The sequence below is a fragment of the Miniopterus schreibersii genome (genome assembly GCF_964146895.1).
Source record: "Miniopterus schreibersii genome assembly, chromosome: 8".
NCBI classification, from domain to species: Eukaryota; Metazoa; Chordata; class Mammalia; order Chiroptera; family Miniopteridae; genus Miniopterus; species Miniopterus schreibersii.
This window is the reverse complement of record NC_138109.1, coordinates 17,679,613-17,785,965: the sequence shown is the minus strand read 5'-3', so window position 1 is coordinate 17,785,965 and position 106,353 is coordinate 17,679,613. Positions and strand designations below refer to the sequence as shown.

General features: G+C 41.7%; 1 protein-coding gene across 1 annotated transcript; it reads left to right on the top strand.

The window, feature by feature from the left end:
* The first annotated feature begins 47,080 nt into the window (after nucleotides 1–47,080).
* Nucleotides 47,081–76,732, top strand: PTP4A2 (protein tyrosine phosphatase 4A2). Its single transcript, XM_081145936.1, has 6 exons — nucleotides 47,081–47,454; nucleotides 64,591–65,287; nucleotides 66,960–67,052; nucleotides 72,092–72,222; nucleotides 73,243–73,317; nucleotides 74,261–76,732. Exons 2-6 carry the CDS (start codon nucleotides 65,192–65,194, stop codon nucleotides 74,367–74,369), a joined length of 504 nt encoding a protein of 167 aa, XP_081002062.1. The 5' UTR covers nucleotides 47,081–47,454; nucleotides 64,591–65,191; the 3' UTR covers nucleotides 74,370–76,732.
* The last annotated feature ends 29,621 nt before the right edge of the window (nucleotides 76,733–106,353 follow it).

Genomic DNA, 106,353 nt, shown 5'->3' with positions numbered 1-106,353 from the left:
CGGGGTGGGGGTGGGGAGAAGAGAGAATTGAGGCTGCTTGGGCAGGGAGACTGGAGGGAGAGAGACTGCTTGAACTGGGGGAAGGGAAGAGACCGGGCACAGGGAGGCTAGGGGTGAAGAAGGGACAGCTAAGGGAGAGTCTGACGCAGGGATGAGGGGTGCAGACGGGGAAGGAAAGCTTGGAGGAAGAAACTGCGGGGGGACGGGGCAATGGGAAGATCGAAGGCTATTGGAAGACTTGAACTAAGAGATCCTTCCGCAACAAAGTGGGGTAGAGGCCAGTTTCTTAATCCATGATGGTTGCAGCATTAGGGTGACTCCTACTGATGAGAATGCTGCTCCTGCCTCTCTTGGGCCCTTCACATTGGGTCATTCCAAACCTGCTCTGAGAGATCCTGACTGCTGCTCTCGAGGCCAAGGTATATAGTAGCCTCTCACATCATTCCCCTCATTTTGGGGTGCTATGGGTACAAATTCACCAGCAGTGGTGCCTTCTCTAACCTTCTTCGCACAGGCTTTTGCTTCTCCCATTCAAAGCACTCCTATTCATTTTCCTTCTGGATCAGTTTCCTAAATATGCCCACGCCTTTCAAAAGCATTTCTGAAAATTGTCTTCTGGGTTCCTGGAAACTTGATTTTTTGGATCTTGAAGCTTAGACACCTTCAAGTAGGAAACATTAAGGCCTGGCTACTTTCTTGTGGGTAGGGGAGAGAAACCACCCACAGAAATTAGAACAAAACACAAGTCCATAAATTATCTAATACATATACAGGGATATTTTCAGTGTCTGGTGCAGTACTTTACTTTGAGGTCACAAAGGTTGTTTATAATGAAGTAGGAGAATAAAAATATTTGAAATAATTGTAATGAAAAAATGTGACAAGTGCCAAAAGATAAGCGAATATTAAGTGAAAATGGAGTTTGGAATTTATAGCACAAGATAGATTTCGGACAGGGAGAATGAGTTCCAGGCAAAGGGACATGTGAATAAATGAGCAGAGATGAGACTGTCAGAGATACCTTTAAGGAACGTGAGTAATCCAGTTTCGACTGTGAAGAAATAGGTGGGTTGAAACAGCAAATGCATGCAGGAGGGGAAAGGGGGCAAGGAGGATTTATAGCTCCTTTACAATTCATTTCTGCAGCTATCCTTGAAAATTCTACTTGCATGGTGGTGTTACAAATGGCTGAAGTGTCCTTGCTCTGTAATGAGATGCCCAGATGGAGGTACCCTGAGCTGAACCTAATAAAATTTTGATAAAGAAGTGTCTGAGAAGGAAGGAGCTGGGTTTCTAGTAAAGGATGGCTGCCAAACCTTTACTTACTTTTTCTGAGGGTTGGGTTGAGGGGAGGTTTGAGCCTTCTTTTTGGTGAGACACACAAAAGGTAATCTCAGAAGTGATGGTTGTGTGGCAGCAGTGTACTTACCTGCTACCTGCTGCAGCAGCCTTCCACTGTGAAGGGAGGCTGGAGGAGTTTGGGGGGGGGGGGAACCCTTCCCTGGGGGTAGGGAAGGGTAATTCCTGTCTTGAAAGCCTATAGAGTTCTGGAGTTCATTTTATGTTGACCATGGTTTGCTGTTTCAGGCTCTCCTGAAAGTATTAACAGTGTGGCCTTGTGAAAACACTGACTTTAGAGTGAGGCAGACAAATTCAAATCCAGCAATGCCTTGTCCTTGCCGTGTGTCGTTGGGAAAACCACAACCTGTCTGAGCCTTAGTTTCCTCCTCTGTAAATTGGAGGTACTGACATCTACTTGTGAACATTAACAAATACCAGTGTAAACCTCCTGACAGTAGGGCTTGTAAGCAGAAGTTATAGAGCCTAATGAAGAGTAATGTTGGCGGTGGATCTGAAAGGCCTGCTCTCTTATCTCTCTAGTTTTCATGGACTATAGCTAGACTTTGTTTTGGAGCAGGGAGTTTCCAAAAAGACTAAGCTTTTTGTACCCCATTTTCTTCCATAATCCAGTTACTATGGCATAGGGTGCAGGAGTAATTGAGAGCATAGTGATCCAGATGGAGTTAGGGCTAAAACTGGCTCTTCCATTACCTAACCTTGCTCAACCTCTGCTTCCTCCTACATAAAACAGGGCTTATAACAACAACTAACCTCAGGACTGATAGGATTAAAAGAGATCCCCACAGTAAAGCACTCAGAACAGAAGCTGGCAATTAGTAGGTGCTTGATAATCGAAAGAGGCCATTGTTATTATTACTACACAAGTGTATTGAGTACTGTATTTCTGACTTTCACTTTTCATGGAGTCTCTAACTCCAGTGCAGGCTGGAAAGAATGGAAGTTTTCCTGACCAACCTACAGCCCCTGCTTCGCAATCAGTTCCCAGGAGAAGGGATCCAGCCCTGGGCAGGAGAGTTTCACTTTCAAGAATGTAGTTCATCTGTTCAATCTTTTTTTAAAAAAAATATTTTTAAATTTATTTTAGAGAGAGAAGAAGGGAGAGGGATATATAGAGAGAAACATCGATTGACTGCCTCCTGCACACCTACTGGGAATAGAGCCCACAACCCCGGGCATGTGCTCTGACTGGGAATCAAAACTCGATCTGGATCATAGTTTGATGCTCAACTGCTGAGCCATGCGGGGCTGGCGAACCAGCAACCTCTTGGTTCATGGGTCGACACTCAACCATTGAGCCATACCGGCTGGGCCATCTGTTCAATCTTAAACACCTAGTTGGTGCCAAATATGTGGAGGATAGAGAAGGACCCAGGGGGACTGAGATTCAACATTTTTAAGTGTTTTTTTAAGATATTTTATTTACAAAATATATACTTTTAGCTTTAAGAAAAATCCAACCATAATAAAGGCATAAAGTGAAAAGTTAAATTCCCCCCCAAACCTTGCCCATTCACTGGACTGCTGTTCTTTAAAGATACTATTCAGTGGTTGCTTGTGTAGCCTTCCAGACATTTTAACAAATTTACATGCAAGTCTATCCTTTTTGTTTTAAACACAAAGTGTAGCATTCTATACAAACAGTTTTTGACTTGTTTTTAAATGAACTATCCTGGTCACCTTTCCTTGACAGTATAAGTCTATTGCATTTTTTTTCATGGTCACGTAGTATTTTTTTTTTAATCCTCACCTGAGGATAGTTCCCCCCCCCCTTCTCAGAGAGAGTGGAAAGGGGAGAGATGGGAGGGAGGGAGGGAAGGAAACATCAATGTGAGAGACACATCAATTGGTTTCCTCCCACAGGCTCCCCACCAGGGCCAGGGATGGAGCCTGCAACTGAGGTACGTGCCCTTGGCTGGAATCGAACCCGGGACCTTTTAGTCCGAGGGCCAACACTCTAATTACTGAGCCATACCAGCTAGGGTGGTCACATAGTATTATATTGAGCTCTCTTAACCAGTTCACTTCTGATAGAACTATAGGATGATTCCAGCTTTTCAGTATTGCAAGCCATACTGCAATGAGCATCACTGTACAGAACATTTTTGTGCATAATATCAATATATCTATAGGATAGTTCCTAGAAATGGCATAAAAAGGCTGCGCAAGCAGGAGGGTAGGCACTACCCTCATCTTCCACCTCCTCAATCAGTTCTGGGTACTGTCTTCCTATCTTTTTAGTCTTCATCGATGTGGTAGCTGAAATGGCACAAGATTCAACATGGAATAAGAGAGTCCACTCCATGCCCTCAAGGAGCTCACTGTTTAGTGAAGGAGACAAATATGTAAACCAAGAGTTACCATGTAATAGTGTGGTAAGTGTTATAATAGAGCACTGTACAAATTGTTGTGGGGATGCACAGGAAGGGGTGACTGACTAATTGCTTACATGAATTAAGGAAGTTGAATATTTGAGAAGTTGTCAGGTAGAGTGGAGGGGGCAGAGCATTTAAATGTTGGGAGCTCAGCAGAGCTTGGTCCCATGCCTATAACCCCTCCTCCAGTTCAGGGCTCTGGAATTTAGATCTCTAACCCAAATGTCCTAGTTCCGAATCCCCTTCTGCCACCTCTGAACTGGTCCCTGCTTCTACTCCTGCTTCATCACCCATTCTCTCTTTTCCACCCAGAAGTCAGCAAAATATTTTCAAAATGCAAATCTGATCATGTCTGTCTCTCTGACACACTCACACACCCCTTGTTGTTAAACCTTTTCAGTGACTTCACATTGCCCCTAGGATAAAGACCAGAACCCTTATGTCTGACTGAGCCTTGCCTGCATGGCTAGCCCCCCCCCCCCCCCCCCCCCCCCCGTCCCCTGGCTTTCTTGCCTTATCTCATGCCATTCTCCTTAGTTCCTGTCTTGGCAACCCTGGCCCTTTTCAGTTCCTTAAACAAGCCAGACTCTTGTCTCCCCCAGACTGCACACTTTCTGGTTCCTTTACCCAAAACTCCAATTACTGCTTCCTCTCCCCAACCCAGCCCCTGCCTGCTCCAATGCCTCTTTTCCTTAGATACTGTAATTCCTACACATCCTTCAGATACAGTATATGAAAATGTCTCTTCAGGAAAGCCTTCCCAGATCCCCAGGGCAGGCCAGCTTAGCTCTCACTGTTATGTGCTCTCATGGCTCATTTCTAACACATATCAAATTTTAAATTCGTTTCTGCGTATCATTATTTGAGGTGACATGGCCACTAGAGTAGAGAAGGAAACCAGGGGCTCACAGGCCATATTTGGCCTGTGTGTATGTTTTCTTTTTTAAAAAAAATATGTTTTTATTGATTGCAGAGAGGAAGGGAGAGAGATAGAGATAGAAATAGAAACGTCAATGATGAGAGAAACCCATTGATCAGCTGCTTCCTGCATGTCCCCTACTGGGGATCGAACCCGCAACCTGGGCTTTTGCCCTGACTGGAATCAAAACATGACCTCCTGGTTCATAGGTTGATGCTCAACCACTGAGCCACTCTGGCTTGGCCTGTGTATATGTCTTAATTGGCCTGGTTAATTTTAAAAACGGAAATAGTTGCCAGTACTTCAACATTGGGAAATTTCACATTTTAAAAAATTCTGGATTTCTATTTTTTTCTTGAAACCTCAGATGTTCTAGAAACGCTGGATTCATATTCCTCCAAGTAATTAGCTTCTGCCTTTAGAGGGCACTGCCTCTAACTCCCCAGGCAGCTTGACTCTCGAAGCATTTGTATTAGTGACTCAGTTCTAGAGGGATCATTCTGGTGGTGGAATGGGAGAAGAGATTGGAGTGGGTGGGGAAGGGCAATGGCAGCTGGAGGAACCCAGGGAGAGAAGGGAGTTCACATTCAAGTTGGAGACACCTAGACCCAGGAGATACTACATCTGGACTTAGTCAGTTGGGCCAGGCTTGGGATAGGGAAGGGGAATAAGCGTCAGTACCTAGGGTCCCTCTTCCATCATTAGAAGCTTTGTTTGGGTTAAAGAGAAGTAAAAACAAAACAGGAAATGTGCTGCGATACTGGCTGATTTGAGAGTAAATGAATGGAAACTTTGGAATTTTAGCAAAGAAATGTTGTTTTTCTGGGCTCACCCTTGCCCTCTCCATATCTCAGAGAGATAAAAGATGAATAAGAAAGACTGTGGTCCTTTCTGTAGAGGAAATTGACAGTCTTGTGGGAAAAGAAGATGTTTAAATAACTAACGCATTGGTGTGTTTTTTTGCATAGCCAAACATCTTTTATTTTTCAAAACTAGAATACCAAAGACAGAACCCAACCGGCTGCAGAACACTTCCAGGTTTTTTTCTGTTTATTTAACCAAACTAAATAAAGTCTTTAAAAGGAACATCTGCAACAACAAATAATATGTGCTAGATAATAGAATAGGATCAATTTACTCATTCAACAAGTATATTTTGAGCACCTATCATGTACCAGATACTGTGCTAGGTGCTGAGATATAGTCATAAAGAAGACAGACGTGCATGTCCTCTGCCCCGGCAGAGCTTATACCTGGGTGGTTTGGGAGATCAGAGGGTAATGGAATTAATTCTGAAGGAGATTTATATCAATGGGAATTCTGGAAGGCAAACATTTGAGCTGGGCCTGGAAGGAAGAATAATATTTTGTTAGAGCTTGGGTTGGAACATAGAAGGCTTATTCTAATTAGAAGAAAGAGCAGGATGCATAAATGTTTGAGGAATAGTGAAGTATTGGGTTGGAATGATTATTTTTTAGAAGAGAAGGAAGCAAATTGTTTAGAACCTAAGCTGCCTTTTAATCTAGATGCCATTGGATTTTTAAAATAGAAATTGAATTCTCTAAAATAGAAGTATTTCAAAAATAACTAAAATGAGGAACCAATTCATAGGTGAAACACTGTTATCCCAGTGTATAAGGTTTCACTGTAAAATAAGGTAATCATTTAAAATCACCACAGCATTCCAGAGCTTACACGTTGAAATGAGAGGGTTCTGGATTTCTGTTTTCAAATTATCTTTAGAGCCTAAAGTCCATTCTTCAGGCTATTATCAGAAGTGACAATTTTTTATTCTTGAGGGTGAACTTAATTTTGGAAAACAAATAATTCAGAGCCAAAGTTAGTTGGGGAGAAAAAGAATTAAGTGTGACTACAGACTAGTGAATCTGATTTTCTTATATAACTTTTAAAGTGATCCTGAAGTCAGTTCTAAAAGATGATGTCCCATGCCCTGGCTGGGAGGCTCAGTTAGTTAGAGCATTATCCGGATACAAGGTTTCGGGTTCAATTCCTGGTCAGGGCACATACAAGAATCAACCAGTGATGCATAAATAAGTGGAACAACAAATTGATGCCTCTCTCTCCCCTCTTCCTCTCTCTATCTAAAAGCAATAATAAAAAAAATTTTAAAGATGAGATCCCAAAATACTTTTGAGCAACTGTGGCCCTGGCAGAACCGTGGCAGGGGCCCTAGGAAGAGCGCTCTGGGGAAAAGGAGCAGCAAGTGCAGGGGCCCTGCTGAGTGGGGCTGGAACTGGCTGAGTGAATTCTAAGAACAAAGAAAGGCCCTGTGGTTGGAGGGTAAAGTGCCTCCGGGGGGTGGGGTGGGGGCATGTCGCGGCAGGGAGGGTTAGAATCCCGTGCAGCCGTGCAGGCTGCAGTAAGGAGTTTTCTCTGGCTGTTGTGTAGAAACTGGGGGAAGAACAGAAGCACAAAGACTAATTAGGAGACTTGCAAAATATTCAACAAATATTTCTTGAACACCCATGTACCAGGAACTGTGCTAGATGTTAGGGACATAATGGTGAATAAGATGTGGGTTCCTGTCCTCAGGTTGCTGATGACAGTTGGGGATACAGATATGTAAACTGGCAATTGCATGTCAGTGTGGTAAATGCTAGAATGCGTGTAAGTACAAGGTGCTACAAGAGTACAGAGGAGGGACAGTACAGCCTGGGGGATTAAGCTTGCTTTCTGGAGGTGTCATTTAAGCTGAACTTAAAGGACCTCAGGAATTAGCCCAGTGAAGGGCTGGAAAAGGACACCCAGGCACCGAGAGGACTTAGAAAGGAGCAAGAACTTGATGAGTTTGAAGACCCACAAGTAGTTCAGCATGGCTGGATCTTAGAGATATATTTCCTGTAAAAAAGAAATCAGTCTTGTTTTTGTTATTGTTCCTTTTTTTAAAAAAAAAAAAAATCTTTATTGATTTCAGAGAGAGGAAGGGAGAGGGAGAGAGAGAGATAGAAACATCAATGATGAGAGTCATCGATTGGCTGCAGCCCGCAACACAGGCATGTGCCCTGACTGGGAATCAAACCCTGATATCCTGGATCCTAGGTCAATGCTCAACCGCTGAGCCATGCCCGGCTGGGCTATTGTTCCATTTTTTAATAAGCCTCTTGAGTTTGCGTAGGAAAGGCATTCAGTGGTTTCTCAGCAGCCGAATGACGTGGCTCAGGGGCCTGCCCGGCTTTCAACTGCCTTTCTCCTTAATCTCCTCAACTGAGTCTTAATAATAATCTGTTGAGCTGTAGCTTTGAACCTGATGTTATACTCAGTATTGAAAAAGAGCGTGCTGGTTGAACACTCTGTTCTCCCTCAACTAGATGAAAAAGAACAGAGGAGGAAAAAAATCACTAATCTCTCAGTAATAGGAAAGACCTGCCCAGGAACTGCCAGACACTACTTAGATCCCACCATCTGTGAGGCTACGGCCAGGAGTATAGTGTGGAAAATAGACTTGGGGTCCGCTTTAAGCTTTTTTATGGACCCTGGACGAATCCCATTTATCAAAGGATGGGACCAGTCAGCTGATTCTATGTTCTAATAAACTGACTCATTAGGTTTGTCCCTAACTTCTAGGGTAGCTGTGTGTAAAATGGATTCCTTATTAGCACACTTGGTCTCCATGGTTGTGGGAGAGTGGTTCACTACCTGTGCAATCAGACTGTTTCCTGAGACAAGCTTACTAGGGCACTGAAGGCTTTCAGATCCCTCTTTTTGATAGGGTAGGCTATTCCCACTTCTTTCCACAATACATTCCTTACTAGGGACTTGGAACCATAGAGACAATAAATAATAACAGCCAACATCAACACGTGTTTGATTTATTTTTCACAATAGTCCTGTGAGGCTATTGTTATTCCTATTTTATAGTTGAGAAAATAAAAGCACAGGGAGGTTAAGTTACTTGCTCAAAGTTACCAGGGATTTGGACCCAGGTAGTCTGACTTGATAACCCCCAATTATTTTTTAAGATGGCTACATTTTAAAAAATATGTTTTTATTGATTTCAAAGAGAGAAAGGGAGAGGGGGAGAGAGAGAGAGAAACATCAATGATGAGAGTGTGATTGATCGGCTTCCTCCTGCATGCCTCCTACTGGGGATCGAGCCTGCAACCTGGGCATGTGCCCTGCCCAGGAATCGAACCGTGACCTCCAGGTTCATGGGTTGATACTTAACCACTGAGAAACAGCAGCTGGGTTTGATAACCCAAATTTTTATTTATTTATTTTTAATTTTTATTAAAAAAAAATATATATAATATATATATATTGATTTCAGGGAGAGGAAGGGAGAGGGAGAGAGAGAGAGAGAAATGTCAATGATGAGAGAGTTGTCATTGATCGGCTGCCTCCTGCATGACCCCTACTGGGGATCAAGCCCACAACCCGGGCATGTGCCCTGACCAGGAATCAAACTGCGATCTCCTGAATCTTAGGTCTATGCTCAACAGCTGAGCCACGCCCAGCTGGGCATAACCCAAATTTTTAAATTCTCTGCCATAAGTATGACTGATTTAGGTATATAAAGACAAAGAAACAACCATAACCCTTAAAATTATATAAATTGGTAAATTTTGCTCTCTAGTTCTATAAAATTGGGCATCATTACACTAAAGTCAGTGATTATACAATGGTTATCAATGCAATGGCTACAAAAAACATTTAAAACCCTTAAAAACAGAATTTATTTGTACCATGAAGTTGACCTAAAGGGATAAATTTGTTCTCAAACTGTTACAATATTAGGTTGCTATGATAAAGCTCATGTTAAGCAACTGTGCTGCTTTCTTAAAGTTTATTAAGTCTTTTTTATTTTCTTTTGGGTGGGGAGGGAGGGAGAATAATCTAACGTTCTAAACAAACAATCTAAAGGAAATTAAAGTTGGAGTAATTTCCTCTTGGTAAATTTCACTATTATAAACAGAAACTTCTGAAATCTTTTGTTCACCTTAGAGCCCAATATCTATAATGTCTTGTACATAATAACTACTACAAATCATAATTATTAACATTTTTAAGGACTTAGTATATACCAGGCTGTGTAAGCCTTTAAGTCTAGGAGAAAAGAGTATAGTTATGCCCACTTTACAAAGAGGTAGAAACCAAGGCTCAGAGAGTTTAAATAATTTTCCCAGATCACATAAGAGGTTAATTAATATTTGAAGTTCAGTGTTGTCTGATTTCAAAGCCCGAGCTCTTAGACTGCAAATAATTGTAGAGATTTGTTCTATGACATAGATATTTATTTAAATGTATGAGAATTATTATTATAATGAGGCATTTCTCCTACAGTTTTGAACTAGTCATACTCTTCTTTTCATTCCAAAATGCTCTTCATGTTTAAGTTATCAGATCAAAATATGAATTGGGAAGCATTAGGGGCTATTATCTTTTTTTCTTGACTTCAACACAGGGCCCACTTGACACTTTGTTGATGGTTACAGAGCATATCACACTCTGAATGCCACAGGATTACCAGGTTGTCATTAGCAATGGTTCTTAGTAGGAGATCTAAAACATTTCTGTGAAAATGACTGATATGTGCATAGTAGACACGTTCTCCACTAGATGGGGTAAGGCAACGAGAGCTGAGATAAGAGTGATAATTAGGCATCAAATAGCATAGCAAAAGCCAAGTATCTTAGGTGGGGTCTGCCTGCTGAACCTAAAAAGATCATTATAGAGCAAGAGTGGTTTTTATTTTCTTGGTTTTGTTTCTTTTGGAAGAACACATTGCAAGGTGTTTTCAAATAACCAAACTATCCCTTTCATAGAGAGATGGTAAAGCCATCAGCAAAAACTCCCAATTCAGATATCACACCCTAAGACAAATTCTGGATTGCATAGAAATAGCTTAGTAAATCACAGCCAGGTGGCTCCGGGAATGCCATCTAGGAGACGACAACCTGGGAAGTTGGGGTGATGGCAAAGGATGTGCATATGCCTTAAAAAAACTAATATACGGTCCCATCCTGTCCATGGCCAGAATACAAGGGTCCAGGGAGGAAGTGGGAGTGATCCTTCTTGTATTTATACTTAATAATTCACTCGTAGAATTTTTGCTTTTTTCCCTGCAATTTTGGGTTCAGTGGGTTTGGAGGTCTTACTTTCCAGGGACTACAGACATTAAATTAATTCCTTTTAACTTGGAAGCTGCTACGTCCCCCTGGTCATTCTGGGCTCCTCAGGCAATTGAGTCAATGGCAGAAAAAGGGTTTTCAACATTGGCCAGGGTGATTGATCCTGATTAGTAAATGGAAATTAGGTTGCTGCTACCACAAGGAAGAAGGAGAACCATGTCTCTTCCCAGGGTCTCTCTTAGTACTCCTGTACCCAATAACCATCAATGTAAAACTATAGCAAAGCAATAAAAAAAATGGGACCACCTAGGAGTGAATCCTGTGGAAATGAGGGTTTGGGTCATCCCACAATGCAGAGACTCCCCTCCAGCCAAGGTGCTGGCAGAAGGTAAGGGAAATATAGAATAGATGGTAGAAGAGGGCAGCTATGAGTACAAGCTTAGCCTCATGATCACCTACTGAGGCAGGATCTGTAGCTACCATGGATATCTTACATCCATTGATTATTTCTTCCTCCCCACTTCCCTACCTCCCCCCATGCTCTGCTATCTGGCATGAAAAACAATGGTGGTGGCTAACTTCACAATTTAGGTTCCAGACACCACTCGCTACAATGTGTTCAGTAACTGATGGATTTCGTGCCTCCTCCCTGTTGCTCACCCCCTTCCATTCTCTTTCCATGTTTGCCCTGTGCCCCCAGAAGCTAAGCTCTGTGGACTGTATCACCTGGGCTCATTGCTCACTTGGGTTCCACCAATGGTAGGCACTAGCAAGAGATGGGTGTGCAGAGGAGACTGAGTTTGGGGTTTTACCCTGCTCTGGGCTGTGTTTTCTTATTTTCTGGCAGTGACTGATTCCTTCCAAGACAATAGATTCTGTCAGTGCAGCATGGTCATAACTTCCTGCTGTTGCTAGCCTCTGGCCACCTCAATCTCCATTTTTGGTTCCCTTAACTGTGCCCAAACCTCTTGAATAGTCCCTTCATTAAAGTTTCTTGAGTCATCTGAGTTTAGTTCAGTTTCCTGCTGAGACTCTGACTCATAGGTCAGTCATTTAAAGGTGAGATGCAAAATTCTCAAAGTAAATCTGTTTATTAAATAAATCTGATTTAAAAAAGAAATCAAGCTGTAAAACATATTAAGAAGGATGGGAGATGAAAGTTAAGTCATTCTTTACAAAACCATTTACTGAGTGCTTCCTATGTGTAAATTAGGTGTTGGGAATATCAAAATTAATGTCAGTTGCTGCCCTGTGTATAAGCCAGCAGTGAGGCAGAGGTGTACACAAACGGCGCAGTGAGATAGGTGCTCTGTGATAGAGTTGTTGTGTTGTGGGACAGATTTGAAGTTTGCTCATTTGTTTTACAACTTCGATTTATAATCCCCCTCCTTCCCTGGCCCAGAAAATGGCATGTAAAATCTAAGAGAAACACGATTATTTAAAAAAGATTATTTTCATATTCTGTCTTAGTATAGGATATTAATTCCCAATTCGACAGTAAAAGATCTGGAGGGATGTTCACCAAAATGTTTCCAGTTGTTATCTTTGAGAAGTGGGATTAAGAGAAAAATTTCATTACTACTTTATACCTTTCTATATCATTTTAATTTTTTCAATTTTTAATTTTAAAAATTGGTAAAAACTCTATGCAATTAAATATACAGTATAAATGAAAGAAAGAAAGGAAATGATGTTTATGGCGGATCTCATAGAGGAGATATTGATTTGGGCCTTAGAGGTGAGTAGGAGGAAATCATGGAGTAGAGAAAGGAGAAAAGATCAAAGAGAATCACAAAGTATCTTATCCTTGTTTCAGATTGCTGTAGTACCTCCTTCACACCTGCCCCTGTAAATTAATTTGTTGATAGCATCTTGTCAGAAAACAAATATGTATTGAGACCCTGTTCTATGCCAGTGTATCAGATACCAAGGCAGTATAAGTCAGAGTTCCTGTTGTCAAAGCATTTACAGTCCCAATGGGGAACTAAGACATTCTCAGAACAGAGACAGCCCATGGTTAAGTGCCAACGGGTTTGGCCCATGAAAGAGCAGGAAAAGCTGAGTATGCTGCCAATGTTTGAGCCTGGGAGCCTTGGAACAGTGGTACCATTTATAAAAATGGAAAGTTGGAAAGAGAGCTGTTTTGAAAGCAGATATACCTATAGTAAAATATCACAGTCTATGTAAATTACTCTTTGGCTATGCAAATGAGCAGGGCTGCAGAAGTGATGTTTAGACTGCAGGGTGCCAGGAACTATAATAATCTCTACCTTTCATTGAATGTAGACTGAGTGCCAGGCACTGTGCAAAGTCATTTGCATACATTTTCATTTAATCTTCACAACAACCCTATGAGGCCATTATAACCCCTATTTTTTAGATGAGAAAAGAGACTTGGAGAGGTTAGGTCACTTGCTAAGGCCTTGCAAACAGTGGGAAAGTGATCGATTAGTATTTGAACACAAATCTGTCCAACTCCAAACCACTATGACACTATGCTTTGTCATCCAGGAGTATTGTTACTGGAACCCCAATGTTTTCTCCTTGGGTCTGCCTGACTGCCTGCACTTGCCCAGAGAAATGCATGAGCAGGAGTTTGCAGTATAGAAAGAAAAAGTAGTTTAATATTGAATTGGTCAATACAGAGAAAGGGAGTTAATGCTCTAAAAATTCGACTCCCTCCCTGGCCAGTGTGGCTCAGTTGGTTGTCTTCCCATGAACCAAAAGGTTGCCAGTTTGATTCTTGGTCAGGGTGCATGCCTGGGTTGTGAGCTTGATTCCCAGTAGGGGGCATGCAGGAGGCAACTGATTGATGTTCTGCTCTCACATCGATGTTTCTCTCTCTCCCTCTCCATTCTTCTCTCTCTAAAAAATCAATAAAAATATTTTTAAAAAATCTGACTCCCTGATGGTGTGTAGGTTACAGATTTATAGGGCAAAGTCACAAGATACCATGGGTTGTTCTTGTAGCTGATTGGTTGGAGGTGAGGTAAGGGTGATGAATCATTTCTTCAGGTCTTGAGGACAATACTGAGGTCTTTTCCTCTGTCCAGTCTCATGGGAAAATAGCCAGGGGGTAGTTCCACCTTAGGGCTCAGGAGCTGAAACATAACTTAGGTCAAGATGTTATCTTTAGCCTGCCAGAGGTGTGGATCCTGTCACAATTAGCCAGGTCTGGGCTACTGTCTTCTGCTATCTTGGAGGTTGCTGATTATCTGAGAGAAAGGTTAAGTTTCTGAGAGGTATATACTTAGAGAGAGATATGATTTCTAAAGCTAGGATTTAAAACTAAGTTTAAACTTGGCCCTGGCTGGGTAGCTCAGTTGGTTAGAATGTCCTCCCGATACGCCAAGGTTGTGGGTTTGATCCCTGGACAGGGCACATACAAGAATCAACCAATGAATACATAAATAAGTGGAACAACAAATCCATGTGTCTCTATCTTTCTCCTTTCCTCCCTCTCTGTAAAAAAAAATAAATCAATTAAAATAAACACACTAAATTTAAAGTCATAGGGGCGCTTGGTTTCAGTATGTAGGGGATACCAACTCTGCCCTCAGCTATAAGTTGAAGGCATGGGCATATGTGCCAGCAGGCGCTGACCATCCTCTCAACCCTCAGACAGGCAGATCTCCATCACCACCAATATCATCGAAGGAAGCTCGGAGAAAGTAATAACTGTGGACTGGAGTGGGCAGGGAAGGCTTCAGGAAGAAGTTGAGTTTTGAACCAGGTCTTAAAAGATGGATCGGCCCTGGTCAGTGTGGGTCAGTTGGTTGGGTATCATCACATACACCAAGAAGTGGCGGGTTTGATTCCCAGTCAGGGCATATACCCAGGTTGGGGGTTCAATGCCTGGTCAGGGCGCGTTAGGAGGCAACAGACTGATGTTTCTTTCTCTCCCCCTCTCCCTTCCTCTCTCTAATCAATTTTTTTTTAAAAAGACATTGAATTTAAATAGAAGTAGAAATGGAGGGAGGACACCCCAAGCAGAGGAGGCTACAGATGCAAAGAAGAGGAGATGGACACGTATAAGGCATGAATGGGACGAAAGTCTGGATTGGGGACTGATAGAAAGTCAAATCTAGAAAATCAGATCTGGAAGGCCTGAAGTGCTCTTGAATCTGCTGTAGGAAGCAAAAACCCTTAACGGGATTTTGAATGGAGATGGGAGGGTGGTGGAAGGAGAATATTTCGTATGCTTAAAATGATCTGCAGGAAGGCTGTAATATTCAGGGTGGATTGGAATTAGTCATTTAAACTAGATCAGATCTGGGTTGATACTGGTCTAGAGTAGTGAGAGGGAAAATGGAATAGAAGGAAGTGGAGGTGAGAATGTTCTGAAGAAAAAAACCCACTGTAGAAATGTCGGGCAATTGCTTGCATTCAGAAAAAGAAGAAGGGAAAGGACAAGAATCTGGGATTGGATGCGTGGGCGGCCAGGAGAACGATGATGCTTTAGGTCTTTGAGGCAGAACTTGCTTTTGGTGACTGTGTGTGGCCTTTCTCTGAGGGAGAGCAGGTAGAATGTGGGGCAAAGGACAGACAGTAAGTGAAGGATGAAAAGAGCCTGGGGGTGATGGGTGGGGGATTAGGGCATCAGAGTCAAGAAAGCCAAGGGGGAGAGGGAGGAGGTCTCAAAAAGTCAGAGGTGACCAAGGTCAGATAGTATAGAGACGGCAAGAGCAATCACAACAGGAAAGAGGCCACTGACTTAGAGAAAATCAGTATGCTACCCCAAAGGAGATCACTTTGAGCAGGCTTTTGTCTTTCAACAAAAATTACCAAATAAACAAGGTGAAGGATACTGGAAAGGGGGATGATTCAGAACCAATGCAACTAATATTTCCTGAGCACCTTTTATGTGCTCAGGCTCAGGTGGTGGCTGGACTCTATCTTGTGGACCAGAAAGGTATTATCAATATCTTCTTAGAGAGGGAGACTGAAGCTCAAAGAAGTTAATTAACTTTCCCAAGGCCACATAATGGAAGTAATGGAACTGGGATTTCAAACCAGGTCTGCATGGTCCTGTAGGAACCCCCCCCCCCCCACTTTCCACCTTGCCTCAGTGCCTGGGCTGGAGTGGCACTGATGGCTCCATAGTAATAATATCAACAGCTACCATTTCATGAGCACTTCCTGGGCACTAAAGACTGTACTAAATAGTTTATGTATATTTATTTTATTTTATGGCACCCTTTGAAGTAGGTATTATTAATCCTATTCTGCAGCTAGAGAGGTTAAGCTTAGAGAGGTTAAGAGACATGACTAAAGTCACACAGTTAGAAAGTAACTGAAGTAAGCTATGTACAAACCTGTGGGCTTCTATTGCATCTCAAGAACTTCTTTCTTTTTTTTTTAAATTCTCATCTGAGGACATGTTTTTCATTGATTTCAGAGAGAGAAGGAGGGGGAGGGAGAGAGAGAGAGACTTTGATGTGAAAGCATAACATCGATCAGTTGCCTCTGTATGTGCCCTGAACCCACAACCTGGGTATGTGCCCTGACTGGGAATCAAACCTGCAGCCTTTCTATACTGCAACCTTCCAATCCACTGAGCGACACTGGTCAGGGCTCAGGAATTTCTTAAGGGAAATTTCTACTTGGGACCCACTAGGTGACGGACTAGTGTGCCGAAGCTTTCTAAGTCAGTAATTGTATAAAGCCAGTATCACATGTTTTCTGGGAGATTTTCAGTGGTTCAGATACCAAGCTTCTGGTGGCAGGCTCCCGGGGTAGCATCAGTATCACTCAAGACTGCTCTGTGGAGTAGCAGGGCTTTCTCTCTTGCGCATTCCTTGCTTTGCCCTGGGGATTGAGAACAGTATGTGGTTTTTGAACTTGTTTTTCATCAGGGATGGAGAAAGCATGAGAGTTCATCCACTGCCTTAATTGTCAGAAGTGTTTGGACAGAATTAGGTACTTGTGGCTAGCCAGTGCCTCTGCCTGGCAGTCCCAGTGGCCAGCATCACTTTTCCTGACTGGACTTGGCAGGAAGAGGCTGGCTGGGTCGATAGAGGCCATCTGCCTGGCAGTGAGACTCAGCTCTAATTCTCTCCCAGCAACCTTAACTGTGGCCTGGGCAAGACCAAGTGAAGGCAGTCTTAGTGACAGCAGCTTAGGTGGAGAGGAGGCAGACATCAAGATTTCCCTGTGGGGTTCTGGGCAGAAATAAGCAAGAGCTCAGTTGACACTGTGATTGGTAGGCCAGAGCAAGGAGGGGGCCATTAGGCGAAGTGCCTCTCTTCCCCTTGGTCGTTAGTCAGAGGGCCTCAGGGAAAAACGTCAGCCTCCTGATCTGATCTAATTTCGAGCCCCCTGCTGTATAACTGAGTGATTGTCTCCGCACATGGTCAGTAGCAGATTTTTCTCAAGGTGAAAGCAATTAGGCCTCCAACTCCTCCTCCCCTACTGCTAGAAAGAAAAGGAAGATGGAAGGGAAGCTGTCCCTGCTTCTTCCAAGGTCAGCCAGGGTGCCCTGGCCTGTTCCAGTAATTGATTTTCCGACCTGCTCTTATCTCTCACAGGTTGTTATGGTCTCAGGCATTTTGGTGTCCCTCAGGGCAGTGAAGAGGGCAGTAGCTGCTGCTTTACACTTCTCTCCAGAACAAGAAAGAGGGCATCTCATCCTGCCCTGAGCAAGGAATTAGCTGGAACACTGTGAGGCCAGCCTGGGCAGCACACACATGGAGCTGAGCCGTTTCCTCCTCTCTCTGGAAGATTCAAAACCAGGCAGGAGGAAACTCTTTGGAAGGGGCAAGAATCCGTTCCTTTGGTTAACAGCTGTGCCAAGCACTCTGCTAGGAGTTCCTGGTCCCTATCTTGGAGCTGAGGAGGGCATGGTGGGTGCAGGAGGTGTGGGGGTGGGAGAGGTAATGAGGAGAAAATTACCAAGGTGCAGGATGTCACAACAAAGGAGGGAAGGATAGCATGGGGACCTGATCTATAGTAGAAGTCAGGGAAGGCTGCTTAGAGGAAGAGCTTTTGAAAGGGGCTGAAATCCTGTGGTAAAATGTTTAAAGGTAAAAAGGGCAAAAATGGAAAATAGAAGCTTCTGCTTATCCCCCCACCCTCCCTAGTGGTAACAGCTGTAAATATAGTGTCCTGTGTTTTTCCAGGTATTTTCCATATATAGCCAAGTGTAAATAAATACACATATTTGGCACTCCTTTAAAAGGAGGGGGATTATATTGTGCACCCATTTTGCCCATTACTTTTTTTTACTTCACAATATAGCCAGTGCATTTTTTCCATGTCACTAGAGAGAGCTTTGCCTCATCCATGTTGAAGGCTGTGTGTGGTATGAGGAAGTGATTTTTAAGAGGTAAAACACGAAGAGTGAGTGAGATTAGGAGGGCAAAGGGGTGGTTCTTTAAGGAAGAGACAAGGAAAAGAAAAACAACATAGATCTCCCTAACCGTACCTCCTAATATCTCCCCTCCTGTTTTTAGGCCACCCCTCCTTAGTGCTGCCACACTTTTCCCACTTTAATTTGCAAAGCCAGTCAGTTCCCTTTGTCTTGCCCTATCCCTGGAGAGCTTCATTCTTTTTGCCAAAGCAACTTATTAAGTCTTTTCCTAAACAAAGAACCATTTACCCAGAGAAAAATCATGCCACTCCCCTAACAGACAAAAGTACCTACAGGCAGTTGTGGTTTTAAATAGCAATTAAGAAAAAAAAATCTGTTGTATACATAAAGCACCTGCCAGTTCACAAACGGTGGTTGGTTGTTACTATTATTATTTACATGTGACAATGGATGAGTTGGCTGCTGCAAGAACCCATCCTTCATCCTGGGCACCCACCTTTTGGTTGGAAGCTTTTAAATGCAGAAATGGTGTTTTATTTTTTTATTGCTTTTTAGAGAGAGAGGAAGGGAGAGAGAGAGAGAGAAACATTGATGGACTGCCTCCTACATGCCCTCTACCGGGGATTGAGCCCACAACCCAGACATGTGCCCTGGCTGGGAATCGAACTGGCAACGGTTCAGTGCATGGGATGACACCCAACCAACTGAGCAATATTGGCCAGGGCAAATGCAGAAATGGTGTTTTATTTGTTTTCATACTCCTAGCTTTCAGCAGAGGGCCTGACAACAGTAGACACACAGGAAATGAGTGTTGAGTTGAACACTCAAGAGCTCAAATAAGCTGCTCTGAGCAGGCACTGAGTCATGGATGCTGTGGGTCTGCTGTGATCTGAACCCCAGTATAGATGCTTTGGAACAGTAGAGATAAAAATTAAAAAAAAAAGACTTCTGGCCCTGGGGGACTTCACTATCAAGCTGGGCCTTGGGAAATGTCATATTATTTCATAAACTGTAAAATACCCCTATAGTCCCTGCTGTCTTTCGTTGTTTTGTCTTTTGGGGAAGGGATAAGCTCTCCTCCCATTTAGGCATGAAATAGATACAATAATATGCACAAATACATATGTATATATATATATTTTGTTTGTTAATCCTCACCTGAGGATATTTTCCCCCTATTACTTTTCAGACAGTGGAAGGGAGGGAGGGGGGAGGGGGGGAAGAGAGAAACATTGATGTGAGAGAGACACATTGACTGGTTGCCTCCCACATGTGCCCTGACGGGGCGGGGAGTGAACCCCCAACCCAAGTACATGCCCTTGACTAGGAATCGAACCCACAGCCCTTTGGTGTGTGGGTGATGCTTTAACCACTGAGCCATACCAACCAGGGCCACAAATCTTAAATGAACAACTGGATGGATTTTTATACATGTACGTACCTTTATAACCACATCCCATCAAATCAAGATACAAAATATTTCCAGCACCTAGCAGGCTCCCTTGGCCCTTTTTCAGGTATAGCCCCTGCCAAAATAGAAACCACTATTTCTGACCTCTATCACCATCAACTGTTTTTGAGTTTTTAAAAAAATATGTTTTTATTTCAGAGAGAGGAAGGGAGAGGGAGAGAGATATAGAAACATCAATCAGCTGCCTCCTGCATGCCCCCTACTGGGGATGGAGCCTGAAACCCAACCTGGGCATGTGCCCTGACCAGGAATCAAACTGGCGACCTCCTGGTGCATGGGATGACACTCAGTCAACTGAGCTGTGGGCTGGGTTGTTTTTGAGATTTTTACTGTTAAACTTAAAAATCTTTAACTTCCACAGTTAAAAAAATTTTAAAGTAAGGTTTTATTGAGCCAAAAATGCTAGCTAGCCAAAAGACCAGTATAAGGACGTGGAGACTAAACTACCAGCAGCATGTCCAGGCACATCCATTGTCCCAGAGTTTTACAAGCATTTTTATACATTGAGTAAGGGGAAGGAGTAAGAAAGAGGTAGTCAGAAAGCATTTACATGAGCTATAGGCAAAGGGATGGGAGAAGGTGAAGTGGGGCCAACTCTGAGCTTGCAGAGTCCCAATAAAGAAATGTTTGCTCTTGTGGCGTGGCTGTAAGCAGAAGTCTGGAAAGCTCGCCTATAAACAAGCAGAGGCTTCTGGAGTTTGATGGTGTCTGGCTAAAATAATCTGCAGAAATAGCCACCTGGAAATTAATCCGAAATTCCAACAGGCAAAATAGAAATGTGAGAAGTCCTTTGTTAGCTGGCCTGCAGCCATTAACAGACTGACAGTTCTGTCTTTTTCAATTGCTGGCCACTGTAATTTAATTTAGAACATCTCAGAATATTTTTCTTATCATTATAAATGGAATTACACAGTATGTATTTTTTAGATCTGGCTTCTTTCACTCAACATTATAGCTGTAAGATTCATCCATGTCAGTACTTAGTTCTGTGTGTGTGTGTGTGTGTGTGTGTGTGTGTATAGTATAGTGTCTATTGAATGAACATATAACAATAGACATTTGGTTTGTCTCCAGCTTTTTGGCTCTGCTGAATAATGCGGTTAGGAATGTTCTTTCACACATTTATATAGCCAAGAGAAATAAGCACTTATTTCTCTTGGCTATATAGTATATACGTGAGTAGAATTGCTAACTCATAGAGGATACATACATTTTTCTTTTCTTCTTTTTTTTTTAATCCTCACCTGAGGATATTTTTCCCCATTGCTTTTTCAGAGAGAGAGAGTGGAAGGGGGGGAGAGAGAGAGAAACATCGATGTGAGAGAGGCACATCAACTGGTTGCCTTCTGCACGTGCTCTCACCAGGGCCGGGGATCGAGCCTGCAACCGAGGCACGTGCCCTTGGCTGGAATTGAACCTGGACCCTTCAGCCCGAGGGCTGATGCTCTGACCATTGAGCCAAACAGACCAGGGCAAGGATACATACATTTCACTTTAGTAAATACTGTCAGTTTTCCAAAGTGATTATGCCAGTTTACACTTACTCCTATCAGTGATGTGTGGGAGTTTCAGTTTTTCTACTTCCTGGCTAACAGGTGATATCATCAATCCTTTTAATTTCAGCCATTCTGGTGGATGTGTAATGGTATCTTATTGTTTTTATGTGTTTGTACTAATAAGTAATGATGTTGTTTTCATATGCTTATTTCATATGCTCATTGGCCATTTGGATGCCCTTTTTAGAGTCTGTTTAACCTTGATCTTCTCGCCCAGAGATGTTTCACCCACACTTAAGTGTCCATCCTTGTGCTGATCACATCCTTGTGCTGCGTCCAGAGCTCCTGCTTCTAACTCCACACCCACATATCCACCTGGCTTTGATATCTGTAACAAGATGTCCACATGCCCCTCAAGATCAGCATGCCAACGGAAACCTTCATCTCCTCTTCAGCCCCAATCCATTTTCCTTCGTTTCCTCTCAGGCCTACTTCATGACTTGGCCCATCATCTTCATTCTCACTGCCCCCTGTCCACAGTGTCACACATCTCAGAAATTTGCACGACCTGTTTCCTTTCCCCACCCCATGCCTCTCCTTGCACGCAGGACCTCCTTCTCAAGCCTCACCTTACATGTCGCTTCCTCTGGGTTAGGTATTTCCTGTGCACTCCTCCAGCACCAGTGCCTTCCCATCATGTCACTTACCGTGCTGTGTTGTAATTACCAGTATCATTGCCTGAATCCCTGAATCAGACATCTGTTGTCTTTGCCTACTCAGCATTCATTCCCTGCTCCTTAGTTAGTACTGTCATTTCCCCTGGGAACCATCACTCCATTCGCAATGTGTGTGGTCTGGGTGGGGCTGCACAGAAGGGGCTGCACATATCACTGAGGCCTTGGTCAGTCAGCATATTCCATCCGTAAGTCCCATAACTGGGTCAATATTAAGCATGGTATTAGTTGATCAGAGCCAATCTTAGGGTTTTTACTGGAACAACTGGGAAAGAAACATTCTTTTTCTGAGGGGGTTACTGAATGTGCTGTCTAATACATTCCCCCACTAGGCTGCAAACTCCATAAAGGCAGCACTGCCTGGCATGCAATAGGAATTCAGCAGATAGGGGTTTAAGGAAGGAAAAACGGAAGGACTCCTCCTCTTCACTTTGCTGGATCCTTCTGACTTCCCCCTGCTAGATGGTGTTCCAGCCATTTATCCTTAAGTCTACCCTTGCTGGTGTGAGGGTGGCTCATTCACTCTCAGCTATGGATCTTTGCTCCCTGATTCCTTTTAAGTTTACTTGCCTGTCCCACTGGAGATTCTGATGGCTGTTCCTCAGCTGTCTGTTCTCTAGATTCTCTTTGCTGGTCAATTCAACCAGCCACACACTCTAGGTGGAAGATTTCTCCCTCATATTATTGGAGCACATAGATCCTACAAAAAAAGCACTCCTCTACAGCCTTTTTGCATTTTTAGTGCTTTGATGGATTTTGTAATTATTTTTACTTAGCTTTATTTTCTAACTACACAGTAGTAGTTGTTAAAAGCGCAAGTTCAGGAGGCCAACTGCAGGGGTCAAATCCCAGCACTACCAGCTGTGTCACTTTGAGAAAGTTACTTAACCTCTCTGTGCCTCAATTTCCTCATCTATAAGATGGAGATAATAACGATACTTACTTTATAGTGTTGTTGTGAGAATTAAATGGGTTGATTAATGTAAAAAGACAAGGTTAAACTGAGGGAAAATCCCACATGGGACATTTCACAAAGGAAGTGAAAACAAGGCCAGATTTCCAAGTGACTAACAGTGGCTTAGTTTGTTGTGGGAAATGCAGCAGAATTACAGCCTGAGTCTTACCAGTAACTTCTAATGAGTTCCCTTGTCTCTATTTTATCTGTAATGTGTTCTTTTTTTTTTTTTTAAACATATCTGGAGGATATGTTTATTGATTTGAGAGAGAGAGGAAGGGAGAGAGAAAGAGAGGAACCTCAATACATCGATCAGTTACCTCCTGTATGTGCCCCAACCAAAAATCGAACCCACAACCTAGGTATGTGCCCTGACTGGGAATCAAACCCGAAACCTTTTGGTGTATAGGATGACACTCCAACCAACTGAGTCACCTGACTGGGGCTGTAGTGTGTTCTTAATCTCACAATGACATCACTAATGAAATTATTTTCAAGTGTTTGGCATCCCATCGAGTTCAAGAGCCAGAATGGTAGCCAGTAACCACAAAGGGATGATGGTGGTGTTTGCTGCAAAACTTGGGAAAGAGCATTCTTTAATAGTGTACAGAGTATGTATTTCACCTGCATAATAAGTTAGGTTCTGTGATTCCAGTACATGGATATCCACGTTACAAAGAAGATACAGGACCTCCTCCAGCCACTAACGATCTCTGGAACTACTCATAGCTGGGACACAGTAAAACACTGCAGTTTTAAGAGCATGGGCTTTGCAGTTGGTTATATCTGGGTTTAGGTCTCATCGCTGCTGTTTGCTTGCTTGTGTGAACTTAAATTATTAATTTATCCTCATTGGGCCTCTGTTTTCTCCTCTGTAGAAATGGATAAAGTAATTGCCCCTGAGTTTGTCTCCTGGCACAATAAAAGGATTACCAATCACAACATATGCTATACATTGATAGCACCAACTTTACAAGGTGGTTGTGCGATTAAATGAGATGGTTTCTGTAAGGGAGTTTGCTCAGCGATGGGCACGTAGAAAGCACTCAGTAATGAGTTGCTATTATTAGTTATTTTATTGGAGGTACTTCTGATCATCATCATCATAGCAGGAGGGTGTAGAGTCAGGTGAGTTAATGAGGAAGGCTTTCTGAGGAGATCCTAAGGTTTAAACTGGATTTGAAAAATGGAAAGGAACTTATTTTGGCAAAGATCAGGGTGAATGTTTTGAGAAGGAAGAGTGAACAGGTGTCTGTGTGACCAAAAAGAGATACTTGGATGCAGCTCAGCCCTGTCCTCAGGGCACTGTTGGACCCCTGCCAGTAGTGGGGAATCCCAGAAGCTTCTCTGGCTTGGCTGAAGAAGGAAACAGACATCTCCCACAGAGAGAAAGGGAAGTCATGGAGCTGCTGTCTGGTGGTGCCCAAGATTGGAGCCCAACCTGACCGTGGACAAATTTTTGTGCGAGCAAGGGAGCTGGCAGGGTAAGGGCCTGAGGGTCAGCTCAGGACTCCTTGGTCATGTGGGCAGCTGGACTGGAGGCTTCTTTCTCCCTGCAAAGTTAGCAGGGCTGGTTCAGGGCTTCTTCCCAGATGCTCAGAATCCCTGTCTCCTATGTATCATCCTTATGGCCTCTTCTCTAGGGAAGGAAGGAGAGCGTTGTACAGGGAAGACCAAAGGGAACTCTGAGAGTTTTAAAACTCTGGTCTGAGCTTCTGGAAAGGTCATCAAGGGACTGTGGGAGAGACAGCAGACCAGGCTCTGTTGCTTTCTTGTTGAGCCAGCTATGTCTTTTCTGCCCTTCCAGATCCACACTTCACTCTGTTCTGACTCTGACTTGTTTCAACACATCAGCAGACTCCTTTGCCTTCTGGCTTCAGGCTGGGCTCAGCCAATGGGGAGTCTGTGGATGAGACAAGAGAAGAGAAAGGTTGGCATATTTTTTCCCTTGGCTCCCTCCATAGGCTGGCAGAGCGCCTTGATTGACAGTCACTGCTCTTAAGGAGGCCACTTCTCCAAAACTCCCTCCAGGTTCAGGTAACTGACTCCTCTGTCCCTTCAGGTCTAGGGGTGATGTGGTTTTCCTACACCACCTATACCGTCATAAATGAACCTTCTAAAAATTATTCTAATGTGAGTGTGCCATCTGTTTTCAGTTGGGACCCTCACTGATACATTTGCCAAATAAGGATTCTTTTGGTTGTCTTAAGGGGGTGGAGAATGGGAGAGAGATAGATAGGTGGGGGGGATATGAATATAAATTATTGCCTCATATACCTGGAACTTGAAATACAGACTTCAGACATGCCTGTTCAGGTATTTAGGCAAGAGCTCAAACTTTGCAGGCTTCAGTTTCTTTCTATCCTTTAGCTCTGTTTGCTTTTCACTCAGGCACTCTTTCCACCTGGGAATCCGAAGTAGCTCCAAGCTTATATCTTCTTAATGTCAAGTCCCAAACAGGTTCATCTCTCTCCTAATGGATTCAAACAAAGTTCCAGGGTTCTCATTGATTCGGCATGGGTCACAAGTCCACTCTCAAACCAATCCCTGTGATTGGAGGGATGGAATGAGCAATTGGCCAGACCTGGTCACATACTCTCCCCTGGAGCTTGAAATAGAGGTGTCAACACCACCCATATCAAATGGCCTGAGAGCAGGGGAGGGTGGTTCCCAAAAGAGAGTGAAGATACTCTAACCAAAAGAGGAAGCATGGGTGTTGAGTAGGGCAAAACCATGAATCTATTCTACTTGGCTGTGTGAATTTCTATGTGACCTGTGAAACTTCTGTGTCTTCTCCAAGAGTACTAAGAATATCTAATGATTACTGAGCAGTTACTATGTGCCAGGCGTTACACTAAGGGTTTTAGATGAATCTTCAGTAGGTACCATTATTTGCCCCAGTTTACAGATGAGCAAACCAAGACTCAGTACTACAGTTTGGAGCCTAGCTTTCAGGGTTGTTGTGAGGATTTAAAGAGATATAAGAAAAATAATAAAGCCAATATTTATTGTGCTCTTACAATGTACCAGGCCCTCAGTCAAATATTCTACATGGATTCATATTTAATCCTTGGAACAAGCCCTGGAAACACCTAGCACAGCCCCTGGTCCAGTTGGAACTCAATGGCAGCTTCTCTCACCTTATGGTCCCTGACTTTTCTCTTAATGTTGTTCAAGTAGCTCCCCAGTGTTGGCCATCCTGGGTCCTTCAAGGATGCTCAAGGTCTCTGAGCTCTTTCTCCTGCTACTTAGAAACTGAGAAGAACCAGGCTCAGAGCCTGCAAGATACTGGAAAAGTCCTGCTGGGGGGACAGGGGTCAGTCAGAGGAAGGCCAGTGGGAAAATAGGCATGGTGAAGTGACTGATTAGCATTACCCAATCAGTGTTTTTCCCCTGAGCAGCTTTGGGCATTTTTAAACATCTCTGGGGGTTTGGGGTTTACCCTATTTGGTAAGTGAGAGGTTAGGGTTGATGAGTCCAAGGCTCCCCAGCAAGCTGGTATGAGGACCAGATACACACTCTAGTTTGTGCTTTAATCCCCTTGACTGCTTTCATCCCGAGGGTAGTTGTCCATCATCTTTGTCGTCAGGTGCCAGGACCTGATGATTCTCCCAAATGATTGTTGTTACCTGAGAGCTTCTTTGTTGAAAATTTTGACCAAGTTTTCTCCTTTGGGATTGAGGGTAGGGTCTGTATCTTTCATTTTTGTGTGTTTCCAGCAACCTAATGCTTAATGTTTAATTGAACTTAATAACAGTGACAGTTTACTCAGAGCCTCCTGTGAACCAGTTACTTTACTGATCATCCAATTTATTCCTCACAACAACCTTGTGGTATAGCTATATATTTTTTATCCCTATTTTACAGAAGAGGATATTGTGGCTCTGAGAAGTTAGTGACTTGTCTAAGGTCACAAGGCTAGCAGATAGCTAAATGGGAAGCTAGTAAGTAGCTTGGAACTCTCTCCTGGACTCAGGTTTGCGCCTCTAGCTGCCTGTTTGACAGATTCACTAGAATGTCCGATGGCATCTGAAAATTAACACGCCCAAGACTGAGTTCATGGTGTCCACTCCCCACAACCTGTCCAGTTCATTGCAACTGCATCTGTCAGTTGCTCAGGATAAAAACCTTGAGTTATCCTTAACTTCTTTCTTTCTCACACACCCTAGCTCTAATCCATCAACACACTCGGCTGACTCTGTCTTCAAAAATACCTCTGAAATGACCGCTTCTCACCTGCTCTACTGCTGCCTTTTGGTCCAAGCCATTGTCATCACTCACCTGGGTTATTGTGACAGCCTCCCTCCTCACTGGTTTCCCTGCTTCTGCCTTTGCCCTCTTTAATCTATTCATGACAGATTCATATGTCACACCTCTGCTGAAAACCCTTTAATGGGTAAATTGATGAGTAAAAGCCCAAGTCCTTATTCTGAGCTGCAAGTGGCACGCTCCTCAGACCGTGCACTCTCACGCCAGAGACTTTGCATATGCTGCTTACTCTGCCTGGAAATCCTTCCCCTGAGTACCCACATGCCTTGCTTCCAGATCTTTCAGGTCTTTACTTCAGCGCCATCTTCTTGGCGAAGCTTTTCCTGGATACCCTGGCAACATTTCACATCCTCCATGGATATTTCCTATTCACCTTCCCTATGTTTTTTCTTCTTCTTTTTAGGACTAATCTCCATCTAAGATAATATATCTATTCTGTTTATCGTCACTCAAAAATGTGTGCTCCATTATAGTAGGTCTCTGGTCAGTTTCATTCGCTGCTGAATCTCCAGCTCATTTAACAATGACTGATACTTGCTAGGTGCTTAGTAAATATTTGTTGAATACATGTTTACTTACTTATTTATTTATTTTTAATCCTCACCTGAGGATATTTTTCCCATTGCTTTTTCAGAGAGAGAGTAGAAGGGAGAGAGAGAGAGAGAGAGAAACATCGATGTGAAAGAGACACATCGATTGGTTGCCTCCCACACGTACCCCGACCCCAACTGGGGATCAAGCCTGCAACCAAGGTACTTGCCCTTGGCCGGAATTGAACCTGGGACCCTTCAGTCCATGGGCTGACACTCTAACCACTGAGCTAAACCGGCTAGGGCTGTTTACTTATTTCTTTGTTGAATAAATGAATGAATGAATTTAGAAGGAGAAATGAGGTCTGTTGACTCATTCCAATGCTCCACACTACCTCTCCAAACTCAATATCTCTGTGATATACAAGTACCTATTTGATGGTACTCACCCCAGGCCCCCAGTGCTGCTGGGGTTCTTGGGGACTAGTCAATAAATAGCACCCTCCTTGCTTAAAAATGTCCTGAATCATTTGAGAAATAAGACAAAGGAATAAGGCATATGGAGAACAAAATACCGTTTTTTTATTGATAAAACTGATATTGAAGATAGTGGCTTATGTCTGTGGATTGGTGTGCTTCCTAATATTGATCTCAGAATTAGACCAATTTTACCACTCATTCATTGGTAGTGTTTCAAACTGCAGAAGTTAAGGCACAGAGAAATAGGCATACCTCTTCTTAAGTCACTTCTCTCCTTTAGGGGAGGAGTGAGTTGGAGGCAGAAGGAAGCCAATAGATGCCTTTCCCATGGAGGAAACAATGAGGATGAGTGTTTCTTATTTAACACTCCTCAACTCTTTTTAAAAAAAAATAACAGCTTTATTGATATATAATTCATATACCATAAAATTCACTCTTTTAAGTCTACAAGTCAGTGTTTTTTAGTATATTCACATAATTGTGCAGCCATCACCACACTTTAATTCCAGAATATTTTACTGCCCCAATGTCCTTTGAAATGCAAATGTTTTTAATATTTACAAAGTCCAACTTATCTACTTTTTCTATCGTTGCTTGTTCTTTTATTGTCATATCTAAGAAACTATTGCCTAGTCCAATGTCAGGAAGATTTACTCCAATGTTTTCTTCTAAGAGTTTTATGGTTTTAGCTGTTACATTTAGGACTATGATACTTTTTTTTAAATGTCTCAATTTATTTCATTTATATATTTTTTAATATATCTTTATTGATTTCAGAGAGGGGAAGAGAGAGAGAGAGAGAGAAACATCAATGATGTGAATCATTGATCCGCTGCCTTCTGCATCCCCCCACTGGGGATCTAGCTTGCAACCCAGGCATGTGCCCTGACCGGGAATCGAACCTTGATTTCCTGGATCATAGTTTGATGCTCAACTGCTGAGCCCTGCCTGGCCGGGCCAATTTCATTTTTAGATTGTTCATTGCTAGTTATTATGGACTGAATGTTTGTGTCCCCACAAAATTCATATGTTAGAATCCAAACCTAGAATGTGATGGTATTAGGAAGTGTTCCTTTGGGAGGTGTTTAGGTCATCATTGTGGAGCCCTCATGAATGGGATTAGGGCCCTTATAAAAGGGATTTCAGAGAAAACAGCTATCCGCAACCTGGAAGAGGACCCTCACCAGAACCTGACCATGCTAACACTCTGATTTCAGACTTCTAGCCTCCAGAACTGTGAGAAATAAATTTGTTATTAAAAGTCTATGGTATTCTATTATAACAGCTCCAATGGACTAAAACACTAGTGTATAGAAATTCAGCTGTTATTTGTGTATTGATCTTATATCCTGAAACCTTGTTGAACTCATTTATTAGTTCTACTAGTTTTCTTTTTGTGGATTCCGTAGGATATCCTACAAATAAGAGCATGTCATCTGCAAATAGAAATAGTTTTACTTCTTACTTTCCAATACTGATGCCATGATCCTCAGCTCTTATCCTGTCTTTCATTCTTCTCACACATACCCTTTGGGCTAATCTTCCTATTATTTTGCTTTCAAGTTGGAGTAGGATTTGGAGGCCTTTGTTCCAAGCCATGTTTGGCTGCTGATCCATTCCTGTTGAAGAAGTGACAGATTAAAATGAGATAATGTATAAGAAAACTATGTTATTTTCCCTGTGTCTACTATGTACCAAGCCCTATATTCAACAGGGCCACCACAGTGTTCATGTCCAGAGAGCACCAGTCATACAGAAGACAATATGAATAATGCCCCCTGAAGACAACAGGCTTGTCCTGATACCAAATGCTTCTCTTTAGTTCTCAAAACAATGCTATGAGATTAATGTTACTAATCTCATTTTAGATTAGAAAATTGGGGTTCAGATTTTAAGGTAAGTCTGAGAGTCTACATTTGAACCCAAGTCTTATTGATTCCACTCTATCAAACTGTCTTTTGAAAAATAGTATTTTAAAATTTTAAACAAATTTTATCTTGAAAAATAATACATGAACGTGGTAAATAACTTAACAGTACAAAAATATAGTGAAAGTAGTTCTCTTTCTTTCTTATTGCCATGCCCTTAGTATTTTCATCCCCAGGGGCAATTATTATTATTAGGTTCTGGTGTTTCCTTCCAGTATGTTCCACACATAACTAAATACATATGTCTACAGTTATACAGATCCTTATTTAAGACACACATATACACATACTCAGACTTATTGACTGTTAAACATCTTGGTTTTGCCTGGCTGGCATGGTTCAGTGGTTGAGTGTTGACCTGTGAACCTGATGGTCATGGTCTGATTCCCAGTCAGAGTACTACATGCACTGGCTGTGGGCTCAACATCCAGTGCAGGGTGTGCAGGAGGCAGCCGATCAAAGACTTTCTCTCATCATTGATGTTTCTCTCTCTGTCTCTCTCTCCCTCCCTCTCTCTGAAACCAATAAAAACATATTTTAAAAAATGTATCGCCCAACTGGGCTTGGCTCAGTGATTGAGCATTGACCTAGGATCTAGGAGATCGTGGATCGATTCCTGGTCGGGACACATGCCTGTGTTTTGGGATCGATCCCCAGTCAGGGGCGTGTAGGAGGCAGCTGATTGATGATGACTCTCTCATTATTGATGTTTCTCTCTCTCCCTCTTCCTTCCTCTCTCTCTGAAATCAGTGAAGATATATTTAAAAAATATATAAAATAAAAAATGTATCACTTTAAAAAACAAAAACCATCTTGCTTTTTAAAAACTTAACCCTGAATCTTGAAGACCATTCTATAGCAGCACATTACAGATTTACCTCATTCTTTTTAACAGCTGCATACTATTCCATTTTGTCTAAATGCTCCCATACTGGGGGATATTTAAACTGTTTCCAGTTTTTTGCTGTTGCCAACAATTCTGCAGCAAACATTCTTGTATTAATTTATTTGTACATATCAAGCTGCTTTGGGAAATACTCTGAAAAGTAAAAGAACTGTACAAGGACAAGGGTTTTTATGATTAGGAGGATTGCTGTTATTTTTCTGCAGCCCTACCGTCTACTTCCTGGAACCCGAGTGTTGACCATCAGAGCTCTCTAGCAGACAGGAAAACTGTCTATCACTTGCTCTAGCAGTTGGAATTGTGTGTCTCCTGGAAGTCTCTGGCTTGGAGCAGACAGCACTGTGCAGCTGAATTTGCAGTTATTAGGTTCAGCCTGCCTGATCCCAGGTTATGGCCTGTTTTAGGCTGGAGTGCTGAGCCACTGATGCTGGTGTGCAGCACACTGATGATTGCAGGAGTAGCTGAAAGCTAAGCCTATGGGATGACCTTGGCTGTCAGGGTGCACTGGGTGCCGCTGTTTAGCTATATCAGGCTCTGACCTGTTCTGACCAGGAGAGGGCAGTAGTAAGCTGCCTAGCACTTCTGCCAGGCTCATGGAAGGCTCTTTTCCCAGTACAAGTCGTTTCTGTCTGGAGCAGCTCCACTAAATCTCTTTATTCTTGAAGAAGGAAGATGTGTTAGAGGAAATTTGGTAGATTGTATGTTGAGGATAATATAGGAGAAAATAAAATCAAGGCAGCTTCCCTCCCATGAAAATAGCTTTACTTTTTCTCATAAATATAATGCACACTATAAAAACTTCAAACAATACATAGAAGTACAAAGAAGTGAAAAACTGCTTGAAATCCCATAGCATAAAATAACCACTGTTCACATTTTTTGGAAATATTTTTGTAACCTGCATTTTTTTCTACCTGGAAGTTATGGATATCTATTCTTGTCGATAACTTGAACGTTTGAGGCCTCAGGGCTTGTACATACATAAATGCTGCTTAAATTTTTCCACCTGTGTCACCCCAAAGGCAGAGAAGATGAATGAATGCATTGCTGGGCTGGTGGTGTGTGAGACTGTGTGGTGCTGAAATGTAAGAGAAAGGGAGAAATTTCTTTGAAATTATTGAGATATTACCTTAAAAATTCAGACAAATTTTGTATTATACCTCATAACATTTTGCATTCTACTCCATGTTTATTTTTATTTTAAAACATTGTCTTTTCTCTTTCAAATCTTTATAACACTATTATTGTATGTACGCATCATAATCTACTAAGCAAAATGCAGTGTTGGATATTTAAGTCATTTCCAATTTTTCTCTAATATAAATACTGCAATGAGCATCCTTATGCATATGTATTTTCTCTGGTCTGAGTACATGTGTCATTAGAATAGAGTTCTGGAATGGGCACTTTTAAATGTAAGGATATTCCTTTCTTCTTCAATGCTTTTGAAAAATTGACACAAATGAGATGAAAAAGGTGCTGATGGGGAAAGGGGTTGTCTCTTTAAGCTTCCTTTTGTAACCCTGGCTGGGACCTAATAGTGGACTGGCTCTAGGGTTGGACCCAAGCCCTCTTCAGAATTTAGCACATACTGATTACATGGCTTCTTGGTGCCCATGCTGTGCCAAGCTCTTCTTTCCACCTTATCTCATTCAGTCTTCACAACAACCTGGGAGGGTAAGCATTCTTACTCCATTTTACAGAGCGGGAGCCAGTACAGTGAATCTAGGTGTTTGGCGAAGGTTACACAGCTAGTAATTAGATGTGGGGTGTCTTGATTCAGGAAGCCAGGGTCTTTGTCAGCCCAGTGAATAGGACATCTTGGCTGTAGACTTGTTCCTAGGACAGCTGTCTAAAAACCTTTTAGTTACAAGTCAGAACAAAACAATCCCCCTACAAACACTAAAGCTATTTTAGGGTGTGTTTTTTTAGTTTTTTAAAGGGAGGGTGACGGTGGGGGAGAGAATTTCATGCACACACCGAAATCTCATGCAACCCTAGAGGAGAAGTAATTAGTCTCATGAGGGATGAGGAAGCAGCTCTCTCTTTGTTGCTCTCTTCTCTCTTGTTTTCTCTGCCCCCCCCCCGAAATCGTAGCCTCCGGCCTCTGCTTCCGCGCATCAGCGTCATTCTTCAGCCGATCAGCTTCTCTGCTGCTCCATGAATGTGACCTTTTCCCCGCTCCCAATTTCACATTTTACATTTACAAGTTTAAGCATGCAGCTCAGGCTCCACTAGGATCTCTCAGTCCTAAACCTGAAACCCCAGGAGAGAGAATCTGATCTGATTATGCCGCAGTGCGTGTCCACTTCTGGTCCAACCAGTTGTGGCCTTGGGGCACAGGGTTTGGAAGTACAAATACGGCTGTTAGTCTAGTCTGTGCGTAGGGGCAATTTGTCGAGAAAGGGGGTCATTGTGGGCTGGGAAGAGTCCTACAAAAGTGTATGTCTCCGTCTACTATGAGTCCCTATCTATAAAATCCAAATGTTAATCAGCACTGTTTTGGATATAAGTGACAGAAACTCAAGATGACTTAAACCTAAAAAGGGAATTTATTGCCTCTGACAGAAGAGTCAAGGGCTTGGCTTCAGGCACAGCTAGATCCACTTGCTCAAAAAATACCTTTAGGAACCTCTCTCTCTCATTTCTTAGTTAGACCCTTCTCTGTGTTTGCTTCATTCCTACGTAGGCCTTCTCCTCATGGTGGTAATATGACCACTAGTAGCTCTAGGGTTATATTCTCATGACTTAGCTTCCTCTATGGAAAGCAAATTTCTCCTTTCCAATCATTTCAGCCATGATTGGTTTTGACTGAGTTATGAGCCCATTCTGAACCAATCACTGTGGCCAGGGGATAGTTTCCTCTGATCGGCCAGCCCTGTGTTGCACGACCATTTCTAAAGCTGGCATGGGTCAGCCACATTGAGTGGAGTGGGTGATGGACAGTTCCCCAAAGGAAAAATGGGGTGCTATTACGAGAGATTTCAGAAACTACTATTTTAAAACAGTGAATTGAGCCCTGGCCGAGTAACTCAGTTGGTTAGAGCGTTGTCCCCATACACAAGGTTGCCGGTTGGATCTCCAGTCAGGGCACATATAAGAAGCAAGGAATGGATGCATAAATAAGTAGAGCCACAAATCTGTGTTTCTCTCTCTCTCTGTCTTTCTCTCTCTCCCCCCTTCTCTCTCTCTCTCAAATCAATCAATAAATTTTTAGTTTTTTAAAACAGTGAATTGAAATTTGCACCGATAACCTCCTAGCATATGTTAAATAAGCCTGGGGAAGGGTGAGGAGATGCCTTTCATTCTTTTATTCAATATACATTTATTGAGGGTTCTATATGTGCACAGTGCTGTACTAGGCTCAGGGGATACAACAGTGAATCAGAGAGACAAGATCCTTGCTCTCTTGGAGCTTACATTCCTGGAGTGTACCAACAGATGTTTCTTGAGCACCTACTGTATACAAAACACTGTGTTCCAACTCCAGTTCCCTTCTTCCCTTCTCCATATAAAGAGAGATATAAGATATGGCCTTTCCCTCTAGGATCTTACAATATACCAAAGCAAATAAAATCATGATAAATAACAAGAGCAAATGGTAAGTGCCCAGAGAGTTATACAAACAAGAAGGTGCTTTGAGAGAGAGGACTGGGCTGGTGAACACTACTGCTACCACTGCTAATGGCAATAATAATAAAAGCTAACATTCATTCAGTGCTTACTAGGTGCCAGGCACTATGCTGAGAGATTTCTGAGCAACATGTCCTTTAATCCCACTAATAACCCTATGAAGAAAGTACCCTATTTGACAGAGGAAGGAACTGAGGCTCAGAGAGGTGGAGTGACTTGCTTGATCAAGAGCACACAGCTGGGGAGCTGTAGAATCAGCACTTGAACCCAGGTCTGTCTGACTTCAGAGCCCATAACTTTATTTTTTTTTAAATCCTCACCCGAGGATATTTTTTCCATTGCTTTTTCAGAGAGAGTAGAAGGGAGAGAAAGAGAGAGAGAGACACATCAATGTGAGAGAGACACATCGAGTGGTTGCCTCCCAGTCCTACCTCGACAGGGTGAGCCTGCAACTGAGGTACGTCCCCTTGGCCGGAATTGAACCTGGGACCCTTTGGTCCACGAGCCAACGCTCTAACCACTGAGAAAACCGACTAGGGCTAGAGCCCATAACTTTAACTATTACATAGTCCTGGGCCTTTGTATAGACGGGCAGGAGGTGTTGGGTCAGGAAACATGGGCATGTGGTATACCTGAGGGACAAGGAGACTGCAGGAACAGGCTTTGTTTTTCCCTCTACACAGACGGCTGTCTCTGCTTCTCCATACAAATGGCCGAAAGTGGCTGTCCCCAGCTTTGGGTCCAGTGCCTAAACCTGACTCCCTGATGCTGATTACAAACTGGCAGCCCTGTAGGCCAAATATGATGCACAAGATATTCTTAGCCTGTGGCATTTAAAAGAATGAATTAGTGCCCAATATTCAAAAACTGGGAAATTTCACACAAAAATCTGGAAAATCATAATATCTGTCAAGTCTGGACCTATATTCCCATGGCAACCATCTGCTAGAGCAGAGTAGCAGCTGCTACTTTTAGACAAGGCACAGATTCTCCATTTGCTACAATTGCCCATTCCCCATTGTCTGTCATTGGGCTGTTTCACTCATTTTCATTACTGATGTGACCCTTGGGAGCATTTGAGTCAGAGTCACTATATCCCAGTTTCAGAGTTCCAGGAGATAGAATTCAGCCCCTCTTGGGTCAGATGTGCACCTCTGGTTCAAAACACAATGGTGATAGCAGCGCAGGCTTTGGTGAGGTCAACACGGGATCTAGAGACACTTCCTCAGCAAGGTTTGTGGTAACAGTGGGTTCTCAGGAAAAGGACTGTAGTTGGCCAGATACTCCAAGTCAAGTCTAGTAGAAAGGGGGAGAAGTTCAGGCCTAGAGCCCACTTTTAAGATGTGTAATAATCTAGGCTTCAGGTCATGATGAAAGCCTGAACTGAAGCAGAAACAGTGGGGATGGAGGGGAAAGAAGGAGGTTTATAAGATGTTAAGAGCATGGTGACTTGTAGGCAGGGCAGGGAGGGGGCATCAGTGAGGTTTGAACCTCTGGCTTGTGCAACAAGGTAAAAGGTGTCATTCATCAAGATCAGAAACATAGGAGGAAGAGCAGGTTTGGGGGGAAGAGAAAGAGTTCACTTTAGGGCATGTTGAGCTTGTTGGGCTTGGGATCGGGCAAGTAGAGCTGCTTAGTAGGCAGGCGGCATTTAGGGGAAGATCTGCGCTGGAGATATGGTCTGGGAAGTCACCAGCAAAGAGGTGGATGTATCAATTAAACCTGGGAGGGGCCATAAAGAATAGGAAAGGAAGGGAAGTAAGTGCAGAATCAAGGAGCAACATTTAAAGGATGGAGAGCAGCCAATACCAAAAAGTGCTGGTCGCAGAGGGAGAAGGACAGCCAGGGGGCTGTGGCTTCAGAACTCCAGGAAGGAGAGTTTAAAGAGAGTGATCAATAGGTGTTTAGAGAGGACAAGAAGGAAAGGCCTGGAGACGGTCTTTTGGATTTGGCAATTAAGAGATCACTGATGAGTGTGATGGGAGTGGAGTGGTTGGGCAGAAGTTACAGGGGCTCAGAAATGAGTGGGCTGGGAAGATGGGAGACGGTGTCAATCTTCCCTAGGACTGGGGTGTGGAGGGACGGAGAGAGTTTGTCCAAGAGCAAAGAGTTCATGTCAAACAAGGTTCCATGGGAAGGCCTGGCTGCGAGTAGAGACCCAGGTATAGCTAATGTCTTGTTCTGTGTACGGGGGGAGTCTAGGAAGGACTCAGCTGCCAGGTGCTGTCTTGTTTGTGCAACCGGAATGAAAGCTCATCCTAGGGGCCAGCAAAGGGAATTACCCTAAGAGGAGGCCCAGGCTTTGTGGTTGGGTTTCCCCCACTCTGCATCTAGTTTCCTTGATCCACTGATTATCTTGGGCGGGTTTTGCTGAATGACTCAGGAGCTTGAGCAACCTTTGCGTACTGGGTTTCAAAGCTCTGGGGGAGGGGAAGTCTGATTCTTTCTTGATAACCGAGAAACAGTCATTAGATATTGAAAGAAGGACAATTAGCCCCAGCTTTAGAAAAAAAAGGGGAGGGGTCCTCTAAGCACTAGAGAATTCTAGTACTTGGATCCAGGAGCTGATGCTGGGATGCTTTTCCTCTCTGCCTCCCCCTGAGTCTTAATAAAAATAACAATATCTAACAGTTACTGAGTGCTTTTATAATTGTCAGGCACTGTTCTGTGGGGCTTTATCTCTGACCTTGAGAACTCTAATCCCATTTGGCATGAGAAAGTTGAGAGTTAGAGCGATGACATGACTTCCAGTAGCTGGAAGAGCTGAGAATTGACTGCCACAAGCCTATGTTCTTTTTAAAATGTATTTATCGATCTCAGAAAGAGGAGGAAAGAACATGGATTTGTTGTTACACTTATTTATGCATTTATTGGTTGATTCTTGTATGTGCCCTGATTGGGGGCTCGAATCACAACCTTGGTGGATAGGGCAGTGCTCTAACCAACTGAGCTATCTAGCCAGGGCACAAACCCATGTTCTTTATCCTATGCAACACTACTCATCTCAGGATGTCTCTAGGTGACCCAGCAAGGCTGTGAGACTGATGAAGATCCCAGGCAAATGCTGGAAAACAAGGTTCTTAAAAGAACCTTCTCTCCAGCTAGGATTTCTACTGGGAAGGAAGGGACAGGATCCTCTGAGCTCCTAGTCACCTGAGACCCCTTCCATGGCTCCCTCCTCTGAGCTTCTAACCTCAGCGATAAAGGGCCTATTCATTGGGCCTCCCAGAGCTGGGTCTGGAAGCTGGCCCTGGCATCAATCAGTCAGGGGTTAGTCCCTCCCTCCTTGAGCCTGCCTTCCCTGCCCCTCCTCCTGGACTCAACACCTGGTATCTCTTTCTTGTGTCCCTGAACCCAGAGTGTGTGAGGCCCAGGCAGGTACAGTATCACTTTCTCCCTAAACTGTCCCCAAAGCAGGGACAATTTGTTGTGCTGCCCACCCCCACTGTCAGTGTATACTTCCAAGGGTTCCTGTGGAATCCAATCTCCTGTAAACACCCAAAGAGGAGGAAGTGCGCCAAGCAGTGAGGCTGCGATTGCATCAGGGCTGACGCACTCCCATTGCCTTTTCCCCCATCTCAGTCTCCAGAGGAGCCCATGGGACCAGGCCCAGGCCCTCTCCCCTTCATTCAGCCTAGGAGAGAGGCTAAGGTTAAGGCGCAAAAGTAATGTTTACAGAGTGCCAACCAGGCGCTATGTAACAGTAGTAATAATATCTGACTCAGGACACATCAGGCACTGGATCAGCAGCTCTAATTCTGTAATAAAAAGCAGCTAGCATTTTACTCTATGCTGGTGCTATGTGGTTTACATGTATTATCTCATCTCATTCTAGCAACACTCCTAAGAGTTAGTATGACTATCGTTACCCTTTTACAGGTGAGGAAACTCAGACTCAGAAGGGTTAAAGTTTAGAATTATCCACTCAGTTGGGCATTGGAGAATCAGGTTTTGGATATGGGTCTGTCTGCTCTTTGCATCATTAATTAATGTAATTTCTCTCAACAAGGGTAATTATTAGCTTTGGTTTATAGATGGGGAAACTGAGGCTCAGGAAAGTGAATTGACTTGCCTGAGGTCAAAGTGCAAGTCTCGGTTCTTGTCACCCTTAATTCAATGCATTCATGCTGAACTATAGTGGGCCCAGGAGGAAGGAACCCTTGCTAGAGTGTCCTAAGATTGTCCTCAGTGCAGTGTGGGTTTCATATCATTTCTCCCCTCCCCTACTTCTACTCTAGGCAGTGATAGAATCGGCACCTGCCTCTGCGAAGTCACTTTTCCTATTGGTTTGTGGTCCTCTGCTGTCCCAGCCTTCCCTCTGCCCACCAGCTCTCTGAGGGCCGACTCTGGCTGTTCAGCATCTGTCCCCACTCACTAGTGCCTGACCCAGAGGAGGGCTTGTTTGAATGAATACATGGATTCATCAGGGGCTGGGACTGGAACCTGGGTCTTTCGGGCTCTGCCAGAGCCATTTCCACCCCCTCACCTGCTTCAGGACCTTCTCACCCAGGGAGGCCTAGTTACACAAGGGGAGAAGCAAATGGCCGGGGCGGCAGACAAGCTGACTGCGAATCCTCTGCTCTCCGCCCCTTCTCTGTTTCAGGAGCCAGCGAGAAACGCGAAAGCTCCACCGCGCCGAACCCGCCTCAGCCCCCGAGCCCGGGAATGCCGCGGGCGAGGCGTCGCCATGGTGACGGCGGGGCCAGGTGCGGCGGCGAGCACGGTGCCCGCAGGCCCGCCCGCCCGGTGCCCGTTCCAGGGCTTGCATTTTCTGGCTACAGGGGAACTCCATTTCATTTGTTCCTCTTCATGAGACATTACGGGAGACTTCGCTTTGCATTGCTTCCATTTTCTTATAAGTGAAAGGGGAGGGGGGAAAACCATCTTCCTTTCCCTCCGACCCACTCAGAGAAACACCGGAAAAACACCAGCGTTCCCACCAGAAGCTCCGCCGCCGCTGGCCATGAAACCCGGCATCACTGAAATCGCGCACTCTATTTTAAAGGTTTGTGAAAACTGCACCAAATTGATTTTTCCCATATCACTTCTCTCTGTTATTTCTGCGGTTTCTCTTCTTCACTGCTGCATTTCCCAGGGGCCGGAGAGCAAGTCTATATGGAAACTTGAGGTACTCTTATGTGGTTTGGGAACCAAAAATAAAAGTATTTGAGAGGGTACCAAATTGTTTTTCTTTCTTTTTCTTACACACATACATAGATATTTATTTTTACCCAGGGTCTGTTGCAAAGGATTTGGCTTACAGACTCCAAACTCAATTTAGCTTCAGGCCTTAATCACTTCTGAGCAAAGACTCTTATGGCCACAGGGATGGAAAGAACTCTAGAAGTCACCTGGCTCAGAGGTCCTCTGACTTTTAGGCATCATCAGTAGTCAAAACTTCAAAAACTGAGGATGGGGCACCGAGATATGGTTGCCAGCTTTTAGTTTGGCCAAATGAGAACATTAAAGAGAAACAACTGTCATTTACAACCACAGCTTCATAAAAGGAAGGACATTTTAATACCCAAAAAAGAAGGAAGGGTATACTCTCAGAATGAAAGACTGCCCCTTAAACTGAATAAATTTAGCATATGAAAAGTCACGTCTGTAGCCTTATTTTTGTCCTTTCCCCATGCACTAGGACCGGTCTGAGGGTGAACATCTGAGAGCCACTGATTTGATTTACTGTTCCTACCAGCGTTTCTTGGAGTTGGTATCTTGGCCTCTGCTTGGATACCTCCAGTGGCTGGGGCGCTCGCTACCTTATCTCTCTGGATAATTCAAGCTGTGGCTTCTTTTTCATTGCCCCTCTCTTGCCTGCCCTCCTCCTCCAGGATGGTTAACGTCCCTTTTCTGTGCTCCCTCATTTCCCCTGCAGTGATCACTTCTGCAGTTCTTATTTCACAATGTTGTAATTGCCAGTTAACACACCCATCAACAATTAGACTCTCAACTTCTCGAGGGCAGGGTCTCCCTCTTTTCACTGTCAGATCCTTAGGCCCCATCGCATAGTGGAAGCTCAGCAATAATTATTGACTGAAGGAATGAGCTTATATCCACCAGCCTAATGATGTCGTGAAATAACTGTCATAATAATCACAAAAATAACATTTAATTATTATGTACTGTATACCAAGCACTTTATGCGATTTTGATCAGGAACAGGCTTTTGTGTCAGGCCGTTTGGAATAAGATGCAAGTGGTAATTTATGAAGTGTATTATTTTAAAAGGAGCAGCTTACCTGGGGACGTAGCCTACAGAGTTCTCCTAAAAGGGTTCCAAGATGTATATGCAAAAATGTCCATTGTAGTACTGCTTGAAATAGCAAAATATTAGAAGCAATCCAAATATCTATCACTAGAGAACCTATTAAATAACTTATAGTTCAGCCATACCATGTAGGCAGCCTTTAAAAGAACGAGGTAGCCCTGGCCTGGTGTCTCAGTTGGCTGGAGCTTCGTCCTGATCTCCCAGGGTTTTGGGTTTGATCCCTGGTCAGGGCACATGAAGGAAGAAACCAATGAGTGCATGGGTACGTGGAGCAACAAAGCAAATGTTTCTCTCTCTCCCTTCTTTTCTCTCTTAAAAAAAAAAAAATCAGTAAATTTAAGAGAAAAAGGAGAATAGGTAGGTACTGACATAGAAAACTGTCTAAGACATATTAAGAGAAACCCGTTTCTTTTAAACACACACACATGCACACATATATGAACACACAGAAAAAATATGAATGTACAGAGGAAAATCTGGAGGAACAATATAATACAAATTGTTAATAGTGGTTCTTTGGATATTATTGTAAGGGACTTTTATTTTATTAAAAAAAATTATAAGAAGCTCATCGTATTAGCCCTGGGGGGTAGCTCAGTTGGTTAGAGCATTGTCCCAATACACCAAGGCTGAAGGTTCGATCTCCGGTCAGGACACATACAAGAGTCAACCAATGAATATATAAATAAGTGGAACAACAAATCGGTATTTCTCTCTCCAAAATCAATCGATAAAAAAGCTCATCTTACTTTTTAACAGCTTTATTAAGGTATAACTTACATATAAAAGGCACGTATCATTTTTAAGTCTGGAGAGCAGGAAAAATTTTTTAAAGCACAACTAGAAGGAAAGCCTTCTGATATTGAAGCTAACCTAATCTTTTGTCCCTCTGCCTGCCTTCTGTTCCTTTTCCCACAATGGATTCTCCCACCCCTTCTCAATAGCTCTGCTTGGCCTGGAAAACTCTTTTGCTTTACCTGGGCCTATGAAAGGAGGGGTTGCACTAACTGACTTATGAAGTTCTTTTAGACATTAATTTGGGCAAGTTTGTAGTCCTGCTCTCCCTCCTACCAAACTCATTTTTAGGGAGTATCTGATCATCTTATTACTTAAAAATGGCTGGTGAGGTTCAGTTTATTTTCTTTCTCTTGTGCTGTTTGCATTTGAACAAAAGATGAAATATTATTTGGCTTTAAACCAAGAAAGGAACCTTCAACTGTGCAGTTTATATGCACACAAGCTGAGGATGGGGTAGGTGATATGTTTTTCAGTATCCTTGAAAAACAGCACTATGTAGTCAAGTTAGAATCATTGGTGTGGAGATGGGTACTCGAGGTTACTACTAGGTAAAATGGGACCCACTGTGGAGGGAAAGTCAAGATTCTGGCCATAGCACCTGACAGAATTAAGACAACTGTGCACCTGCCAGGGAAGGAGTGCTCTCAATTTCACAATGTGACCTTGATTGCCCCATTTAACCCGGTCCTTTGATGTCTCGGTGTGTAGAAACATTATCACAGGCAGAAAGCATATATTAAACATTTATACACAAACAGATCATCTAAGTCACTCTGAAACAGGTTGCCATAATGAAAAGAGCTTACACTGTTAAACCAACAGAGTGTAGGTAGATTGTAACCACATTCTCATTTGAGAAGCAGAGGGCACAGTGGTTGAAGGTATGTGGGGGGCCCTGGACAAATACTCCCTGGGTTCAAATCCTGCCTCTATCAGGGTAACCTTGGTCAAGTTCACTTAACTGGCTCCGCTGTTATTCATTTGTTTTCCCATATGTAAAATGAGGATAATAAAAATTTCCACCTCCTAGGGTTGTGAAAATTATATTAATTAGTACAAAGTGCTTAGAACAGTGCTTGGCACGTAGTAAATGCTCAATAAATGTTAGCTTTGAACATCATTACCTCCTAATTCCTTCGTTGTGTAGGGAGATTTGCTGCTTCACTTCCAACAGCTTTTGTTTCCGTTATTAATAAATTCTTTGATATTTCCCAACTTCCAGACGGGGAAACTAAGTCTGGAGGTATCGCACAATGCTGTGAACGGAACTCAGAAGGCAGGGCAGCGGAGCGGCAGAGGTTAAAGTACTGATGTGGAGTCCGCTGCTGATTCTCAGCGCAGCCCAAGGCAGATCCCCGCACTCACCGGCCTCAGTTGCCTTATCTTTAGGGAGATAAAACAGGAAGTTGAGCCCTGTTTCTTAAATTTTCCCTTTCCCTGGCTCCTAGTTCCTGAGGTCGTTTCCTTTTAGGATTTCTGGCTGAAATCCAGTTACACCTGACGCAGGCGGCGGTGGGATCCTAATACTGTAGCTGATTGGCCGTGGGAAGCATCTCGAAAGAGGTCGCGGCCTTGCGAGTGCACTCAGGCCCAAGCGAGATTCAGCCGCAGCTTTCCAGCTCCCGCCCGCGGCCCCACCCCCGGGGCGAGCGTGGCGTCTCCGGGAATGCACAGCTCCTCTCCCTCCCCGCTGGGCTCCCCACAACTGCTTGCAGGGAGGCAGCTGGACGCAGACTGCCTGGGTGTGTGCACGACTCCCAGGGGCTTCCCGCAGAAGCTGATTGGCAAGGGGGCCTTCCTGCAGCCGGCGGTAACCGGCTCCCTGCCCCCTCCGCCTCCACCCTGTAAAAGAGGGCTGTAAAATTCCGGAAGAGAGATTAGAGGCAGGGGATGGGTGGGGCGGTGAATCAGTACATTCCTTCCTCCCCCTGCCTCCTCCTCTCCCGCTATCACGTTGGGAGGGTTGGGTCCGCTCATGGCCTTCTCTTGACCACTCCACTGGCAGGGTCCAGGAAAGCCAAGTGCTGCTGGGCCGGATCCTCGCAGGACCCTCCCAAGCTCAGCTGAACTTTGTGGAGCCTGGGTCGCTTATTTTGCAGCTCATGACCCCATTCGGTTTCGGGTTAGGGAATTTTGGTCCTTTACTTGAGAGTGGATCCCGCTTATTGAGCAAGCCCCTACTGTGAGGCAAGGCCTATGCTGGGTCAGTCAGTCTTATCTTCCTAAAACGTTGCAAGAAAGGCATACCTTGTCTCAAGTTAGAGGCAAGAAATCTGAAAGCTGAGAGATGTTAGGTAACTGGCCCAAGGACACAGAGTAGCGGAGCCAGGGCTAATCCCAGCTCTAATGCTTCCATTAATTTCCCACCACACCCTGTGGCTTCGGATAGGACACTGATAAACAACACCTGTTAGGGGTAGGGAAGTAACATAAGGACCACCTCCCACTGTGTTAGGTACTTTAAATATATTGTCTTTAATGATTTAATTTTTTCACAACACCCCCTGAGATAGATGTGATCACCATGCCCATTTACACATGAGAAAACTTTAGAAGTCTGGAATTTAAGGGGCAGACCTGGGGTTCCTGTGGACTCACCGTACAAATTGCAGTTAATGTTTGTATAGTGTTTGACAGTTTATAAAGCACTTTGAAGATCTTAATTTCAGAGCAATCCTATTTCACAGATGAGGTTCATTCATGAAGTTAAGCCCTGTCCGAGGTCACAAAGCTAATAGTAAGTAGTAGACCCTAAAATTTTGAAATAAACTCTGTAGAACCAGTAGTAAGTAGCAAAGCTCATTCCATTTATTCATTCCACAGTGCCAAGTACCATTCTAATAATTGTATTAATAGCTAACATTTATTGAACATTTACTCTGTGTCCAGTATGGTGCTACCTGAGTTATATACACGAACTCCTATAATGCTGAAAACTACCATATGAGCTGAGTATTTTTACCTTTTCCAGTTTACAGATGGGGAAATTAAAACTGGATTAAGTAACTTCCGAAAGTTACACAGCAACTAAATGTCAATGTGAGGATGCCAGATGAAACAGTCTGGAGTCCCATGGTATGAACAAAGCACCTGGGTTGTGTCCCCACTTCTGTCTCAAACCACTTCTCCCAGGATTTTAGTTTCTTTGTCACCTCCCCCCCCCCATTACTTCTTTCTCTAACCTCTGTGTGTGGCAGGCCCACACAGCTCCTGCTTTCAAGGAGCTAAGGCTTCGTTCTATAAAATCAGTCAGGAATACTGCCAGCTTTGCCTCACATGGCCACTGGGAGGATTAATAAGCTAATGGCACTTGGAATGCTTCAGCAAAGGCAGTGGGCACTTGCTATGTGTAAAACTCACTACCAAGGGTGGTTCGCGATGTAATTAGGCACCTGCAGCCCAGTTCCTGACCTGTTTGAGGTGCACAGTCTTCCTTGGAAACCATTTGGACGAGGTCATTCATGCCAGGGGTTAGAGCATTTCCTTGCTGTCCTAGGGTGTGGGGAGTTGGTGGTGCCATGGTCTTAGGCCTTTTGCTCTCAGTGGGGAATATTTCCAACTTCTCAAAAGGGATTCTAGGTGATTCTGAGGGATACCAGTTATTGACTGGAGTCAGAGACTAACATCATGCTTATTTGGGCTTTAGAGGCAGAATGAATCCTGCTTCTGTCTTTCTCTAAGTCTCCAATCCCTTTTAAAATGAGGATAATAATACCTTCTTCATAGGGTTATTTTGAAGCATAAACTTGATAATGTATATTAAAACACCTTGCCCAGGGCTTAGAATAGATGCTTCATAAATGGTAGCCATTATTGTTACCCTTACGTTGTTATTATATTATTTACTGACATTTTAGGGCCAGGCTGAGAGCTAGGTGGAGGGAAGAATCAGCCATTCGTTCAATGGCCTACTAGACTGTCCCAAGTAGGTCAGTTTAGGGGAGAATCATGAAAACAGGTGTTTATAAAATAATGTGATAAATGCTATGATAGGGGATTGCATAAGGTGTTTTGAGACTTGAATAGAAGAATGACTTGAATAATAACCAAGAGACTCAGCAGAAGTTTTGCAGACGAGATAGTTGTGTTTCAAGTCTGTGCTTGGAGGAAGTGGAAAATGCTGCCTGCTGGAGGCAGGTAGGGTGCAAGTGGCAGCTGAGCCTGTGCTCCTCGCCCAAGGGTGGTGAATCTGATCTTCAGTCCCTCTTGCTTCAAGGCCTCTCAAATCCCACACGGCCCTGCCAGCCAGCCTTGCCCTGGAATACTCCCTCCTAGGCCACCTGCTGGTGGTGAATATCCTGGGTTCCCTGTGTGGCTTGATGTGGCTGAGTCTTAAGACCTTTCTTTTGACTGCTAAGCTCTAATGGATGCCTTCTGGTCAGGAACAATGCCCCTGCCTCCTGCGGAAGGCTCATGATGACTACTGACCATATTCCTCCCCACAGGGCACGATGAACAGGTGTGTGGTGGTAAGGAGTTCGGGGGAGAGGCAGCCCAAGGGGCGCAGTAGTCCCTTCTATCTAGGTGCTAGTTTTGGGCAGGGGAGACTTCCCAGAGTGGATAGGAAAGTCAGGGCACCCCCACTCCCCCCAAGGCTTATGAGTAAGCCTCCTGTCTTTGTCCCAAGCCAGCCTCCAGTGCCTCTTCTGGCTGCCACCTGGCAGTAGCCCAGACCAGTCTCCCAACTCACCGGTGACCACATTTTCCATAGTCTGACAAAGAATTAAAGAATTTCTGGCCGCCTTTCAAATGCAGGAGAGAATGGTTTAATATCGAGGATAACCAATCCCTGTCGGTAAAGGGGACATTAAGTTTGAAACCTTGAAATTAAGGGTCTCCTCTTCATCAGGCATTTTTTTCAGTTATATCATTGATGCGTGAAAAGAGCCCCATGAGGTAGCTGTTAACTATTTCCCGTTAATATTTGAGAATACTCAGAGAGAGGAAATAACTTGCCCAAGATGCTACATCCCGGAAGTTTGAATTTTGGTCGGTCAGGGGGGGTTCATAGGTCTGGGCGTGTGTGGCGGCAAGGATGTGGGGGGAGGTGCAGAAACATCCTTTGCAATTGCAGACGCACACGCCATTTATTTGGGGCCCGGAGGAAGGGCAGCCAAGAACAGAGCTGTCCCGGTTCTCACTTCTGAGTTGGAAATCCCCAAGCAAAGGGCTCGGTCGCTGCCCCGTCCCAACAGGATCCGGCCGCAGGCCCCACCGCCCGATATGCTGGCAAAAGCCCTTCGACCTTGCAGGTCACACAGCGGCCTTCGGCCCTCGCCCCAGCCCAGGTGCGGATGGGAGAACCTGGGCGTGGGCGAACGACTCGCTAGGCCGCCTTCTACTCCCGCCCTGGTCACATGGACGCGCTTCCGCGGAACAGAGGCCGTGGAGGAGCGGGCGAGGCGCCGAGGGCAGTGGGTCAGCGCCCGGCGGGGCAGGGGGCGGGCCCAACCGCCCCGCGAGCCCGCAGGCCAACCAGTCAGCGGGTGCGGTGGGCGGGCCGACGGGCGCGCGCCGCGCCCTGCAGCGCCCCCTGAGGGGCGGCGGCGGGAGCTGGTTCCGGCTGCGCGCGCAGCGGTGGTGGCGGAGGCGCGATCGTCGGGCTGTAACCGTCGTCCGTCCGGTAGCGGCTGGAGCGGCAGCGGCGGCCGGGCACGGCGCTGGGCGACGCCACAGGGCAGCGGCGGCAGCGGGGGCAGCGGCGGCAGCAGGAGACGCAGCAGCGGCCGCAGCAGCAGCAGCAAGACGGACTCGTGGACACGCGCCGCCGCCGCCAGGCCGGGCCGGGTGTCGCGCGCCGAGGCTGGGGGGGAGTCGTCGCCGCCGCCGCCACCGCTACCGCCGCCGCCGCCGCCGCCGAGGTGACTGAGGAGAGAGGCGCCTCCTCGCTCCCGCCGCCGCCGGACGTCAATGCCCAGTCCCCAGCTCGCCAGCGTGAGTGCGCTGCTCCCGGGCGGCCCCCGCGCCGGCCCCCGGGGCCTCGGGGAAGGGGAGGGCGGGAGGCGCCGCAGCCATTAATGCAGGCCCGAGACACGTCCCCGGAAGGAGGGCCGGGCCGGGGCCCAGGGAGGGGGGAGCGCGGCCGGGAAGCGTGGAGGAGGAGGGTGGGTGAGGAAGGGGGAATCGAGTGTGTAAGAATGTTGTGGAGTGTGGGCGGGGGAAAATGTGCGTGTGTGAAGGGGGTGAAGAGTGAGTTGGGGAGAGCGCTGAGTGTGCATGCGGGGGTGAGGGAAGGGAGAGTGTGGGGTGAGAAAGTGTGGATGGGGCTAGTTGGGGGCAGTACGGAGGGGAGTGTGTGTAGGAGTGTGGGGTGAGTGTACAGGAGAGTGTGTGCGGGGGGACGGTATCTGTGGCTGGTGTGGGGAGAATACGAGTGTAGGAGGAGAGTGACTGTGGGGGCAGCGTGTGGGAATGAGTGAGTGAGTGTGGGGAGAATATGAGTGCGGTGTGAGAGGTCGGGGAGGTGGTGAATGGCAGGGGAGGGAGTGTGGAAGGGTGTGCCGGCGTCTGTCCAGAGTGTGAGCAGGCATCCTGGAGGCTCTCCTTGATCGTGGTGTATGGCGATAGTGAATCCTGGTGTCCTGAGTTAGGGAGTTCTTTCCAGGAGCGTCTTGTCCTTGGGTTCAAGTATGAGGAAAGGGTATAGTAGTATATTCCCTTGGCACTGTCATCTTCTGGTTCTGGGATTTTTAAAAGAATGTCCCCCCCCCCCCCCCCCCGTAACTCCCCCTTTCATGCCATCTACATAAATTTCTAAATTTGTCCAGGATATGGTTGTCATCCCATTTTAGTCTGGTGATGTGAGAGCTAACTAAAACTTGTCTATTGACCAGGATCCTAGGCTTTTGCCTTTAGAGTGTTCAGAAGCATAGACTCTTGTAAAGTACTGCTAGCTTTTCAGGGGAGGTGAAAGGTATTTTATTTTTAGGTAAATTGAAGTCATATTTTTAGATTGTGGCTCTTTCCTAATCCTCTAGAGAAAAGCTCTTAAGAAATAATGCTGATGATGATGATATGATGCAATGATGATGGAGACTAACCATAGGCTAGTTTATTATTTTCTGGAATTTGTCAAGAGACATATAAAGTGTCTAGCAGTTCTAGCATCACTGTAGGCATTCAGCAAATGCTTGTTTGTTTGGAGTCACCAAAGGACAACCACTGCTGGATTAGAATGTGGTAGTTATTCGATACCATGCTTTATATTACAGAGTAGTTCCAGACAGGAAGTGAGTGAAGTTATGCTTCCTTCAGTGTGCAAAAATAAATTAAGGCTATAGAAGGACACTTTATTAAGGCTTCAGACTCACTTGCCAATATACCATTGTGTTGGTGAAAATGATGAGAAGTTGCTTGTCAGTATTCTGAACTTGACATTTTTAAAGTTGTTTCATACTATATTGTGAATAAACTAATCACTTTTTATAAATGAAGTGTCTTCATGAACTTTTCCCAGATTCTTGTATTGTAGAAGGTAGGGGTTCTTGATAAAGAGTACCTTCATACGGATTTTACACCTTAACAATGGGACTTTTCTTAGTAGTTGGGAGTTTTTCAATATGATAAGCAAAGAGTAGGGTGGCCCTTTTGATAGTAGACATAATAGAATCACAGGCAAAAGCAGTGATGTGTCAGAAATTATATTTTTCTTAGAGCATTCTTTTTCTCAACCATTGGCATGCCCTCTGTTTTTGAAAATAGTAAATGGTATTGTTACTATTCAGTGGGGAACTGGATTAATTACTATTAAGTGCCTACTATGCACCAGGTGCTTTTTATACTCATTTAATTATCACAGCTATTAAAAGGTGGCAAGTGTCTCCATTTGTATTTATTTGGCACATATTGAGTGGCTTCTATTTGCCAGGCACTAGGGATGAGCCCTCATTGACTTATAGTGATGAAGAGACTCAAAGAGGTTAAGTGGCTTGTCCCAGGTCACAATATAATAGTAGCTGGAGTTGGATTAAAAACCCAGGTCTTTCTGACTCCAAAGTCCTTGATTTGTCCACTACATGATTACTATCTTCACACTGTCTCACTTTGGGGTAAAATACTCCATATAGTGACCTGTCAGCTTGTACAGGGAGAGATGTTGAAGTTAAAGCAGAAGACTAAATGGCTGGAGGCAAGGGGATCATTTAGGAGATGCTGACTTGAGGCTCTTCCAGACCTAAGCAAGGGCTTTATGTGGGTGGAGATTCTGCCTTGAAATTCTCCTGGGGCCCCAGGATGTGTGCTTTGAGACAGAGTTTTTATGAGGCACCTGGGCTATGTCTGGGAGAGGAAAGTCTGATTAAAGAAACTCAGCAGACTTTTATGTTTTTGTTTGTTTGTTTTTTTATTTTGGAGGAAAGAGGAAGAGTGTATTTATTGGGGCTAAGAGTCAACTAGAAGTTGTCACTTCTTTGTGAAAGTCTTTGCTCAGCTGTGTGGGATATTTCCTCAGGAGACTGTGAACATGAAGTGAAAAAATATATATGAAAGCATTTTGTTAATTATAAATTGAAATACAGATTCAAAGTATTATTACCATTAAGACTTCTTTACTAAGGCAACAATTGAATTGTTACATTTAGTACCTGGAAAAGGCTAGCAGTTTAGAACACCTATATAAATGAGAAATTGTTTAGAACTGCTGAATCTGGTATCTTCTGACTCAGAATAGCAAAAGTCAAACCACTCCCTCCATGAGTCAGTCAAGTAATATTTAATTTGAACGAACCAAATATATAGGCAGAAAACATTTGCAACATCATCGGACTTTGGTGGCATTAGGGAAGAGTAAATGTTTGAGTGCTTTTGCACATAATTTTCTTAGAAGGTCAGAAAGCCTCATATTTATATTTTATTTTAAAAGACATTTGTGTGTACAAGGTAAAAACGATTTATGTTTCTTAAGAATTAATTTTTTACTCATTCTGTCTTTCAAAGGTAGCATTTCTGTATGCAGTAGTTACAAAACACTGATTTTGAGGCACAAAATTGAAATTTAGTAGAGATTTATTTTACAAGGTTTGACTGTACTTTTTTTGTTGGAAGGTATGATTGGTAACCAGTGAAGCCTCTAGAAAAAGCATTTATAAATAAGATGCAGAGGAACAGTACATAAATTTTTAGCTGTTGCTCTTGGAAGAGTGAAACCTAAGTTAGGTTGATTTCTTTCAGTGCTATCCCATTAGCTATACTACTCATAGAAGTTAGGGATCTTTAAAATTTTTGAGCAACTTGAAATCAGGATCCGTAGTTTAACATGGTAGACTTAGTTATACTTATTGAGAAGGGTAGTGGTAGAGCTCTTGAGGTCCTGACTACTTGTGAAGTCCAACATGTTTAGGTTTCAGTATTCCCTTCTTGAGATCATTTCCTTTGTGCTGAATCACAAATTATCTCCTTTATAAATTCATAATAATCCTGTAAGTTGCATTCTTTCAGTTTTACCGATAAGGAAGTTGATTTATAGGTCAGTTGTTGATCCAGTTTAACAAGTATCAGTGAACAAATGGTAGTGGATAAAATAAATTTCCCCTTGGGGCTTAAAGTACATAAATCTCTGGCTAAACTTTTTTCTTCTAGTTAACTTTAGTCAGCTTATAGGAAGCTATGTAGGAGTGAAGTAGATGTTAAGGAAGTCGGCCTTTTTTTTTTTTTTTTAAAGGGTATTTCAGGTACTTGCATACATTTTTTGCTCTTTTGGGGATGTTACTGCGTTGAGATTTTTCTCAATACACTAGTTGGGTTACATAGAAACTGATGATTCTCTAAGTTTAAAAAGTAAGAGTTACAGTTCAGATAATTTTGTACCTTACGTTTGTTAAATGAACAGTGGATGCCACCAGTTATAATTACTTTGGGAAGTGGTGATTTGAGTCTATTAATCTGGAATATGAGAAGAGCCTTTTATCCATTTTCAGCTTCAGAACTAGCATATGTATAGAGGTGTCTATTAGCTTTTTCCGTTTATCCTTTGTTTTATTTACTGAACCATGTTCTCAATCTCCTTTGACTTCCTGGCTACTGTAGGGACTTGAAGCCTTACTGGATTGCTTGGTGTAGAGTTCAAGTGGTTATTGTATGTAAATCTGTTGCTCCTTAGAGTAGTAGAGGTCTTTGCTTTACCAGAAACTGTCACTACTATTAGCACCTCCAGGAAAGAAGCTTTACCGAACTGCAGGCTTTGTCTACTTTGCACAGTTACTCTGTGGTTACCAGGACCCAGGTGAGAAAATGACTCTTCTCCTGCATGTCTTAGGTGGTTTTCCCTGCACTATCTGTTCAATCAGTATAGATTTACGGGCACAAAATCTTTCCCAGAAAAATGACTATGAGGAGCTGACACATTATACCAATAGTTTTTATGTGACTTTAATACAAATGGTTTTTGTTTGCCTGAACGGATTTCTGTTCCATAGGTTCTTGTAACACAGCATCCACTCTAGTGTAAGTGGCCTAGAAATGAAATTTCATCATTTGAATATAAATTTACATTGCATAGCATTGCTGTTTTCAACTGTAGAGAATTTTGAGATTAAGCTTTTCTTTGACCCCTTTTATGCTAGTTGAGCCTGTTTTGAAAAAATATTTTGACCATTAGAACAGTCTTTACCTTTAGAGAATTGGTGTATTTAATTCCTTTCATAGTATTTTTGGGTTGAAATTTCATTCTTCTCAGAAAATGTTAATTCTTTTGGCATAAAATACACACATGATATATTTGCTTTAGCAGATCAGATAAATTACTTTATATTTTTATTTCTGCAGTGGTCAAAAATGTTGGCTCTGTACTAATGTATCATTTGACAAGAATTCAAATTTACAGTCAGGTCTGCTTTCTTCTAGTTGTCCTTTAGTTTTAGTTGAGATTTAAGCATAACTTTTTTGGGTACCCTTTTATAGGAAATACTAGGTTGTATCACCACAGTATTTGTAAGTTGTATTTATATACATATGTTGATATTTACTGTTTTTAGTAGCAAAATAAATTGATGTTTTCTGCTTCCCATTATTGGTGAAAAGCATATCATGAGGGAACAGAGTGACTGGTTAGTGCAGAAGGATATGAGTCATCATCAGGATTTGTCAGCAAATTGGGAAGGATATGATAGAGAAACAATAGATTCTAGTGACATTCTTCTTTCCGCATGTGTGGTTACAAGCAAGTTTCCTTTTGGTGATTGGTTTAAATGCAAATAATTTAGATCTTTCTAGATAAAAAACACTTCAAATTTAAGTCATAGACTATACTCTGAATTGTTTTTCTAGTGAGATGAAATCTTCATTTGGAGGTCATCTGCAAGTAGAATTTAGTTAAAGTCATTTGTTCATAAGGAAAAAGAATTTATCAGGTAGGATTTAGTAAGTTGAGAGACTTTTTGTGAAGCTTGTTGGTAATTGTGGAGTTGCTCAGTAGATCAGAAATGCCCACCAATATGACAATATAGTTGACCCCTGAACAGCATGGGTTCAAACTGCCCAAATCCACTTATACATGGACTTTAAAAAATAAATGACTTGCCCTGGCCGGGTGGCTCAGTTGGTTGGAACATTTTCCCATACACCAAGAGGTTGTGGGTTTGATTCCCTTTCACAGTGCATACCTAGGTTGTGGGTTTGATCCCTGGTCAGGGCACATATGGGAGGCAGCCAGTCAATGTTTCTTTTTCACATCAATGTTTCTCTCCCTCTTCCTCTCTCTCTAAAAAATCAATTAAAAAACATATCCTCGGGTGAATATTAAAAAACAACAATAAATGTAAATGAATGAATGAATGAATGCCTTGCCCAGCTGGTGTGGCTCAGTGGTTGAGCATCTACCTAGGATCCAAAAGGTCACGGGTTGATTCCAGTCAGGGCATGTGCCTGGGTTGTGGGGCTCAATTCCCCAGTAGGGGGCATGCAGGAGGCAGCTGATAGATGATGTTTCACTCTCATCGATGTTTCTCTCTATCTCTTTCCTTTCCTCTCTCTCTAAAAATCAATAAAAACCATTAAAAAAAAAGCCTCTGCTGTTTTTGATGCATGGTTGGGAGTCTGCAGATGCAGAGGGCTGACTGTACGTGTTGATCTTACACCATGTTAAAAAGGGGACTTGGTCATCCGAGGATTTTGGTATCTGTGGGGTACGGAGGGGCAACTGAAGTTTTTTGGGAGCCAAAAGTTATACATGGATTTTCAACTGTGTGTGTGTGGGCAGGGGTTAGGCACCCCTAATCCCCAAGTTGTTCAAGAGTCAGCTATATTTGCTTTCTCTCAGGGAGCAAAGAGTTGCTTCCTGACTACTACTCTGCTTTTAAATTCCTAAGAGCTTTTATTATATTTGAATTGATCTGAAATTCTCAGCATGGTCAAGTCCTTACCAGATATATCTAATCACAGACTTAGGTCCTTTCCCAAGTTATGCTACCATGGCCCTTTGCTGTCTCTACCGGTCTTGTGATAAAAGTTTTACCTTTCCTCAGAAGTCTTAATTAATCCTACTTTATTCTACTCACACTTACTTTGTACCTTCAAAGTATGTGGTATCAGTATGAAATTTTAATGCCTATCATCAAATATTTTTGCCCACATTGATTGTTTTAGGATCTTGATTCTGGATGTTTGTATGGTATGCACACAGAACTCCACAAATATTTGTAAGATTGGATGTGCTGCATTTTAGTATCATTCAGAGGTGGTATGTTGCCTTTCATCTCAGTAAGTATGTGGAGGTAGAGGACAAAAAAGATTATTTTTTGCATTTAAAAAAAAATTTTGCATTCTTTAAGTGGGAAGAGAAGGAAGGGGAATCCATGTTGAAATTGAACTAAGCTAGTGAGTAAAGGATAATTATCCCTTGACACGGCATTATAGAGTATTTCACCATTTTTACTTCACATTCACATGTAATGTGAAACAACTGTATAGGTTTTTCTTAAACCATTATTTGATTATCCTATAGTAATTCCCTTTATTGTGACATTGTTTTTTTTGTTTTTTAATCCTCACCCAAGGATATTTTTCCCATTGCTTTTCAGAGAGTAGTAGGGAGGGAGAGGGAGAGAGAAACATAAATGTGAGAGAAAGATATTGATTCGTTGCCTCCCGCACGTATCCCGACCGGGCTGGGAATTGAGCCTGCAACTGAGGTACTTGCCCTTGGCTGGAGTCTGAACCAGAGACCCTTCAATCTACAGGCTGACGCTCTAACCACTGAGCCAAACCGGCTAGGGCCAACTGTATAGTTTTTAAAGATTGTGAATGTTGTGTTTTATGAAGATAAACATCAAGCTATTATTGGGCAAATCGTGAATAAACAGTATATTTTAAAAGGCCACCAGCAGCTTCAAATAGAATGATTTGGGGTCTTGCCTATTTATCTTGTACTAGACTCAGTACACAGAGAGATGGCTATGAAGTATAATGTGATTTAGAAGAAGTAAGTTTAGGAGAGGAAGTGAAGTGTAATTTACCCTGTTTTAGGGGGAACTTGAACCAAAATGCCCTAACAGCAGAAAAATTTCTGGGGCTCAAACAAAAGAATTTGTGCTGACAAGACGGTATTTGGAATGTTTTTTATTCCATATCCTGACATAGAGAGCTTCCTCCCCTCTTTTGGTGGTAAATACTTGAACAGGACCAATATATTTGACAAAATAGGGAAATGAAAGAATTAAGCTGACCCATTAACTGCTAAGTTCTGAAACGTATTTTAAATAATGCTAACAATAGCCTGGAAGTTTCTGCTTTGCATGCTGCTCCTGTGCTGTAGGTTATTTTGAAAGGTGATTCAAATAACCTTTTCCCAAGTATCTATTTTTCAACCTCAGGGAACTTGCAGCTGTTATAGCCATTCAAAGTATCCTGATAGAGGTCAGAAAACATTTCAGAGTGGTGTTGACAGGGTAAATCCAGGTGTCCTTTTGAATTTTTTCCTACTGAATTTGCTTTATTACAGTTGCATTAAAAATTTTTTTGCATTGAAGTTTAGAACCTCAGATACAGTTTTTTATTATTAAAGAAGTCATTGAATCAGTGGTTCTTGGGTTAACGTATGTATAGCGATGTTAGAAACTAAATTAAGATGATTAAGACCTAAATTGTTCTCTAGGACAATTACTTAGCCTTTTGAGACTGAAGAGAGAAAGATGGAAGCAAAGAAGAAAAACAAACATTGGGATTTAATTTTATGGGAATGCAGCTGAGTTTGAGATAGTTCTTATTGTATAAAGGAGGCTTACCACAGTTAGGAAAAGAATGTGCTTAAACTTAGTAGGAAAGAGACTTGGGAGTCTTGAAATAACCAAAGTCTGGAGAGGATAGCCATGATACCTTTGCCTGGAAATGAAAGTATGAATGAATATAAACAATAGACCTAATTAACTTAATTTTTGAAAGATTCACTGAGAACAATAAGATTAATGCCCAGTATTAGAATTGTACTGTTGAGATTTTTAATGTTATTACTGGTATTCAAATAATCTTTTAGAAAAAGTAAAAATTGGCTCTTGTGCTGTTACCACCATTTAAATTTATTAATGAAAGGAAAAACAACAATTTGGACAAGAGATTTGGCTGGAGAATTGCTAATCTTGAACAGTGGAGTACAAAACTGAAAAGTGTTTTCAAATGTAGCATGAAAATATTTAATGCAGTTTTTGTCTTATTTGTAGAGGTAGGAATTACTAGAAAAGGACTACTTCTAATCACCAGGGTACATACAAACTTGAAAACCACTCCCTTTTCATTTGAGTGGGAACAGGGCCCACAGGACTTCAGTAAATAACTGTCACAGTTCTCAGAAGCAGGTGTGGTTGTTGGTTAATTGCTTTCCTTTCCTTTCTGAGTGGTTCTGAAATGTTAAGATATTTTCCCACCATCAAGGTCATAATTTCTTTTTATAGAACTGATTATTGATTTCTGTACTGGAACTTGATTCTCAAGTTCCCTCCTTAAATGAGGAAGTAGAAAAGTAGGAATAACCCAGGGAGTAACTATGAAACTTTTTTTTTTTTTTAGCAGTAAAGAAGCATCTTGCTATTTTTAGCTTGTTTACAGATATTTTAGATCCTAATTTGTGTAGAATTTAATGGACACCTCTTTCCTTATCAGCTCCCTAGGACTGTAGTCAGTAGGGCAGGAGAACTAACATTAATTTGAATTGTCTCAGTTCAAGGACCCACATGTATTCAATTTTAGTTCGATAAATGCAGCAACAGAGGGATGAAGAAAGATACATAGCACAGAGAATAGAGCTCTTGATTCTACAGGGCTCTGATGAGTTGGGAGCAGGGTATGAAAGATGAGCAAAATTTCAGCTTGAAACCAGTTCACCCAGAAGATGAGTGTTTAATTAGCAAAGTTGAGTTCTCTTTAGTTTACAAGTCTTAAGATACTTTTTTCTCTCAAATCGTCATAATGCAGTAGATACAGTAATACTTCACAGAAGAATTTCCCTACTTTTCTTTCTTGATAGCTAGTGAAGATTTTATGGTCTGTTGTCTGAATAGTTTCTGAATGTTGTGAGGCATTTATGAGTTCTTAAGTTACTTAGAGCCTTAACTTTTTTTTTTAATTTTTTTTTTTAGACCCCATATCCAGCCTGTGGACAAATCCTTTTGGGTTCCACCTCAAAGTATACTTTTAAATTGATCTTTTTTTATATTCTGTATTTCTACTATCTTGGTCCAAGCCATCATTGTCTCTTTCCTGGATTATAGCAGTAGGCTCCTGTCTGATCTCTGTGCTTCCACCCTTACTACTCATATAATCTGTCTCCGTATAGCAGCTAGAGTGAGCCTTTTAAGCATAAGTTGTCACTCTTGCTTGAAATCTCATTTTCTCAAAATAAAAGCCAAATATTGGCCTATAGGCTCTCTTTTTATTTCTCTGACCCTTTTTACTCCCTTGCCTTCTTTGTTCTGGTAGCACTGGCCCCCCTTGCTGTTATAAGGGCACTCCAAGCATGATCCCATCTCATAACCTTTGCAGCAGCCTAGAATGCTCCCTCAAATATCTGTTTGGCTCACACCCCCAGGTCTTGGATAAAATGTCACTTTTTTCAGTGAGGCCTTTCCTGATAGCCTTATTTAGAATTGGAGGCGCTGCGGATTCCCCTGCTTTGCATTTTTCTCCATAGCAGTGGCATGTTTTGTCTTCTGCCTACAAAAATATAAGATCCATCCTAACAGTTTTTGTTTATTTTGTTTACGGCTCTTGCTGCAACTATAAGAGTATGTGACACATAGTATAATGTCCAATAGACATTTAAATTAATAAATTATTTTTTTAAATGGTGGGTAAACAGCAAATTTTTATTGAGTGCTTTTAAAAAATTATTGTCTTTAGAGAGAAGAAGGGCAAGAGAAAGAGATAAACATCGATTTGTTGTTCCATTTATTTATGCATTCACCAGTTAATTTTTGTATGTGCCCTGACCAGGGATTGAACCCATAGCCTTGGCGTATGGGGACGGCACTCTAACCAGCTGAGCTAGGGCTGAATTAATAAGTTCTTTTTAAATTTTTAATTTATTTTTAAAAATTTGTTTTTATTGATTTCAGAGAGGAAGGGAAAGATAGAAACATTGATGAGAGAGAAACATCGATCAGCTGCCTCCTGCACATCTCCTACTGGGGATTGAACCCGCTCGGGAATAAAACCCCAGAGACCTTTTGGTGCATGGGTTGACGCTCAGTCAGTGAGCAACAGTTGCCAGGCTGAATTAATAAGTTCTTAACTAGCCAAATTGCAAGGAAAAAATGTCTTAACTTCAGAGAATGAATTTTTTTACTGTTGACAGATTATTCATACTTTAAGGGAAGTGCAGGTGTCTTTGTTAAAGTGAAATAAATTTGTTTTAGGAAAAAATTGTTGCAAGGTTTTAGTCTTATATACAGTATTATGCTTTCATGTTGCCTGTTTGTAGAAACCAAGCTAACTCAAATTTGCATGACTTCCTGTAGAATTTCTGGTTAAGAAAAATAACAGTAAGTGTATGCTTATTTGTTTGTCAGACCTTTGCTTTTAGATTTTTTTTTCTTATATCTAGAATACTTTATTGTGCATTTATATTATAATGTACTGTTTTAATTTTGGCATAGCCCATCAAATTAGAGGGTTTACTGTATCATTTGCTTTAATTTGAAAATAGAGGTGATTTTTCAGTGGAAAGCTTGATGTGAGTGGATTGACAGGATTTTCAAAGGATGCCCAGTAAGTTTGGGTTACTTTAGGTGAGGCTGATATGTAAAGTTCCATCACGCCCTTGAATTCTGTATATTTATATTTGAACTTAGAATTACAGTTGCCAAAGCAGTACCTGAATTTTTTAATAATTTAGTATCTTTAACAAAAAACACTGTCTTTCTAGAATCATATATAGGTATAGGCCTGCCTGGAACAGAGGGGCTAGCCCTCTTGTGGCTCTTTGTAATCCCATGGTTATAGCACTGTTAAGAATGTAATTAGATTGTACCTCATTATAGGTTCTTTATCATCCTAGAATTAAAAAAAGATAACATATGTACATGGAAAAAAATCGAAACAGTTCAAAAAGTATATATTATGATAAGGTAAATCATGCTCCTGGCTTTTAGCTCCCAGGCAACCACTGTTACCTCTTATCTTTATAATTTTCCAGATAGTTTGTGGATATGAAAGCATATATAGGACTCACAAATATTTCTATACACACTGTTACATACCTTGCTCTTTTCACTTAGTAGTGTTTCTTAGCCATCTTTCTTATTCCAGAAATATTTGAATAAAATTGTAGTACAGTTATGAAGTCACATCCAGTCCACTGAATATATTCAAGGTATTAATAAAAATACCTTTACTCACTATCTTAATAAAGTATTTGGTTCTTATAGGCTAGACTAGTTGTCATATTCATTCATATTTGCGCAGCTAGTCAAACAGCATGTAAGTTAATCTATAAATTATAGTAGTGTGGCTTCAGTCCTTTTTGGTCTGAAGTCTAAGTATCAAAATTGTGAATGTTTTATTTTTTAAATGCCATAGTACTTGAGTCCTAGACAAGACTGGTTAACCAATTTAAGGCAAGATATTGAAACTTTTATTCAACTTAATTTGAAAAGATAAAATACTTTATCAAAGATCATACATGCCTTAACATTTAGATACCTATTGATTCTTATAAAAGCAGTAATAAAAATGTCAGTGTCAGTTCTACATTGGGTTCTTCAGTAGAGAAGACAGTAGGTTCTGGGAGTAGACCATTATTTTCAAATCCCAAAACACTCCAAGAAGAAAGAATTCTTCAGGTGCAGGACTTAACGTATAGCATAATTATTTTTACTTGATAATTAGCCATCTTTCCATAACAGTTCATATAAATCTGTTTTATTCTTTTTGACCTCTGCATAGTTTTCCATTTTACAAATGTGCCATAATTAAATAATGGATATTGTATTACAATAAAACCTCGATATAACAGACTAATTTGGGTGAGCGGGTGTCCCTTAAAGCTAAAAGTGTGTTATATAATAAAGTAGGTTTTCCGAATGCGCTTGTTAAAAAATTGACAAATTAGTTAGTTTACCTGTTTTTACTTATATAGACTTGTTTGTATAGTTAAAATTAAGTATGTATTAAAAGTTTTAATTTCACAGAAAAGTTTTCTATGTGTATTTCCGTAACTTAAAATTTATACTGAATAGGTCTAGTAAACGGGGTGCATTTACCAGTCACCATGAGTAAACAAATGCACACGGCTGGGGCATGCATGGCTTAGCACATGTTGGAACATCTGCAGAAAGTCACACCAAGTGACAACAGAATCAGTTACCTCGAGTGATGCCATATGATCACGTGCTAATCATTCCCTGAACATTGTTTACAAGCAGTGAGTCTTGGATTTAAATATGTAGACTATAGTTGTAGATTTGTAATATTTATGTTAGCGAAATTACTATAGTGTTTATTCCAACATATAGCTTATTCACTAAAATTTGTTTTAAAAAACAATGAATTAATAGCAAAAAAATAACCTGTTAATTATAAGCAAATCTTGGTTGAAAGCATTTTAAAATTAACAGGGTATTAATTTTCACAGATGACATATGGACTGAAAATTTTGTCTGTTAAATCTGAAGTTCGTTAAATCAAGGCCTGCAAAATTAAGGGTTTACTGTATTTTATGCCTTCTGGTTTTTGATTCTTATCTAGGTCTATATTAGTAGAGTAGTGACACTAGACATTTAAACTCTAACAATCTTGGTTCTGGAACTTAATTCGTTCTAGAAGGTTGTTTGAAAACCCAAGCATTTTTCCCATTACAAATAATGTAAATTGAATTAATCTGTTCTAGACCCCCAAATGATTCCCTGTTTTAATGTATTGTTTAGTCTATAAATAAACACTTTAAAAATAAAAGGAAATGAAATGTACAGTGAAAAATAAAAATTTAATAATAAGCAGCAACAAAGGCAGAAAACATGAAAATATTCACAGCACGATTTCCTGAGATGTTCACAGTGGTAAACTGATTCACACTTGCACACTCTTTCTTTTGTTTGTTGCCTGGGAGACAGGTGACTGATCATACAGGTATCAGTGGGAAAGGGTGGTTGGGGTGAGAAGAGACTTGTCTGAGATGGGAAACATTTGAGAACTGAGGTTTGGCTTCTGTTATTGACTTAGTCTTATTGGCAGTGCACTAGCTTAGCTTGGTAGGCCTCTGCTTACTTGCTGTTCTTCCAGCCCCCTTTCTTTGTTTTTCTCTTTCTCCCTTCCCCTTTTCCTTAATTTAAAAGGATTTTTCTCTCACAGACCATCCTTTCTAATCCTTCAGTGAAGTTACATTCTTTTGTGAAAAATGGAAATATCCCAAAATGCAACATTTTAAAAGTTAGGTTCCATAAAAGATAAAAGTAAAGAGTGGAGAGAATATTTAGATGCATATTTGAATTTAGCCACTATTATTTGTCCAGTAAACCAGCCTCTTCCATCACCAGGTAAATTAAAGCAAGAATCAATTTTTACTTAAGTAGATAGAGCAGAGTTAATGCCAGAGAGAGAACTTTAGAAGAAGGTTTTTCTGTAAGGGGTACAGGTGCTAAGTTTACGCTAAAAGACTTTCCAGCTGTGGTACATTGTTTATGATTTTTTACAGACTGTTTGCTTTGCATTCTTATGCATGTCACAGGAATTAACATTAGTTATCTGAATTCACAGGTGCAAGAACATTTAACTGTTGATGTGTAGTTGAATTCTTGTGTGTGGGGGAAGGAGCAGAAGCTTGCTTTTATCATGTATCTGTTAACATTGATAGAACATACTGTTTCATTTGGCAGAAGTTTTTTTGCTGGGTATCTCAGTATGGCGTTAAGAATTGAAAACCTAATAATGAATTATCCTTAACCCTGGAAGTGGTCCTTCCAAAATGAGCTTGGGAGGAATAAGATGGGATAAAGCTTGCTCTGTTTGCTGAGCAGACAAACACTGGAGACAAGGTAGAAAACTTAATGCTAGGCTGTAACTTTTTAACCCTGGCCATCACTACAATGGACGTCTTTCAGTGCCTTTACTCAGCTGACACACAAATTAGGTGCGATAACATCATTAAACCAAAGGGATTCAAACAGGTTAGAATTTCCTTGTGTTTTGCTCTGCACTGCATGCAAACCATTGTTCTTTGAGTAGTTACCTTATTAATCTTTGCTCCCCTTATTATAAGGTCACAGTTGCAGATGAACATCCAAACAAATATTTGAAAATTATACTTACATGAAAAAGATTATGACAAATATGTGGGTACCTTCATTAGTCAAAATTGAAGGAAAAATAAACAGGGAGTTAGTAGACCTGGGCTCTTGTCTTTGATCTGCCCGACATTTTGACTTCTCTGGATCCCAAACATCTTTTATTTTATTTTTTTTTAAAGGTCAGAGTAGTTGATTTCGTAAGTTTCTTCTAGCTTTAAAATTCCTTGACTGTCCCTAGCCGGTTTGCCTCAGTGATTAGAGAATTTGGCCCACTGACTGAAGGGTCCCGGGTTTGATTCTGGCCAAGAGCACGTGCCTCATTTGCAGGCTCAGTTCCTGCCCCCATCAGGGAGAATGTGGGAGGCAACCAATCAATGTGTCTCTCTCATATCCATGTTTCTCTCTTTCTCCCTTCCTCCTCCCTCCCCCCCCCCCCTTCCTTCCACTCTCTGAAAAGCAATGGAAAAAATATCCTTGGGTGAGGATTAAAAAAAAAAAATTCCTTGACTTTGCAAGGAGTACTCTATGAAATGTGCAATCTAAGGTAGCTGTGTTTTGGAGTTACAGTTAGAATTATGAGTTAGGAAGAGTGGTGGTTTGTATTTTTGTTTTTCTCAGTTTGAGTATAGAAGTTTTGTGTTCTTACTGTAGTGCAGGGGTAGGGAACATCAGGCCTGCGAAATCATTTGGTCTGGCCCTGCCAAGGCAACCGCAAGTGGGACTTGAAAGTCAATAAATTTGGGAGCTTTTTTCAAAGCTAATTTTTAAGTTGATAATTTTGTATGGCCCGTGTATGATGTTGTAAATATCCAAATGGCCCTTGGCAGAAAAAAGGTTCCCCACCCCTGCAGTGGGTAAGTCATTCTGCTGAGTTACTGAAGTTCTTAGAACGCCATTTTGAATTTCTTATGTCTTTCATATTTTAGGAATGTTGTAGTTTTGTGCTTGTGTCCATGGTGATAACATCACATATATGTAACTTACAAAATAAAATACCATAAGAGTCATAAAAAGAAGACTTGAGGATAGATGAATAGGCTTGAAAGTTTGTAAGCCCAGGTTCTTTTTAATCTATATTTCAGTCTCTTCTGAAAATGGTCCTATCTTTTCATGTCTTTTTCTGTCTGATCACATTTATCTTTTTTAGAAACTTCTAATTAAGCATTTATTGGGGGCTTAAGAAAGAGGCAAGTGAAAGAACTTGACTCGATCCCTGTTTCCAGAGGAAATTATGATTATGTTGACACTGACTGAGCCAGCTATAAAGATTACTGTGTTTCAAAACAGCAGGCCTAAAATAATGTTAAAATTCTACCACTTCTCTTGCCTTGTTTTTGGTAGGGATTAATATTTGGGCAGGAGAACGCTGTGTGAATCGAACTTTAAATGCTTTTGTACTTCAGAGGTAGTGGTGTGAGAAATAGTAAAAAGGTAAACTGGACTAGAAAATGAGAGGTTGGGTTTTACACATTGGTTGTCTCAGCTGACATTATGTTACATTGGGAAAAACGTGGAACTAACAGAAAACTTGGTTTAGAATTTGGGCTCAGCTAACTCATTCACCTTAGACAAGTCACTTCACTTTTCTGATCTTCTTTCCTCATTCCTCATAGGTAGTAACAACTACTCAGAGTTGTGAGGAAAAGAAGATAATTTTTTGAAAGAAGTGCTTTATGGACTAGTATCCTAATTGGGGGCCAATGCATATATTTTGGATAGAAAGAATTAAATCCTCAAAGTGGAATTTTGGTAAATATCCTCCATCCATGTATAGATTTATCTTATTTTAAGCAAAGAGTGTATGTGAAAGACTTAACCATCAAAGCAGAAAAAGGAGATCATTGTGAACTTTGTGAGGAGTCCATGGAGGGAAAATTTCTTTAAGGATCTTTTAATCATTTAAAAATGACTTGAGGCCCTGGCTGGTGTCGCTCGGTTATGCCTTGTCCCATACGCCAAACGGTCATAGGTTCAATTCCCAGTCAGGGCACCTGCCCAGGTTGTGGCTTGGTCCCCAGTAGGTGGTGTGCAGGAGGCAGCCCATTGATGTTTCTCTTCCTCTCCCTTCCTCTCTCTCTAAAATCAATAAAAACATATGACTTGAGTTAAAAATAATCTTGTTAGCGCAGAAACTTTGTTTCTTGGATCCTGTTTTGAAAAACACACACACATACTTGACTTTTGAATCCCTGGTTCTTAAGACTCTTGGTATACACTTTTATCCTATTCTTTATAGATGGCAGTAATTTAAAATTGGTGACATTTCAGATGTCTTTAGGCTCATAAAGAATGTTCTTGACTTTGAGCATTGTGTTTACGATGCTATCAACCTCCAGTTCATTTTACTTATGCTTTTCTCTTTCAGGTTTTTCGTTGGAATATACGTTGCACATTTATGGCGATTCTGAGCGTGAGGGCAGACTTCTGCCAGGCTCAGCACAGCGTTTTTGCTGACAAGTGAGCTTGGGGGGTTCTATGTGCCATAATTAACATTGCCTTGAAGACTCTGGACACCGAGACTGGCCTCAGAAATAGTTGGCTTTTTTTTTTTTTATTGCAAGCATATTTCTTTTAATGACTCCAGTAAAATTAAGCATCAAGTAAATAAAAGTGGAAAGTGATCTACACTTTTAACTTGTTTCACTAGTGCCTAAATGTAGTAAAGGCTGCTTAAGTTTTGTATGTAGTTGGATGTTTTTGGAGTCCGAAGGTATCCATCTACAGACATTGAGGCCCAAGTTGAATTTGGATTCAAGTGGATTCTGAATACTTCTGCTTATCTTGAAGAGAGAAGCTTCTTAAAGAATAAACACGTTGAATAGAGAAAACACTGATTGATAATAGGCATTTTAGTGGTCTTTTTTAATGTTTTCTGCTGTGAAACATTTCAGGATTTATTGATTTTTTTTGTTTTCATTTTCCCCATCACACTCACACACGCACGCTCACACTTTTTATTTGCCATAATGAACCGTCCAGCCCCTGTGGAGATCTCCTATGAGAACATGCGTTTTCTGATAACTCACAACCCTACCAATGCTACCCTCAACAAGTTCACAGAGGTAAGATTGTAGCATGGTGTACTTTTTGGATTGATATATAGGTAAAATCCCATTAAAAATTAACACCATATAAACTCATCACAAAGCTATTTATTTTCGTGATTGGCATATGAATGGTCATCCCATCCTATCTTTTTTTGAAATGGGTTGGATTAGTTATAACAGATTTTTAAAAGAACATTTATGGAATTTGGGATTATCTAGTACTATGTTTTTCTTATACCCTTTCTACATTATTAGCAGTTCTTTGATCATACTTTCAAAAATAAAAATATTTATTGAACACTTTGTACCCAGCATTACAATAAGCAATTTTATTCAGTATATCATTTATTCCTTGTAATAACTGTGAGATATAGGTACTCTTATTATCTCCCTCTTACAAATGAGGAAACTGAAAGTCAGAGCAATTTAATAATTTGCCTGAAGGCACACAGATGTGATAGAACTGTCTCTGACACTAAAACCCTTGTCTACCTCAAATATTCTACCTTAAATATTCTAACCACTTTTGATGAAGTTCATTTCAATGGGGTTTTATTTGTATTTTGAAATTCCTGATTTAATATAATACTTAACTTTCCTGAACATGTTTTATAAGAAGGCTTTTTTTGTGAAAAATAAAGTCCTTTAGCAATTAAAATAACTTCAGATAACCGAATGATGGACATTTCTTGTAGGATATTACTGTTCCTGCTTATTTATACTTAATAAGTCCTGAGCTTCTTAACTTTGTGTGCAGTGTACAAGTTGATTTTAGGCTTGTGTGTCCTTAGGTTGTTCAGTCACCTTTAAGCCTGGCTGAATTATGAGATACTATTTTCAGCCTGTGGATTCCTTGGCCATAGATTCCAAAAGTGGCAGAAGTCACTGTCGTCTTGCAACTATAAAAACATGGTGGTGCCTTGAAGATAGGTAGTCACTGGATTAGGCATTATTGTAGGAAAGTTTTTAAAGGAGCAAGGCTTCGGGCTATAATTATTTGTTAATTGGCTTTGTAATATAATACCACTTTTTAATCTTAATTTCAAAATAACTTTTGTTTCCTTAAATTAAAAAAAGCAATGTGTTTACCAAATAAAAGTCAGAAGATACAGATAAGCAAAGGACACTTTAAAAATACTTAACTGTTAATACTTGGCCTCTAGATGTTTTTTCTCTTCATACACATACTTATAAATATACATATAGATAGGATCACACTGCATATTTAAAAAAAAAAAATCTTCCCCCAACCTCCTTAGTACTATTTTTATAGCTGTTACAGTATTCTGTATGGATGGCGCATACTTTCTTTAACCAATCCCATTTGGACCATTAATGTTTCCAGGTTTTTACCTTTCCAAACAGTGCTGAACATGCTGGCACCTAAATCTTTGTGTATATCTTGAATTATTTCGTTAGTAAAAATTCCCAGAAGTAGAACTTCTAGGTCAAAGTATATGTGTTCTTTTAAATTTTCTGTGTTATGCTACTAAATTGCCCTTTATAAAGCTGAGTCTTACTGACATTTCTACTGAGAGTGCAAGAGTGCCCATTATATGTTGGCATAATGAGAATGATGTTGATTTTTGTTGAAGAATGATGTCTCATTGTTTTAAAGTAGTACATTTTTAAAGCTTTGGTTGCAGATTCTAAAAGCAAATTCCCTTATATTTGTTTTTCTTTAAAGGAACTTAAGAAGTATGGAGTGACAACTTTGGTTCGAGTTTGTGATGCTACGTATGATAAAGCTCCAGTTGAAAAAGAAGGAATCCACGTTCTAGTGAGTGTGTAGTGTTTTAATTTTTTATTACAAACAAGTTGCACCTTTCAGACATAGATATTTATAAAATTTGGCACTCAGTAGTTTTGCTTTTTGAACTTACACTACGAGAATACAGTATTCATAGCAACCTTTAAATTCTTTTGGATTGGCAGTTTTGGTCATTTGTGCCCTTAAAGTGTACACTTGCAGGGTATTTTCAATAAGTAGTAAAATTTAGCCTGGCCAGCGTGGCTCAGTAGTTGAGCATCAACCTAGGATCCAGGAGATTGCAGTTCGATTCCTGGTCAGGGCACATGCCCGAGTTGTGGGCTCCGTCTCCATTCAGGGGCGTGCAGGAGGTAGCTGATCAGACTCTCATCATTGATGTTTCTACCTCTCTCTCTCCCTCTCCCTTCCTCTCTCTGAAATCAATAAAGATATATATTTTTTAAAAAGGTAAAATTTAGTAAACAATTATTTTAGGAAAATAGAAATTTGCACTTTATTTTTTCTAGGAAATTAATACAATAGTTGGCTTTTGTTTGTAGGCTACCAGTTTAAATCTAACTGCAAGTAATTTTCATTAGACATTCTTACGTCACATGGAAATATTCTCTCTTACTTTGCAAGTACAAATTAGTTACTTAATATTTTGTAGTTAACTTGTAGGGGACAAACAGGTGGGAGAAGAGGATAAGAAGGGAGAAGGGGAAGGCATCTTGCTCCATAGTTATCATCATAGTTTCTGATACTTTTTTAGGTTTCTAAGAAGCTTTTGTATGATTAGATTTTCATAGTTCAGTTTGAACAAAAAGTGATTGGTATTATTTTAAAATAAAATCCTCCCTAGCCTCTGTATATGCTGTTTTATTTTAGAAAACAAGAGCCTCATATTAGGTACAATTTTATACCTTTTTCCTTAGGTAGTTGTCTAAATTACAGGAGCATGTCATGAAATGACCTTGTAGCCTTAGGTGTTTTAGAGCTATTTGATTTGATTGTGGGAAGGCAGTGAAGTAGGATGAAAACTGGAGACTTTTTAAAGTACTCAGTGAGGAAGAAAATAATAAAGAAGACATTGGTGCAAGGTTATATTCCTACTTTTTATTGAGAGGTAGTTCTGTAGTCTTTATTGCAATTGGTCAGTAGCTGGGAAGGCTGTTCGTGCAAACAAAATAAATGTCCTGTTGGTAAGGCAGTCATCTTCTATCTGACCCATAAAGTTTCCTCACTTTCATTTTGGTGGAAATAGAAGAATAAATAGCCAAGCATTATGTTTTTAAACCATACTGTGTATTCAAATGTATTTGAATAGAATGGTATGGTAGTAATTTGCTTGCATTCTCATTTTTAAATCACTTTAAGTTTGGTCTGGAAATCACTGGGGATAAGTATAAACATTTGTAAAATGTAGCCTTGTGTTTAAAAAACACACAAAAACCCAAAAATTTAACTTCTGGTGTAGCCCTGTGTTTAAACAAAACAAAATGTTAACTTCTGAAGCTAGACTGAATTACAAGTTTTTTTCCGTGTGAATACAGTGGTCCCCCCTTAATCTGCGGTTTTGCTTTCCACAGTTTCAATTACCTTGAGGGGTCAACTGTGGTCTTAAATTCTTAAATGGAAAATTCCAGAAATAAACAGTTGATAAATTTTAAATTGTGTGCCGTTCTGAGTAGAGTGATGAAATCTCACTTTGTCCCACCCAGGACCTGAATCCTTCCTTTTTCAGCATATTTACGCTGTATATGCTGCCTACTGTTAGTCACTTAGTAGCCACCTCAGTTATCAGACTGACTGTCATGGTATTGCAGTGCTTGTGTTCCGATAACCCTTATTTTACTTAAAGTGGCCCCAAAGTGCAAGAGTAGTGATACTGGCAATTCAGATATGCCAAAGGGAAGTCTGAAAGTGTTTCCTTTAAGTGAAAATGTGAAAGTTCTCGACTTAATAAGGAAAGAAAAAAAGCATGCTGAGGTTGTTATGGTCACAGTAGGAATGAGTCTTCTATCTGTGAAGTTGTGAAGAAGGAAAAAGAAATTTGTGCAGGTTTTGCTTTTGCACCTCAGACTGCAAAAGTTACAGCCACAGTGCATGATAAGTGCTTAGTTAAAATGGAAATGGCATTAAATTTGTGCATGGAAGACATGAACAGAAAACATATTCCAATTGATGGCAAAATGTTGCATTGGAAAGCATTAAGCCTATATGAACACTTCAGCAAGGGATCCCCTGAAACAAGTAACACCAAACAAGTAAGAGATGGTTACACAGATTCAGGAATAGATTTGGACTGAAAAATGTAAAAATTGCTAGAGAGATACCATATTTACATAACTTTTATTACAGTATATTGTTTTAATTGTTCTATTTTATTATGAGTTATTGGTAATCTCTTACTGTGCCTAATTTATAAATTAAACTTTAACATAGGTTTGTATGTACAGGATAAAACGTATATATAGGGTTCTGCACTATCTGCAGTTTCAGGCATCCACTGAGAGTCTTGGAACATATCCCCTGTGGATAAGGGAGAGCTACTGTATGTTCTCCAGTAGATAGATAAAAAATACGTTTGTTTTGATAGATGGCAGGGTGAGAAAATGGATTGACTGTAGTCTGTTTGACCCAGTAATGTTTATGAACACCTTTATGAAATAGAAATGAACTAAAGAACTTGAAGTAGTTTGTAGAAAATGCCGATAGGTCTGGGATTTATTCCAGGCCTTTAAATCTAGGCTTTTGTTTTAAATAGCTATGATTAGATGATAACTTAAGCTTGAAAAAACAAGGGCACTTAAAATTAAGTTTGAAATTTCTTTCCTTTTCCCAGACAGATTTTAAGATGGACTGTTAATTTACTTTTGCTAGGTGAAGAGGGTTTGGGACACTGTATGAGAGAATATCCCCAAAATAAGACCCTTCATTCCTTTGACCAGTACTCTTACAAATCAGAGGCACATTGAAAAAGACTAATAATGGTGGTTTCAGCTATGTCAATTTAATGTTCAGATGCTTCTAAATTATTACTTTAATGATTGTTTTAAATAGAAACTGCTTATATAAGTAAGTGAAGCATTTTTGTGTTATTGTTTCTTAACTAGGTGCATTTTAGGGAGTATTAGAAGACGTAAACTCGACTAAAGTACTTACTGGTTTTACTGCTATTTACAGTTAAACTGTGGTTACATTTATAATAATGATATGGACAGCCCTTTAATTATGGGGTGTAGTTGACAAATCAAACATAATGTACTGTCATGGCTGATGAGCTACATGAAGGGCTTTAGTGGTGCCAATAATGAATGCAGAATCAATTTAATGCTCTGTCACTTTTTTCTTTTTCCTTCTCTAGTATCTTAAAGTGTCCTTATCCAATTTCATCAGAATAGTCTTTTGTTTAAAAACAATTCCCTGTGTTTTTACATTTCTGTCCTTGAAGCTAGATAGAAAAGAGGGTATGTAAAATGTGAATCCACTTTCCCCTTTCTTTAAAGCTGATTTGTGTTAGTTTCTTTGGACCTCTTGCAAAGTAGCAAGGAAGATAAACACCTACCTATTTTTTAATTAAGACCAACCTATGTGCAAGGGTTGGTCTTAATTAAAAAACAGCCCAATTTGATGAATATAAAGAGAGAAAGGGATACTTGAGAGAAAGGTCTCGTTTGCTCACCCTATTATGTGGCACTGTGCTTGTTCAATGAGATAAGCATAATTTAGGCACAGCTTTAAAAATATTTGCTACTTGACTTTTTAAAAATATATTTATAAGCCCAAAGATGATAGTATGTTTCTGTGTTATGGTGTGCTATTGGAGGTTTCTTATCAGAGAGCCTTTCTCTATTCTTCTTCTTTTTTTTTTTTTTAAATATATCTTATTGATTTCAGAGAGAGGAAAGGAGAGGGAGAGAGAGAGATAGAAACATCAATGATAAGAGAGTCATTGATCAAGCCCACAACCCGGGCATGTGCCCTGACCGGGAATAGAACCCTGATCGCCTGGATCCTAGGTCGACGCTCAACCGCTGAGCCACGCCCGGCCGGGCGAGAGCCTTTCTCTAAAGAAAAGACATTATATCTTAGAACTATTTGGGAGATAATCCTCACAAATATTTGTAGAGACCAGTAATCTTACCAGTTGTTGGTATACTTCTTTGCCATAGTGGACTTTTTGTTTTGTTTTGTTAATCCTCACCTGAGGATATTTTTTGCATTGCTTTTCAGAGAAAGTGAGAGGGAAGATGGGGGGAGGGAGGGAGGGAGAGAGAGAGAGAGACATATGTGTGAGAGAGGCACATTGACTCATTGCCTCCCCCACATGCCCCGTCGAGGGGGCAGGAAGCGAACCCACAACTTAGGTATGTGCCCTTGACCTGAAATTGAATCCTTGACCCTTTGGTGCATGGGCCTACCACTGACCTACAAAAGCCAAGGGCACCGGAATAGATTTTTAAACCATATGGACAAGTGTTGTATCTTCTCTTACTTTGTCTTGGCTTTAAACACAGTTTTCTCTATGTTTACGGATCTATTTAGATAAAATAGTTGAGGAACACCAATTTCTTATCACTTTGATAAGAGATTTCCATAAGATAAAATTAGACTCTGACTACACTTCATTGAGGAAGGCTAAGTTATTTGACACACTTGAATTTCGATCTTGGATCATTTTCAGGAGTGGCCAGAATCCTGTTATTAAGAATAGGTATAGCCCGGCTGGGCGTGGCTCAGTGGTTGAGTGTCGACCTAGGATCCAGGCGATCAGGGTTCAATTCTCGGTCAGAGTACATGCCTGGGTTGCAGGCTCCATCCCCAGTTGGGGACGGGCAGGAGGCAGCCTATCAGTGATTCTCTCATCATTGATGTTTCTATCTCTCTATCCCTGTCCTTTCCTCTCTCTGAAATCAATAAAGATATATTTTTTAAAAAAAGAGTAGGTATATATGGTATAGTTAGTTCAATTAGGCCTGCCCTGTGTACTGTGCAGCTATTCTGCATTGGGATGTTAATCCTGGAAACAATACCAATTTAATGTAAAGTATTTTTTTTCTTTCCAGGATTGGCCATTTGATGATGGCGCACCACCCCCTAATCAGATAGTGGATGATTGGCTAAACCTACTAAAAACCAAATTTCGTGAAGAGCCAGGTTGCTGTGTTGCAGTGCATTGTGTTGCAGGATTGGGAAGGTAAGTTCTTACCCTTTCGTCTGTGTATTCATTATCAGATATTTCACTTGGGTAGAAATTTGCATTTGTTACACTAAATATTAAATTGCTTGAAAGGAAAGGAAATAAGAGCAAAAGCTGGTATATGATTTCTCAGAGCTGCTTTTTGTGTTTCATTGGTTGTCTGATTCTGATACCATACTAGATATATGGGTGATGGCTCAGTTGTTTTGAAACTGACTTAATGTAATTATCTTATCTTTGAGCTAAAAATACAGTCTTAATTCAGTATGTTTTCTTTTTCCCCCCATTTCAAGTAGCCAAAGGTTCAGGTCTTTGAAATAGGCAACAAAATTTTAAAAATCTGTACATGGTTAATTTTGGATTGAGATATATGGGAAGTTAATAGGTGGAAAGCAGATGACTGAGCTTTAAACTCCTAAAAGGAGATATGTTGGAGAACAAAAATTAACTTTGATTTTTTTTTAAAACCTTTTTCTTCAAGCATTGCATGGAATGGTGTTACAACACTCTCATCAACAGCAGGTTAAATGTCAATTTATGATGTGTACTTTGACTCAAAACATTAGTGCAGGCAGTGGTGACTCAGACTCTTACTTCTCCTTAGCCCTTTTGTATGCTGTTTTCCTTTTTTATAGTTTAGTAAAGTTTCTAAGTTTCAGCCATTATCTTGAGGGGCAAAGGTGGTAGTGTTACTAATTTGACTTGGGTCAATTTAGGTTAGTCCAAAGTCAGTGCCCTGAATTGGACTTTTTAAAAAACTTCATTTCCTTTGAGACATTAAAAAATATATTTATATAGAGGCTGCTCCTAATTACCAATTCTCTGACACTCTCTCCTAGCTTACGAAAAGGATATTGTTGAATTCTAGCATCTTTTTAGTATTTGATAAGGAAATATATTAAAATCCATTTGTAACAAAAATTGGGGACAATTTTTGGTAACATGTAATCTGGATTTTAAAAAAATCCTTCAATTCCAAAGATGTGTGGATATTTATAAATGAGTTTCTCTTTGCAGGGCACCTGTGCTGGTTGCACTTGCTTTGATTGAATGTGGAATGAAGTATGAAGATGCAGTTCAGTTTATAAGACAGTGAGTATGAAGTTTTATGTTCAGAAACACATGAAGCAAGATCATATAAGAGAGAGGAATTATGGAAAGTACCCATTATAGACTGGCATAATTTGCTGTTTTTGGTTTAAAATATTGTTTGTTTGAAGATATCAAAAAGAGCAAGTGATAAAAAGACTTGTAAGACTACTGGTTCCCAGATTTAAAGATTTTCTAGTTTAAGCAGCAAATGTGGACATTGTAGAATATATCCAGTATATAACTTGAATATCTAGGAATCTTTAAAATTAATAGCTAGGTAGAAGAATCTCAGTGGTCTTGTGTCTCTCTTAATGGATGTCCAAAATACCTTTAATATGCAACTGTCTATAACCCAGAGGCAAACCAGAATCTATAGAGAAGAAGTTAATCACCTGGGACTCATAAGTGACCTGCTGAGGCATAAAGTCAGGATGGTAGTTCCCAGGCAGAATCTTGGCCTCAGTCTCCAGTGATGGGCCTTGCTGTTTTGCTGTCCAGAATTCTTTGGCATTTATTTTCTTAGCCTTTCCCTCTTTTCTTTAAAAAAGAGGAGAAAAGGAAAAAAAAGGCTATTAATGACAGGGCATGAAATGAATGGTAGCAGCTCTAGGAAGGTAACATCTTTCAAGGAATGCTGTCTGCGCCTGCTGCTTCATATAAATACTCGCTACCAGTTCTAATCTGAAGAATATGTTAATCTAGAGTATAGTCAGATGTCTCTGGATAAATCTTATTTTTATTAAACAATAGACTAATCAGAGTCAGCAAAGAAACTTTGTCTATTCTTGGAAAGTTCGTATTTAAACTTAAGAAATGATGTTGTATGGGAAATACGTTGATTTTTGGCTTTGTGGCGTTAGAGTGGCTTTGGGCCGTAAATAATGCATTTCAGTGAATTAGTTCTTTTTTTATATAATAAAGTTTGCCATTCTTGTATTTTCAGAAAAAGAAGGGGAGCATTCAATTCCAAACAGCTGCTTTACCTGGAGAAATACCGACCTAAGATGCGATTACGCTTCAGAGATACCAATGGGCATTGCTGTGTTCAGTAGAAAGAAACATAAACGAAGGCTGACTTGATTGTGGCATTTAGAGGGAACTCTTGGTACCTGGAAATGTGAATCTGGAATCTTGACTGTGTCATCAAAGTAGTGATGGATTCAGTACTCCTCAACCACTCTCCTAATGATTGGAAAAAGCAAACAAACAAATCCCTCTATAACGTGAATAAAATGTTTAAGAAAAGAAAAAGAGAAAGAAAAAAGGGATTAATTCAGTGGAGAATGGTTTTGCTCTTAGTGTTGGAGTTTGAATTTCTGCCAGATTGAATTATTTCAGAATCTCCTGTCTTTTTTAACTTTTTCAAAATAGGTCTCCAAGGAAAACCAGCAGAACATTAGCCTGTGCAGAACCTTCTGTTTGGGGAGCGCACTCTTCCATTATGCTTGGCACATAGATGTATCTCCCTGTTGTGGAATTTCTTTTTTCTTTATTTGGGATTAGGGGGTGGGGGCTACAATTTTCCTCTCTCCTCTCCTTTTTCCTACTCCACTCTTCCTCCCGATACAAGTTGTAGATGGAATAGGAGAAGCCCTTGTTGCTGTAGATGTGCGTGCAGTCTGGCAGCCTTAAGCCCACCGGGGCACTTTTAGGGAAAAAAACACACAAAAAAAACCCACCAAAAACACCAAAAAAAAGAAAAAAAGAAAAAAAAGGCAGTGGCATATATATTATATGATCCAGGTGATTTTTAGTCTTTACTGATGATGGGGTATTCATGTTAGTTTCTTTTCTTGAAAACTATACATTAGGCACAGTAGCCAAGAGCCTTTTGTTTGGGTTTTTGTTTTGGTAAGTTAGTGGGGAAATGGCATTTTAAGAGGAGTCTCTTTTTTCAGACTTAGCTGAGAGTCAAATTCTTCTCTTTCCCAACCAATGAAGCTAAGTGGGTATTCCAGAAACTTGTTTTCTGAAGGGGAGTACTCCAGTCCATCACTAAAGATGTGTTCAGACAGAGTTAACACACTTTCTACACCTTGTAGAATTGTGGTCTGTAATGTAGCATTGCTCTGCTTTTCTGTCTAATGATACCAGAGAATACTGGTAGTTTAAAATTTTTATTTTAGGACTTATTTGTACTCTGAATTTTCAGGAACAGAGGAGTAGCAGCAAAGACACAATATTTTGGACTTGAGAAAATGCCTGTTATGAGTATTTTCCAAACTGCTCCCTATATGTACAGTTCAGTTTAACCACTGATTGCCTTGTTATTTTCTTACTAGGTTCTTTATGAGATAAAACCAACAATGCCTAGTGAGTATGTGTCCACAGGCCTAACAGGGTAGGAGAGAGACTTAGAACAGCCCAACCAGTAGCAAAAGGACTATGTTGCTAGTGAAATTGGTGTAGTATCATTTTTGCTGATTCTTTGTGGGGTTCAATGTGCTGATCTAGAAAACTGTTTTTCTGCTCTTTTGTGGAAGGCAGTTGTGACCAGGCTGTATCGACAAAGCAAGTTGAAGGACACCATCAGGGGCTCTTGCACTCTTCATTTAAATATTACACATTTCTTAGTGCTCTGCTTCTAAGAATCTGATTAAAGGTTTAGGGTCATCTGCTGGAATTTGCTATGCAGAGCCATAAACTTCCCGTTTTGTTAGGATCAGCTAGGCCAGTAGGAATGGACCGAGACCTTGTCACTGGTGATACCTCAGACATTCGCTGGCTGTGTGAATTGCCTATCTCCTATGCCAGAGTTGTTTTGCTCTTTAAATGAAAATCTGTAGATTGTCTCCTCCCCCATCCCAGAAAACAAAACAAAATAATGCTTTTTGGATTTTAAAGTGGATTTTAAAGTGGAAAATGATGGTACTATCCAAAATTCTTTATTTCAGAACATGACAATAGATTCTTTTAACATAGGCTTAAGATCAAAACAGAATGTTCTCTAAGCTCAGATGGACTGTCTATTGACTCCAAGGGTTTTGATCAGTATCATAACAAACCTTTTCCCTTTGACATGCTCTGATTTTTGTTGTTTGCGGGGAGAGACAGAGAAACAAGTGTGTTTGTGTGTGTGTGTGTATGTGCGTGTGTGCAGTGTCCGCCAGTATCAGTGCCTGCCTGAGTTAGGAAAATTACATTCCTGGTTCTGTATGAGGAGAAGGGTGTGTAAAGCAACATGAAACATTAGCCCTCATTTTGTTTTAAATTGTAGACTAATGTTAATTGTTCTCAGAACTGGATTTTCTTCTTCAAAATTAAGTTTTTTTATCTTTTGGATTTAATGAAGTATTGCTAGCTGAAGCCAGTTTGACATGATGAGAGAGATGTCAGACTGATGAAAGGTGTGCAGCCTGATTTAAAACCAAACCCTGAACCCTTTTAAAGAACAATAAACATATTTTACATGCTCTTTGTTTGTGCATTTGTTCACTGCAGGGTGAGTTTCATTTGTTTCCTTAGAAAACTTGGTATTCTCGAGGCCTCTTTTGAGTCCTGCTAATTACTGGAAGGAGGTGAAATAATTAGAGGTTGGGAAGTTCAAAGATTTCATTCCACCGAGGTGTTCAGTAAGGGCAAACTTACTGGGATACATCTACATCTTCTGGTTCAGTTCTTGGGCACAACACTCTAGGAATTCAGTATCTTGTCTCATTCCAAAGGACTTGTTTATACCCTAGGTTTTGATGAAGCATTGTAACTTTTTATTTGAACTCTATATATCATAGGATTGGAGGTGGGGAATTTCCCTTAAACCATCAGTAAGCAATTCACCCATCCATTCAGACAACAAACTTATGTGCTCAAGTACCAAGAAGGAAAAGACACTAATCCCACTTTGGAGGACCTGTCTAGAAGAGGAGTTAGCTATGTAAGACATAAACACAGTGAGTGATAACAGTACTGTGTGACTTAATTTATTGATCCTTTCACCTGTCTTTAATTTTCTACTTCATGTCCATTATCCAGTTTAGATTCAGTGTCCCATGGTTAGTTACAGTCACTTGGCTACACAGTTAAATTGCCTTGCCCCATCTCTTGCTTTATTATATGGATTTGCCTGGCTCATCTCCATTTTTGGTTAAGTTCAGTAAGCCACCTCTACACTTAGGCACTTGTGCAGCTGAACTTGCTGACTCTGTCTCTCTGAAGTCATGACCTGTGTGTTTATCGTAGACCTTTGTACCATCTGGCAATCCTACTACATTTCTCTATCTCATACTCTTTCACTCTCCTTGAAAGCTCTTACACTTTAACACCTTTCCCATCCTCAGACTCAGCTTATGACCTTTTTTAAAAAAAAAGTAGAAGTGAGAATTTCCACAGGCTCCTACCATCACATTGGCTTACTTATCTATATCTTTGCTTGTATGCTCTGCCTTTCCTGCACTCGTAGAGACTGTTGTCCTACTTAGGGCAAGCTCTTCTACTTTTACTAGATTCCATCCCTTACCTACTCAGTGGGCCCAGATTTAGCTATTCTCCCTTCTGTCCTGTTCATTTCCCTCTACTAGGTCATTCCTATGAGCCTATAAACATGCTATTATTCTATATTGAAAAAGATGTTTGACCCACATCCCTCCCTCCAGGTACTATCCCCTTCCTCTGCTCTTTGTAGCAAAACTCAGTTATCTTAACCCTGTTCATTCTACTTTCCTCTTTTGAACCCACTCCAGTTAGGATTTTGACTCCACTGAAATTGCCTAGTCACCAGAACCTCCATGGTACTTAATCCAGTGGTCAGTTCTCAGTCCTTAACCTTTTTTTGTGTGACACATAAGCATATGACAGTTGATGATTCATTTGTTCATTTACTGTGTTGGCAGAAGAATGCGTGCCTCTCCCCCAGATGTTCACATTTTTAATCCCGGGAACCTGTACTATGTTTTACATAGCAAAAGGGACTTTGTGGCTGTCACTGTGTTGAGGACCTTGAGGTGGGGAGATTATCCTGGGTTATGTGGGTGGGCCTGAGATAATTGCATGGATCCTTAAAAGCAGAGACTCTTGCCCTGCCAAGGTCAGGAGATGTGACTAGGGAAGGATGGTTGGAAAGATGCAGTGTTGCTGACTTTGGAAGATAGAGGAAGGGGGCCTCTAGAACCTGGAAAAATCAAGGAAATACTCTTCTCTAGAGCCTCCAGAAAGGAATTCAGCCTGCCAACACCTTGGTTTTAGTCCCAAGTGGGACTTAACACAGAACTGTAGGATAGTAAGCCACTAACAAAAAATGTGTACTAATACAGCAGCAATAGAAAACTAATACAGATTTTTGCTTTTTAAGATACCACACTTGAGTTTTTGCCTAGTTTAGCAGCCACGCTTCAGTTTGAGTTTCTGGTTCCTTGTTAGCTCCTCCACTTCTGCTCTATCTACTCGGACTCTATTTGCTGGACTCCGGACCCATTATCCAATGCCTACTTGACATCTCTCATGGATTTCTCATAGTTCAAAGTTGACTTCAGGCCTTCTATGAACACCTTATTTAAAATTGTCACCACCACACCACTGGCAGGTTCTGTTGCCCTGCTATGCTTTAGTTTTCTCCATAGCACCACCATTTCATACTTCTTAATAAAATTTTTTATTGAGTTTATTGGAATAACATTGGTTAGTAAAAGTTATATAGGTTTCAGGTGTACAACTTTTTAGCACACTGTATATTATACTTTGTGTTCACCGCCCAAGTCAAGTCTCCTTCCATCACCATTTATCCCCCCTCTACCCTCTTCTACTCCCCCCCCCTTTCTCTATGGTAGTCACCATACTGCTGTCTGTGTCTATGAATTTTTTTTCCTTTTTTCACCCAGCCCCCCAAACCCCCTCCCCTCTGACAGCTGTAAACCTGTTCTCTCAGTCTGTTTCTATTTTTTTTTGTTAATTTTGTTCATTAGATTCCATATGTAAGTGAAGTCATATGGTTCTTGTCTTTCTCTGTCACAGGCTTCTTATTGTCTCTCCCCATCAGAATAAGTTCCACAAGGGCACAGGTTTTTAGTTGTTTATAATGGTGCTTGACATGTAGGTGCTCAGTAAATATTGAATGAATGGGCTCTACTAGAGGCATAAATGATTGTACTGTGGAGGAGGGAGTAATTAAACCTATCCTGGAGCATGTTAGGAAGTTAGGAAGTTCCATGGTGATCATATTTGAGCTGTGCTTTGAAGTGTGAGGTAGGAAAGGTTGATGCACAGGGTAGCACTTCACATCCACAAGGATGGCTATAATAAAAAAATGGACAGTGACAAGTCTTGGTAAGGGTGTGGGGAAACGAATCCTTATACATTGCTGATGGCAATGTGGAGTGGTGGAGCTGCTTTTGAAAACAGTTTGTCAGTTTCTCAAAAAGTTAAATGTAGAATTGTCAGGTGACCCAGCAATTCCAGTATATCCAATATCCAACTTCTAATGTATACCTGAGAGAATTAAAAATGTTAGTGGTTGCCTGGGTGGGGGTGGGGATAGGGAGTGATTGTTAATGGATATGGGGTTTCTTTTTGGGGTGATAAAAATGTCCTGGTATTAGCGGTGATGGTTATACAATTGTGAATGTGCTAAATGTCACTGAATTGTACACTTAACAAGGTTGATGTAGGGGAAGTAAACTTTAGGCAGAAAAAATAAGACAAGTGGAAGTTGAAAGAGCAAGGTACACTGGGGAGAAGTGGCATGACTGGTCTCTGGAGGGTATGGATTTGTGCCAGGCAGGTTTGGACATCATTAGACTCTAGTCAGTGTACTAGACACTCCTCCCTTGTGCCTCCCTCCCTACCCCCAAGGCCACAGTTAATTGGGTCAGAGATAGACAACTGGCCCAAAGCTAACCAGTGGCCAGATTCTCAATTTCAACTCGGCGACTCTTGGATGTGAGGGGCCAGTAGGGCCAGTGGGCCAGTGCATGTGTTGAGTCACATGTGACATGAGTAAACAGGACGGAGGGAGGGGAATGGAGCAGCAGCCTAGGCAAGCAAAATGGAGAGACTATGGCCTGGGAGGAGGGGAGAAATACCTTGGTTCCAGCCAAATTCTGAGTTCCACTTTCCCACGGGGCCCAGGTGTAGGTTTCTCCTAGAGGCCTTTCAGTGGTCTCTGCCCCTCCCCTCGCCCCTTGTTTAAAGTAGTTGGAGTCCTTTTCTTAATAACCAATAGAACCTTGATTTGAAGGAATCATACAATTAGCATGTTAAGTGCTGTGACTGAAGTACCTGTAAGAGTGATGACTTACTTGGTATTTGAGCACGTGGCACATACTATATACTGTTCTAGGCACTGAGGATATAGTGGCAAGAAAAAGCAACTCTCTTCTTGAAGGGCTTAAATTCTAGTGGAAAATACAAATAAAAGTGGAAAAGAATGAACAGTTACAGCAATAGGCAATACACCTTCAGATAGTGAGTAGTGCTAAGACGATGGGAAGAAAGTAAGCCTGTAGGGGGCTAGTGATTGTGGTTGTATATGGAGTTAAGGCCAGGGAAGGTGTCTGAGGAAGAGGAAGGAGCCCACTTCGTGCAAATGCTATGTGAGGGTGGTGGAAGCCCTTCTAATCAGTATGCATAACAGCATGTGTAAATTTGAAAGAATGACTTGGCTTGCTCAGGGAACAGCAGTGTGGGTAGTATGGCTGGAGTGTGGTAGGAGTGAAGGTGAAATTTAGGCTGAGGCCAAATGGATTTGGTGTGGCCAGGAAGGTTGGGGTCATACCGCAAAGGGTATTATGTATCTTAGCAAGAAATTTGAAAGTTTATGTACTGTATATCAATTAGGAGGAAACATCAGAGTTAACTCTGGCTTATTCAAAATGTCTATGTCCAGGCACCACCAAGGCCATTCCGAATCAGGGTCTCGAGTTGGGAATGTGCTTTGGGCAATGGGGAAACATAGGAGCTACATGGTCAGATCTGTGTTCACACGGTTTATTCAAGAAGCTCCTTAAGTTAGATGCCATGCCTGTTATGCAAACTCAGTGCCTGATTTATGCTACGCATGCTGTAAGTATCAGTGGAATGAATGAGATTGAATTGGAGAGCAGACGCCGAGAGGCCATTTGTGGATGGCGGATTGATGAAGGCTTGCAGTAGTCCAGCGTAGAGGTGTTGGGGCCTCAACGAAGCGAGCAACGGAGGAATAGTTTAGACGACTATCTTCCCTTACAGCCACCAGAGCCCAAATTACATGAAAAGATGACCAGGATATCTGCATTCACACATCAAGGGGTTAATTTACCCCAACTGGGATATCTGGCCAGTGTGGGGAAAGATTTGTAAAACCGCCCCCCCCTTCCCCCGTTCCTCCCACAGATCACACAATGCAAATGAAAGCAATTAGAATATCTCACTGCTTGCAACCTTGCCAACTGCCCTGGAAGAGTTTACTGGTGGCAAGTGTGACCATGTGATGCCTCTGGCTCCTTTGCTGTTTGGGGGTCAGGGCTGTCAGGAAGATGGAGGAATAAGGGGCTAACACTAGCCAACATGTGCCGAGTAAGGCTGTGCTCAGAATTTTATTGCAATATTATCTCGTTTAATCTTCATAGGCTTCTACTCATTGCTAACCCCATTTTATAGAGGAGGAAACTGAGAAGTGAAATAACAAGCAGGTGGCAGGCTAGTGTTTGAATCTGGGCCCGTCTGATTCTACAGTTGGCACTTACCTGCTGGGCTGGAGGGCAATAGTAGAATGGAAAGGTGTTCCCTTCAGGATGTTGCTGTGGGTGTTTGCACACAGTAGGGGTCCCTGTTAATGGAGCTGCATCTCTATGTTAAGTGTGTGTGGGGGAGCGTATGTGTGCGTGTGTATAACAGCTCTGTCTAGTCAGTGGATTTAACTCGTGGAAACTGAATGTAATGGGTCCCACCAGTAACAAACCCGGGCATTTGAGCAGAGTGGTTTATGGTTTATAATTGGCTCCCTATTACTGTTGGCTGGTTCTCCCGCACATAGAGTATTACTCCAGGATTGGTGTTTGATTTAAGAAAATTTCAAATTGATTTTATCTTTAGTGCATTAATGTGTGGCCTAAATTCCAGCAGAGGCTTTCGGTAACCTGCCTGCACATGCTTCAGCGACCATAACCGGATCTGAGCTGGCGGTGATAAGCTTTTATTCAGCACAGATAAATCACTTCTGAAAACACTTTTCTACCTAAGGCCTGTGACTTATTTTTTTAGGGTAACTCAAGTGTAGGCCCCTTGAAATTGGAGTGTATTTTTTATATCATGCTAAAATACACAAATGGGAATTTGCTAACATGAGTAGATTTAATCTCTACCGTCCTGTTAGAACAGAATACATAAATATTCAAAGAATGGCGTGGAAATCAGCCTCATTTTCTAGGGTGCCCAACTGTAATGCGTTTTAAAATCAGGAAACAGGAAATGTGACCCCCCCCATGAAAATGTTATCAATGTAGCTGAGTACATGAAAAACTGGAGAATGTGCTGCAATTTCATAAATGTTTTTAGTGAAAATGCTTTTCAGCTCTAGGAGTGCAGAATAGACAGATCATTGCTGCATGAAAATACCAATTAATCATCTTCTAATGCTTTCATGCAAGTGATTATACTTGACTTTCATTTAGAGTTGCCATTAACACCTGGAACCTTAAGATTGATAACAGGTAAAATTTTAATGAATTGCATAAATAAAAGATTTGAATTTTAGGTGTTTAGATTAATGTATTGCACTTTTGTTCATTATACCGATCCTCTTGAAATCTAAAAATTGGAGGATGAGACGAAATAGAGAAGACAGCCTTTGAACTTCGCGATGTGTTTAGTAGGAGAAAAGGATGGCTCGGACATGCTAGACTCTGCAAGTGCTTTTTCTGCCTTTTGCAATAATTTACCCACGTGAGAGGCCTATATGTACTACAGAAGACTTTCAATTTTTTTTATTATTTAATGCCTTGAGGTGACACTGGTCTTTTTTTTTTTTTTTTTAATGATTTTCCTTGCTTTAAAAAATACTTTTTTTTTTTTTTTCCAGAATGAAATTAAAAACAGGGTTATTGTAGAAGTTTTGGGAAATACAGAGGAAGTCTAGAAAAAACCCTCACTGGCCTGCCACCCAGGGACAACTGCTATTAACATTATTAAGTATTCCTTTCACCTCCCCTTCTCACCTCCGGGTATAATTGCTGTTATAGAATTATGTATCTTGTCCTAACTGGTTTGGCTCAGTGGTTAGAACATTGGCCCTCGGACTGAAGGGTCCCGGGTTCAATTCCCAGTCAAGGGCACGTACCTTGGTTGCAGGTTCGATCCCTGGCCCTGGTTAGGGCATGTGCAGGAGGCAACCAATCAATGTGTCTCTCTCACATTGATGTTTCTCTCTCTCTCCCTTCTATTCTCTCTGAATAGCAATGGGGAAAAAAAAAAAAAAAAAAAAAAATATATATATATATATATATATATATATATATATATATATATATATATCTCCTCAGGTGAGGATTAAAAAGAAAAAAAAATTATATATCTTGCTGTTTCACTTACACAACACAACAATATTTACAATTTATTGAAAGTTTACCACATTCCAGGTACTGTGCTTAGTGTTTTAAGTGTACTGTCTTTTGAGTGGTGGGTGACATTATCTTCATTTTATGGATAGGACAGGAAAGCTCAGAAAGGGGTAAGTGGCTTGCCCAGTATCACATATCTAGTAAGTGAGTGCCGATCCAGACTTCTAACCTGAAATGTCTAACTCAGAAACTCTGATCATATCACTGTTCTGTGCTCCCCTTTATTCACTAAGGGGAAGCTATCATTATGAACTGAAACCAACTTGTCCCCTGAGGACACTGCTTTCTCTGTGGCCTCAGAAATGGAAGGCACTCATTGTCCCTTGACCCATATACCACAAAGGCCAGTGGGAGGTGAGGGGTCAGCTCTCCATGGCCACGGCCAGGCCATTGCTCTCCTGTCCTTGGGTGATACCAGCTTGAGACAGTTATCATCAGGATGTTACAGCCACTGCTCTTCATTGCTGCTGTCCTCTGCCACCCTCCCCATCACTCAGTGCATGTAGTTCCTTGGGCCTCGAAGGCCCACCCCTAGTCATCCTCTCTTCCTGGGCCAATTCAGTGCGTCTCCCAGACCCTCAGCACTGAAGGCCTTTCCCATCTTAACCCCAGTCACCCATTTCCATGGGCGTGAGACTGCTCTGCCTCTGATGTAGTCAGGAAGTTGAACACTGTTTGATTGTGTGTTTATACACTTATACATACCCATATATTAGTTTACTATGAATTTTACTGATATAAAGGATGAGTAGCATACAATTTAAAGATAATAAAATATGTGCTGCTCTTGTGTAAATTCTACATAGCCAGTTGATTCTCACAGAATGCTTTCGTTGATTTTTGCCAAACTCTCATATCCTAGCCAACTTACGGCTGCAATTCACAAACCCAACATAAATGTTGGTTGATGTTTTCCTTTATGGTAAAGACTCGAAAGTAAAACTATGAAGACTTAGGTTAGAACTTCACTCCTTTACCAATGAGCGACTTCTTTGCAGAATTGGATAATAGTTTTTGACTCCTGGAAGACTATTTCCGTAATGTTTTGGTGCTGTTTACAATGTAATGGCTATAGGCATGATACAGTTTTAAGTTTAAGATGCATTACTAACATTTTATCCGTTACTTTCTCAAGTGTGGACAATCAACAATAAATCAAACTCTGGTTTGTAGCATTTGCCAGTTTCCACGGTATGCATACTCCCCCCATGGCTAATCTCAAGCTATCAATTGACATCACTGAACATAAAGTTGGGAAGAGATGTGCAGTCGCACGCCGTTACAGTGTTCCCCCCATACGAAGACAATAAATAACAGCATAGGCGGGGGTGGGGGGAGGAGGAGGGGGGGGAGGAAGATAAATGGTGACTGGAGACTGGACTTGGAGTGCGGAACACACAACACAAATAGAGATGATATATTATAGAATCGTACACCTGGAACCTATATAATTTTATTAACCAATGTCGCCCCAATAAATTCAATAAAAAAATAATAATAAAAATAAAAAAGCATTAGAAAAAAATAATAGCATAGATAATAGTAATAATTAGGAAGTGATGAGTTTTAAGAACTTAGACCTTTGTCTTTAAACATAATTTATTTAACTGTAAGTTTCAAATAATGACTATTTAATCCCTCTGAAACTTTTAGGAGGATCTTTCCTTGCCTATCCCCGTCTTTGGGTGGTTTGCTGGCAATCTGTGGCATTCCTTGCCTTGCAGCTGCATCGCTCCAGTTTCTGCCTTCATCACATGGCACTCTCCCTGTGTCTCTATCTTACATGCCTGCCTTCTTACAAGGACACCAGTCATATTGGATTAGGGGGCCACCCTACTCCAGTATGACCTTATCTTAACTAATGACCCTATTTCCAAATAAGGTCACATTCTAAGGTACTGGGGGTTAGGTTTTAACATATCTGGGTTTTTTTGTTGGTGAGGGTGGGGAACACAGTCCAACTTGTAACAGCAGAAACTATGATATAGGGATTATGTCTGATCCCTGACCTTCTTACCTCCTCTCTCCCTACAGCCGCTGTCTTAGTTCATTCTGTCTTGTTACACCTCCTGACTCGACCCTAGTCTGGCCCCACCGTTGCTCATCCCATGTGGCTGTCAGAGTGATCTTTTTAAAACATACAGTAGATCGTGTCCCCTGCTTCTGGAGCGGAAGGCCCTTTGTGCTCCATCTTCTTCCAGCTTCTCTGCACTGAACCTTATACCACAGCCAAAGACTGACCGTAGTTCCCCGAGTGTGCCCTTCTCTTTCACAACCCCAGACAAGGCCATTCCCTCCGCCTTGCACACACCCGCACATTTCTTCACCTGTCTGGGAAAGACTCCCTGACACCCTTCCCACCCTTCTCCCGAGCTCCTTGGCGCCCTGTGTGCACCCTGAACATGGGACTTACTGAATTTATTGTTTTTCCTGCATCTTGCTGACAAGACAGAGTGCCCTGTGAGGACAGGGACTGCCTTTGGATCCCCTATTGTTAGTGTCATTTTTTATCTTTTCACTATTATAAATAGTGTGTAATGAATATCTTTATGTTTAAATACTTTCTAAATTTTAAAATGATTTCCTTAGACACAATAACAAAAAGATGAACAACTCACTTTAAAAAATGGACTAAAGATTGAATGACATTTCTCCAAAGACAGACAAATAGCCAATAAGCATGTGAAAAGGCGCTCATTGTCATTAGTCATTAGGAGGCTGCAAATCAAAATCACAATGAGATACCACTTCATACCCACTAGGATGGCCATAAAAAACCCAAACAAATGTTGGGAAGGTGTGGAGATAGAAAAATTGGGACATTGCTATTGGGAATGTAAAATGGTAAACGGTGCACCCACTGTGGAGAAAAGGTTTGGTAGTTTCTCTGTAACTTACACATAGAATTTCATATAACCTAGCACTACCCTTAGGTATATACTAAAAAAAAAAAAAATTGAAAATAGGTGTTCAAACAAAAATTTGTACACGAATGTCCATAGCAGCACTATTCACAGCAACCAAAAGGTGGAAATGACCCAAATGTCCATCAAAGAAAGAACAGATAAAGCAAAATGTGGTACGTCCATACAATAAAATAGCACTCAATCATGAAAAGGTTTGAAGTACTGATACATACTACAGTGTGGTAAACTTTGAAAAGTCATGTTAAGTGAAAGAGACCACACAAAACAGTCACATAACATATGATTCCATTTATATGAAATATCCAGAATACGTAAGTCCATAGAGACAAAAAGCAAACTGATGATTCCAGGGACTGGGGGCAGGGGAGAATGCAAATTAACTGCTTAATGGGTACAAGTTTTATTTTGGGGAGATGAAAATGTTTTGGGACTAGACAGAGTGGTAATTGCACAATATAGTGAATGTGATTAAAGGACATTGAATTGTATACTTTATTTATTTCCTTATTTTAAATATATCTTTATTGATTTGAGAGAGAGGAAGGGAGAAGGAAAGAGAGAGAGAGAAACATCAGTGATGAGAGAGTCGTCATTGATCGGCTGCCTCCTGCATGCCCTGGATTGGGGATCAAACCCCAAACCCCAGGCATGTGCTGTGACTGGGAATCGAGCCGGTGATCTCCCATCAATGTGAGAGACACACATCGACTGGTTGCCTCCCGCATGAACCCCGCCCAGGGCCGGGGATCGAGACTGCAGTCGAAGTACATGCCCTTGGCTGGAATTGAACCCGGGACCCTTCAGTCTACAGGCTCTCTAACCACTGAGCCAGGCTGGCTAGGGCTGACTTGTATACTTTAAAATGCTAATTTTATGTTATTGTGAATTTTACCTCGACAAAAAAATTAAAACAAAAAAAAGAAATAAAATACTGATACATGCTACAGAATGGATGAACCTTGAAAACATTATTCTGAATGAAAGAAGCCAGACACAGAAGGTCTCATATTGTAGGATTCCAGTTATATGAAATATCCAGGATAGATAAAATCATGGAGACAGAAGGCAGATTGGTGGTTGCCAGAGGCTGGGGCAGAAGGGGGACCGTGGAGTGACTAATGGAAACGATGTTTCCTTTGGGGTGATGAAATGTTTTGGAACTAGATAGTGGTGCCGGTTGCACAATATTGTGACTGTCCTAAATGCTACTGAATTGCACACTTTAAAATGCTAAATTTTATGTAATGTGTAGTTTACCACAAAAAAAGAAGTATTTTCTTAGGAAGGATTTTCTGAAGTGAAGTCAGAGTCAAAGGATGTAGTATACTGCTGAATTTTTGTTGGGAAGGGGTCAGTCACTGCCCTCCCAATAATGTTTGAGAGAGTCTGTATTGTGTCTTCGCTAGACTTGGGTATTGTTAAAAAACACACTTCAATAATTTCACATAACACTGTTCCTCCTCAGGAAGTTCCTCGTGCTTCCAGGCATAAGGTTAAATTTAATGAAAAGAGCTGTTCAGGAACATAGCCAGAGTAGATGGATTTTAGAGCTGGGAGAGACCTAGAGAGCACCAAGGCCATTGGACTTCTTCCTTATCAGACCGATGTTTATGAACAACCTTACTATCCTGAAATAAAATTCATAGAAAACCTACCTAAAGTTGATATGATATTGTGTTAGACAATATGGATTTTGGAGTAAACATCCTGGATTCAAATTCCTGCTCTGCTGCTTATTAGCTATGTGGACTGGGGTACTGTTCTGTGCCTCAGTTTCTTCATCTATAAAATGGAGCCAATGACAGTATCTTCCCTCATGGGATTGTTTTGAGGATTAAATTAATTTAGGATTACAATCTTAACTGTAAACAAAGGAATAAATAAAAGGAAAGTAATTTATAATACAATGCATTTTAAATTTGTAAACACCTACACATGATTATCCTAGAAGGGCCTGAAACAGATGTTTCCACACGCATATAAAATCACACTGGATGCCACAGCTATAAATGTTGACAGATACAAGTGTGTTTCACTTCAAAAACTATGAGCATTACTCTGGGTGATATGTTCTTCCAAAATCAATTCTTGGGCAAATTTCTAAACAGATCAAATCCCTTGATTTTCACTTGAGTTGCATTCCTGGGAAGTATATTAGAAATCATGCTTCTATGTAAAGCGGAGTTAAATTCCAAGTCAGATAATTTACAGTTTTCTCATGTTTATAAATGGGCTCTGGGGCATTTGAAAGTGGGACAGGGGACCATTCTTCATTGTGTGGGACTTCTCACATATTTCCCGATGTCTGGAATCCCTGGTCCCCTCCCCGAAATGTCAGTGGGTGTTTCCGCCCGCACTGAGCACCACTGAAGCTAGTCCAACCATCTCCTTTTCCAGACCAGGTTGCTGAGGCTCAGAGAGGGATTTGGGAATCGCCGTGCACCACTTTGTCCACCCTGTGTCCACCTGCGGCCATGTGATCACGGCGGGAGATGCCTCGTCAGTAAGCAGGACTCCAGTCCTGCCACATTTACCCACTTTATTCCTTTCTTTCCCTAGTCGCCGGCCTTCCTTCCTCTCCCTCCCCTGTCCCTTCCCCAGCACCCAGCCTGTCCTGCTGGCTGAACCTTCAATAGGTGCCTTCTGGTGGTTCCCTGCCCCCATTCCTGCCCCACTACAACCGATTCTTCTCATAGCAGCCAGAGGAGATTAAAAAAAATCACATCAGGCCAGCCCCCTGTGTCAACTGCTCCAGAGCTTTCCAAGATGCTGAAATAAAATGCAAACTCCTGTCTCTGCCCCCCAAGGCCCTGTCTGCTCTGGCCTCATCTTTTGTCCCCTCACTGCTCCAGCCTCTGGCCTCACACGGCTGCCTCGGGGCCTTTTTGCTGCTGCTCTTTCTACTTGCTAGCTCCAAAGAGAGCTAACCCCTTATTCTTCTGTCTATTCACGTGTCACCTCCTTCGAGACCGCCCCCAGCCACCTGATCTAAAGTAATCCCATGGCCCATCGCTCTCTGTCGCCAGGCTCTGGTTTGTTCTGTGGAGCGCTTACCAGGATGGGAAGTGGGCGCGTGGATTTGCTTGCTGGAGCCTTGTCGGTGAGACTGGGAGGGACACTGATGGAGACATCATTAGTGTCATTGTCCACAGGCTCCCAGGGCCCAGCACAATTTCTGCAAGTGCTGCTCAATGTTATGTTTATTCCAGGGAATGAAGGCCTAACACACAACTCCAGAGGGACCGATCAGAAGCCTCACGAATTTTGCAACCTGACTCAGCAGTCCCCTCCCACCGTTTTAAAAAAAAATGCCTGGGCCTTAGAGCCCAGATAGTATCGGCAGCTGAATGTGTTGTCTTTTGGGCTGAAGAACTGGCAGGGAATCAATCAGTGGGCAAGCTGGAGAAAGAGAGATTGGAAAGACATAGGCATGTGGAGAACCTGAACAGAGAGATGGAGTGAGCATCTTCTCAGCAATGGCAGGTGGGCACCAGCTGCTGACCTGTTGTCTGTGTGTGTGTGTGTGTGTGTACGTGCCCATGTATATGTCCTGTTCATTAAAGATCAATTTCATTGGGGTATATTACGTGCAACAAAAATCACGGATTTTAAGTATGCAGTTTGATGAGCTTAACAACTATATACAGTTGTGTAACTACCACCACAATCAAGATATAGAGCATTTCCTTCAACCCCAAAGCATAACCTGTTTCTTGAGATACCCCATGATTCTTTTGTAAAAAGCAGCTTTGTTGAGGTAGATGTGCAATAAACTGCACATATCTAAAGTGTGTAATCTGATAAGTTTTGGCATTTGTGTCTACCCGTGAAACCATCACTATAATTGAGATAGCGAACATCTCCATCACGCCCTCAAGTTTCTTCCTGCTTCTTTGTAATCCCTCCCTCCCAGCCCTCTTTGCCCCTATCCCCGAGCAGCCACTAATCGGCCTTCTGTCTCTACAGATTAGCCTACATTTTCGAGAGATTTATACAGATGGAACCACACAGTATGCACTCTTTTTCGTCTGGCTTTTTTGCACGCGGCATAATTATTTTTAGATTCGTCCATGTTGTTGGCAAGTATCAGTAGTTCATTATTTTTTATTGCTCAGTAGTATTCCATTGGTTGGATCTGCCAAGATCTGTTTATCTACTCACCCATCCACGGGCATTCAGGTTGTTTCCAGTTTGGGGTTATTACAAACAAAGCTGCTATGAACATTCCTGTACAAGTCTTTGTGTGGACATGATGTTTCTTTTTCTCTTGGGTAAGTAAATACCTAGGCATGGAATGGTTAATCACATGTTACCCTTACTTTATTCTTTTTTTTTTTAAATACATCTTTATTGATTTCAGAGAGAGGAAAGGAGAGGGAGAGACCGATAGAAACATCAATGATGAGCGAGTCATTGATCGAGCCCGCAACCCGGGCATGTGCCCTGACCGGGAATCAAACCCCGATCGCCTGGATCCCAGGTCGACGCTCAACCTCTGAGCCACGCCCGGCCAGGCCCCTTACTTTATTCTTAATAATATATTTCTCTTTTTTGCTTAAGCCAATCAATTTAGGATTGCTTAAGGTGCCTCAGCAGGACTGGGACTCAATCCCCTCCCCCTGACTCCCTCTGAACTGCCCCCTCCGTCCCTGTGCAAATCCCGCTGCAGGAGGCCGAGGGCGGCCCCCTTACCTTCCCGAGCACGTCGCGTTTGAGGAGCAGCGCTGGCTTTCACAAGCACGCTGACCTCTTGCTTCTTGGCAGAGGGTAGAATCATGGAATCTTTTGCAAATGTGCGTGTGCTGCCTCTGGACTGGAATGTTAAGTACCGGTGGAGCTGTCTGGCTTAACAGTCTGATCAAAATACGCCTGTGGATGGACAAGGTCAGCTATTGACTGCGGAAGGAGAGCCTTAGATGAAAAGACAGGCTGAAGAACAGGGAGCCAGGGGATGAGCTGCCAGAGAGGCTCGCGCGTTCAGAGCGGCTTGAAGACGGCGGCACCGGCAGCACGCTTTTACATTGGCGTGTAATTGAATTCTAAAATATCATGTGTTCTGATGGTTCAGAATTCAAGAGCTAGGGTGGGTATGCAGTACTGTGAAGTCTCCTTCCATAGTCCTCAGTCCCTGCGTTCCTCTCCTTGTCTGTTCTTCTGGAGATTATTTGCATACATAAGTATACATATTGTATATATATACTGTGTGTGTAAAACACTTTTTTATTTTTTTATATATATTTTAAAATTTATTTTTAAATTATTATTTATTTATTTAAAAAAATTCTTTTTTTATATCTTTATTGATTTCAGAGAGAGGGAGAGATAGAGACAGGAACATCAATGATGAAAGAGTCATTGATCGAGCCCACAACCCAGGCATGTGCCCTGACCGGGAATCGAACCCTGATCGCCTGGATCCTAGGTCGATGCTCAACCTCTGAGCCACGCCCAGCCAGGCTGTAAAACACTTTTTACACAAGTGCTAGCAGGCTAAACACACTGTCGTACATTTTGATTTTTTTCACTTTACATGTCTTAGCGCTTGGTCCCCAGCTCAGTCTCGGTCTTTTACGTTTACATAGTATCCATTATACTCATTCAGCCCACTGAGGCCGCATCTGACCACTGGTGTTCTCAGGACAATGGGACGACAGGGTGAATGATTTTAGTTTGCACAGTAAATAGTAACAAAGGTACAGGCGGAATGACCTGTAATACAGTCTGGGTGAAGGCCCACTGAAAGGGAAGGTAACATTTCTAAGCACTTCAGACGCCAGCTGATTCCTAAGGAGCTGGTTCTTAAAGTTTGGTGTCTTTAAGAAGTACCAGGGGAGCTAATTAAAGGGAGGCTTAGCAGGCTAGCCCTCCTCCCCCACACCACATTCTGATTCGTGGGAGCTGGCGGTGGGGGAGGGGGAGGGAATTCTAATAAAGGTGGTCCCGGGACTCAACCGTGAGGAAGACCAATCTCTGCAGAGGGAAATGAGCTTTCCGCTGAAGGGGTACCGGGACAGTTAATTAATTCCAACTATTAAAGCGATTGCAGTCCCGTATTTTTAAACCTGAAAAGAATTCATGAATAAAGAAGTGATTTTTTTCAAACAGTTCAGAAAGATATGCAGTCTCCTAGTTCCGCCTCTAGAGATGAGAGTTTGTCAGTCATTATCTTTGGAGAGACCTGGGTCCCTACCACACTGCAGGGAGCACCACTGTGACTGAGGAAGTGGGCCTCGTTCTGAGTTAGAGACAGTGCGATGGGCTGGGAAGAGCAACACATCTGGATCTGGGAGTCCTGGGTCAAATGCCTTCTTACATCTCAGTGACTCGCTCACTGTGTGCTAGACACCTGAGCTCAGGATTTTACACGGTTACCTCAGTTAATCTTATAAGGACCCATTTCACAGATTGCAAAACCAAGGCTGAGAGGTTTAGTAGTTTGTCGATGGGAGGTGAATCCTACAGCTAAGGGGATGGAACCAGGATTTTGAATTTGAGACCAAAGCCATTGCTCTTAAACTCTGTTGGAAGTACTCACCACTTAGTGACCGGGCAATTTTGGGTCAAGTTCTTAACCACTCTCAGGTTTTTGGGCCTCCAAACACTTTGTGGAAACTGCCTGTTCATTGTCTTTGTTGTCCACCTTGTGAGCTCTTTGAGGACATGTCTGCATCTTGTCTTCCACTGTAGATGCGACACCTTGCTGTCTGGGCAGACAGTGGGTACCCAACAGACTCCTGTAGTGGGATTTGGGTAGAAGATCCAGGAAAGGTTAATTCCCATAAGTGTTGCAACTACTCATCCTGCTAATTTTTTTATATTATTTTAATTTTTAATAAATGTCTCCTAATTATAGACTGATATATGCTCCATGCAGATCAGAAATTCCTTTTTTAAAAAAGATCTAAATATCCATAATTACATCGCCAGAAAAAACCCTCTTGACTTTTCTTTGATCTTTGCTGCCTATATTTTATATATAGACACATATACTATATATGATTATATTATATATTATGTATAACATATATCATATATAATATACATATAAAACATAGGCAGGCAAAATTCTTGTGTATATGCAATTTAAATATATATATAATTCTATATACAATTTATGCATTATATAGAATATGTATGTGTGTGTATGTGTGTGTGTATCCCTCTCTGTCTCCCTCCCACTTTCCCTCTGTAAAATGGGCTGAATAGTCTCTACTCACAGGGCTCCAAGGAGGCTCCTGAGGGGATTTTTGCCAGCACAGACCAGGCACACACTGGCTTGTTTTCCCTACATGGCAGGTAAAAGATGGCAGCATTCCAGGGAATTAGAGAGGTACCCAGGCCTGTCTGAGTTCTACCACCCACGGGCCTCAAGACCCACCTACTGCTGCTGGGCCTGCAGAGTCACCACGCGGCCTCCTGGTTACAGCAGGACTCCTCGGGAGGCCTCTATCCTGGAGAGACACTGTGTTCCCAAAGGACCCACGTGTCTGATCCCTGCGGCCTTTCTGATGCTCACTGTAAACAAACATCTTGACCTGTTTGAGTTTGGTTACTGTGGGTCAGTGTTCTGGAAATAGACAGACTGAGTACCTGTCGGCTTCCCTGACGGCGCTGAGGGCCTCGCTCTCAGCTCCAGGAGCACCCCTGCTGCGGGACTGCAGGGGTTAACATTTCTGCTCAAACTCTTCGCTGGCTGGCCTGGGACAGGGTTACATACCTCTGCCCTGTTGAACAGGAGTGTCCATAGCACGTGATTTGGTCAATGAAATGTGGGTGGAAACGACCACATCGCTTCTAAGCAGATGCGCTAAGAGCTGGCCTGTGACCTGCTGTCTTTCTGTTTTCTCTACCGTGAGGACAGCTGTGTCCCGAGAGGGGCCGTGCTATCAGCCCGGAATGAAGATAATATGGAGCAGAAACGAGCTGACCTGCGATGACATGAACACGAGTGCGAAATAAATGTTTTTTTTGGGGGGGGAAAATTGTCTCTGAGATGGTGGAGTCGTTTGCAATTACAGCGTAACCCAGCTCACCCTGCTGCTCTGACGCACTGGCCTTGGACATGGTACTTGACCTGTTTGAGCCGGGTCGTCTCATCTGTAAAACGGTGACAGGGCGCTTACTGCACTTACAGGGTTGCCTCGAGGGTTTATATGAAACAGGGCATTGAAAGCACTCAGCCCACCTCCTGGAGCTCAGCGCTGCTTGTTAAATGTTAGTTGAATCTCAACCTCATCAGCAACTGGAGAGGCCAGACACAGAATGATGTGTGGTGACCTTCTAGTGAAAAGATGGATACAACACTGATGTCCGCAGTAGCACCATTCACAGCAGCCAAAAGGCAGAAGTAACCCAAATGCCCATCAACGAGAAACGAAATGTGGTAGGCACATATAATGGAATATTATTCAGCCTTGAAAAGGGGAAAATTCTGACACATGCTTCAACATGGATGAACCTTGAGGACATTATGCCAAGTGAAATAAGCCAGACACAAAAGAACAAATATCGTACGACTCTACTTATATGAGGTGCCTAGAGTGGTCAAATTCATAGAGACAGACAGTAAAATGGTGGCTGCAGAGGCTGGGGCAGGGAGGAGTGGGGAGTTATTATTTAATGGGTATAACATTTGGGTCTGGAGATGGATGGTGGTGATGGTTGCACACATTGTGAATATACTTAATCTCACTGAACTGTAACTTAAAAATGGTTAAAATGGTATGTTTTATGTCATGTATATTTCATCACAATAAAAAGAAGCTGGATAAAGCTTTTTAAAAAAATTATTTAATTTAATTTATTTATTTTTACCTCATTTGGAGCTCTTTCTTGATCTGGACCACAAATTTTAATCTTTTTTTTTTTAATCTTCACTCAGGATATTTTTTCCATTGCTTTTCAGAGAGAGTGGGAGGGAGAGAGGGAGAGAGAAAGAGAGAAACATTGATGTGAGAGAGACACATCAATGGGTTGCCTCCCGTGTGTGCTCCAACAGGGGCCAGGGATCGAGCCTACAACCGAGGTACGTGCCCTTGGCTGGAATCGAACCCGGGACCCTTTAGTCTGAGGGCCGACGCTCTAACCACTGAGCAAAACCAACTAAGGCTAATTTTTTTCTTTATTATTATTTTTATTACACACATCACACATGGTCATTGTTTAAGAAATTAAAAAACAGATAAGCATTTAAAAAATCTACACATGTACTCATGCTGCAGTGACCATATACAAGGCTTGGTGTATCTCATTCCAAATATTTTCCTAAGCATCTATACATATAATTACACATACATCTATATACACTAATACAAACTTGCATTTGAACAGGTTATAAACTTGCATAAAATCAGATTATATTATACATACTGATATAGAATCTGCTTTTCCCCCCTACTAAATGATAAATACATGAACAGTTTTCCACATTAACACATACAGCCCCAACTGGGGACCAAACTGGCAACCTAGGTATGTGCCGTAGGTATGAACCCACAACCTTTCAGTGTATGGGACAACACTCCAATCAACTGAACCACCCGGGCAGGGCCATAGTTGTCTACTTTATAATGAGAATGCATATTAAAAAATTTTAATGCAACTATAGTCCAAGTACCTAACCTCATCAGCTTGCTACTATGAAGTTGGGTTTATTGTCTGATTACCTTTTCATACTCAACTATAATGACTTTAATACTCCATTCATGTGATGACAAGGTCCTCAGTCTCTCCTCAGAGCCCCCTCCCCCAGTTATACCTGAGAGTCCCCAAAAGAGGGCTCCAGGAGTGGTGTGCTAGAGTTGGCATGTGAGGCTCCCAAGAACTGGTTGTTAAATATTTAAGAATCCTGTGAGCTGGTTGTTATACTGTGGTAACTTGAAATTGGCCACAGTGGGAGTATTTACACCATGGATATCAGCAAATGCTACAAATCAGGGTGGTTTTTTAAATTAAAGAAAAAACAGTTTACCGGTACCAGGGCTCCCCAAACTAATTAGTAAACTACTGTCCCCAGGTGGCAATAAGCTCTCTTCCAACTGAGGCCCCACTGGGAAGGCTCTTGGAGAACCCCGCCCACTGTCACTGCCTGTCCCGAGAAGGCCGATGTCCCTGCCAAGGCTGCTATATCATATCCTCTGAGGGAGCCCAGGGAGAAATGAAGGGCTACCCATCCAGTAGATACAGAAGTGTAGTGGGGCTTTGAAGATACAGGGTTTCTCCAAAACCTCCTTCAGCTTCTCTCACCAGCAGCTTTTCAAAGCTCAGACTTTTTTCTTTTTCTTTTAAATCAAAGCTCCACAGTGGCGGTGCCAAGGTGTGGCTTGGCGAAATTCATCTTTCCTGTGGAAGACTCTGCTTGTTGCATTTCCTATGTCCATTCCCCCCCCTCCCCCCCGTCCTTATTGTGGCTGCGATGTCAGAGCAGAAGAATGGCAGAGCAGGAGATCAAAGAAGCCACCAGCAGGGCACTGGAGACAAAATCAAGTCCCTTACTTAAGCCACTGTTAGCTGGCTGACCTGCTGCTTGAAGCAGTTCCTAACAGACACACACTTCTCTCTAACATCCCTCAGCTCCCCAAGCCAGTTAAGTAAAGCCACATATTTTCTATGCAAGTACAACATCAAAACAAGACCCAAGGCATCCTACCCACAACCAGATTGCTGCTTCCAGGGCCCCAAATAGACTCTGGAGCTGCTCTTGTGGTTCCATGTATGTCCCTTCTGCCACATGCTGCACTACCCCTCCCAAATGGCCCACCCAGAAGACATTTCCCCTGAACCTGCTCCCTCCATAGGTCAAAGCCTTTATGTTGAGAAGATAGCACAGTGTGGGCTTTCAGGCTTGTGGTTTTGGCCCTGACACTTATAAGCATCCTGGGGAAAGTTATCCTCAGTTTTCTCATTGTAAAATGGGGTCAATACTCCCTGCATCGTAGAGTTGATTGCTGTGAGGATTAAATGAGAAAATGCCCAGAGTAAGTGCTCAGCGGGTATTAGTTCCTACAGACAGTGCTGCAGTGAATGTCATGGTCCACATTTACACAGAATCATTTTCTTTAGAATAAATTCTTAGAAGAGGAATTTCTGGCTTCTAGTTTCTTCTCATTCAGAATTTTGACAGATACTGAAAAGTGCTTTCCAAAAGGACCTCAAGCGATGTGAGAATATCTCATTTCTGCAGAACTTCATTGGTATTATATATTGCCATTTTCTTTATCTTCGATTTTTTTTTAGGCAAAATAGCATCTCACTTTTTTCTCATTACTTTTTCATAAGATGTTTCAATTACTAACAAGGCTGATCACTTTCCCATGTTTGTTGGTCATGTGAATTCCTTTTGCAATTTTCCTGTTCTTGCCCTTTGTCTGTTTTTTCACTGGGTTGTAGGCGGTGAGGAAGGGGAAGGAGCTGAAGTTGATTTGGGTGATTTGGTGGCGGTAGGAATGGTAAGTAGAGAGGTGGGAGAGAAGTTTAAGAGGCAGAACGGATGGTGGTTTGGGTGATGGTCTGGTTATGGATGAAGGAGAGAAGGCGGTTGTGAGTGACATCAGATCTCTGGCTTGAGCAGTTGGTTAGATGGTGGCGGCATTTTCTGAGATGGGGAGGCCTGGGGGTGAGGATGATGCTTTTCCTTTTGGTCATTTGAGTGTGAGGTGCTGTGTGGGACACTGAAGGCTAGTAAACAGCTGGGTTTGTGGGGCTGAAGACAGATGTGGGTGGGGAAGCCCTGGAACTGCCCTCGAGGCTGTGAAGGGAGGGGGACCTGGTAGAGAAACGGGGGAAGTGCAGCGCTGAAGAGCTGGACAAAGGAAAGGCTGGGAAGGCTCACGGGAAACACGGGGTGGGGAGGGCCCTGTGGGCCGAGGGGGGGTGAGAGGAGGGTGAGAGAAGGGTGAGAGGAGGGTGAGAGGAGGGTGAGAGGAGGGTGGCTCCAGAGAGGAGGCGTCAACAGTATCAGAGAAACTGAAGAAGGTCCAGGCTGAGAAATGGCAATTTGAGTTTCGAGAGGAGGCAAGAGCAGCTTGATGGTGTGATGATGGCAGGAGTCAGGCTCCAGTGGGTCGAGGAATGAATGACGGTGAGGATGCGGATGCCGAGGGTCGGGTCTCTGTAGGGTTGGCACCACTGAGAAAGCAAAAGTAAAGGTTCTGGTCAGAGTGGCCATGCCTGTTTTCTTACACCCTCATCAATATTGCTTGGTCAAAAAAAATTTTTTTTAATATGTCTTTATTGATTTCAGAGAGAGGAAGGGAGAGGGAGAGATAGAACCATCAATGAGAGAGTCATTGATCGGCTGCCTCCTGCCCCCCCCCCCTGGAGATTGAGCCCGCAACCCGGGCATGTGCCCTGACTGGGAATCGAACCGTGTCTTTCTAGATCCTAGGGCAATGCTCAACCGCTGAGCCACACCGGCTGGGCAGGATTTGGTCAATTTTTAATCTTCACCTATCTGATAGGCAAAAGTGCCTTCTCATTTTTATTTTCATTTATTTGGTTATCAGTGCATTTGACTGCTTTTTTTTGTTGTTCTTAGAAAGGTTTCCCCTCCCCAGGGTTGTTAGATTTAGCAAATCAAAGTATAGGATGCCCAGTTAAGTTTGAATTCTAGATCAACAAGAAATACTCTTTAAGTATAAGTATGTCCCAAATATTGCATGGGACATACTGATCCTATATTTTAGCTGACAGCCTTCCCTCCTACCCCAAAGTTATATATATATATATATATAAAATCACCTGTACATGTTTCTAACACATTATTATTTCATTTAGATTTTAAAGCCATCTCACATTTATTTTGTGAGATATGGTTCTAACTTTTGTCCTAGCACTATTTATTGAATAATCTAACAATTTCTCATTGATTTGAAAAACAATCTTTATCATATATCAAATTCTTTTAAGCACTTTGGTTTTATCTTCCTATTCTGTTTCATTAATCATCTGTCTACTCCATTGTATTAATCATTTAAAATTTTTTCTATATTTTATGCTGCATTGACATCTTGGGGCCTTATGAATCTTGGAGAGACTGCCCCTCTCAGGGCTAACTAACTCTAGAGATAGTAAACAACTTGCCTACAATCATGCTTTTCATATGCAAAGCAACTGAACCAAAGCCCTTAGCCACAATCTTCCTTTTTATTTGACTTTCACAAACCAAGCCAATATTCCTCCTGCCCTAAATCACCCCAGGGCCAGGTACCAGACAACCCCTATAGCCCAGAACCACCAATTCTAAACCCTCTTAGCTGCTTTCTCTGCCTTGTCCATTCCTTCCTGTGAAAACTACAATAAAGACTCTGGCCCACTCTTTCCCCTTACTCCTGCTTCCTGACCCACCCTGGTGTTGCCCCATGTGGCCCTGCATGGATGGCATACCCCCTCTTCTTGGGACCCACAAGTACTAAAATATGTCAAAAGCATTCATCTTTGTGTCTGTCACCTTACCCTACACGATTAAAGCAATATTCTAGGTACATTTAAAACTATCTATGCCAGTATCATATTGTTTTAATTTCTAAAACTTTGTAACATTTTAATGGATGGGAAAGTCCATTCTCTTATTTTTTCAGACTTTTCCTGAACATTCCCATAGCTTTCTTCTTGAATTAACTTTAGAACTGCATTGTTAAATTGTAAGATAAGGCCTCTGGGGATTTTGAGTTGGAATATGTAAATTTTTAAATTAATTCGGGGGAAATAGGTGGATTTTAAGCATTGAGTGTTTCTGTTCAAGACCAGGTATGTATCTCCATGTCTTCTTCCATGTCTTTCAATGTGCACACTTTCTGTAAGTTTATTTCTAGTTATTTTCTGTTTTTATTGATATGATGAGTGAAATTCTTCTCCATTACATGTTCTGACTGCTTTTTATTGTTCAGTGGGAATGCTATTGATTTTTGTGTATTTATTTTGTGATTGGCCATGTTCCTGGACTCACTTAATATTTTTAATGAATTTTGGGAGGATTTCCAGAGATATAACCATATTAACTTTAAATAATGATTATTTTGCCTCTTTTTTTTCTCTAGTATTTATACCTCTTTTTCTAGTATTTATACCTCTTTTTCTAGTATTTATACCTCTTTTTCTTGTTTCCATAATTAAATCAAAGAGAGCTTCCAGAGCTATGTTAACCAACAGCTGTGGTAGGGATCCTTCATTGTTCTTTACCTAATGGAAGTATTTCTAGAGTTTCATTGTGAAGCATAATGCTTAAAGTAGGTTTCAGACATTTAAAAAAATAGTTGTGAAAAAGTATCTTATTTCTATTTTTACTAAGATTTTACAAACTTAGTTATGGATATTAAATTCATCAAATGCATTTTTATTATCTTTTAATAATATTTCATGGTTTTCTTTTTGTACTTATTAATAAGATAAATTATATTAATAGCTTTTCTAGTATTGATCTATGATTTTTATTCCTGTAAAGAATACCACTTGGTTGTGGTATATTTTTCTTTGTAGTCTATTTCTAGAATAAATTATATTAATAGCTTCATTAATATTGAACTATCTTAACATTTTTATAATAAATACCACTTGATCCTGGTATATTTATCTCCTAATATGCTATTAGGTTCTTTTGTTAATATTTTTTAAAGGGTGTAAACTCAGTTGCACAAGAAATACCACACTTCTCATTCTGTCATAATTTTATTCAGAAGTTCTGTATCAATATGAGTGAGTGAGCTTGGTCTATCTTTTTCCTTTTCTGCACCATCCTTGAGTTTGGGAAACAGAATCTTCCTAAAGAAAACCAGGACCATTGTCTTCTTTCTCTGTACCCGTTGTCCCTGTTAATTGATGTAAACCGCCCAATATGTAGGATGCATTATTTCCTACACCCGAGGAGACTGAGGTTCAGACCTGCCAACATTAAGCCTGGTATCAGGGCCTCTGGGAGGCAAACTTCATCGAGAAAGGCCATGTAGCATGGTGGTTAAGGGTTTGGGTCTAGGGCTGGTTAGCCAGCCAGTGACCTTGGGCAGAGTCCCCCACCCCCAGCATTCTTATGAGAATTTAACAAGATGATTGTGCAGAGCAGATAGCAATGCCTGGCACATAAGAAACACTAAATAGACAGGAGTTGAAAACCAGAAAAGAAGAAAACAAAACCCAGAGGGTTACCGGGTGAACCAGGAATGAGGCCAAGGGAGGACAGTCCCCAGGGTGTCTTCTTTGAAGCTGAGGAAGAGCCTCAGAAAGTGTCCCTGCCCGCAGCACGCGCCCTCCGAAGGCCCACTTCCCTCGTGCCTTCTGGGGTCAACATCCCTCACCAGGCCAGTGCTGCAGGGATCGTCTCAGCAGCAAGCTTTCTGCCTGGAGACCCCAGATTCTCCGAAACCAGGAATCTACGTGGTCCATCCTGGCTTGGAATTATGTTAGAACAAAGACTGTTCGGCCACCAAAGTAAAAGTGATTGACTTTTCAGTGGCATGTCCTGAGTAACATAAAAGGGGATTCAATGAAGAATATTCATACCTGAAGTTGCCTCCTTTCCCTCTGAATTTGTTTCATTCACAAACCTTTCAGTTGCCTTGAAAACTCAACCCTTCACTCTCAGCTCCCACCCCAGCTGGTGGTCATCTCTTTCCTTCCGATCCTTCCACCTCAGTCCCTTCCTTCCCACACTGTGCCCCCTCTTGGCTCAGCCCCCAACACGATCCTCCCCAGCAAGGTAGTCTGTCTTGGGCTCTGATTGCTTCTCCCACAGGAAGCAGATATCCCGGGAATGTATTGTTGTTGGTCTTTGGTGCCCTTGAGGATGATTTTTGTCTGCAGAGAAGGCTATTAAGAAGGTTTATTTGGGGTTTTAAAAATGCAGTCAGTTTATTAAAATTACAAATTCAAAAACATTGGTTCTTCTTCAGCTTTTTATGTTCAGTTTACAAGTCTTATTATTCTATTTAGAAGCCTAATCCATTTTAAGAATAATTTTTAATTATTCTTTGACTTTGAATAATGTTTGGTCCCATTTATGAACTCAGTTAATTAAACACCTTCACCATTGTAAAACTGCACTGATAAATTTAAATATATTTGATTTTTTAAAAGTATTTCAATTTTCTCACTTAACAAACAAAACCTTCCTAAGCACAAAATAATTCTTATCAATCTAGAAAATTAAACTATAAATATGATGAGCCTAAAACTCAACTAGAGGTTTCAATCTTTAGTAAGATTTCAACTTTTAATCATACGTCTTAATCAATTACTCAATTGCACATTTAAATTGGAGTTACATGGTTGTCATTCTAATAGACCAAGTACAAGAGAATAGCAAATATGAGTAGATTTCTTATCACAAGATCACTAATGCTGTGGTTTTGACTCTCTTAGAACTTTCTATACTTAATTTTAAATAATAGTAACTAAAACTTATATAATATTTTCTATGTGCCAGATTCTGTTCTAAGTGTTTTTCATATGTTCTATATTAACTCATGTAATTCTCACAGTTCTCGACCACAAACTTCAACTGGGCCCTGAAGGCTGCCTGGCAATCACACTATATACCAGCAGATCCTTCACCCTCACATGCTTTTATTTATTATTATTTTTAAAATTCTCACCAGAGGACATGTTTATTGATTTTTATTTTTATTTTAGAGAGAGGGAGGGAAGAGAGAGAGAAACATCAATTGGTTGCCTCCTGTATGCGCATCAACCTGGGACCGAACTCGCAACCCAGGTATGTGCCCTGATGGGGAATCAAACCTTTGACCTTTTGGTGTCCAGGGCAACGCTCCAAGAGTCACATCAACCAGAACTCTTACACGCTTTTAAGTGACTGTTCCATACAGTCTGCTCTCTTCTCAACCTCCAAACATCTCCTCCCCATTTCACTGTCAGTAGTGACCTGTCTCACAATCATTCACTGGATTATTTCCATCAGCAAAAAAAGTATTGTGATTTCTCCCATTTTATAAGATAAAACACAATAAACATTTTAAACCACGTTTTCCCTGCCAGCTATCATCCCATTTTAAAAACTCACCTTTGCAGCGTTTAGTCCCTGCTCTCCATTCCCCCCCGTCCCCCCCCAGCCTCTTCTAAGCCCTGCCAAGGACTCCTGTCCCAGCACTCGCCTAAATGGCCTTCATTCATCTTCACCTGGCCATGGGCAGCATTTGGCACAGCTAATTTCTCTTTCTTTCTGGAGACACGGCCTCCAGGACGTCACTCTCTCTGGGGTTTCCTCTGACTCCTTGCGATCTGGGAGGTGCTATCAATCACAGGCACCCCGGCTTTAACGGTGGGGACTGTAGCGCACCCCACCATTCGTTTGACATTGTTCCTGTAAATGCTGACGCCGACTAAGGTGTAGCTTGTGGATAAACAGCACTTTTGTATAAGAATCCTGGGAACTAGCTTCAGAGGATAGACTCCGACCTTTAGTCGTCCCAGTTCTGGGAGGTTTGCTGACCTTCAGATGTAGGACCAGTGTGACAAGGACCAGGGTGGCGCGCATCAGGCCATCACGGTGCCGGCTTTGAGGTCCTTTTCCGGACCGTTCGACTCTGCTGGCGGGCTCCGGCAAGTAGGGAACTTTTCAGCCCCCTCCCCTTGATTTCTTCCTTCTGTGTGGTCGCTCCCTCCTTAGAAAAACCTCTGCCTGCACTGAGATGGAGATGGGCTTTGTGACAGCTCCTCGGGTGACGGGCACTTGACTAAAACCTCTCTCCTTCTTCCCCAGCATCTGTCTCGCGAGTTTGGTTTTTGTGGTGGCAGGCGGCAGACCTGGGTTCCTGTTACACGGCCACTGCGGCCTGGAGCTGGCAGCGTGACACAGCCAGGCCAGGCGGGTGACTGCCTGGCCCGCCCCTGGAGCTGGGCGATCATTCGGGAGCTTCTATTGTTGTTGTTGTTGTTATTATTACCATTATAATTAACAGGACAGTGGACTCTTTATGTTTTATAAGAAAATGAGGGGTAGGCTGTCAGTGGGGACACCTCTGAGGTCACACAGAGACTGTAATATGACGGCTTGAAGCCAATATACGAGTAAAGGTAGAGCGATGGGGGGGAGAGGCGGGGGGGAATTATGCTGTGTTTTAATGGTGGTTCTGTATAGTCTTTTAAACCTTTTGTTTGATTGTTGGTCTGTTCAGCTTCTCTACTTCTCCTTGTGACAATTTTGGTAATTAATATTTTGATGGATTGCCATTGTCCTGTGAACTTACACATTTGTTGTGGTAATTTTTGTGGTAATTTTTGTTGCTGTTGTTAATCCAAGAAGTGAAGATGTTTTTTCCATTGATTTTAGACACAGCGGGAGAGAATGGGGGGAGAGAGAGAGAGAGAGAGACAAACATCGATGTGAGAGAGACACATTGATTGGTTGCCTCCTGAACACGCCCCAACTGGGGGCAGGGATCAAACCTGCAACCTAGGTACGTGCCCTTGACCAGGGATCGAACCCGTGACTCTGCAGCCGACACTCTAACCACTGAGCCACACCGGCCAGGGCTGTTGTCATGATTTTATCTTTAAATTCTTTCAGCCACTTCTGTATCCATAGTTATATTTCCTTTCTTCCTCTCCCCCTTCCTCTCCCCCTTCCCTCTAGTGATTTTGTACTTTGAAAATATTTTCAAAGTACTAGTGTTAATTTACACCTATAACTGCTTTTTATTTCTTTCCTTTCTACTTCATTATTTTATTTTATTTTTATTAATTTTCTCCTGCTTTATTTTTTTCTCTTTCTAGGTCTTAGGTTGCATATTTAGTTTATTTGTTTTCAGCATTTTTAAACAAATGAAATAATTTGAAGTTATAAATTATCTTCTAAATAAAGATCACTGTACCCCATAAGTTTTGCTATAAAGGATTTCTCTTTTCCTTAATTTATTATTGTAGTTTCTGTTTTTATTTCCTCTTTATCCAGGTATTTTCCTCTACCCCCTTTTCCTGGCTAATTTTTACTTGTTCATCAGACTTCAGCTTAGAAATTATTCCTCAGGAAAGTATTCCTGACACCCGCCCCCCCCCCCCCCAAATCAGTCAGGGCTTCTTGTAAAACCGATACTGCTCCTTAATATACATCATGAGCGATCACTCTCATTTCCTTACTGTAAGTTCCTGAGTGTAGGGACTGTGTTTTCCTTTTTCACTTTCAATATGTGTTTATTAAGTTAACGATTAAAAAATGGTTATTAGGGAGAATGCAAAATGGCACAACTCTTTGGAAGGGCAGCTTGGCAATACTTAAAAAAAAATCCATGATTACTTATATATTTACCTCTGGCCCAGCAATCCCATTTCCAGGATTCTAACCTAACGATATACTGGAACAAATGTTAAAATGATTTATGCACAAGGTTATTCACTGTGGCATAAGATAAGAAAAGATTGGAAACAATCCAAATGGTTATCATTAGGAGACTGGCTGAGTAAGCCGTGGTCCATGGACCCAGTGGAACACTATCCAGCTGTAAAGAGTGACGTGGCAGGTGCGCCTCAGTGGAATGATCTCCAGGATATGATGTTAAGTGAAAAACACAAGCACGCTATCTTTTGCAAGACAGTGGGGCAGGAAGTGGTATAAATATGTATACAAATTGTTTATATTT

What these genes read in the sequence shown, in the direction of transcription:
- PTP4A2 (XM_081145936.1), top strand. Translation starts at nt 65,192, where the DNA reads ATGAACCGTCCAGCCCCTGTGGAGATCTCCTATGAGAACATGCGTTTT. An exon ending in CCCTCAACAAGTTCACAGAG is followed by an intron (nt 65,288 to 66,959) that starts GTAAGATTGTAG and finishes TTTTCTTTAAAG; the next exon opens with GAACTTAAGAAGTATGGAGT. An exon ending in TGTGTTGCAGGATTGGGAAG is followed by an intron (nt 72,223 to 73,242) that starts GTAAGTTCTTAC and finishes TTCTCTTTGCAG; the next exon opens with GGCACCTGTGCTGGTTGCAC.